Source organism: Sciurus vulgaris (genome assembly GCF_902686455.1).
Source record: "Sciurus vulgaris genome assembly, chromosome: 6".
In the NCBI taxonomy this organism is placed as follows: Eukaryota; Metazoa; Chordata; class Mammalia; order Rodentia; family Sciuridae; genus Sciurus; species Sciurus vulgaris.
Genome location: NC_136466.1, coordinates 137098872 through 137243050, shown reverse-complemented (window position 1 = coordinate 137243050; position 144179 = coordinate 137098872). Strand labels below are relative to the sequence as shown.

General features: G+C 36.6%; 3 protein-coding genes across 8 annotated transcripts; 1 reads left to right on the top strand and 2 right to left on the bottom strand.

Moving 5' to 3' along the window:
* Positions 1 to 32626: 32626 nt before the first annotated feature.
* On the top strand, positions 32627 to 45975 carry PTGER4 (prostaglandin E receptor 4). Its single transcript, XM_079145080.1, has 3 exons — positions 32627 to 33247; positions 33702 to 34620; positions 44043 to 45975. Exons 2-3 carry the CDS (start codon positions 33745 to 33747, stop codon positions 44631 to 44633), a joined length of 1467 nt encoding a protein of 488 aa, XP_079001206.1. The 5' UTR covers positions 32627 to 33247; positions 33702 to 33744; the 3' UTR covers positions 44634 to 45975.
* Positions 45976 to 53554: 7579 nt separating this feature from the next.
* TTC33 (tetratricopeptide repeat domain 33) lies at positions 53555 to 96649 on the bottom strand. Of its 3 annotated transcripts, none has more exons than XM_079145088.1 (5): positions 96522 to 96649; positions 90252 to 90473; positions 59582 to 59663; positions 58413 to 58544; positions 53555 to 54884 (listed from the first exon to the last, which is right to left on the bottom strand). In XM_079145088.1, exons 2-5 carry the CDS (start codon positions 90470 to 90472, stop codon positions 54531 to 54533), a joined length of 789 nt encoding a protein of 262 aa, XP_079001214.1. In that variant the 5' UTR covers position 90473; positions 96522 to 96649; the 3' UTR covers positions 53555 to 54530. The 3 variants fall into 3 exon arrangements, with proteins under 3 accessions (XP_079001214.1, XP_079001213.1, XP_079001212.1); XM_079145087.1 differs by lacking the exon at positions 96522 to 96649 and adding an exon at positions 94659 to 94797; XM_079145086.1 differs by lacking the exon at positions 96522 to 96649 and adding an exon at positions 94570 to 94765.
* On the bottom strand, positions 96618 to 135953 carry PRKAA1 (protein kinase AMP-activated catalytic subunit alpha 1). 4 transcript variants are annotated; one of them, XM_079145077.1, is made up of 10 exons: positions 135799 to 135953; positions 125731 to 125872; positions 124051 to 124144; positions 123587 to 123631; positions 120445 to 120589; positions 118858 to 118945; positions 110361 to 110585; positions 105096 to 105582; positions 104843 to 104969; positions 96618 to 96756 (listed from the first exon to the last, which is right to left on the bottom strand). In XM_079145077.1, exons 1-10 carry the CDS (start codon positions 135923 to 135925, stop codon positions 96659 to 96661), a joined length of 1578 nt encoding a protein of 525 aa, XP_079001203.1. In that variant the 5' UTR covers positions 135926 to 135953; the 3' UTR covers positions 96618 to 96658. The 4 variants fall into 4 exon arrangements, with proteins under 4 accessions (XP_079001203.1, XP_079001201.1, XP_079001202.1 ...); XM_079145075.1 differs by lacking the exon at positions 96618 to 96756 and adding an exon at positions 98199 to 101551; XM_079145076.1 differs by lacking the exons at positions 96618 to 96756; positions 123587 to 123631 and adding an exon at positions 98199 to 101551.
* Between the last annotated feature and the right edge of the window lie 8226 nt (positions 135954 to 144179).

Genomic DNA, 144179 nt, shown 5'->3' with positions numbered 1-144179 from the left:
TTTTACAACTATGCTACCAGCAACAAGAAGCAAGACAGAACAGGAAGAATGACAAATAAATCAGGATAGCTGCTCAAAGCAGTTATTGTAAAATACCATTAATTATAAGATATAACTCACGAGGTGATATGTTTTGCCATATTGTGATTCTTCTAAATCTAAGTAAATTGGTATTTTAATTATGATTAATGTGACTATGCTTTCACAGTACTCACTCCATTTTGAGCCTTTTCTTGCAACACAAGCTGTAACAGAGGCAAGTGGCTGACCAGTAGATACATTGACAATTGGCTGACTGTCAGCCACATTGACAACTGGGTGCCAATATGTAAAAGATAGAGGGATTCTTCCCTCCAAAACTGACATCTGGAGGCTGAGATAATACACCTTCTGGGACTACAAATACCAGTCCCTTCAGCCTGCCCTGCAGACACACTTCACTGTGACTCCACTCTTTGTGAGTAACTCGCTCTGAAAAGGTTGGCCACCAGAAGGCCCACCCAAGTGAAAAGTCCTTTGACTTATCATTAGCAGCTGGATGGCAATCCAGATGCACACAAGCATCACCTGGAAGGGACACTTTAGACAGTTTTATCCATGGACAAATGGTGTTTATTCATTGTTAGTACTCAGTGCTCAAGTAATTTTCTTTTTTTCCCTAATTTCACCTATATTTTTACACAGTCCTTTTTTTCTCTGTTTTTGTGCACATTATGATAAATTGATTCATTCAGATACTGTCCTTGCCTCACTGGTCTTTTCATGTGATTAAAGGATAAAAGGACCTGCCTCTCCTAAAGGAAACATAATCCCTGAGATTAAAATGTCACCACATATTGGGAAACCAGACCCTTGGTGGTCCATGGTTACATCTCAGTTTCAGAAGAATATTTAAAAGGTGAATTTGAGAAATATAAAATAGAGTATAAAAACAAGGTTTTTTAAAAAGTTTTTTTAAAAACAGCCAAGAAATGGAAACAACCAAGTGTCCATTAACCGATGAATGCATAAAGATATGGTGTATATCCACAGTGGAGTGTTATTCCATCATAAAAAAAGAGTGAAATACTGTCAGTTGCAACAACATGATAGATAACTGGAACTGATTATGGTGAGTGAAATAAGCCAGACATAGAAAAATTACCACATTATCTCACCCATATGTGAAATCTAAAATAGTGTTTAAGTTCTCATAGAAGTTGAGAGTAAAACTGTGGTTACCAGAGGTTACAGCAGAATAGCAGGATGGAGGGATGGGAAAAGGTTGATGAATGGGTACTAAGTTATAGTTAAATAGGAACAATAAGTTCTGGTATGCTATTGCACAGTAGGGCGACCACAATTAATGATAATGTACTATATATTTTTAAAAAACGAAAGGAAAGATTTTTAATATTTTTACCACAAAGAAATGGCAAGTGTTTAAGGAGAGAGATATATTTAGCCGAATATAAACATTACAAAATGTATGTATATGTCAAAACAGCACATGTATTGGGGATAAATAAGTATGCACAATTTTTAAGTTTTTATCAGTTAAAATAATAAATTTAATTTGAAAAATAAATGTCTCATTAAGGCTGTTTTTTTTTTTTTTTTTTTTTTTTTTTTTTTTATTAAGGCTGTTTTGTAAAGGTTTTTTTAGCTGGGTGTGACAGTGCACACCTATAATCCCAGCTATTCAAGAGGCTAAGACAGGAAGATTGCAAATTCAAGGCCAGCTTCAGTAATTCAGTGAGACCCTGTCTCAAAATGAAATACAAAAGGGGCTAAGAATGTAGCACAGTGGTAGGGTGCAACTGATTTCAATTCCAAGCATCCCCACCCCCAAAATTCTTTTTTTCTTCAATCTTTCCACTGAATATAAGTGGAATTTCCACTGTTCTTAAACACAGTTTACACAATTTGGCAACAATTAATCTCAGTCATAATATGCTCCAGTGTTTTTTTAAGTTAGTCTTCTCTCTCTCCCACAATTCACAAGTTCCTTCCATTCAGGAATGTCTCCTTTGTCTCCTCATGCTGTTTATAGCATTGATTTTTAAAATTTTTGTATATTGACCCATTAGAGAGTGATAAAATCATTTTAGTGGGTCATGACCAGCATTTTTAAAAACAAAATAGAATAGAATAAAAAATACATAGTAAGGGTGAGAACCACTCCATACTTTTGTTTGTGTTGGTTATGTGTGTACTGGTTTTGATATCAAATGTATTGGGGGGTGTATTTAACCCAGGGGCAATTTACCACTGAGCTACATCCCCAGTTCCATCTCCGGGACTTTTGTTTTTGTTTGTTTATTTGTTTGTTTGTTTTGAGACAGGGTCTCACTAAGTTGCTGAGGCTAGTCTTGAACTTGAGATCCTCCTGTCTCAGCACCCTGAGTTTCTGGGAATAGAGATGTGAGCCACCACACCTAACCTCAAATGTAATTTTTATAGCAAGTCATAATCAAAAGTGTTGGTGACTATAATAGCATTGAAAACATTCAAGAACACTAATTTACTGACTTTTGTAGACTAAGTTAATTTTAAATTTTTAGAGTAGCCCAAAATTTTGATTCAATTCTTTAAAAATCATCATGATGATAATCTTTTACCTTCTTTCAGTAAGTACAATATTGAAAACCCTTTGCAATCTCTGTTTTTCAATATAATTCCAATACCGTGATCTAACAAGGTTCTGTTTCTACGAGGAAGAATCTCAATTCAAAATTAACAAAATTGGAATTTGAGAATTGGGACTGGATCTACATTTCTGATTTCTGAGGAGGCTGATAATGTAGCACCCTTACAAACTGAGATTTTTAAAAATAATTATTCATCCTTTATTTGGAAAAACAATAAGTTCCCTCAGTTCTGCAATTACTAGGTCTGGTCCCCAATCTGCAAACCCAAACCAATTACAGAAATATTGTGTCACTAGACACAACCTCACTTGAAAACAGGTCTAGGAGTATTTCTGGTTTCTCAAACACACCACTCGGGGGGACCTCACCTCTGATACACGTGACTTACCAAAATACTTCTACCAACCAAATTTGGTAGTGTTTCAGGGAAGAATTCTAATACTCATAACCTCTTCCACTTCTGTCATATTTCCAGTAATTCAGCTTCCTGGAAAACACTTCCTCCAGGCTAACCTATCTCTGAATCACCTGACGGCTCTGGCTACATTAGGAACAACTCTGACCTGGAACCAGCAGATTTGAATGCCTGTCCTGACCATGCCACAAAACAAGTAACCTCAGGCATTTTACTTAGACTTACTGGGCTCCCTGTCTTTGTGTGCTAAAATGCTCTTTCTGGCTCCATGACTCCATATCCTTGAATACTTTAAACAATGGCTCCAAGAGTTACCTCGGGATAGGGCCCTCAAGACCATTTCCTCCCCTAAGCCATAAAAGTTCTATTATAATCAGTTCCCTTTTAAGATTTCATTGAATAAATGAGCAAAATAAATAAAAATATTATAGGCAATTCATTCATTTTGGACATTGATTGAGTAACAGCTATATGCCAGACATAGTTCTAGGTGCTTAGATCTTGCTGTGAAAAGGACAGAGATGGCCCCTGCTCTGTTGAATATTCAACTGAATATTTTGTGAAAGTGATTTGTAGACTTAAAAGTGCTACACAAGATAACATGTTTGTTTACATTAAATGGATATAAACTTGTAAAAAAAGGTTTCTTATTTTATCACTAAAATATTTCTATCAGATCTAATACCTAGTATAAGTGTGGTCCATAAGAAGAAGACTCTAACCCAAAATATCTATGTAATCAATTAGGAGCGAAAAATGTTTTGTAAAGAGAACTGAATTTCTGTACAACATATCTCACTAAATGAAGTTAATTGAGCTATTGCAACATTTCCTTTCAAATAAGGAAGTGCTGATAATCTGATAACATTCAGGTTATGGAGAGCAGAAATGGACTGTAACTAAGAACATGCAAGGGTTGGTCTCACTCTTTATCATCATCTCTTTCAAGACACTGTAAACTCCTTGAGGGCAAGAAACATGTATCTGCCATCTATTTAGTTCTTTCACAGTATCTACAATAAGACTTTATTATACATTTGTTTAACAAATAAAATGTGCCAAGCACTCAACTCTGGGAGATAACACTCCACTACCAAATGACACTGCTATACCCGGGAGGCGGGGGGGGGGGGGGGGGGGGGGGGGGGGGTGCAGTTTAAGCCCCAGTTGCAGAGAAATGATCAAATGTAGTGCCTCTTTTACTTTCAGGAGTGTCATGTTTTCCCAAATCTTAAGTCTCAGTCACAATCATACTGTTTTTCAATTGTTTTTAAGGTAAAGATTTCTAGAACATTCTGGCTTAGGTTCTTGCTTATATTTTACTCTCTAAGTAAGTGGAATAAGGGCAGACCCAGAGACATGTGTCCCTGTTCCACCCTCACCGCAGGATCTGTGAAGAGCTATAATCTCTTTGGGAAAGAGTGTCTTCAAGAGACTGGGCTAAACTCAGGAGAACATCTTGCCCTAAGAAGATAAGGTCGCCAAGAAACTTGACTGAAGGGCAAAAAAATCTCAAGTTTCCCATACAAATAAAGATGTAACCTGCAGGGAACCTTTCACCTCCATCCTGGTGATCCTAAACATCTAATATTGGAAAAAACCCTGCTGCCTGCTACATCCAGGGATTTAGGAGGATAATAGGATCACATCTGTTAATTGCTTTGAGTTCCATAGAAACGGATGCCAGAGAAATTCCTGACATTGTTAGGGGAATGTTGCAAAGGCCAGAAGGTAGAACAATTTCTCAGTAGTTATAAGTTCAGGGAAATTCTCCTAACCTAGGCTTCTGCTTCCATCAAACACACACAGTAATAAGCCCATAGCATCCCTGGGAACTTTGCCCATCCATGCTCTCCCAACAACTCTGGAAAATGGAAGAGGAGGCAGGACCTCACATAAATGGTGGCACACAGCATTAACGTGGGGGAAACAGCAGTGTGGGATGATCAAGTTTTTAACATAGAGAATAACCTTGAAGAGAAATAAAGTAAAAGCAGACTACCTCATTTTTATTTGTATAAATAAGTTCAGATCAGGGCACTGAGCCGTGACTTCTGATTTCTAATCCTCCTCTGTTCTGGGCCCCTCCCCGGGCAGTGGCCTTAACGGTTATGTGGCAACTGCTACGTGTACTGGAGTTTTCTCTGGTGCCAAAGGCTTCATTTCTCCACCTGTAGGCTTTTCTGCCTCTGCCAGATGACTTCATATACAAGCAGCTTAGGAGCGCAAGCACAGCTGTGAGAAGACAGAAGGGAAGGATGTAAAGAAAGGAGGAAGAGTCCAGGACCTCATGCCTGAGTTATCGCCCAAAAGATGAGGTCCAAGAGAAGAAAGCCCAATGTAGAGATGATTCCTGCCCTGTCCTAGAAGTCCTGAGTTATGTAGAAAGAGATCTGGAAGCATCAGCCTGGCCCTACAGAAAGTCTGAAGCGAAGTGCCCTCTCAAGGACCTCTTTAAGAGCAGACTTAGGACACCCTGGACTTGCATAACGCAGGACACATATCCCCAACTTAATTCTGGTAACAGATCAACCTGCTACCCTCCTGCACTTCCTCCTTCATATTTCTGTTACCTGTCTGCTTTACCCAAAAGTGACCAGTCATTTAACCTCTCCATATTTTAGTTTCCTCACCAGAAAATCTTGGGGTAGTAGGAAGAAGAGTAAGGACACATTTAGGCAACAACTACCCCCACAGTATTAGAGAAACCCCATATTTTTCCGTGAAGCAGAAGCATATAGCTACCATCTCCCTATAACCAGTCATCCTGGCAGAGTGTGAAGACCAAAGTGAAGGGAGCTAAGACAGATTTCAAGGCCAATGACTTCTGTTGCTACAACAAAGGATGGCTGTGGTGTAATCAGAGTCATGCAAGATTCCATAAGACACTTCATTTGCCCATAATACTCATTTCAGCTCCTTCCTAGTTTCTTCTCTGTCTTCAACTTAGGGCTATGGAGGTCAAAGAGGCTTGCCCATTTATTGGCCCAAAACCACTTGCTCCCATCAGTCCTGCCTATCACAGAAGCTGAAGAAAGGCTGGGATCTAGCACACAATGTGACAATTATGTGACCCTGGTACAGTGGTTTAACCTCTAAGACCCAAATAATAAAGCTTTTGTCCTTAGGAAATTTAAGATCCCTTCCTATTCAAACATCTCCAATTTCCTAAAATGACTTACTCTTTCTTTTACGTCCCTTCCCTTCTGTCTGCACAGCTGTGCTTCACTCCTAAGCTCCTATGTATACAACGTCCACTGACAGAGGCAAAATAGCCTACAGGTTAAAAAGTACAGCCTTTGACACCAGAGGAACAAAAATGTAAGGTCCAGTTCTGTTCAGTACCAGCTATGTAGCTTAGGGTATCTTTCTCTATCTATAAAATGAGATTAATAATAGCATCTACCTCAAAGGATTGTTGTAAATGCATAAAGAAGATGTGGTATATTTACACATTGGAGTTTTATTCAGTCATAAAGAAAAATGAAATTATCCCATTTGCAGAAAAATGGATGGAATTTGGGACTTTCATGTTAAGTGAAATAAGCCAAGCTCAAAAGGTCAAGGGTCAAATTTTTCTCTCATATGTGGAAGCTAGAGAGGAAAAAGAAAAAGAAAGATGCAGGGGGCAGGGGAGTCTCATGAAAATCAAAGAGACATCAGTACAGTAGAGAAAGGGGACCTGGGGGAGGAAGGAGGGGAAGGAAAGGGGAAAACTGGGGAACAGTATTATATAACAACAAATCCCACCATTATGAACAACTCTAATGCACCAAAAAAAATGTGGGAAAAAAATCCTTGACACATATTCCTTGACTTATTTAAGAACCTTTTATGTGGGAGTGTAGCAAGTGACCCAAACAGAGGAGGTCTCTGCCTGTATGGACTTTATCACCGAGTGATGAGCAAATTCTTGAGCCAGTCATAGCAAAACACAAGGTGATACATGCTATGAAAGAATGACCCAGTGGCAGAGGGTTGAACAACGTATTGAGGAAAATAACTTGGGTAGGAGCATAGTAAGAAAATCTTCAAGGAAATTCCCAGTAGGATGAGGACAAAGAAAGAAGATCAAGACCCCAACTATGGCCAGGAAGGGCTGGTGGGAATCCCTAGAGTTGGAAAGAGCAGCTGTGGCCAGAGCCTGTGAGCACACGAGGGGCTGGAGAAGTAGGCAGACTCCATCCATCACACAGGCAGGGGAGTCATGCAAATGTTAGCTGTCCCCACAAATTTAACATCTCCGAAGTGGAATCTATCTTTTCACCAAAAGAACTTCCCTCCCCTGCCTTCCCCTCTCTGTTGTCTTGGTGATGCCATTTTGCTGACCCTTGTGTTTGAACTCCTCTCTGACACTTTCCTCATCTTCCCACCCTTCCATTAATTCATTCCACAAATTTTAAGCACCTTTCGTGCTCAAGATACATAATCTGGCATTTCAATTTTTGAGTTTCTTCCACCCTATGTTCTTGGTTCTCGATGGCTCCCACCCAAACCTATGACCTCATGCTTGAGTTATTGCAGTAACCTCTGAAATAAGGACCTTATCTCCATTCTTGACCAATTCTGAGAAGGCATGCCCACAGACCAAACACCCCAAATTACCACTTGATTCATGTTTGTTACTACTTTAAAAAATAGTGTTTCCCATCAGCTTCATAGGACAACAGCTTTCAGAGTCCATTGAGGCCTTTCCTCCTATCTTCTCTGCATGCAGGCAAGAAACCTCCACTCTCTCCAAAATGGTCTTGTGACCTCCCAACATTGAAGACTTACTCCAGACTCTAAGCCAGTGATTCATTCTCAATCCATGGAGTCCACTGGAATCACTTAGAATGTTTAAAATACACATTTGTGCCACCCTCAGAGATTCCACAAAAGATCTGTCATCTGTAATTTTTAAGCACATCAGATGATGCAAATATTCAATCAAGTTCGAGAACCACTGCTCTGTGCATTCTACCTGCTGTTTCCTGACTAGGTCGCCTACTCTCCTTTCTTCCCCTGCCCTATCATCATTGTTCTTGTAGGTTCAGCAATTCTGACCGGATTTCACCTTTCTCAAGACACTTAGAGTATGAAGTGTTTGAATCAATTGTCTTATCAAGTAAAAAGCTTCACACTTAATGAAAGTTCTAGAACTGAAGACCTCAGGTATATTAAGGAATAAAAGACTACTGTGAGCCAGTTTTGGAAACTAACCACTATTTGTAAAATTATACAAAGGTAAATCTGCTCTTATTGAAGACCATAATGATGATTATGGAAAGGAATTTAGATTTCCATCTTAGCCCTCCAAGAACACATCCCTGCCCTTAAACTCTGTGGGAACAAAGTTCATTTTCCAACATCTTACATCACAGAAGACACAGGGCAAATTTTTCAAGACCCTGCTGTTGGCTTCCATGTCCTGTGGTACCTACTGGAGACTCCCCCAGCACCACCACCACTTGTAGAGTCTGCCAAATTGCTGGGTACATCATTCATGTGTTACATAAATACTAATTTTCCCTCCTCATCTTAGAATGAAGCAGTTAGTACAGATTGATTTTCTAAATAATTTTAAATCATCTCTTTGAATATATAATTTTTGATTTAGCCACTTTATTACATTCCTATTTACTTTTCTGAATAAACAGATTGAAATCATTTTTTGACCACAAAAGACCATGATCATGAGCTAGCAGAAGAGTAATGTAACATCACACAGATTCCTAAGAGGGTTTTTAAAGTATCTAAACTTTATAGCCATATATATTCAATTATCTCAAGCATAAACAATTGACATGCATAATTGAGGGAAGAAAAATCTTTGAAGACTGACAACACTGTGACTACCTACCATCTGCCTGAAAAGCTGTATAAGCTCCCATGTGGTCACAGGACCAAATCTTGCTGTGTATAGTCCATGCATTCAAAATGAAGGCCTGAGGGTGACACCTTTTCTAATCTCCAATACCATACTTTGTGGCAGATTTTTCTCATTGCTTCAGGGCTCTAATTGTAAATTATTAGCACTAAGATGCCTGAATATAGTTAATGTGTAGGAGGGATCTTTTTGTTAGATAGCAGGGTAGTTTTCATTTGTTTTCTTGTTTTGCATTAATTATGCAAGTGATTCTGGTCTTTGGTGGGAAAATTGCAATAGGCAGTGACTTATAAGTGAGTATTAGAACTAACATTGCCACCCCACCTAACCATAAAACATAAAAATTTCTAAGTAGCCTTTGTATTGCATTAAATATCTGTTTACAATTAACAAAGTCATGGACTAGGAATCTTGCTTTAAAATTTACTTGAGACCCTAAATGCAGAGCAAGATCTTTGAATGTCTGTCATGACCCCAGATGATAAAGGATCACAATTCCTTAGTTATAACCTTACAAACAAGCTCCTTGGAGTCTTTCCAAAGTACCCATCACATCTCAAAATAAGACATGCTTTAGATTTAAGCCAAAGTAAGCATCTATATCTAGCATATTATTAGTACAACCCCAAGATTTATTTCCCTTTTTAATTTTCTGACTGTTAAACTTGTGTTAAGTATTCTAATATATATTTTTTTTTCTTCCCACTTGTGCTACTGTTCATCCTCAAGAAAAGTAAAAAACTAAAGTTATATCTGCAAAGACATCATCCTGTGGCATCTATCTCCAAGTACATCCTTGTACATTTTGTTGGTGATTTCCTCTCATCTGTCTCCCTCTCTCTCTTCCTCTCTCCCTACAGCCCCATTGGAATGAGAATTGAAATGAAAATGAATCAGCAACAAAGCTGCTGCACTTAAGGAAATTTATGAACTGGTTTATAATTTATGCATTAGGTCCTGCAGGAGCGTAAGTACTTAACTCCCCATTTATGAAGAAAGCATGAGTAATAGCATCTCTCATTTGTATCTGATTCAACTTGTTCATTGTCTCCAAATCTAACGTCTACATTAAGTGCTCACTCAACATTCATGTCACCAACACTTTAATCCCTCAGTGTGGAGCTGCAATAAAATTCTTGTGGTTATCCGAAATGCTTTATTTCAAGTTCCAAGACAAATCACAGCATGGCATCTTTGAGACTCTCAGGAAACAGTTCTGCTCTACCTGGTGTTGAACATCCTTAACCAGAGGACTTACGTATTTCTCAGGAGTGGGGAGAAGAGAAGGAAAGGGGGAAAGCGCATCACACAGGATGCATTTCTTTATCAGATGGATTAGTAATCCACTATTTTCAAAAATTTCTAAGGATCATTTTATTCATGTCTTTGCTACCACATCAAATCCAAACTCCTCTGGCTTTGCAGATTTCTCATTACCTTAACCAATCTAACCATATCTTCTGCTTCTCCCCCAAACAAACTCTCTGTCCCATTGGGTTCCACACAAGCTCTGCTCACCCTCACCTCTGTAACTGTGTGACCTAAGAGTTGTGTGTGTATGGAGAGAACCCTAGACTAGAAGATGGGAAGTCTGGATTGTACTCTTTTCTTGCTAATAAATTGGGTGACCTTAATTATGTTACCCCCTCTGAGCTCAGCTCCTTCAATTATAAGAGGGTTGACTTGAAACAGATTATATTACTCTTAAAACATTCTGTATACCCACATTATTTACCTAAATATGTATTTATTTATTTATTTACAGTACTGGGGTTTTAACTCAGGACCTCACACATGCTAGGCAAGTACTCTACTGATCAATATATACTCAACTCTTTTTATTGTATTTTGAGAGAGGGTCTCACTAAGCTTCCCAGGGTGGCTTCAAACTTGTGCCCCTGCTTCAACCTCTCAAGTAGCTGGGGTGAAAGGTGTGTGCCACCACACCCAGCTCTAAATATTATTTTAATTCCAAGTACTTTATTATAATTTGATATAACATATATTCTATTTATCTATTTTTCTCACCTACCTGTTAGTATGTTAAGGTTTGTGTGAACAAATATCTTTCCCATTTCACTCACTATTCCTGAAAAAGAACATTTAAATATATTATAACTACTAAATAAACATTTGTTGCATGAACTGATGCATTGGAGATTCATATATATTATTCTCCCTTAAAAATGTTCTGCTGTTCAAATTTCCTCCATTAAATTGCTGATTCTTCCAGACCCAGCCAAGCTTGGTGGCACACACTTGTAATCCCAAAGACTCAGGAGTCTGAGGCAGGAAGATTGCAAGTCTAAGGCCAGCCTCAGCAACTCAGCAAGCTCCTAATCAATTTAGTGAAGTCCTGTGTCAAAATAAAAAAATAGAAACAGAAGGACCAGGGATGTTGCTCAGTAAACTCACCTGGGTTTAATCCCCAGTATCAAAAACAAACAAACAAACAAACAAAAATAGCCATCATCCACCCATCTACCCTTCCCCTCCATGCACTTCTAACAGAATTACTATTTCATACAGTTTGGCATTTAAGAATTCTTCAAATATTTCAGATATATCGGCACTAACTCCCTTTGTTAAGAGTATACATTTCTATGCCAGACTGCCATACATTTAGGTATTTGGGTCATGGAATTTACGGAAAATTTCAGCCACACGTTAGGCAACTAACTCAGGTTTCAGTGGTCTGCATGTCTTATCTGCTGATCTCTGAATCTGTTCTCTGACCAGAGCTTGTTGGAGAGATGTAACCATGGTTGTAAGTCTGCAAGCAGCTCAGGAGAAGAGCAGTGGACATGGACTTAGCCAGTCACTGTAAGTGACAGCTGCTAATGTATCCCTGGGTCATATCCAGACTAGTGGGACTGAGGGAGTTTTGGGGAGAATCAGAGTAAAAATATCTGGAATGGTCTTTCAAATAAAAGGAAGAGGAAGGGAGGACTTGCCTTCAATTAGAATGTTAGAGATAATAAAGCATCTTAGACCTTGCCTCTTTTTCTACTCTGACTTTTTTCTGAGGAAATTCATGATTAGAGAAGTGAAATGACTTTCCTAAATGCATACAAATTATTAGTGAAAATACAAGAAAATACTGCTCATCAAACCCTGGTCTGGTAAATTAAATTTTCTCATTAAATTTTTACAGGAAAGTCATTTAATTTGTAACTATGATCAAAAAAACTTTTAAAACATTTCAGCAAAGATATAAAAAATACTGGATATTTTACTTTTAAATATAGCTTATTTAAAGGAATCTGGTATACTTTAATATTTTAGAGATATCTTACCAAGCATCAATTGTAACCATAGCATATTACAAGATGTGAAAATTTTAGGATTTAGAGCTGAATTGCTAGGCCCTGACAATGGATTTTAGAATGTTTGGCTTTTGTAATTCATTTTCATTGCATTTGTTTCTTTCTCAAATGCAAAAAAAAAAAAAAAAAAAAAATCATTACATTACAAATTCAGATGAGTTAGTTTCCATTTCTCATTTTATTATCACAGAATATATTTTTAAAATATATATATAAATTAACTATATCATTGCAAAAACTATGACTTTGCTGAAAAGTTTGTCAAATACTTCTTAATTGACTTTGCTTCCATTACCACTGCAGACTCATAGAACATTGGATTTTGAAGAGTTTTAAAGATCTCCTTAACCTACAACCTTACTAATCCACAAGGGAACGGATATCCAAAAAGTCAAATGATAAGACTGAAGTCACCCAACCATTAAGTGGCAGGACCTTTAATGAAATCCCAGCGGTTAACTTCAGGACTGTAACCAAAGATATCCAACCTAGCTGATAGAATAAGCAACATCCTCCAGGCTACCATTATGATCAAGTAAGGCCCTTACACAGATCTGTTTGTGATTACACAGATCTGTTTGTGAGAGTGTAATCTTTATTGCTGGAGGGTGCCCTGGAAAGACTACCATGTGGGAGCCTGTGGTGGCCTACTGAGTCCAAGTTCGGTTCTTCCTGTTAAGCAATTCACAGCATTGAAGCCACACCTGTGGAATTCTGAGAAGAGTGCATTCTCTACTAATCATGTCTGAGTGATTTTGTTCTGGGGAACTCCAATCAATCTTGTCTGGACTTCACTGTAATCAGCTCATTCATTGAACGTTCATCACACATTGTAAAAGATCTGAGGAAGCCACCATTTCTGTGCAGCTGGCAATGCTCTCTTCAAATTATGACTGCAAGAGCATGTCTTGATTTCCCAGGTTACAAATTGATTTAGTTTGTCAAGCGCCATTTATCAATGAAGTAGTTTTGTTTTGCTTATTTGTTTAATTGAGTAACATCACAAATGCAGAAGATTAAGTGTGGGGAAGAGCTTAAGTCCATTTCAATAAACCAAAAGATGCATATGGAAAAGCAAATACCTCCAGCACTAATGACATACCAGGCCCTCTTCTTTACACTGAGGAGCTTTACACTGAGTAACTCATTTAATCTTCAAATAACCTCTAAGAGGTGAGCATTAATATCATCCCACTGAAACTGAGGCACAGAAACATTAAGTAACTTAACCCAAGCCATTACAGGTAGTAAGTGGTAGGGCCAGGATTATGAACTCAGAAATTTGGTTTTACCATTGTACTACATATTAACATGAGTAATTTGAAAAAAAGAAATGAAAACAATCTTCTAGCCTCTGTTTTCTGAACATTTCAGATTAAAATATTTGGGGTTCTAAAGAAATTTTTTAGACAACTGGCCCAATAACTAAAGCCAGAACCATGCAGTCATCTTCTACTTTTCATAATTCAAATCACAGCTTCAAAAGTTTTAGAGGCAAATGTATGAGAAAAATTGTATGCCACACCTAACCTTGATAAAATAGTTCACGGGCTACCTACTACATGCCAGGCTCTGGAACAATACAATGAGTTGGATACAGTTGTCCTCCTCAAGGTGTGCTGCTTTGTTGGTAGAGATCTGGACATAGAGCATGGCACCATGGTGCACGCCTATAATCCCAGCGACTTGGAAGCTGAGGCAGGAGGATCCCAAGTTCAAGGTTGGCCTGGGCAACATAGGGAGAGCCTGCCTCAAATGTTTAAAAAGAATTAAAAAACAACTGGGTATGTAGCTCAGTGGTAAAGTACTCCTAGGTTCAATTTCCCAGTACCCTGCCCCCAAAAAAGGATTAGACATAGAAAACAAAATATAACAACCCAGGAAAGACAAGGTACATGTCAAATCAGAAAGGTAACAGTAAATATATTTTAAATTCTTCAATAAATAATTTGAACATCCAACATTCCAAATACTAAGGAATTTTTAAACCATTTTAAATGAAAGTTAAAATATTGTGAAGGGTTTTGTGCATTTATTATAATTGTGGAAATACTGATTTTCAGATCCTGATATAATAAATACTTTATAAGATGTCCACTCTGATTTAAAAATCTTTGATTAAAGGATGTGAACTGGATACCTGGTAAATATTTCCTTTGCTACTCAGTAACAACTTCTGTAAAAGCTTCAGTTTGCTTAATGTTTATACTTTCTTTCCATGTTTGTTTTTCTTTCAAAAAAAAATAATGAAGGAAGTACCATAAATCCTTTGACTATAAATTGAGGAAAGATTTCAAAACAAACCACCCCAACACCACCAACAATGCATTCTTAACAAGTTAATTTCTCTCCACTGTAACTGTCCAATTTCCTTATTCTTCACATGGTAAATGTATAGCATAAATTTGCTTACATTTCAAGTAGTTGTTTCAATTTTATTTATTCTGCATGTGTTAGTAATTATCTTTTGTTTTTCAATAATTTTTCATGATTTAATTTTACTCTAAATGCTTATAGTCATTTTCATTCCCAATTCATTCTCACCAAACTCTGTAACAATAATAAAATTCTCTGTAAAAAAGTTCTCATGGTTATGGATCAAAATGACCTCCCCACCCCCTAAAATTCATATGCTGGAGCTCTAACCTCAGAATATGATTGCCTGTGGAGATAAGACTCTTCTAGGAGTGAGTAAGTTAACACATGGAACGAGGGTGTCCTTATAAAATGATGTCCTCATCAAATGAAGACATTTGGGTGCACATAGTCCAGGTACACAGGAGGAAAGAAGAAAAGACCATTTGAAGAGGCAGAAAGGAGAGGACTTGGCAGAAGCCAGACCTGCCAACACCTTGACCTTGAACTTCTAGCTCCCAGAACTGTGAAAAAATAGATTTCTCTATTGAGCCACTGTGTGTGTGGAATTTTTTTATGGTAACTCAAGCAGATCACAGGGAGATTTGTTTTCCTCCTCCATGCCACAAATTCCTTTGAGGCATAGCTTCAAAACTTCTGACTTGTCCATGTCATGTCATTTTCTGCCTTCCTTCCACATCATCCTTCTCTTTTCTAGTCAATCACATCAGATTCAGAAATACAAACTAGAGCTCTAGCAAAGGTTGATTCTGAAATATGTGTCCAGATTCTTACAATTGTTTTATTTTTAGCAAGGGCACTATCTCAGCATCAAAGTGTCTCTCCAAAATTCAAAGCATTTGAAAGTCACTCTTTCTTGTCTTGATCATATTCATTACAAATGTGATTTTGTGATTTACATAACTTTTTTTTAATCAAACAGCACTTTATATAAAGTTGGAAGGTATACCTACTTACTAACCAACCACCAAATCCCCTCTAAGAGGTATTCACTACTGAAATATTGGAGAGTAAAACCCCTGCTTTAAATAGAAGAGGAGAGAGGAAAAGAGAATGAAAAGAGGTACAAATTTTCAGTTATACAAAATTAATAAATCCTAGAGACCTACTGTACAGCATAGCACCTGTAGTGATCAATGCTGTATACTTGAAAAATTTTGCCAAGGGGATAGCTCTTATGGTGTGTTCTTATTACAAATAATAATAATAATAATAATAATAATAATAATAATAATAATAAAATAAAGAAGGTAGAGGGAAACTTTTGCAGGTGATGTATGTTAATGGCATTGATTGTAGTGATGGTTGCACAGGTGTATACTCATCCCCAAATTCATCAAGTTGTATACCTTAAATTTATACAGCTTTTATACAACCACATCCCATAAAATAGTTTTTAAAATAAAGAAAGGAATCGCTTTAAAACAAATTGCAATTCTCTAGACTCACTCTGTGAGCACCACTCCAGCAAATGTCTCACACCCGGAAGAAAGTATCCCTTCGTTTCTGGAGTTTGTGGCCCAGTCATGGCTTCATAACCTCAGTAACTACCAGGCAGAGCAGAATGCCAGCCCTTGCAGACAGCCTCCATAATGTCCTAATAAAAGAAGCTCAGAATTGCTTAAACATTAGTAAGCAACAGTTCGGATTTATTTGTTCCTGACACAATATGCCAACCCTTGCAGTTGAAAATTAAACGATCATATACTTCCCCTTCTGCTCCACAAAGCAATAGCCTGTTTCCCTGGTGGATAATCAGAGGCCAAAGGGTGGGTGATTTATCACAAAAGAGAAATGGGAGTATTGCCAAGAGTAACAAAGGAGCAGTGATATCGTTGCCCCTGCTGAATGGCACTGGTTTAATTAAGGTAAAGCTAATAAACTTTACCCCTGGTTCACAATAGTGTGAGGTCAAGTTCGGTCTTCTCCTCTAAGCCAAGGTGGCCAGTCAGATCACAGAAAATATGTAGGAAGGAACAGATACCACTTTAATCACCTTTTCTATAGCCAAGAGCTACATTCCTAGGAGTCAAAAAGACTATTGTGTTATATAGTTGGTTTTTTTAAGGATCTGTAATGTTTTACATAGTCATGTAATTGATGTAAATCAGACTGAAAAACTAAAAGAAGTCAGAACAGGCCTCAGGAAAAAGATGCAAAAGTATGAAGGAAATTCATTTCTATCTCTTTCTGAAAGGAAATGATAATCTATAGATTATATTTCACAAGAATTGAATGTGTATGTCTTGTGGGAAGCAGGGAACTCTGTGCCCATTCTCATAATCATGTAACATCTGAGCCCCTATAATGACTTGCTGGAAATGGCATGAAGGAAATAGGGTAGCATTAATAAGTAGATGCGCAGTTAATGCAAATTTCGTAGCTGCTAAATTTTTTTTTGCAGGTTTAAATTTACATCTCTGGAAAGGGTGGTAGTGCCTATACACATACAATGAAAGAAAAGAATTCAAAGTCAGTGCTTAAATAATTAATGCAAAATTGTGCATGATGACCTACATAAAGAATAGATTACAGGCCTCATATGGATTAGGAAAGATGCATCCTTAAAGCATAATAGTAAGAACTGCACATATTTGTCGAGTACTTATTATGTAACAGGCATTGCTGAGTTCTTTACATATATTAGCTTATTTAATCCACACCACAATCTTGTGAGGTAGGTTCTACTATTGTCCTTATTTTCCTGATGAGGAAACCAAATGATCAAGCTAAGGGTAATCCTCTGGAAATCTAGACCCATCATACCAATTTAGTTTTAAAGATATTGAAATCCAGGGGTGTGCTTTGAGCTAGATGTTTCCTGTTCTGATTACACAAAGCTATTCCACCCCTTTGTTAAATACCACGTGTCTAGGTTTACAGAAGGAAAGTCTACAAAGGAAGAAAAGACCAAACATGTACTTCATTATTGCATTATTTTAAAAATTGATGTCACATAGAGCAAAAAGGTTTTGTAACATAACTGCTTAAATTATCAGTGTTTTCAGAATGTCTCTCTTTAAGAAAGGACCTTGTGGGCTGGGGATATAGCTCAGTTGGTAGAGTGTTTGCCTTGCAAGCATAAGGTCCTGGGTTCAAATCCCCAGCACCGCAAAAAAAAAAAAAAAAAAAAGAAAGGACCTTGATCCTCTTGAGCAATAGTCCTCTGTATGGATCAGTGACCATTTGTATGAGTCAGCATCATTCAAGCTTCTCAGGAAAATGCAAATGCTGATTCAGTCAGTCTTGAATCTGTGTTTTAACTAAACATCAAGGTAAGCCCTTCTTACATACTACATGAGAATTTAAGGGCCTGCACTAATCAGGTGCATTTTCAGACTCACATGAAAACTCTGTGTCAATGCAAAGTTGTCTGGTTTGATGAGCAAATGATATCAAACTATTTTTCAAAAGAAGATTTTTGGCCAGAATTAGAAATTCACTATTTTACCTTGTGAGGAAACTAACAATCTTAAAACAAACATAAACCTTTCCAAATCTGCCAGTCTTCGTTATCAGAAAACTTCCTGCTGACTGTTAAAACTGAATTGGTCAGCCGGGCATGGTGGCACATGTCTATAATCCTGGTGGCTAAGGAGGCTGAGGCAGGAGGATCTCAAGTTCAAAGCAATGGCGAGGTGCTAAGCAACTCAGTGAGACACTGTCTCTAAATAAATACAAAATAGGGCTGGGGATGTGGCTCAGTGGTTGAGTGCCCCTGAGTTTAATACCCATTATCCCCCCGCCCCCAAAAAAAAACTGAATTGGTCAAAGCAATGTCCATTTTCTTTAGAGGTGTTTGCATATAATAAATATGACATTGAAACTGGAGAGGAAAACAAGGCCTGCAGGTGATGTTCTGTTTCTCCATAGAGGTGTTAGTTGTGAAGTTGCATTCTCTTTATGAGAATTTATCAAGTGAAACACTTGAAATGAATGAATATTTCTGTGTGCAGTCTCCTCAAAAAAATACAGGCTTGTTAGCAGTTATCCCCAAATGTTTTAACATGACGTTTCTTGCCTTTTAAAAACCCTTCTTGTGATGACGATTGAATTGACCATGGCATCCTTGTGGCAGGGGTGCAGTGTCAGGGATTGAACCCAGGGGCACTTATCCACTATGCCACATCCCCAGTCCAGTGCTTTTGTTCGTTTGTTTGTTTCTGAGAGAGCGTCTTGCTAAGTTGCCTAGGGCCTCCATAAATTGCTGAGGCTGGCTTTGAACTTTGATCTAGCTTTGATCCTCCTACCTCAGGCTCCCAAGCTGCTGGGATTACAAGTGTGTTCCACTGTGCCTGGCTGTGTATTGCTTTTTGAAAATATAAATTGATGTAAGTCTTTGGGAAGCAATTGAACAATTAATATTTGTCCAAGATTCTACCTGTCAACCTAGTAATTTCTCAAAATGTATCCCAAGGAAATGATCTTCAATATGGGAAAGCTAGTCCCATTTATCTAAAACCATAAACCCTCACAAATAGTCACAATGTAGAAATTATTAAATAAATTGTATATATCTATTATAATTTATATACACTGGTGATAAAATTAAAAAGAAAAGAAAGGAAAGGATTGATATAAAATTCTTGATGCATCTGGGCATCAAGTACAGAAGGGCTTCTAAGAGTCTAGTGATATTCTACTTACACTGGGTACTACATACATAGATATTCCTCTTACCGTGATCGTTTAAGCTATACATATATATTTCTTTGTGGGGGTACCAGGGATTGAACTCAGGGGCACTTGACCACTGAGTCACATCTCCAGTCCTAATTTGTATTTTTTTTAGAGACAGGATCTCACTGAGTTGCTTAGCACCTTGTAATTGCTGAGGCTGATTGAACTCACCATCCTCCTGCCTCAGCCTCCTGAGCTGCTGGGATTACAGGCATGCGCCACCATGTTCAGCAATATACATATTTCTTATACTTGCATGTATTTTCAAAATTTTAGGGCTGGGGAGATAACTCAGTTGGTAAAGTCTTGCCTTGCAAGCACAAGGCCCTGGGTTTAATCCCCAGCACTGAAAAAAAAAAAAAAAAAAAAATCTTAACATACCGTAGAACAGAAAAGATTTGTCAAAAGTTTATCAAAAGTGAAAAAGTCTCATGTCATAATGGTGAGTTGAAAAAATAGGGCACAAAAATTGGCTATGTAACTAACAATGGAATAGTTGATACAAAGTAAATGAGTTACCTCAATGACTAACTGAAATTATGCTGCTGCTTTCAGGCTAGAATGCCTCTCAAAAACCAGAAGCACACTTAATTTGATACTCCCTTCTTATGATATGAATATGTAGTGAGAACATTTGAAATGAGGGACTGACAAAGTGCCAACGCTAGGAAGAGTTCAGAGAGCCAGCTGAGAATCACCTTAGTTACCAGCAGTAACGACAGCTTAAAGTTTCCAAGGCCTATGCACCTAGAACTGTATAGTTGTATTTTATGTACCATCTCATTTAATCCTGAAGGATGTTGATATTATCACCCTGATTTAAAATGTTTTTAAACCCTAAGGAAAAGAGAGGTTAAGTGACTTGTTCAAGGTCACCCAGTTAGTAGTGACAGAAAACCTGATAGAGTTTGTGCACATAACCATCACACTATACTGCCACATCAGGAGCATTTAAAAAATATAATAGGTTACAGGATTCCACTCACAATCAAGAACCATTAAAACAAGAAAACAAAACAAAATAAAAAACACGAGAGATGAATCTAACTAAAAGAAGTCATAATATTTTAAAATGTCAAACAACATGAGATTGAAGACTTGAAATTATATTACATGAATGTCAACTCTCCAAAACAACAAAAACTTTGGCAGGGAAAAAGGTACGTCTTGCCCTCAAAATAATCTTCCTTTTGGTCAATGGTCTTAGGAATTTTCTGGAGACAGAACTTTATTTGCCTGGTGATCTAGGCATACAAAGGCAACACAAGTCAGGAATCTCCTTCAGCTACTTTGAGAAAACCACTTAACGGAGAGAGGGCTTATCCAGGAACCCCAAGTAATGAATGGCAGACCATGGGAAGAAGTATTCTGCTTCAGCCCCACTCAGGAACCAAAGCATCAGCTTGATGATCTGATCACACTAAGGAGTGCTCAGCGAAACACACGATCACTATTTTCTGGTAAAGACGGTGGTGCAGGTTGTCATTTTCCAGCTATGTAGAAATTAAAGAGCCTTTCCAAGTTCCAGAGGACCTGGTAAACAGGTCAGACCACCATGTCAGCTTCCACTCATTTTAAAGCTGCTGAGCTGCAATCAGTCATATGCTCCAATCCAAGTCTCTGTATTTACAGAGGAGGAAATAGTTTCACACAGTCTTCTCTCAGCTCACAAAATTATTTTAAGGCAGAACCAGAGAGCTAACAAACTTCTCCCTAAGTTTCCTGATGACCAGTCTGAATAGAATCTATATTCAAATTACTGCACCTACTTAAACACACCACATTGTGTTTCTATTTATAAAGTAAACCATCATTTCACAACCCTCAGACATTTACTCATTCACATTTATCATTTTGTCATATGTATATATTATCTCTGCTATTATTATTAAGCACTTTGTGCTTTCTTCAAATTTACGCACTTTTTATATATATTAACTTAGTTCCATCGTAAGCAAAAATTCCACAAAATCGTAAAAGAGATGTGCATTTCCCTCAACCCATTAAGACAAATATGCATCTACTGAAATTACAATGTTTGTCTTTGAACAATTCCTCAGAAATGTAAACCATGCTTTGTCATATTTGGAAAGATCTCTTACATGTGTTCCAAGGAATTCTGGTCTATATCACGTTAATAGGTGTTATTGATGAAAAAGTAAATGATCAAATAAACCTAGCAGAGGCTAACTAAAACAAAGTATAAGGTGTTGGGGTTTTTTTAAATTAATTATTGGACATCTCAGGGCCTTTCATAATGATGTGCAGTGAGATTTTCTAACTAGAGAATGTAATATGGCACTTCCAAAATTTATCTGACCATGAAATCTTTTTCTCTAGACAATATCAGTACTGAAAACATGTTCTAAGCTATATTAACTTTCTGAGGTTTACAGTTTTTCTTTTTGATCCCCCAAATAATAAAAATAGGTACTGTATAGAATACTGTAATAGCATATCCCTATTAGCATAGTCAAGGTATTTTTATGGTGGGGGAAAAGGAATGACAGGAAAGCATAGTGTTTTAACATTTCCAAAGGGTCAATCCTTAGAGAAAGGTGACTCACTTTATTCAGAATGTATCCCCCAGCACCTCATGGGGGGAAAAAATGTAACTCAGACTCTATCACCTGCAATGAACTCAGTCTAAGAGTATAAATTCTAATGCATCTTAGGAATCTCCTATATTGTTGAGAGTAGTTAATTGCACATGCTTTTCATCCATGTTTGGTTCTGCAGCCTTGGTTACTTCTACACTTCCAGGTGGAACTTCAAGAGTGACATACCCATAACATCGCACGTGATCTGTGGGTGTGACAGTGAGAAAATGTGCCACTGGTTTAGCATCCAACTTCCTCTTCCTCTCCCTCTGACCCCTCCCCTCCCTTTTGGTTTCTGTTGCTCCCTGCCTCCTTTCCTCTTACCCCCTCTCTCTCATTCCTCAAACGCTTATCTGAAAAACTGAAAAGGATAGAGCATCTTGATGTTTAAGTATTATAAAATCCCACAGTCACTAAAGGAATGTTTCACAGCCAAAGTATAGTAATATTTCTTTCTATTGCATTTTCAATTAAAATTCAAACAAAAGACTAAAGGCAAAGACAATAGCATAATGCCCTTTATTCAGTATGAAGTTACTGAAACTATAAGGAAGGAAGAAAACCGATGTGCTAAGGACAAGGTGTTTCTTCATCCTCATACACTGATTCACAGACCATCCTGTGGACCTTGCTCTTAAATATTTTTCCCAGCAACCAGAATTTTGATATGTTTTTCCTCTATACTTTACAAAGGTTGTCAGATTACAGAATGCATTCTTATTGTAAAGAACATTTTTTAATTCTCTAGTTCACAAATATTTATTAATTAGAAAGTTGTGTTCACCAATTCCTCACCAATCTAGAAATGATTCAGTTCTAGTATGTGTCCACATTTGACATGAACAGAATAGACATGACAGAATAGTCTGAGGAAACTCACTTATCTGAAATAGTCAAGGTAGATAAAAATAGAGACTGAAATTTTTTTCCTCTTCTCTCTTTTTCTAGAGTCAAATTTTCACTGTACTGCATTCATAATGAAGAAATAAATAGCATTTGCCCTTTTGGCAACAAAAGTTCAACCCGTATGTAATTTAAAATACATATTCAAATGTATACAAATGATAATTTTTAAAATATGCCTGCATCAAAATGAAAGATAAAATAGATATCATTAACAAGTGCTTGATCCATCAGGAAAATATTCCCTAATGGGCTCCATTATGTAGCAAACTTCTATGCCATAGGTTGTAAATGATCCAATTTTTCAAATATTCATTTTTGTGTATGTGTAGGCATCATAAAGTATTTACTGAATAAAGTTAGGTTCACTGATTGCAAGTCCTCTTTTTATCAATCATTTATTCTCTACTTGATTCTCAAAAATCTATTTGTGGAATTAGATTTAGCTAGTTCATGACAACTGAAAATATTCAGCATCACAGTCAACCTAAGTGTAATTGGTTCCTGATCTCCTCACATCCTGAATGGTGAATGTGGCTATTTTGCCTGAAGGTATTTATTATCTTATTGGATATATTCCAGACACTCTTAAAGTATCTTTTTACAGATATTTTAAAATATGATTTGCAGGACCCCCTATCTTAGGGGAGTTTCTTTCATAGTTACATATTTAATGATCATGTTCTGTCTGCTCTATGCCCCTTACATATTCTCTTGGTACAAAATTTGCCTTCTAAGGCAAAAACTCCTGATTAGACATCTTCATTATTCTGTATAATCACCTAAACAAAGAGAATCTCACGTGCATTATCTTCGCAGGTCTGCAGAACCACCATCTCTTTGGTCTCTTAGAATCAATCTGTCAACATTACATGCTGGATCAAACATGGCTAATAAGTTTCCTTCCTTGAGCCATTGCTAGGAGACCTGTGGAGAACCCTTGAAGGAAGCAGTGAGGTTGTTGGTCAGGGAAATCTGTAATGTGCCTAGAAATAAGAGGAAGGATAGATGATGCAGCCCCCTCCCTCACATCATCCCTGAGTTAATGCTAATCCTTTCCTGTCCTTCCCCACCCTGTGTCTCATAGAAAGAGATACGCCAAATGAATGGAGATTTTCTTGCTGACTTTACAGCCTGATGGAGCTACAGGTGATAAAGCTTGTCTTATGGAGTCTAAAGAAGGCTCATGGTGTGTACAGTGATACGGTTAGTGTTAAAGACACAGATAAGCAAAGTTGATCTGTTTAGTGATGATCGAGAAGAGATTTGCATTGTCCGAGGTGATCTTGTCAATGATACCTGCTGGCAGAGCTGGGAAACTGGAGAGGCCCACTAACAAGGCACAAGAACAGAAGATGTTCAGGAAGTTAATTTGCACAAAAGCACACAGATGATGGCTGAGGCCGGATTGTGCTGCATCATTCGGCGGTTAAGGAGTCACTTTCTGGTTCTTCTCCTCCCCCAGACATGCTGAAGAATCTTTCTAAGGTCCAGCTTACCCCTCAGTAAAATGGGGCAATAATGTTAGTCCCCTTATAGGTTTACTTAGGCTTAACTAAGATAAATATTAAGGGCTTAGTACATTACCTGACTCAAAGTTTACACTCATTTGATATTTTTTCACAGTATTGACACAACATTCCTCTTTATCGTTATGCATAGGCTCAACCTAAGCAGGAAAGTTGATTTTGGCCATGTGTTTGTGAACAGAATAAACCAGAGCTTCACAAGGAAGTATTTAATCATTTAATTGTCATAGAAATTAACGATCCCCTTGGCAATTGCAGAAGTGGTGAACTACCCCACATAAAGTAGGAAATGAAAGTAAGTAGTGATAAGGCCAAATCAAAATATTGTAAAGTTTTCTGTTTCTGACACTAAATACACCATTATTATTCATAAAAGTTTTACATTTCTTATTTTACTGAAATGTGGTTGCTTTTGTTCTTTTTCTTTTGTGGATAGATGAGGTATTTAGGACTGGGAAGTAATACCCTCTTCTCTCATAGCACTTTTGAGCTCTGTGAAAAATTACTTAGCTTCTGTCTCAGTATCCTTATTCGTAAAATAAGAAAAACAGTTCACTAATGGTACTTTGTACATTGCCTGGCACATGTCAATTGCCTAATAAAGATTATTTCTTGAGATTGTTGATAGTGAGATCTGGGGGAAATAATGGGAAGAGACAGGAAAGAGAAGTAGAAAAAAAGGGAAGTTGTGAAGTTCTGCTTGGCTTACCTCTTCAAATCATTTCAGATAGAGGTCTACAGCCCTCGTGGCCAGAATTCTGGTTGCTAACTCAGGGCTCTTTCCATGGCTGCTATTCTAAGGAGGAGTTGGTGGTGGGAGGAGGTGCTGCAGAGAAGTTTCTTCAGAGAAGATGTTGTATTAAAGGAAACTCCTGTAGTGATCTATAATTTGAATTCTAGAAAAGCTTCTACCATTATTATGAGTAGAAAGGAGAAATGAGATGTTAACATCTACCCCAAGACTAAAATGTTATGTAATTAGCACAGTAGCTTGGAGAATCACAGGTAGATACTGGCTCTGTAAAGGAAATGATTGTTCTAAACTCCTAAAAATAAAGTCTGTCTTTAAAAGACTTTACTGAACTTTTAAGTATGTATCATTAAATATTCCCTCTCTTTAGAGCAGCCTCTGGCTAGGTGAGGAGATTTGATTTTGTATTCAAAGCTGAAAGATCTGTCATCTAGGTCAAAAGGGTAGACACAAGGGCTTTCTTTGACAATCAAGGATCTATGGATAGTTCACACATCCAGATGTGACTCTAGAAATGCCCAGTTTATGAATGATATTTCATTTCTCTCCTTCCTCCTTCCCCACCAAGAGATCTGAACTTGTGTTGAAGGGGTTCACTTTATGCTGGTAGAGTGACAGAATCCTTTGTCATGGGTGCCTCTTTTCAAACTTTGATGATTTCCCATACTTCAGTGCTTCTCACTCAGGTTTATTCAGGTCCTCGTTTCCTCAAAATGCACTCTCTGAACTCTCAAAAACCTTCTCTGCCCTAGTTCTTGGCCTATAGGATCTCAATTGCTTTCTCTGAAGCATGAGACAGAGTGGACAAAAACTTTTAACCGATACTTCCTGTACTCAGTTTGGAAGGTAATCTGTTCTGGTTGCTAATTAGAGAGACATTTTCAAGAAAAACAAACAATACTCTCTTTAGAACATCACATTTCTTCAGAATGGTCACTTCTAGTCTCAAATCTGAACAAAGTCTGTCCTGTTTTTTCTTTTGCAGCATTGATAGCAGTGTGTAAATGTGTATCTGTGGGAGTTTATTTATACATTTAATGTCTTTTTTCTCTTTCTGGACCATAATCTTCTTCCTTTACACAGTAAGCTACATAGAGGCAGGAGGTATTCATTTTGTTCAAAGTGCATTCTCAAAGGCTAGTGCACACTTATATGCAGTGGACTTTTGGCGAGTATTTGTCAGATGGATAAATGAATGGAAAGATGAACAGCAAAAATGTCTGTGCTGGTCAATTAAAACCCAGTGAGTACATTGGACAATGGTCCCCTCTCACTGGAGAATGGACCCATCATGTTTCTCATGTGCTTTAGGTGGACTGGAAGGATCTATGTCTGGGAATGCATGAGAGATGTGCTTATTGGCTGGATGGAGATCGTGACTTGTGCACACACCTCTTTAGTTTGGACGCGTATCTCTAGGTATACAGTATTGCAAGCAAAAAGACTGTTGTGAGACCAGATGCGAAATGGAAATTGTATGGAGCACAAAGGTCAAAGAGTTAATATCCTGAACTCTGGTAATTCTTTGGATGTGCCAATTATTGTACTGGGCACTAGTAGTTTTTTGCAGAACAAGGGTCTCAGCTATGCCCAGGATGAACTGATGCCAGGTAAATGGACCCTGTAGCTGGAGTATCTGATAAACAAACTGAGTCCTTATGTCTGTCAAAGAACAGCTCATTTCCTCAACACATCTTTACTCACATTTGTTCTTTTCTTTCTGTTTTTGACAGGAAAAGTCTCAATATTAAATGTAAATCTGAGCATTTATCTTGGTGAATTTAACCAATATAAGTAGGCAGTAGAAATCATCTCACTGAAAGTAATTATTTTCTTCTCAGAAAAAGAAAGGAAAAGAAAGGGGATTGCACAAATTATCTGAATAATTACCTTAATTCTCTTTGTAATTATACATATAACCAGTCTTTGTATATTTGGGTTTAGGTTCAGGCAAAAATAAGTTCTATGAAAGTTATATATACTCAAATTACCATGATACACCCTGAATAATTTATGCCCAGCAACTAATTATGTGCTCATTAGAAGTGAATCTTGGAACCTTAACTATATATATAGTAACTGTAATAATGAGTCTACTATTTATTATTTTAACATTTTACTGGTAGGATTGTTTTACCTTTTAAAAGGACATTGTTACTGAAAGCTCCTTTTTGCTAAGGCTTAGTTAGGTAAATGTGTTAACCAAACTCCCATCACTGTGACAAAATACCTGAGGAAATCCATTGAGAAGAGGAAAGACTTATTTCTGGCTCATGGTTTCAGAGGTGTCAGTTCATGGTCAACTGGCAGAAACATCTTGACAGAAAGGCATGGCAGAGGAAAGTGCTCACATCCTGTCAGCTATGAAGGAGACGGTGTTGGGGGGTAGACTGGACCTAAATACAACCATTCGGGGTGTGCCCCCAGTGACCTGTTGCATCAGAGACAAGTCTTTAATGCATGAGTCTTTAGGGGACATTCCAGGTCTAAACCATCACAAGAAGTGACTACTATTACTTTAAGCCCAGATTTTCTTTATTACAAAGATAATGATGTTGATAGAGAAAAGGAAGTGTCAGCTAGGAAACAGAGGTTGGGGGCACAGGTTTTGGGATCAGAGACACCAAGAACAAAATCCTTGCTCTGTTATTTTTCAGCTATGATTTTGCACAGTTTCCTCAACCTCTTTGTACTAGGCAGGAGTCTAGTCAATTTAAACAGGAGAGTAATTCATTGGAAAGACAACCAGGGTCAACAGGAAGGCTGGTGGCAGGAAATTCAAACAAGGTCATAACATCCTAAGCAAGTAGTCATGACACCTCGATCAACAGCCACTGCCACCTGGGGAAACTTGGCGAGCACACACACAGACTCCGTGCTGCTATAATGACTCCTCCAGATTTGGGGTCAGTGGCATCTTATAGACCCAGCAAAGGCCACGTGCTCAAACTCTGGCAATGGATAGAGAGAGGATCCAGCCCATTTAGTTTCTTCCATGGAAGGCTGGGTCTTAAATCCAAACAATACCACACAGCAGAAGATTCCCACAAATAGGCAAGGGATTCAGAGGCGGGGGAGCCTTTTTTGAAATAAATAATTTTTTAATTTGTTCTTTTTAGATATACATGTGGGCAGCCTTTTTAAAATGTTATCTTCTACTTTCCTTAACCAAACTTTGCTTTGCTGATCTGTAAAATGGGCATATTACTACCTACTACTTTCCTCATAGGTTTGTTGGGAGAATTAGATATCACTTAGCACAGTGCTTCACACAGACTAAGCACTGGATAAATTTCAGCCTTCAGTGATTCTGAGCTGCTCTGGGCCCACATTCTCATTCACTGAAGAGAGATGAGACAAATAAACCTTACTAAACAAACGAGCATAAACTAACCACTGAAATATGGAGCTTCTCAAGTGTCAGTATATTATTCTGCATTCCCTTCACTGTTCGTTGAGGACTGCTGGGATTGGAATGAGATCCCACTCCAGGGAAGCATCCAGGGACCCCTAACTTGTGGCTCTGCCATTCCCCAGTGTCTTGCATTTTGTTGGGAGAAGAGGAACAAGAACACAAAGGAGAAGGGTCTTAGATTCACTGGGGCTGGAATTGGCACACATCACTTCTACCTCCATATTCCATTGACCAGAATTCCATCAGGTGGGCTGCCCTTAGCACAAGAAGTCAATCTGGGGCATAACACTCAGGTCTGTGTTCAAGAGGAAGTGGAAACAGGATCTGTTAAAATGTGGCAGTCTTTATCATACAAACCTAAAAATCCTGGGCTGGGGATGCTAATAAGATCATGTGTGAATCCAAATGTGAAAGTACCGTGGAAGTAATAGACAAACACGGGCTACAGTTGACGTTGGTGTTGATGACTAAACCAGTGAGTTTCGTGTACCTATTTTGTTTTTTGGTTTATTATTTATTTATTTATTTATTTAATTTATTTATTTATTTATTTTGGTACTGGGGATTGAACCTAGGGGTGCTTTATTACTGAACTATATCCCCAGCCCTTTTCATTTTGAGACAGGGTCCTGCTAAATGACTTAGGATCCCGCTAAGTTGCTGAGACTGGTCTTGACCTTGCAATCCTCCTGCCTCAGCCTCCCAAGTCGCTGGACTTACAGGTGTGCAGTACTATGCCTGTCTTGTGTATCTTCTGAAGTGTTTTTTAAAAAACAAACAAACAGCAATCTGGGCGCGAGATGGAACTGAAATGAAATCACAAGATCCTCCCTCCTGCAGTACACAGACTCCTGATCTTGGGCTTTATCTCTCCACATGTATCTTCAAAATTAAGCAATCAGAGGTAAAGAGTCACCTTTCTTTGTCAATTGGCCCAATTCACAATGGGAGTATGACAGAGTATCTGGAGAAAAGGAAGGGACAAAATTAAAAAGCAGAAAGCCATCACTTTGAGAAGTGTAATTGTTGGAGCAGGAGGCAGCCTAGTGGAATCATCCTAGTTACCAGCCTCCACTGCAGTAATTTAACACCACCTGAAAATGCTGGGGAGTTAATCACAGTACTGACAAGTGTAGCAGCTCCAGGCCCTAGACTCAGCATAAAACTCAGGTTTAGAAAATGAAAATAATTAGGAAACCACACATTTAAAATGTACTACTAAAAAGGGAGGGACGCCATTAGGACAACAACCACAATCATGGGCCTCTTTCTGTGCCCAGGGGTGAATGCCATGTTTATACTCTGCTGAACCAATTGGCTGAGCATGTGGAAGATAAATGTATCCAACGGCGCTGTGTTATTTGCACCAGATAGATGCCTTTTACACTCTGAGTCTCCACATGGCCTGTCATGAAATACAAGAGCAAACACAATTTGCACAGGTTTTACAACATGAATGTTAGTGCTTCAGGAATGCACTAAGATGCTTCCAGCTGTAGATCAGTAAGGGTCCCCGCCAGATCTGAGTCATCTTGCTGCCTTCCTCCCAGGAATCATTCCCTTTCATACCCCATTCCTGCTGCCTGAAACACAGGATTTGTCTATCCTATATTTCCTTTGATCCAAGAAGATTCAACCTCCTCAAAGAGAATGTGGTTAGTAGCCCCTCAGCAGCCTTTGCTTTTAAGTGGGTTCCCACCTTAAAGTGTTTACTTCAAAGCAGTCAAACAGCTAGAACAGAGAAATCAAACAGACACATCAGGCAGTTTTGGAACTAGTTTATATCTTCAGACAGGATTTAATGACAATTCCAAAGAATTGAGCCTGGGTTCTCTAGTTAAGAGGAGTAAGGACTGAAGCAAAAACTGCAAAGGAAGACAACAATGATTAGAATAAAAAAGAAAAAAAAAAAAAACTCTTCATTGACATATACAAACAGTAACAAGAATTGCCCATTTAATTATGGCAATTCTTCCTTTCCTTTTGCAATGTGGATTCCTTGCAGAGTATAAGGTAAATTGAACTTTACCATCCCAGTTTTTTAAATTAAAGAAATAAAATTGTTTTGCAAGGTTTCAACTTCTACTTCTGAAGGCTAAATTTGTTTTAAGAATCATACACTAAAAGAGGGTACAGATAAACCTCCCCACACTTTATTTTAGTTTCATATACTGGATTTTTAAAAATTTCCCATCTTGTTAAAGCTACCGGAAGGAAATTTTAAAACACATTAAAAAAAAAAGTTCAATTGATAAGAAGCCCAGTTTATCAATGACATGCTATAAACCTGTAATAATGACTAATTTTATCAACAGTATGCCTCAGCTTTTATTTTAAATATATTTATCATGAAAATATTAATGAGCAGACCAATGCTAATTGTTCCATTTTAGGAACTTCAAAAGGAAAGAAAACTTCAAACAAAAAAAAATTACGAGCAGAAAGTGAGTAGAACCAACCTCTCACCTCCCCTTCACATATTTACAGACAAGCAACTGACACAAGTGACTGAATGCAGTGCAGTCAAGTGAGGAACAGGGGCAGAATGTGCAGTTCCCTCTTTCTGGTGTTGATTTGTGTTCTGTGCTGACACTATCCTAGAGATCACAACTCAAAAGAAGCATAGACATCAGAAGTGGTTATAATGGTGATTAAGAGAAGACTGAGAAAATGCCCAGTCGCGGCTGCTTCTTTTTATGCTAGTAACAAATGTGTCTACTTTCTTCTGATATTCATGATAAAATAGTATACACAACAGAATGACGCTACATGTCCTACACAAGTCAATGTGATCCTGGATAGTTTACGACCAGAAATTAGTTGATGGAACGCTCTCTTTGGTTCTCTTTTTACTCACATGTTACTGAGACTCACTGGAGAACCAGATTCTTCGCGGGTTTGTTCATTCATGAAATCACATTTAAGAAAGAGTGCCTGATTATCATATAAAAGAATCAAGTTACTTACCCTGTGAGCTGTGTTAAAAGCAAGTGTACTATAGATGGAAAGACGTTTTTCTAGGAATTTAAATTGTGTAAGGCCCACACAATATCACTGTATAGTTTTTTTTTTCTTTTTCTTTTTAATGATGAAGTGATTTTAATTACACCATAACGCTTTATTTTTTTTTAAGTAGAAATAAATGAATAATGAGTACATGGAAAAAATTTTCCCCACCAGACAAGGCCAAACAAATTCAAAGAAAAGCGTAGGGTAACGGTAATGCTTAGAGAATCTTTTTGCCTGAGTGACTTTCAACCTCCTTCTCACGCTCCAGTTGGCCTTTCCAAGGATTCACGGTGAGGCATCTAATATAACAGGCTCTTGGCAGGAGCTGTTTACCTGTTCTTTCAGGTCGGAGAAACTCCCCAGGGTGAGAGAACGATCTCCGCAGTTAGACTGTACTCCCACTTTCAACAATTTTCTTCTGTACTCTCCAACGCCGAAAGGCTTTCGGCCACCTGCGCGCGGAGACGCTGTAGTCCCGTCTTCTTTCTCTCTTCCCTCCCTCCCTCCCTTTCGGTCATACCCCGCGGTGCCCTACAGAGTGCAGCCGGCAGCCCCAGCACTGCCAGCCAACTCCTTTTATGGCGAGAGGATGGATTCTGCGTAGTTTCCACGCCCTAGCCTGGTACCTACCCACCCACCACGTCCGCGCGCGCACCCAAGTACGATCCAGCGCCCACTCGGTCCAGTGCACACACACATCCCACCACTCCTCCCCAGTGCTCTACTCCAGTGTGAAGTCCTAAAGCAATTGTCCTCCCTTCCCAAGGCACAGATGTTGCTCCCTGAGGGTAAAAGTGGCGAGAAACAGCCCCCTCGGAGAGGCAAGGAGTGAGGGAGATGAGATACCAGTTTTAGCGTTGTCTCCCTCGCCACCCCACCCCTCCAACACTGGATGGAGACCTCAGGAGAAGCTGTGAGGGTGTCCCGGAAAGCACCGGGGCTAGGATCACCGCCGGCGGTGCTCACTCAGAAAGTTCGAATGTGAGAAGGTTTAAAGAGTCGCCCCCAGCAGCGCGGTAGGAGTGGCGCAGGTCTGAGCCCGGCTCCGCCCTGCCAAGCTTCCTAGCCGCGCAAACTGAGGACACGCTCCGCCCCCTTCCAGTTCAGCCAATGGGTGCCTGGGCCGTGCGCCGTCTGTCTCCGCCCCCGCCAGGGAAACTTGAAAGGAGGAGAAAAGTTAGTACAGAGGTTGGAAGGGTGAGAGCGGAGCTCGAAACCCGGCAGCCAGAGAGGAAGATGAACAGTTCTAGGTCAGAGCACCAGATTGGACCCCGAGCCGCCCCCAAGACACCAGGAGCGGCCTCAGCAGCAGCCGCCAACGACCGTAGCCGTCCGTTCTGACCGTGGCTGGGGAGGAGGGCGGCCGGAACCGAGGACCCACGCACGGTTCCACCTACGCGCGCTGCCACACACCTGGAAGGTGTGTGCCTGTGGACAAGACCTGCGGGCTCTGCAAATCGGGGACTCATCTTTGAAGGAAAAGAGAAAAATAAACAAAAAACTCAACACCAGTCTTCACTAACCCATCCGCTGCCCCTCCTGTTCTCCAACTTTTTGAAAACTGACCACTCTGATCCCAGTTCCGGAAAATTGGCAGCCACCGAGACCCAGCTCCGAAAAGTCAAACGCTTAGCAAGTTCCACATTAAGCGGGAGGAGGCTGAAGGCAGGTTGGGGGCAGATCCAGGACATCCGAGGTCTGAGCCTGGGCGCCTACGGTGCTGCTACAACTGCGTCCACTACAGGTAAGGTGGTGTAAGATTGGGTAGTGGTCATCGGGTAGACAGCGCAGTGTTCGGGTACTACCTCAGGAAACCAAAGAGAAGAGCGAGCTTTCCATAACTTGTTTTCTGTGAGAATTTTGTCGACTCATAATCTATCGGGAATAGCACTAGGAGTCACTTTCCCTTGAGATGGGTCTTGTTCATCTTGGCAATGGAGTGAGTTGGTTTGGAAGCGGGAGGAAGAGAGAATGGCAGTTATCAGCATCTAAATATTAATGTCAGTAGAGTGGTGCTGTTGGCAGGACCTATCAGGAGCCAAGGGATTTCGGTAGCCGCAAGTCAGTAAGTGACTACCCAGAAAGTAAGATCAAGTTCCCTTGTTTCATCAGCATATTGCTTCTTGGGTACGGGTTTAACACCTTACAAGTAATAACTTCCGCGCACCGATCATTTTCCTCTCCCTTGCCATTTCTAGACCCCGCATCGCTCTGCAAGGCTACGCACTGCCGGCCACCAACATGTCCACGCCCGCGGTCAATGCGTCCGCCTCTTCGAGTCCGGACCGACTGAACAGCCCAGTTACCATCCCGGCGGTGATGTTCATATTCGGGGTGGTGGGCAACCTGGTGGCCATCGTGGTGCTGTGTAAGTCGCGCAAGGAGCAGAAGGAGACCACCTTCTACACCTTGGTATGTGGGCTAGCTGTCACCGACCTACTGGGCACTTTGTTGGTGAGCCCGGTGACCATCGCCACGTACATGAAGGGCCAGTGGCCGGGGGAACAGGCGCTGTGCGATTACAGCACCTTCATCCTGCTCTTCTTCGGTCTGTCGGGCCTAAGCATCATCTGTGCCATGAGTATAGAGCGCTACCTGGCCATCAACCACGCCTACTTCTACAGCCACTATGTGGACAAGCGACTGGCCGGTCTCACTCTCTTCGCTGTCTATGCATCCAACGTGTTGTTCTGTGCGCTGCCTAACATGGGCCTCGGCCGCTCTCAGCTGCAGTACCCGCAGACCTGGTGCTTCATCGACTGGACCACCAACGTGACGGCGTACGCCGCTTTCTCCTACATGTACGCGGGCTTCAGCTCCTTCCTCATTCTCGCCACGGTGCTCTGCAACTTGCTCGTGTGCGGCGCGCTGCTCCGTATGCACCGCCAATTCATGCGCCGCACCTCGTTGGGCACCGAGCAGCATCACGCAGCTGGCGCCGCCGCTGTGTCCTCTGCTGCTTGTCGGGGCAACCCCTCTGCCTCCCCAGCTCTGCCGCGCCTCAGCGACTTTCGCCGCAGGCGAAGCTTCCGGCGCATGGCGGGCGCAGAGATCCAGATGGTCATCTTACTCATTGCCACCTCCCTGGTGGTGCTCATCTGCTCCATCCCGCTCGTGGTAAGTAGCCCAGCTCAGGCCCCACTCTGCCCTTTTCCCGCATCCACCTCTCCCCTCCGATTCCTCCTCTTCCCTCAGATTCCTTAATTGTGTCTTCTCCAGATAGGGGCTGGGACTCCCGCAGGGCCTCTCTGAGTCCTCCTCAGAGGCCTTCTGGGTGCCCACCCGAAGAGATTTGGGAGGTGCCTTTCCCCTACATGCCCTGAGTGCCTTTCCCTGAAAGCCTGGGTTCCTCTCTCCAGGGACAACCCCTGCTACCCCTCAGTGCTGATATTAGTCTTCTGGGAACACCCACCGCTCTCAGTCACATGTGGAGGGGAACTCTGTAGGATGACCTAGCCCAGCCCTCCACACTGACAACTTGCAGAGCCTGAAAGCCTCGGGTGGTGACCTCTCTTGGAAACCATTCCTTAGGAGAATGGGGCTTTGGGTGTTTTGATTTATGCAGAGCTTTTGGTTTGGTTTTGTTTCCTTAGATAAAGTAGCATTTTAGTGCTAGAAGAGATAGCAGATGCTTTTGATTCTAGCCTAACTCCTTCACCTCACAGGGGAAGAAGGGAGTGACTTGAGAATAATCTAGCAGAAACTACATGTGGACCTAGGTTTCCTGCTCTTTACCATGCTCTACCTGGAAGAAGATCTTAATGCACACAAATTACAACTCTTGCACAGGGCATGGCTCAGACTCAGGTTTTCTGCAGGCCAGGAAAATAATTTCTGGGTGTGTGTGTGGGGGGGTATGATTATAGACAGGCTGGTATACATAAGTTAATGAATTTGAATTTTCGAATTCTCAATAACCATGAGAGGTACAGTGCCTTTATAGAGGTTTTAGATGGTTTGCAAGGTTTAGAGATGATTTTTATTTATTGCCAGACAAAATTCTAGTTTGCGTGGCCCATAGGCCATCAGACTCCAAACCCTGCTCCTGTAGTATTGTATTCTCCCTCTCAGAACTTCTAACTTTGGCCTTTGTGCTGTGTGTGTTAGAATTTTGGTACACTTTATTTTCAGGACAACATTCTCTTTAAAGTTGCCTTTGCATTGATTTTTTAAAAAATAAGCAGGAAAGTTCAAAGAGTACTTCTCTACTTTTGCCTGTTATTAAGATGGAATGCACCAATAACAGATGGGCAGGTGAACATAATTCCTTATCTAGTTTATCTTGAACGCAACTAATTCTGAGTTCTTCCATCTCTCTAACTTACTGCATTCCTGGAAATTCCAAAATACCAACTCAAAAAGAGATGACTGCTCTTTCTTAGGCTTAATGGAAGCAAGAGGAAATAAATGCAATGGGCTATTATTCTGTTCTTTCTTTTATTAATACTGTCCAGGAATATTTGATGTAAAAATATTATATCTCTGACAAGTGACTGTAAATGGAAGGAACTTAGAAGTAGCTGAGAGCCAGCATACAGTAGCTTCTTGCCAATTCGTATAAACAGAAGTAAATATAATTGGCAGAAGAGCCTTTAAGCCATTCCAGAACCCAGTATAATTTACAGAGTGAAGTCACACTTGAGTCACATAAATATATTTTACTGTCAGTGATGGCAACTCAGGATCAAGTGAGCTTTTGTAAGAAAGCACTCTGCCCCTGCTAAGGTCTGGGTTCCTTGGCCTCTGCCTTATGTTTTGAAGAACAATAAATGACAAAGTGAGTGGTTGTTATTTACAGAACATCCACTTTAAGGAACTAAGGAATTAGAGCGAGGAGGTTAGCAACAAGCTCATACTTTCTAAATGTTTTGGTTGGAGATGAGCATGTGAAGCTATTGATTCCTGCAAATCCACAGATATAGTGTTTTCTTCCATCATCTGGAGAGGCATACAAAGTTTAATGTATTCTATAGACTAACATAGTAGACCTGGCCTTAAGGTATAGAACCATTTATGACAAACCCTTTGAAATTATTTGAGGACCAGAGGCAATAAGTTGTTGGACCTGTATTTATGGCCTGCAAATTAACCATAGTTTAGCTAACAAAAAAATATTGTCAACTCTGGAGAAAGTCAGTAATATATAGTAGATAGTAAGTAACCTCAACCTGAACATTGAAACTGACTGACTCAGTTAAGAAGTAATCATGCTTGTCAAGAACTTGCATACTTTTGTGTGAAGTAAGAAAGCACACAAGTAGTTGTGGTTTAGTTTTTAGCCTTAAGTTTTGACTACTGAAATCTAATTTCAGAATCAGTTTAAGTGTGAATTATTGATAAAGTAATCAGGCATTATATTACTACCCATCCATTCATATACAATTCAGCAATTAAAGAATCAAAGGGGAAACATCCACAATTACAGTCCTCCTTGGCTTATTTTTTTCAACATTCTTTTCACATTTCTCATAATCATAACATAATTTAAGATGAAAGCATCTGAACTTTCTGACAGTTAAAGCAATAGGATCTTTCTTCAATTGCAGGGAAATTAATGAAGCATCAATTTTAACTTTTATCCAGTAAAGTTGGTTGCTAAATCTATGTGAGGAAAAATCAAACACTCTGAATCATTTTGGAGAGGCTACCTACCAGAGCAAACGTAGTTACTCAGAATTTCAGAAAGCTTGACACAACATAGAAGAGAAATAAGCGGCCACTGGAAAGCAGCCAAATTTCTGTCTTTTGGACACTAGGGAAGAAAAAGCTACAGTGACTTTAAGGGTGGGTGATACTGAGTTTAGTATAAAAAGTAAATTTCAGTCTGTTATCAAAAATGAATGTTTTATAAATAGAACCGAGTTTGGAATGGAAATTTAAGAAAGATTGGGGAATTCGTTGTGCTGTGCTGAACCTACAAGATTCTCTGAAGTGGATCAGAATCAATGAACAAAGAAGGTGGAAAGTGGAAGTGAAATCCATAAGGAATATCACATGTCAAGATTTAGTAGGAAGGTGGTTCTTGTCATTTGCCTTTTTGTCTATTTGTAACCAGTCTCTCTCTTTCTCTCTCTCTCTCTCTCTCTCTCTCTCTCTCTCTCTTTAATACAGGAGAAGCTGAATAAATGAAAGAGTACACTTAAGATAAATAAAGAGGTATTGAATTCAGAAATATGCAAGCAAGATAATCTCCTAACATCCCTGTGTTGTTGTAGCCAGATCAATTTCTGGTACCTAATCTTGCAGTTAACAGTACTAAAGTTAAGATAATGATTATAATCAAATATTTTGCCTCAGGGCTAAACAGTTATACTGTAGGAGTTGGAAAGGCATTTTCCTTCATGCATAGGCAAGCCAAGGCCATATTTATTGCTTATTTATTTTCTTTCCTCTTACTCTGAATTAACAAGTATTCAAGTATTGGGAGTGGAATGGCCAATTTGATTAATCGATGCTTTGGTCAGGTAAAATTTAAGTCCTTAGGAAAATAACTTCCTGTAAGTGTTTATTTAGTTGCTTACTATAAACTAGTTGTCTCTATAAAGACAACCTAGAGAGGACGTCTTGCTGCATATTTCTGAAGAATGTAATCTCTTTCTTTAATCTTAAACATACTTTATCATTTATTCATCTTTCCTGTATTTAAAAAATCCTAAGACTGATTACAAATAGAAGAATGAACAAAATTACTATAAACTATTTGATCACCAGCATTTGACCAGCAAAAACTTATCAAAGTAGATGAAAACTGTATAAATAGGTACACTTTTTTATTTAAGGCAAACTGGAATCCCATCATAAAATAACTGATGGGATTTTAGGTGAGTAAGAATTACACCCATGGGTAACAGTAATGTAGTAAATTTGGGTACAACTGCAGTAGAATCAAAAGGATTTGATTTTTTTAAATAACTTTGGCTAAGTTAAGAAATAGCAATTTCTAGAAGCAGGTTTTTTAGTCATAACATGAAATTGAAGACCCAGTAGTAAGTAGTACCTTGAACACTGCAGAATAACACAAAAAGTGAGGTATTTCCATATCTAGCATCTCATTTGAATCTTGAAAAACTATGGGAACAAAGTAGAGCAGACCATACTTTCCTCTCTCTCTCTGCACTTGAGCTTTCCCAGCTGCACATGAAGAATTTTTCAGTGAAACTTCCTGGGTTGCTATGGGTGAGTCCTGTCCCAAGTCCTTTCACCATGCTTTGCTGACCTGTCAAACCTTGGTTTTATTGAACATCTGCTAACAAGATACTTTTTCCCAGAGCTGAAGTTATTCTTGCAGTCTTCTACTAGAATGTTGAACATGAGAGTTAAAAAAAATTAGAAATAAATTTGCAATGTAGAGATTGACTAACAGAGATTAACTTGCCTGCAGTAAGTGTTCAGCTGGTGGCCCAGAAGGAATGAGAAATGAGGTCTTTCATTTCTACCATCATAGAGTCCAGAACTCTTTCCATGATCCTTCACTTATTAAAAAAAAAAAAAAAAAAGTGGTAAGAACTTCTAGTAACAGCTGTGTCAATTCTAAACTGTTCACAGGCAGTGAGATAACCGAGCACACACAAATAATTCCTTTTATGTGCTTGGAACAGAACAAGTAGTATGCATGCACAAATCCAGTTACAGATCTTGTTATTTATTGGAAAGTATTACTATTTTGAAAATCAATTATTAAGTTGGTCTGATCAAGATTTCAACATTCTTTTTTCAATTCAACATTCCCTGCAAATAGGTTGTTCTGAAGTAGGACATACATGTTTTTCATGCCATGTCATTAACCATATCCTAAAGTTACCACATACCCACAGTTTTCAAATTATTGGTCTATTCCACAATGGCCAAATGTCCCTATATGGGTTACAAGAAAAATAAAGAGAGCCAGCATATGTGTTATATCCTGGGCACTGTACTACACACTTCAGTAATTTATGCACAATTTGTAAGGAGAACTGCAAGGATTTGAACAGAGGTTTGTTTGATTAAAAAGCTCGAACATATACCTCTCTACATGTAGCCTCCCTTGAACTTTCCTGTCATTACACCTTGTGACTTTATCAAATCCTCTGCAGTTTACATTCTGATGCACTTGAACCCTAAGTTCTAATCAGTGTCAGACAAATTTTAAATATTTTAATGTATGCCGGTATTGGTGAAAAGTCACCTGCACAAATCTGCAGCTACTACAGCTTTTAAGACTAGCTTTTAAAATTGGCTGAAAGTTGAGGTGTTGCTTGAGTTCAGTGAATTGTTTAGGATGTTTTTTCCCTTCTGACTCAGAGGTTCTGTTTTATCAGCAGCACACTCTTCCAACACTGAAAACTGCCTGAACTTGTTTATTTGTGTAACATAAAGGGCCCATTGGACAAGAGTTCCAGAAAAGTTTTAACCTCCCTGCATGACATGGAACTACCGCTGTGGATATTCCCATCCTAATCTGGGTTTCCCTCCCTTCAGGGAGAAGAAATCAAGTAGCCTTTAAAGTGATGCAGAAGTTGCTATATTTATTCAAACATTACAGAATGCATGAACTTTTTGTTTGTTTTGGGCTTTTTCCCCCTGTGTGCACTTAAACTGCCTTTGAATGTATTATCTAAGTAAAACTCATTCATATTCATTCTTTTCAAATAATTTGACCCGCTTTTAAGGATGGTTTTCTCTGAATTTAAAATTTTGTGTTTTATACTCATCCTTCTGTTATCCTGTGAATTCCCTTTTACTGAAGAGACAGTAAACGCCAGATTTGGTGGCTTGTACTAAATAGTAAACTTTTCCCCCCAGCACTCCCTTCTGTATAAATATATACAGAATAAATTATAGCTGTGGATGAAATGAGGTACAGAAGTGATACTTTCCTTGCCTCTCATCACTTTGATTATGAAAACCAATAGATATTCTTTTGCAATACTCTGACTTTTCTAAAAGGTCACAGAAATTAAAAAAAAAAATGGTAAGTCCTAATATTCCTTAAATAGCTACAAATTTCATCTCATTTTAACAATTCAAAATTTTTCCTCCTTTCTGTAGTAACCATGTTTCCTTTGAGGTTGTGGTGAAAAAGCAACCAGCAACATAACATGTCAATGTTTAAAATCTCAGAAATGCAATGTTCAGGCTCATCCAAGATTCTGGTCTGAAAGAGTCTTGGAAATGGCTGTGCTTTTAAGGCGTCCTGGTAAAGCACTGGGTTACCAGACACTGGAGTAGAGCAACACTGCCACCTAGAGGCATAAAGTCTCAAGTCTGCACAAACTCTGCCACAGATATGACCTGAAAGCGACAGATGTAGATCCATCATTTCTTCTAACATTAGAAACATGTTTCATTATAACTAAATAGAAGAAACAATAAAAAAGAAACATAATATGGGATATGAGTAAAATATAGACCTCATACATTTTGCCAATGATTCTAATAACAGGAAATAAACCTTGTAGAGCAAAATAAACAACAACAACAACAACAAAAAAAACAACAACAACAAAAAAACATGGAGTTCATCTGGAACCTGGGGCCCAGACCAGACTCAACCAACATGAGAAGTTCTTCAAAACCTCCAGTTCTCAGTAGCAAATACCTCATCTGAGGAAAGTCTTGAGAGAACATTTAGTTCCCAGGCATCACTGAGGACCTTAATCAAGCTGCTGGAAAGAAGAAACCACAATACTTTGTTTTACTAATTTTTGTGAAGATTTTTTAAAGAAGTCAATCACATTTTTTCTTGATATTATCATTTATCCCAACATAGTTTCTGCAAGTATTTTAAGAGAAGACTTCATATACTGCTGTGCCTTCTTTTTTGATCTGTCTTCCAGAGATCAAAATGGTAATTTCATCTTAGAGTCATTGGACCTTTATTCTATGAGATTTATAGGTCAATAATTCTTTATCTCAAATCCTTTGGGCCAGATGTGTTTCAGAATTCAGAATTTCTTGAATTTTAGAAAAGGAATTATTGATATACCATAAAATATTGCTATTCCCATCAGAACTGGGAAAGTGCCCCTGGAACAAAACAGGAATATTCACTGTAAGTAGAATAAATAAAACTAAAAATAGTCTGTTTGGTTCAGATTTTGATGCCAAGTTTGGGTCAGGTTTTGCAACCAAATAAGTTCCCAAAGCAAAACAAATGAAGACTAACAAAATTTTCTTACTGAAGGATTAATGGACCTATAGCTGATTAAGATTTAAATTCCTGTTAAGGGAGAAATAGAAATGTTATATGTCATTGATCTAGCATCATCCAGGAATAGTGTTCCTATAAATTGAAATCTGAAGATTAATGAAACTTAGTTGAAGCATTTTGAACTTCCACTTTTGTTTTGTCCACATTGTTGTAAATTTTTCTAAAATATCCCACCCTTTTCTGATGATTCATAAAAGCATGTCATTAATTATTATACTCTATGGTAAGGCAGCAATGTCCCCAAGTCTTGTTAAATTTAGAAATGTTTGCTTCTAATTAATAGATGGAGGTTCTAGGTATGGTCTTGTGAGCTCCTCTTTCTCTTTTTAATGGTTTTTGTTTATTTTTCCTAGCTGTAAGACTTGCTTTTAACCTCTCCCTAACCTAAAATAATTACCAAAGGCAAGTAATACTAACTAAATAATTACTAAATAGATGGCAATGATCTCAAAATGACATTTTATGTGAATTGCAGACGAGATTTTTACATCAGTGATCCCAGTGTGATTAGAAGTAAGATCTAGATTTTTTTTAAATTTGAGAGTATACACTTAATAAGTGCTTTTTCTAAGGAGCAAAATAATAGTTTTCCTTAAGTTTATACCATTTCATGCTTTTTTCAGTGAATCACTCAACATTCCTAGAAGTTGACATGATTTCATTCTTCATGACTCTGCATATGGAACTATCCCTCTTTGAAAGTTATTTCCTTCCTTCTAAATTTAGCAAACTCCTACTCATCCATCAAAACAGTCCTTTCCTTTCCCCCAGAAAGTGTCTCCTCCAGGTCTGGATTAGCTGAGCCCCCCCCACACACCTCTCCCATGTCATCACATCACTCTGCAGTAATAGTTGATCTATTTTTCTGTCCTCTGGACTGTACCATTACTCTCTGCCTTCGAGAAGTTTATGACATCTAGTATGACTTTTTGTCCCTAGAACCTATCATGATACCTAAAACACAGTAAGCACTTCTTGGTAAAATGATGATATATGTGAAAGAATGTAAGAAAATAAATGATTATAATAGAGGACTATTTAACTGCCAGAAATAAGACTCCAAAATAGCCAAGGGGTTGCTGGGGTGTTCTTGCATTTCCTCCATTTATGCCATAGCTGCCTGTGGTGGGCTGGCAAGACATGGCTCAAACTGCACTGGAACGAGTTGTCATCCCACTGAACTATTTGCAGTGCTCAGTGGCTGTTGACTGGCTCAAAGGCCATACGAGCACAAAGGAGGAATTGATTCTGATTGGAGTTTAAGAATGGATTCCCTGAATGGCAGTTAGAGTGCTGCCTTGAAAGATGAACAAAACTGTTTTGCAAGGAGCTATTTTAGGTTTTAGGGTCTAACGAGCATAACCAGATATATAGTTTAGAAATAATCTGATGGTAGTTTGAATATAGAATGGAGACGAGAGGAATTGCGGGTGAAAAGGCTAGTTTGGTGGCTGCAGCAGTATTATCTCTAAGTGACAAATGGAGTTAGAGGGAAAAGACTGGAGGCGGTCTTTGGTTAAGCCAGGCATGGTGGTGCATACCTGTAATCCCAGCTACTCAGGAGACTAAGGCAGGAGAATCACAAGTTTGAGGTCAGCCTCAGTAAGTCATCAAAACCCTGTCTCAAAATAAGAAATTTGAAAAGGAGGCTGGAGGTATAGCTCAGTGGTAAAGGACCCCTGTGTTCAAATCCCTGTACTGCAAATAAAACAAAACAATAAAATGTTGGTTAGAGAAACAGTGAACACCACTAGGTGATTATTATTCCTTAAGAATAAAGTCATAGAAACTATTCTCTGGTGATTCCAGATGATAAGATACCCTGGTGTTGATTCAAACGTTTGTAGCATATTCTCTCTAGACAAAAATAAAAAGATTTCAGCTCTCTTTAATGATTAGATGTGTAGCTGACTTTAAAAATGAGTATCTTATAAAATATATACAATGACTGCTCAGATAAGGCAAATCAGTGGGTCTTGGACAAAGCAGATTTCATTAGAATTATGAAAACTTAAAAGCAGTCACAGAAACTAAGTTAGCAAAATGCTTCTCGAGACTTTATTCATATAATTTTGGGCACATACTTGCATTTTTTGTATGTCATCTTTGATCTAGGGAAGATATTCATAAGATACTTACAAAAATATTTATTAGTAACTCCAAACAAATGTAATTGCATTTTTGCAATTATAAGTTATTCTGAGGTTTACTGTGTAAACTGCCCTTTTCTTGGAAGTTACTGCCAGAAGAGAGCAGCTACCCAATGCTGCTAATGTAGACATAGCATTTAAGTGTTTTCCCTGTTGCTTAATTATAAAATCTAAATGTGGGCGTCTCATTCATGCAGGTACGTGTATTCATCAACCAGTTATATCAGCCCAGTGTGGTGCGAGAAATCAGCAAGAACCCAGATTTGCAGGCCATCCGAATTGCTTCTGTGAACCCCATTCTGGACCCCTGGATATACATCCTTCTACGAAAGGCCGTGCTCAGTAAAGCAATAGAGAAAATCAAATGCCTCTTCTGCCGCATTGGTGGGTCGCGCAGAGACCGCTCCAGACAACACTGCTCTGAGAGTCGGAGGACCTCTTCCGCCATGTCCAGCCATTCTCGCTCCTTCATCTCCAGGGAGCTGAAGGAGATCAGCAGCACATCTCAGACCCTCCTTTACCTGCCAGACCTAAGTGAAAGTGGCCTTGCGGGCAGGAATTTACTTCCAGGTGTGCCTGGTATGGGCCTGGCCCAAACAGACACCACCTCACTGAGAACTTTGCGAATATCAGAGACCTCAGACTCCTCACAGGGCCAGGACTCCGAGAGTGTCCTACTGGTGGATGAGGTTGGAGGAAGGAGCAGGGATGGGCCCGCTCCTAAGAGTAATTCCCTGCAAGTCACATTTCCCAGTGAAACACTGAACTTATCTGAAAAATGTATATAGTAGCTAGGGAAAGATAACCGCACTGTTTCTGGAAACTTCTAAAACCCTGTGCAATAGACACATTAAGTGTTTAGTTGTGCTCAGAAGGGCTGCCTTTGTCCTGCGACTCACATTAAAAAATAGTCAGGCTCTTGAGCACTTTTCACAAACAATCAAGCTGATTCACGTGTCCAGAGGCCTGCAGCACATTGGTCGTGGTAGGACACAGGACTGCAGTCACGACTTGATGGTGAGGAGGAGCTGCCCTCAGTTTGCTACTGGATGGGAGGATGGCAGAAGTTATGCTACTTTCATAACATCGAGAGCTTTCTGTCTGGTACACAGCAGAGGCCCAGATACCAGAAGGGCTCTATTCTAATAAACTATGAGGACTACTACCTTATGGCTGATTGAAATGTCTCACTAAAGCATGAAATGTGAATTTTTATTGTTGTAAATATGATTTAAGGTATTTAAAGTATTTTCTTCTCTATGAGAAGGTTTATTGTTAATACATGGTATAATAAAGTTATGGTAACCCCTCTCCTAGTATAACCTGCAAAAGTAGGAGATGTTAGATTTTTTTTTTTTTTAATGAACAAGTTCAGGCCGAAGTGTCAAAAATTCAGTGAAACTAATTATAAAAATAGATACAAAATTTTTGAAGAAAGAGTTTAGTACTGACAAAGGAATAAAGAGAAAATCTCATTTAAGATGTGAAAATTACAGTCCAAAATATTACTTTTTCCAAACTATGTATAATATTGGAATTTATTTTAGCAACATTACATTTATTTATCCAGAAAGCTGTGATTTCAAGAGAACCTAACATGCTGGTAAATATTTTCAACTTTTGTTCCCACTAATTGATATTTTTTAAAATATAAAATTGTGTTTACCCATAACCGAAATGTATGATATAAAAACTCTAAGCAGTTTGTTTTCCCCCTAAAAGTGTGCATAGTTTTGCTTGCCTAAGAAATGACCTAGAATATTCTTTAAAATATAAGAAGACAGGTTGCACCCTAAAGACTGTGTTTTAAGATGTAGTTAAATTCACCTTTTACATGTGTCAAAAGTGTCACAAGGTGGTAGAACTTGGGCATGTAAGGGTTGCCTTCTAATAGTTTGGTGTGGTACCCAGTGATGCTGTACATGTATTTGAAGGACCTTCCTCAAAGAAATATTAAGCATGTTTTGTTGCTTAAAGTGTTTTTGTGAATTGCTTGGTTGTGTTTAAATTCTGAGCCTGATATTGATATGGTTTTAAGAAGTAGTTGTACCAAGTGAAATTATTTTGAGGATTGTAATAAATCAATGCATTCCAGCTGAGTTCCATATCCTCAGTTTTGGAAAACTTGTATGGTTTTTGTTTGTTTCAGGACTTTTTCTACATCCTTTTAAACAGAAGTTTTAAAAAAAATTATTTTAATCATCAAGGAGAAGTTGCAAGAATAGTACAAAGCCTTGGATTCACTCAGTAGAGAATATATTTAGAAAACATGATCGAAGGGATAAGTGTCTCACTAAAGCATGAAATGTGGATTTTTATTGTTTGTATGGGTGATGGGAGAGACAGTGTTATGCTTAGAAAGCTGCATATAAAGTACTCAAATAGTTATTGCAAAAAATGAGCACAAACTTTTTTCCTTTTTGCAATTTCTCTAGATCAGTGCTTCTCCAACTTTAGTCTGCATGAGTCATCTGACAGCATATGAAAACACACAGTTTCTGATTCAGTAGGTCTGGGGTATCAACATTTCTAAAAAGCTCCTGGGTGATGTGATGCTGCCAGTCTTAGGGTACACTTCAAGTGGGCATGATCTCTCAGAGTGAGGTCATGATTTTCTCTTGGCAAATTTTTAAAGATGTTTTTTAATGATGTCAGAAAAACAGGCATATCGTCTTCACAGACCTATCTGCCCAGTGACTCTCTGCTGAGGTAGGGATGATTCAAAAAAGGAGTAGGTAGCTTCAACTTCTAAAATGTTCTGTTTTCCTTGTGGAGAAGGATTTTGTTTTGCCTCTATGAAGGGCATCAGAGACAACACCTAGATTTATATGTAAATAGGTACACATGCATCACCCATGATAATGGGGGGAAAACCAAAGTCCCATTCATGAGTTAGAACTATTAATACTCAAGGCCCAATTTCATGCCCCTTCACTTCAGGTTCACCATCTGAGACAATGATTTGACTTCATCTTTTTTAACTGAAATATTCATAGGCCCAAAAGTTAGCCTTTAAAGTATATGCCCTTTAAAATATTTTAGTGTGTTCACAAAGTTAGGCAGCTATCACTGCTAATTTCAGAACATTTTCATAATCTCAAAAAGAAATCACACGTCCACTTACAGCCAGTTCTTTTCCTCTCCCCCAGGCCCTGACAACCAGTATATCTCTATGAATTTGTCTGCTCTGAATATTTTATATTTTTGTGTGAGCTTTTTTCACTTAGAATGATTTCAGGGTTCACTGAAATTGCAGCATGAATCAGTACTTCAATTCTTTCTTATGGCTGAATAGCATCCCATGGTATGGATATAGCACATTTTGTTTATCTATTCACTGATTTGTTTATGTATTCACTGATGGGCACTAGGTTCTTTTCACTTTTTGATACTGTGAATAATGCTGCTATGAAACATTTTTGTATATAAGTTTTTGTCTGAAAATATTTTCAATTCTTTTTAGCATATACCTGGGAGTAAAATTGCTGGGATATGGCAACTATAAATTCAATATTTTGAGGCAACATCAAACTCTTTTCTCATGTAACTGTACCATTTTATATCCCCACCAGCAGTCGCAGTGTTTCAATTTTTCCATATCCTTCTCAACACTTGTTATTGTATTTTTATTATAGTCATTCTGTGGGTATGAAGTGGTATCTCATTGTGGTTTAGATTTGCATTTTCCTGATGACTAATGATATTGAGAATCTATCCACATCCTTATTGGTTATTTGTATATTTTCTTTGGAGAAAAGTCTATTCAAGTCCTTTGTACATTTTTTAATTGACTGCATTAGTCAATTGTTGCATTAATGTTTGCATTAATCAGTTAAGTCTGCCACAATGAAATACTTCTGGCTGAATGGCTTAAACAATAGAATTTATGTTCTCACAGTCCTGAAGGCTGGAGTCTAAGATCAAAATGAGGGTAGAGTTGGTTTGTCTTGAGGTCTCTCCCCTTGTCTTGCAGATGGCCATCTTCTCACTGTGTCCTCATATGGGCTTTGCTCTGCGAGCACATTTCTGGTACCTTGGTCTCTCTCTCTCTCTCTCTCTCTCTCTGACACCAAATGTATTGGATACCCCTCATGCTTATGACCTCATTTAACCTTAGTTACTTCCTTAAAGGCCTTATTTCTAAATATAGTCATATGGAGGGTTAGAGCTTCAACAAATGAATTTTGGGGCACATAATTCAATCCATTTTATTGTTGAGTAAAAGCACAGCCAAGGGAAAAAGTCTTGTTCAGTGGTCTATTCCATAATTATTTGTTAAGACTTAATAGCTATATAATGCAAAGCTTATTTTGTTGTTGTTGATGATGATGATGATGATGATGATGATATTTTGTGCTGTGGGACACTTATTCAGATTGTTTAGAAAGTCTCAGATTTTCTATATGGGAAAGTTCTGATTGTCTAAGTGGCTGGTGTTAAATCTTACTTGGTCCCTATAGGATATAGTGGACAGGAAGGTAATTTTAACACCATCTCATAATCCAAGACCATCTAACCAACTGGGTCAAGTACATCAGAAAAGGTAATGAGACTGTTAGTGGTACTCTGACCAGGAGAATCAAGAGTCCTTTCTAAAATGACCACCAGCCCTTTCCACAAGTTTTCTATTGGGGCCACAAAAATATAAAGGTCATGGAAAAATCCAGACACAGTAATATTTACTATTATCTGTGCCTTCTGGCCTCAAATGTTAAAGCAGAAAAATCCATATTACACAAAATATTCATTTTTCCTAAACTACCTGTACTAGTTTCAGAACAAAATAAGCCATATTTACTCCTTCCCATCAGTCTTTCTACCTCATCCCCTTCTCCCACAACAGTCAAACCTCAGTATAAGGCCCTTGAATAATGTTCTTATAATTACTATCCAGGTACAAGAGAATGGAACCAGATAAAAAGAGACAGCAAAGGAGAGTGTTTGACCATATGACTTAGCATGGAGTTGCCCTGATAGCTAACGCTTTGGTGCCAGACTAGAAGCACCTTGGAAGAAAGAAACAGAGAGAGAAAGAGCTAGGCCTCTAGTCCATATATTGAATAATTCTACCATTCATTCATTACCTTTCCTTGCCATACATTCTAATCACCACCATGAAAGAGAACAGATCACCAAACATAATCTATGTCCTAAGTGGGAAAAAATAGTTTTTTGAGCCAGAGTTTTGCTATGTTGCCCAAGTTGATCTCAGATTCATGCACTCAAGTGATACTCCTATTTCAACCTCTCAGACAGCTGGTATTATAGATGTGTGTGCCACTGCATCTGGCTGTCCTAAGAACTTTCAGTCACAGGAACTCCACACACTAAGATCTGAACAATTATGTAAGTTTTTCTTTTTTTTTTTTTTTTTTTTTTTTGAGAAAGAGTGAAACAGGACTCGACATAAAGGAAAAGCAAAGAGAATTCCAAGAATGATTTGGGGGTAACCACAGATTTCTTAGTACACAAGAAGCACAATCCTTAAAAAACCTATAAATTGGACTTCATCAAAATTTTAAATGTCTGCTCCTTAAAAGGTATTATAAAGAAAACAAGGGGAGAAACTACTCACAACACATACATCTCAAAAAGAATATTTATCTAATAAAAATTTTAAAATTCTTACAATTCAATAACCAAAATTAAAAATGATCAAAATATTTGAATGTACACCTCCCAAAAGAAGGCTCGTTTAATAAACCTATGAAAAGATGCCTAACATAATCAGAGAAATGCACATTAAAATCTCAATGAGCTACCACTACACATCCATTCAACTTGCTAAAATTAAAAAGACTGACAATCCCAAGCATTGACAAAGATGTGAAACACCTGAAACTTCTTTAATAAACTGCTGGTAGAATGCAAAATGACATAGATACTTTTGAAAAACAGTTTGGCAGTTCCCTCTCAAGTGTCTCGTATACTTAGAAATACTAGACTCAGAAATTCCATTCCTAGGCATTTACCCAAGACACATGAAAACATATGTCCATACACAGAATTGTGATCTATGTACATAACAGCTTTATTCATAAGAGAGCAAAACCTGAAACAACCTAGATGACCATCAACAGGAAGAGCTAAACAAATTGCAGCGTATTCATACAGTAGAATACTAAGCAGTAAGTGGGAACATATTAGCACATACACAATAACAGATGAATCTCAACAGGGATGAAATCTCAAAAATATGTGGAACAAAAATAATTCAGATACAAAAAGTACATATTGTATGATCTACTTATTTGAAAGTCTAGAAAAATGAAATCTAATTTATAATCACACAAAGTAAGTAAGTAAACAGGGCTGGCTGTTAAAGTAGAGGGGAAGTGACTGCATAAAACTTTAGAGACCTTTTTGGTGATGGGACATAAATTTCCTCTTGATGCTCTCAGTGGTTATATGGTTGTTCACATTTGTCAACTCACCAAACTATAAATTAAAATGGTTGCATTTCATTATGTTCATTATATTCATTTAAGAAAGTTGACAGGGGTGAGGAGACCATAATTCATTACACATTCTTCCCTTCCAATTAAATGTACATTCAATATTGTGGCTTATTTCTGTATTAAATCAGTAACTCTTGTAAATATCCTGAAGAAATTTTTATATTGCCTAATAATTAATATTATTCATTTTCAATACAATTTCCATAATTGAAAAAAAATAAAATTAGCAAAGAATTCCCCAATTTGTCTCTCCTAAATCTCATTTTTACTTTGAAATATAATTTTTGTCAGAGTTGAGGGAGTCATAAAGTAGTCCATCGTCCCCTCATGGCCTCTGAGGCACCTGAGAGACAGTCAAGCAGATGGATATTGAATACATCACATTTATTGCTGAAAAAGGCTAAGTTAAATGATATAATTTAGGTCTGAGCCAACAACAGCCACCTCATATTAAACCCAGAATTAAAGACACTTGCTCTACAAGCCACACACAGTTCTGCAAGCATGAGTATCCCTTTGCAGAAAGGCAGAAACAAGCCAGGGAGGGCCATGATAAACCCAAAGAAGGGAGAAAGAGACGTGCAAATCAGTTCTGTATCCTAAATTCCCTCCTCTCCCAGGGAGGTGAGAAGGAGAGAACAGAATTCTTTGGTTAATGGATATCCCAAGTAGCATTGTGTAAGGAAGCCATTCCCTTCTGCTTTCCAACTAGTGTAGATCAGTGTTTCTCAACCTTTCTTCCACCTTGGCACATAGAACAGATGAAATTCATGTGTAATCAAATTAAGACAGGATTCATGTATGGTATTCTAACTATAGGATCACTGTTTCTTTCTATTCAAAGTGGCCATAATTAATTGCAAGTGACTAAGAGATGTAACTTTAGGGATAACCCCCTTTATTTCACTTTAGTTTACTTTAGTTAGGAGGTAAGCAATTTACAAATTTCCATTATTTCATTAACCTGGTTTAAAAAATCTGACTTTTTCAATACTCCTGATATGCCATCAATTATAAAATATCTCTTCAGTTTAATAACATCTCAGTAAAGAATACATTTAATATACCTATTGATTTGAAGATAATTACTATAGGACTATGGTTCTTGTGTCAACTCACAACTCATTTACATGCATATTGCATCATGAAATCGAAGCTCAGAATGACTGGACCAGTGTCAATTTAGAAGAGCTCTGACTCAAGGAAATTTTAAAATGATTAATAATTTTCTTACTGCTGGGAAAGGCAGTGAAGTAAGTTTTTGAATCATATAAAGTACAAGTCTTCAAAATGACAAGGCTATACTGTTCAGTTATAACCCTAGTTTTCTTTTTTTCTTTTTCTTTTTTTTAAATATTGTTTTCAGTTGTATATGGACATGATGCCTTCATTTTTATGTAGTGCTAAGAATTGAACCCAGTGCCTCACACATGCTAGGCAAGAGCTCTACCACTGAGCTACAATTTCAGCCCCATAACCCTAGTTTTCTGAGATGCTTTTTTATTTTATGTCTTCATTACAATTTTATATAATCAATTTTTTAAATTTGCATACTTAAACCACTATCATCCGATTTTGTACAAAGGCTCCAAGTGCAGTATATCCAGGTTCTGTGAGGTGTACTCTGCATGACTTTTCAATGTTTTGTGTAGTATTTCTTAGCATATTTAAGATAAATATAATCTAGGAGCTGGTTTTCCAGAGAATAACAGGAGTGCCAAGTTACCAGGCATGGTCTGGATCTGTAGTTTTCTAACTACTGAGTGTCTATGCCACACAATTTTCAACAAGAATTTTAAAAAATTATATTCACTATAATTTGAACCACAGACAGTGCTGTTTTAGGAAAGAAACACCAATGATTACATTACTATCGCAAATATTTTTCTCAAGGTTCAAAAAATTCGTTATAATTAACAAGCCTCATAAACTTTTATGTATCAGTAGTCATACCCTTAAAAATAATGAATCCATTTTTCTCTTCATGCCTGGAAAAGTTTTAGCTACAGTAAGCATCTTGGGGCTTAGAGAAATGAGTAGCCTTCCCCCTCCATAACTATTCTTTCCTTCTCCTCCATCTTACATCTAAACTATTTTGTCTTAACCTGGTAAAGAAGAGAATAATCTGGCCTACCACATCCAACACAAAGGAGAGTGCAGGTTCTTTAACAGTCTAGTGGCTAGATGCACTCCATGCTGGGTCATACCTCTTCTGAAGTTGAGGCACAGACCTTGTGCCAAGAATAATCTCCAATTGACAACCATCTGTCCTATAAAATTGGAAGTAGTGACTTCTCACTTTTAGATACGGAAAGGTTATGGAGTTCTTTCTTAAAATCAGAGGAAACCAAGGTTAAGTATCTCCAAACTAAAGCAAATTCTTCATAGAAATAGCTAGCATTTACTGAGCACTTCATATACGAAGAAACATGCAAGGTGCATAATATATATTACTTTCACTTAAAGAAATTAAGTAAAATCAATCTAATTTTTCAAAAGCTAACAACATAAAATGGGAAAATCTTCAAAATGCAGAAGAAACTCTTTATTCACATTTTTCACAATAAACAAATATCCATTCACAAAACAACATACCAAATGCTGACAAATCACTTGTCTAGATACCATTCTACCCTCTGAGAATATTCCTTATTAAACAAAATAAAATAATGAATATTTTTATCACTCTAAAACTGAACTCTCTAACCAGGGCTTTTTTATTATATAACTTAGGGGGAAACTATAATACTTTTTAAGGCAAGTGCTGATTTCTCTAACTCTGAAAAAGAAAATAGGCTTTCTACTACAACAAAAATTTTTTAAAATAGAACCCTCACAAAAATGTAGATCATTATTTATATACTCCAACAGTGTTAGGTAAGATTACACATAAAGTAGCTAACTTTCATCTCTAACAGATAAAATTAATTTTATGCCAATAATATCTTCCTGAAGTCAGAATAACAGTTCCCAACAGTTCTATATGGTTGTATAATATATTGTATAAAAATAATCACATTATAATGATAGTACTGATTTACACATGTGTCCTTTTGATAAACTACTTCAATATATCCTCATGTTCATGAGACTATACCATAAATCACATTCCAGTTTCTATGTATTTTTTGCTTAACTTGTTCATTCATTGGCATTTTAGTAATATCCCTATTGTTTTATTTTTAGAAAGATATGGAACATATTTAAATAATAGTTTTTCATTTCACTGAATAGTTCCAAAAGTTATTTGGGAGAAGTGATTTTAAATCATCGGCTGCAAAGTTACAATCAAGAAATATTATCTGGGCTTTTTAAGCACCTAAAAGTGAGGAAAAGAAATATTGCTTTTGATTGTGGTAATTTTGGAGCACAACTTATTATGACATATCTGTAACCATAAAAACAAAAATAATAAAACCATCATTTTGACATTTATCAGTATTTCATACATCTAAGAAAACAACTGCCACTGATAGAACTTTAAAGTCAGAACAGAAGTACAAATCTGAATTGAAAAAAGCATCAATAAAATACTCAGTAGTACGTACACATTTGCACACATTTTCAGACAAACTTTCAAAGATTTCACAAATAACCAAACAGTAATTTTGAATCAAAATGAATGTCAAAAATATTTAAGCTTTGTGAAGACTTACTTTAGTGAAGCAGGAAAAATGGAAGAGTGAAGGGTAACAAGCAACATATTTCTAGGAGGGAAAGAAATCACGGGCTGCCTTTATCATAAAGCAAAAGTCAATAAGTCAACATTTTAAAAACAATGGTTACCAAGTTATTCACTATTCAAGAATACACTTCTCAAGTTGGGTTCTTAAAGACATATTCATTCTGATATTCAAATCAAACTAAATTTATCAATCAAAACACATTTGATGGCTGGGGATATAGCTCAGTTGGTAGAGTCTTGCCTCACATGAAAAAGGCCCTGGGTTCAATCCCCAGCACCACCAAAAAACAAAACAAAACAAAACAAAAAAAATACACACAAATTTTACTCAGAATTCTAATCTTAAGAATAATAAATTGTAACTTATCAAAGCATAGTCTGAACACTTTCAATAATTCTACCATTTAGTTTTTATATTCCTCATCTGAAAAATTTATTATACAAACAGTAGTTCTGCTTTCTTTCTCCAGAGTAAATGTCCCTATGTCTAAACTTTTAGTAGCAATCAAAAAGATTCAAATAATTCCTTTCTGCATATTGCTTCATCGGGCTTTGATAAACACAGAGCCATCTGGTGGGGCAGCACCATCCTCCTTCTCAGTTACAGTCTCAACAGTCCCAGAAGCTGACACAATAACCATCGTTTTATTCGCTGAAACGGTCTTCTGTTTTTCAGCAATAGCTGCACAAACAGCAACAATCTCATCACTTTCAAAGTCATAATCAGGAATTGACTTTGGTGAAAAATGTGTTCCTTCAGATGGTGCTTCATTTTTCTTAATTCTCTGTGCTACCTTCTGCTGCTCCTGAAGCGTTCTTGCCCAAGAAAGGTCTTCTTTCCATAGTTCAGGGTTCATTGGATAGATATGAAGGGCTACTTGAAAACTTCGAATTGCCTGGAAAAGAACAGGTGAGCATTTTTCATTTATTTTGTTTTTAAAATTCAGTATGTTTACTACAATCACACCTGTGAGAGTGTAGGTACGTAGACAGACACCTACGCATACGCAATGCATTATTTAAATGTATCAGAAAGTGATTGACAAAATGCTGATGAATGAAAGCCAGTAAAATAGAGATACTAAGGTTCAAGACAAAGCAAATATATTGTTTGGCCTCTATAAACCACCAAATATACAAAGGTGAATTTCTTGGGCTAACCCACAATCAGAAAGGTACCAGAAATACATATTATTAGAGCCAAGAGCTTAGATTTTGGTACTGCTAACATTTACTAAGTGGTTGATATGTTCTAGGCACTATTTGAAAGATTTATATGCACTAACTCAGCTACTCTCACAATAATCCTAAGAAGTAGGGAGGATATTGTTTTCAGTTCTATTTTATAGAGGCACAGCAAGATCAGTTACCAAAGGTATCAGAAAGAAAGTGGTATAACTAGAATGCAAACTTGGGCAATCACTTCTGGAAGTCATGCAATCTTACTACGTTGAACTACTTCATTACAAGAAGTGCACTTTGATCCAGATTAAGGTCAACTTCAGGACTACTGACATTCTCGGCTGGATAGTTCTTTATTTGAGGGGACTGTCCTGTGTGCTGTAGAATGTTCAGCAACATCTCTGACTACAACCACTACTGTAACAATCAAAAATATCTCCAAACATTGATGAATGTCCTCTGTGTGTCAAAATTCCTCCAGTTGAGAACCACTGGTCTAAATCTACTGTGTGTTATTCCAAGAACACTTACTCTTTGGATCAAAGATCTTCACACAAACAGATCTGTTTTAGGATTTTATATACCAGATATATATCTACACAATTTTATTTCTGAAGCAAAATTCTTTCTTGATTTCTCAATTCTTACCTTTAAGTGCCACAATAAGACATTTATAAAGGTTGTAATTCAAATCTGACTCTGCTATTTAATATCAGAAAATACAATGCAGCTAAACTCAAAATCAACAGTGATTAATTTAACTAAAAATGCACAAGTGAAATTTTTTAACACTTCAATGTCTTCCTTTTGGAAGTTAACACATACACATTATCATTATTATAATAAATAATTACAAGAGGGGAACTAGAAACTTTTACTAGAAGTTACACAAAACATTAAAATCATTAACTAAAATAAAACTTGGGAAATAAAGAAAACATTAGTAAATAAAATGACTACACATCACATATTGGCATGAAGAAAATCAAAAGCTAAAAAGGAGTTATGCAGGGACTGGGGTTGTAGCTCAGTGGTAGAGCACACGTGAGGCCCTGGGTTCAATTCTCAGCACCACATAAAAATAAAATAAAGGTATTGTCTACCTACACCTAAAAATATACATATATATTTTTAAAAATGAGTTATGTGAAGACTGAAAAGGGAGACCCAAAGCTATTTCCAACACTGAAGGTCAAGGACCATGAGAAGCTAATCCAATCACCCTTCCCAACTGGTACCTCCTGGTATTCCTCAATTTTCCTAATCTACTTTCCCTTCCAACTTCTCCAGGATAAATATTCTTACATATTCCTTTCTCTACAACCCCATTCCTTCACACAGAACCATTCTCTTCAGCTTTCTTATTATTTCATCCTTCCTCTTCCTAAACTAGGACTATAGTGAAGTCCAATCCTACCCTCCCTCTTTCTCCCTGCACCATCCCCCTCACATTCTCTATATTACCTGTAAGTATTTTCCAAAGTAGACACCAAACTCTCATAAAACCTAAATAATTACTCATGGAGATATACCCAATTCATGACTTTGAATTTTAACTGACTTTTAATTTCTATTCCTGTATTTTCTTATGTTTTTGTCCTTACAGGTAATAAGGACCGTCAGATGTTAGAAATTTCAGATTGCTTTCAAAAATATTTTTAATAAGTTTCCTTCCTTATGACATTCTGAGTAAAGTTATTTATCATTTAACCATACTAGACTTTAAAAAGAATAGCTTAAATCTACATAAAATTACAAATTGAGATTTTTCGAAGTTAAAGCCTTAAATAATTACATTTAAATGGTGGGCTGAGGAGGTGGGCAGTGAGCACTTTCAACGTTTCCAAAACCTCATCACAGAACCATACTGATAGGGAAAAAAAAAAAAAAAACTGAACATATGGTACTTATTCAAAAAATTTCAAACATCAAATAACTTCATTTTTATTAGTTTTTTCAAAGTATCTCTCTGTTATCTCACCTGAACTACATTTTCCCTATGAAACACAATTATTACTAAACACTATGTTCTAGAGATTTTTTTCCATTACCAAAAACAATAAATGAAAGACACCATGATTTTTAAGTTTTTAATAAAAAGAATATGGAAAAATAACATTTTATGATAGGTCCCCTGACCTCCATTACTCTATTAGGGAAAAAACCTTGAATTTCTTTTGTGCCAACACTGGTATGATTTAAGTCTTCAGGTAAAAAAAGAGAAATAATAACACTAAATAGCAGGAAGAGAAAATGACACTTTGTTAAACTGGTTTTCATCAACGTGGATGTCCTTATTTTCAAGTTACTTTAGTCTAATTATTTTCTCATGAAAATTCCTTATTGCTTCTGAGAATCTGAAGAACACCTTTTTTGTGAATAAAAAAAAAAAAAATTCTTAAGAGTACCAGAAAAATCTGTCATTCACAGTTTACTAAAACCATTATCAATAACATTAAATTCAGGATTTACCAATAAGCCTATACTTTAAAGCTTTTAAAATTTGTTTTATTTTTAACTATAAAAGGCATTAATTCAGTTAATGATAAAAGAGTAATTTGGCATTACTCTATTATATTTGCAAACACTTCTATATTATATTTTGTTAAAAATAAAAAAAAGACAATTCTTACAGTCAATTCTTACCTAGTTATTAGCCTTTGCTACCAACAAGGTATAATCCAAACACGTTAAGAGATGCACTTAATACCACTTTTAGTAAATTTTATACAATGAATATTTTATTTTCATAAGTTTCTACCCTTTCCCACTTTCCCCTAAGCCCAGCAACTTTTCAGTTTAAATATTTATCATTTATCTCCCATATTCTACGGTCTTCTTCCTATAAAATCTATTAGTGGTTTCACCTTCATGATAACAGTTATCACTTTATAATGCAGTAAACTTAAAGATTCAAAGAACGAAGTTAAAAGTTGCATATTGTCTGTTTAAATATGGTTTACCAAATGCTAATATTTTATGATAAATTTTTATTTTTTAATTTTCATGATACCAAATAACTGAAAAATACTCTTATCCCGATAAAACTGGTGCTAATAATCATAAAAGATGTTCAATAATAACTTTGATGTGTATTTATGGAATTATACCTTTAAAGAGGTAATTTTCTATCTATTTTTTGTATAGATCTGAGAAATGACTACTTGCTTTTTGGTTTGGTTGATCAAAAATATGTCAAAATAAACTTACAATTTCAGCATTATACTGATCTGACTTCTTACCAGCACTATCTCTCCTAATCCAAGCTGAGCACGCCCCAAAGTTTGCCAAGACTCCCATGAATGTGGGTTTCGCTGGACAGCCATTTCTGCTGCATGTACTGCTGGGAACATTTCATGAAGAGACATTAGAACCTATATGCCAAAAATTAGAACAAGAAAAAACTTGTCAGTAATATACATATAAACTAGTAAACTACTGATGAATAAACAAAGGTTTTCATTTCTTAAATATATTTTAACCTGGTAAACACTGCATTTCAATGGTTTTTATCCCTCCTTTGCCAAGCAGGGTTAGAAATTTAGTCTTTTATCTCCTAAAAAAAACTATGAAAATATAAACTCTCCCTTTCCAGCTACTAAATTCCATGTCCATCTGGCCAAAACCAAGTGGTCCTATTCTGATCATGGTAACTCAGATCTATTTGGACTCCTATTTCCACTTTTATTCATTCCATTTACAATGTGGTTGTTAAGGAAACTCCAAGCTTTGCTGTTCAACTAGGTATATTAATTTGTTCAACCAGCCAACCTGTCCTTAGTAAATATCTCCCTGATTTGAAAATTATTATGACACTCCATAGACATCCTTACAACTGGGCTTTTCAAACCATATAAACCAGAAAATCAGGGAGTTTGAGACCCCTCCACTTTAGTCTAAGGGAAAGGGTTGGATTTTATCTATAATCTTTAGGGCCATTAACATTTTAGAACATTTTTGATGAGAGTATCATTTTCGATTCCAAATTAAACTTTTCATAAAGTTTGCTCTAAATTATGCCTTATTACAAAAGTATTTTAAGACTGAGAGTTAAAATGGCCTAGGCCATTTTTAGAGAAATCTCATACACAACTCAATTCGTCTTAATTTTGAAGAAAAGTAAGCCATTACTAGGTTCACTATAATGTAACTTTAAAAAAAAAATCCATCTGCTGATATCTAATCATAGTTATATTTTATTATAAATAGGTTAAAAATAACAGTTAAGTTCATTATGAAGGCAAATGAACTTCTAATTTTATGCATATGGCAGAGTCATAAATACTATGATAAAAAAATTTAAATAAATTACATTTGAAAAAGAAAATGGGAGAAAACACTATTTTGGTTCACTATTGCTCACCAAACGGCACAATTTTATAATCAATGTGAAATTTTGCATAATTATTACCTGTGATTTCATCTCATAGAGGGTGGCATCATTTGGGGTTAACTGCAGTGCTTCATCCCACTTCTGAATTGCCTCCCGATATCTGTAGTTATTAAAGTTACATTAACATATTTTCAATAAATCTTTGGGAATAAATGATCAAATTTTAAAAATTAGATACTAGGAAATAATTAATGGCTTATGAATCTCTGCTTTGGAACTGATAATAATAAATGTTACAAAATCCAGAAAAAATAAAAATATGAAAGAACAGTAAAGAGAAAAATGCAAAATACAAATAAAAGGGATCTTAGATATTTTTCTCCAAGATTTTTATTTTCTGGGTTGAGAAATTACCACCAGGTTCTCTCTCTCTCTTTTCTCTCTCTCTCTCTCTCTCTCTCTCTCTCTCTCTCTCTCTCTCTCTCTCTCTCTCTCAAACTCAGGCTAATGGTTGGCATGTGTTTACATTTACTTTAGATGCATGTAAATTTTCTGATAAATTTATAATTCAGTTGCAACTTGGACCTGCTATAGAAATCTATCAGAGACAGAGATGATGATTTAAGAATCTGCCAGGTAATTTTGTAAAGATTCTTCAGTTCTAAGTTTCTTTGTCTATAAAAGAAGAACAAAGGGAAGGAATTGTATCTGCAGAACTGCATATGAAGATCCAAACCAAACACAACAAAATGTCAGCTAATCTACATAGATCATTATCCAAGCAAGGTACATAGAACTTAAGAAATAAAAGCAGAACCCAAGGGAAAATAGAAAGTTAAAGTACATAAAAAATACACATTCTCTCACTGTTTTCACCCAAGTGAAAACACTTTCACTGAGTTCCTTTATTAGGCTATAATTCAAATAGGCAATACCATTTCCAAGGTCTTATACCATCTTGACAAAGCAAACATCAAATCTCTCAGAGCTTCACTAACTTAAAATTATTTCTCTATGAAGGATTTTGCCAAACTGAAGCATCTGTCTAGAGCCGGGGTTCCTAAGTGGAAAGTAACAGGAGACATGGAGTCTCACTGCCTGCTTTCTGTCAGTTCTTGTGATTTGCAGATTCCTTTGAAGTGCTACCTCCATTGCTCTGCTTGAGCACTTCTGAATTGTATCAGAATATGTTCACTATGCTGGCTTATACAGGTCTCAGTGGATGACATGTAATTCTCCATATTTATCCTGTAACTAGGTGGTGGTACACATGAGTTGGTACTATGTCCTATTGTAAGCTCCTTGTTACCCTAAGTGGGATTCTAAGGCTCACAGTTACCTTTAGATAACTCACATATTGTTGTTAGTCTAAGACCTGCCTCATGCATTTCAAAGTATGAAGTTGCCATTTAAATTTTCTGTTCAAGTGTCATTAAAATTTGAGATAAGACAAAATTCTTTATGCATTCCAATTACTCCATTAAAATGCTATAACTAAACAGAATTCATTGGCCAGCTGCTTTTGTATAATCACCACCTATCAGATCGTGTTGCCTGGATTCTAGAGTCCAATTCTAGTTTATTTTCCCTTTCCTGGTCCCCTCAGATAATGTGGCAAATGGTACTTGTAAAAGAGATGGATGGTAGAAAAAAAGATGCACAGCTCTCACCTGGTACACAAGTTAGCAAAAGAGAAGATAAAAAAGGAACTTCTAGAGAAGGTATGAGAAAGTTGTTGTGAAATTTCCTGGTGGACTCCCGAAGGACTAAAATCCATAGCATGCAGGTAAGAGAGAAAGGGAAAGAGGAGGCAGGCAGGATTTACAGAGATTCCAGCGGATTTTACTTCCTTCTCTGAACTACACATTTGTATCTATTAAGGCAGTCTCAAACTACAAATTTAAGTCAATATTGTGCATTCAATTCTTTAATACAAAATGTCTTTATATTTTTTCCATTTTTTTATTAAAAATCATAAATTTACATAGGGCAATGTTGTTTGATTCATTCTGTTATTTTTCCCTTCCCCCCACCCCTCCCATCCCTCTTTTCCCTCTATACAGTCCTTCCTTCCTCCATTCTTACCACCCTCCTTATCCCTAACTCTAAACCTAACCCTAACCCTAACGCTAACCCCTCCCACCCCCCATTATATGTCCTCATCCGCTTCTCAGTGAGATCATTCGTCCTTCAGTTTTTTGAGACTGGCTTATCTCACTTAGCATGATATCCTCCAATTTCATCCATTTGCCTGCAAATGCCATAATTTTATCATTCTTCATGGCTGAGTAATATTCCATTGTATATATATGCCACAGTTTCTTTATCCATTCATCAACTGAAGGGCATTTAGGTTGGTTCCACAATCTGGCTATGGTGAATTGAGCAGCTATGAACATTGATGTGGCTGTAACTCTGTAGTATGCTGATTTTAAGTCCCTTGGGTATAGGCCAAGGAGTGGGATAGCTGGGTCAAATGGTGGTTCCATTCCAAACTTTCTGAGGAATCTCCATACTACTGTCCAGAGTGGCTGCACTAATTTGCAACCCCACCAGCAATGTATGAGTGTTCCTTTTTCCCCACATCCTCGCCAACACCTATTGTTGCTTATATTCTTGATAATCACCATTCTAATTGGGGTGAGATGAAATCTTAGGGTAGTTTGGATTTGCATTTCTCTTATTACTAGAGATGTTGAACATTTTTTCTTATATCTGTTGATTGCTTGTACATCTTCTTCTGTGAAGTGTCTGTTCATTTCCTTAGCCCATTTGTTGATTGGGTTATTTGTATGCTTCGTGTAGAGTTTTTTGAGTTCTTTATAGATTCTGGAAATTAGATATCTGAAGTATGAGTAGCAAAGATATTTATTCTCCCACTCTGTAGGCTCTCTCTTCACATTGCTGATAGTTTCCTTTGCTGAGAGAAAGCTTTTTAGTTTGAATCTATCCCAGTTGTTGATTCTTGCTTTTATTTCTTGTGCTATGGGAGTCCTGTTAAGGAAGTCTGATCCTAAGCCAACAAGTTGAAAGTTTGGACCTACTTTTTCTTCTGTAAGATGCAGGGTCTCTGGTCTGATTCCGAGGTCCTTGATCCATTTTGAGTTGAGTTTTGTGCAGGGTGAGAGATAGGGGTTTAATTTCATTCTGTTGCATATGTATTTCCAGTTTTCCCAGCACCATTTGTTGAAGAGGCTATCTTTTCTCCATTGCATATGTTTGGCACCTTTGTCTAGTATGAGAAAATTGTATTTATTTGGGTTTGTGTCCATGTCCTCTATTATGTACCATTGATCTACCTGTCTATTTTGGTACCAATACCATGCCATTTTTGTTACTATTGCTTTGTGATAGAGTTGAAGATCTGGTATTGCGATACCCCCTGCTTCGCTCTTTCTACTGAGGATTGCTTTAGCCATTCTGGGTTTCTTACTCTTCCAGATGAATTTCATAATTGCTTGCTCTATTTCTGTAAGGTACATCATTGGGATTTTAATTGGAATTGAATTGAATCTGTATAGCACTTTTGGTAGTATGGCCATTTTGACAATATTAATTCTACCTATCCATGAACATGGGAGATCTTTCCATCTTCTAAGGTTTTCTTTAATTTCTTTCGTTAGTGTTGTGTAATTCTCATTGTAGAGGTCTTTCACCTCTTTTGTGAGATTGATTCCCAAGTATTTTATTTTTTTCAATGCTATTGTGAGTGGGGTAGTTTTCCTAATTTGTCTTTCTGAAGATTCATCACTTATGTATAAAAATACATTGGATTTATGAGCATTGATCTTGTAACCTGCTACTTTACTGAATTCACTTATGAGTTCTAAGAGTTTTCTGGTGGAATTTCCAGGTTCCTCTAAATATATAATCATGTCATTAGCGGACAGGGATAGTTTGAGTTCCTCTTTTCCAATTCGTATCCCTTTAATTTCTTTGGTTTGTCTAATTGCTCTGGCTAGAGTCTCAAGAACGATGTTGAATAGAAGTGGTGTCTTTAAATGAGCTCTTCCTTGTTTCTGTATCTGAGTAAATGATAATTGTTTTTATATAAAAATTGTTTTCTGGCCCAGTGCCTGCGGTCTCCAGCGACACCCCAGCCCAGCCCGTGCTGCGGCTGACCATCTATCAACACCTGGGGTCACCTCTACCCACTAGCATGGATTATTCCCAACCTAGAGGCCACCATCCCTAGTGCAGCAGCACCCTTCTTGGGATACCACATCATCAAGTACCTCTCAAGCATCAGGCTACTGAAGACTAGGAGGTTTGAACAGTATAGTTTTATTATAGAATTTTTTATTAGTAGTATTATTATCATTATTCCTATTATACCTAATATTAGGTCTATTTCTCTTTTCTTTTATTAATATTTTTCTCACTCTATTTTATCTATCTGTTTCCTTGGAGACTTTTTCTCCCTTTTCTCATGCTAACAACCAATTTCTTTTAATATTCTGCTTTCAATATTCCTATGACCTAGTACCTATATAGACTCACTTCTTATCTCATTAACATTATATCTTACACCCTCCCCATTCTCTTTGTCCATCATTAGAAACTGTGGTCCTTATTGCAAGCCTATTATTTATGCTACAGATAATAACTGAAATCATCATCTCTATTTATTAAGACAATATGGTTAATATCTTAATAGGGACTATTTGGGTTAAGGATGCATACTTTTTGTATTGTGTGCTGCTAATATTTATCTCCCACGTTAAGGTGCAGTTTTGGAAACCTGAAGGGCCACTATAAGTCTATAGGGGGGAAACTGCAATACCTCAGATTACCACTGCTAGAGGGGAAGATACACAAACAACATGAGAAAAAAAAAAGGAAGAAAGTGTCCCAAACAAACCTAGATGCTATATCAATAGAATCCAATGATAGCATGGCAGAAGAAATGATGGCATGGCAGAAAGGGAGTTCAGATTGTACATGATTAAAATGATCCAAGAAGCAAAAAATGAGAAGAGAGTAAATGCAGGCAATGAATGATCGCACCAATGAACAGTTAAAGGAGCAAGTGCAGGAGGCAAAAGATCATTTCAATAAAGAGATAGAGATTCTGAAGGAAAAAAACTACAAATCAAAATGAAGAAACAATAAATCAAATTAAAAACTCAACAGAACGCATAACCAACAGACTGGATCACTTGGAAGACAAAACCTCAGACAATGAAGACAAAATATTTAATCTTGAAAACAAAGTTGATCAAACAGAAGGCTGGGGTTGTGACTCAGTGGCAGAGCACCTGCCTAGCATGTGTGAGGCACTGGGGTCAATTCCCAGTACCACATACAAATAAATGAATAAAATAAAGGTCCACTGCCAACTTAAAAAAAATTTCAACAAAAAAGTTGACCAGAGAAGATGGAAAGAAATCATACACTGAACTTCCAAGAATTATGGGATATCGTGAAAAGACCAAATTTAAGAATTATTGGTATTGAGGAAGGCACAGAGAAATAAACCAAAGAAATAAATAATCTATTCAATGAAATAATATCAGAAAATTTCCCAAATATGAAGGATGAAATGGGAAAAATCAAATACGAGAGGCTTGCAGGACACCAAATGTACAAAATTACAACTGATCACACCAAGGCACATTATAATGAAAATACCTAATATACAAAATAAAGATAGAATTTTAAAGGTTGCGAGAGAAAAGCATCAGATTACATACAGGAGGGAACCAATATGAATATCAGCAGATTTCTCAGCCCAGACCATAAAAGCTAGAAGGGTCTGGAACAACATATTTCAAGCTCTGAAAGAAAATGGATGCCAACCAAGATAATCTTACACCCGGCAAAACTTACCTTCAGATTTGATGATGAAGTAAAATCCTTCCATGATAAACAAAAATTAAAAAAGAATTTACAAACAAAAAGCCTGCACTACAGAACATTCTCAGCAAAATATAGTAGAAAAGAAGGGAATCTTTTCAAACTCATTCTATGAAGCTAGTATCACCCTGATACAAAAACCACATAGACACATCGAGGAAAGATAACTTCAGACCAATATCCCTAATGAACACAGATGAAAAAATTCTTAACAAAATTTTAGCAAACTGCATACAAAAACATATTAAAAAGATAGTGCACCATGACCAGCTGGGTTTCCTCCCAGGGATGCAAGGTTGGTTCAACATCTGGAAATCAATAAATGTAATTCACCACATCAACAGACTTGAAGTTAAGAATCTAAGATTATTTCAACAGATACAGAAAAAGCATTTGATAAAATACAGCACCACTTCATGCTCAAAACATGAGATAAAATAGGGATAGCAGGAACATACGTCGACATTCTAAAGACTATCTATACTAAGTCCATGGCCAACATCATTTAAATGAGAGAAACTGAAAGCATTCCCCCTAAAAACTGTAACAAGGCAGGGATACCCTCTTTTAACACTTCTATTCAACATCGTCCTTGAAACTCTAGCCAGAGCAATTAGACAGACCAAAGAAATTAAAGGGCTATGAATAGGAAAAAAAAAGAACTCAAACTAAAACTATTTGCCAATGACATGATTCTATATTTAGAGAATCCAAAAAATTCCACCAGAAAACGTCTAGAACTCATAAATGAATTCAGCAAAGTAGCAGGATATAAAATCAACACTCATAAATCTAAAGCATTTTTATTCATAAGTGATGAATCCTCTGAAAGAGAAATTAGGAAAATTATCCCATTCACAATAGCCTCAAAAAAAATAAAATACTTGGGAATCTAACAAAAAATCTAACAAAAAAAATGAAAGACCTCTACAATGAAAACTACAAAACTCTAAAGAAAGAAATTAAAGAAAACCCTAGAAGATGGAAAGATCTCCCATGTTCTTGGATATGCAGAATTAATATTGTCAAAACAGTCATACTACCAAAAGCTACACAAATTCAATGCAATTCCAATTGAAATCCCAATGACGTTCCTCATAAAAATAGAGAAAGCAATCATGAAATTCATTTGGAAAAATAAGAGACCCAGATTAGCCAAAGTAATCCTCAGCTGGAAGAGCAAAGCAGGTGGTGTCACAATACCAGACCTTCAACTACACTACAGAGCAATAGTAACAAAAACGGCATGGTATTGGCACCAAAATAGGTAAACCAATGGTACAAAATAGAAGTCACAGAGACAAACCCACAAAAATACGGTCATCTCATACTAGACAAAGGTGCCAAAAACATACATTGGAGAAAAGATAACCTCTTCAACAAATGGTGCTGGGAAAACTGGAAATCCATATGTAACAAAATGAAATTAAACTTCTATCTCTAACCATGCACAAAAATCAACTCCAAGTGGATCAAAGATGTAGGCACTAAAACAGAGACCCTACGCCTAACAGAAGAAAAACGAGGCCCAAATTTTCATCATGGTGGCTTAGGAAACTGACTTCCTCAACAAGACTCCTAAAGCACAAGAAGTAAAATTAAGAGTCAATAAAAGGGATGGATTCCACCCAAAAAGCTTCTTCACAGCAAATGTAACAATCAATAACATGAAGAAAGAGCCTACAGAATGGGAAAAAAATCTTTACCACATGCGCCTCAAATAGCACACAAATCTCCAGGATATATAAAGAACTCAAAAAACTTAACACCAAAAATACACATAACCCAACCAATAAATGGGCTAAGGAATTTAGCAGTCCACAGAAGAAGAAATACAATCAGTCAACAAACATGAAAAAATGATCATTATCTCTTGCGATCAGAGAAACGAAAATCAAATCTACTTTAAGGGCTGGGGTTGTGCCTCTGCTAGTAGAGCGCTCCCCTAGCACATGCGAGGCACTGCGTTTGATCCTCAGCACCACATAAAAATAAAATATGTGTCTAACTACAACTAAAAAAAAAAAAAAAAATTAAAAAAAAACTAGGATTTCCCATACACAATAGAATGAAACTAAACCCCTATCTCTCACCTGCACAAAAAATCAACTCACAATGGATCAAGGACCTTGAAATCAGACCAGAGACCCTGCATCTTACAGAAGAAAAAGTAGGTCCAAATCTTCAACTTGTTGGCTTAGGATCAGACTTCCTTAACAGGACTCCCATAGCACAAGAAATAAAAGCAAGAATCAACAACTGGGATAGATTCAAACTAAAAAGCTTTCTCTCAGCAAAGGAAACTATCAGCAATGCAAAGAGATAGCCTACAGAATGGGAGAAAATCTTTGCCACTCATACTTCAGATAGAGCACTAATTTCCAGAATATATAAAGAACTCTAAAAACTCTACACCAAGAATACAAATAACCCAATCAACAAATGGGCTAAGGATATGAACAGACACTTCACAGAAGAAGATCTACAAGCAATCAACAAACATATGAAAAAATGTTCAATATCTTTAGTAATAAGAGAAATGCAAATCAAAACTACCCTAAGATTCCATCTCATCCAATTAGAATGGTGATTATCAAGAACGCTAGCAACAATAGGTGTTGGCGAGGATGTGGGGAAAAAGGTACACTCATACATCGCTGGTGGGGCTGAAAATTAGTGCAGCCACTCTGGAAAGCAGTGTGGAGATTCCTTAGAAAACATAGAATGGAACCACCATTTGACCCAGCTATCCCACTCCTTGGCCTATACCCAAGGGACTTAAAATCAGCATACTACAGAGATACAGCCACATCAATGTTCATAGGTGCCCAATCCACCATCCACAATTCCAGATTGTGGAACCAACCTAGATGCCCCTCAATTGATGAATGGATAAAGAAACTGTGATATAGATATAGATAGAGATAGAGATAGAGATAGAGATACACACACACACACACACACACACACACATACACAATGGAATATTACTTAGCCATAAAGAATAATAAAATGATGGCATTTGCAGGCAAATGGATGCAGTTGGAGAATATCAAGCTAAGTGAGATAAGCCAATCTCAAAAAACCAAAGGACGAAAGATCTCAATGATAAGCAGATGATGACACATACAGGGGATAGGAAGGGGGCAAGAATGGAGGAAGGAGGGACTCTATAGAGGGATAAGATGAGTAGGAGGGGTGGGGGGAAGAAAAAAAAATAACAGAATGAATCAAAAACTATTACCCTAGGTAAATGTATGATTACACAAATGGTATGCCTCTACTTCATGTACAAACAGAGAAACAAGATATATCCCATTTGTTTACAATAAAAATGAATTTTAAAAAAAACTAGGATTTCATCTCATTTGAGTCAGAATGGCAATTATCAAGAATACAAGCAATAATAAGTGTTGGTGAGGATGTGTGGGAAAAGGTACACTTATACATTGTTAGTGGGACTGCAGATTGGTGCAACCACTTTGGAAAGCAGTATGGAGATTCCTAAGAAAATCTGGAAAGAAACCACCATCTGACCCAGCTATTCCACTCCTCGGTTTATACCCAAAGGTCTTAAAATCAGTATACTACAGTGACACAGCCACATCAATGTTTATAGCAGCTAAATTCACAATAGCTAAACCAAACTAGATGGAACCACACTAGATGCCCTTCAACAGATGAATGGATAATGAAAATGTGGTACATATACACAATGGAATATTGCTCAGCCTTAAAGAAGAATGAAATTATGGCATTTGCTGGTAAATGGATGAACCAGAGAATATCATACTAAGTGAATTAAGCCAAAGCCAAAAAAACCAAAGGTTGAATATCTTCTCTGATAAGTAGATGCTGATTCACAGTTGGGGGTGGGTAAGGAGGAATGAAGGAACTTTGGATTATGAAGAGGGGAATGAGGGGAAGGGTGGGGCAGTGGGAATGGGAAGGAGAGTAGAATGAGACATTATCACCCTATATACATGTATGAAAAAAAATTTTAATAAAAATAACAAAAAATTTTAAAATGCAGTTTGATTCAGCAATTCCATCTACAAATCTTTCTGATAGACTGATGTTTATGTATGCAAACTCATATCTCTGAAAAGATATTCACTATATCATTTGTAAAAATTAAAGAAGAAAACATCCTTCCTCCAAGTTATAATACTTGACAAAATAAAGTACATGTTAACAATATGGATAAGGAAAGATCTGTACAGATATTAAAATTTTATAAAGTAATTCTCTAAGTAATAATACAAAATGACCTCTAAGACCTCAAAGTGCTTTCACAGCATGTGTGAGGCACTGGGTTCAATCCTTAGCACTGCATAAAAATAAATAAAACAAAAATAGTGTTTTTCAAAATGATCTCTAAGATATACATTAAGCTAAAAAGGCAAGGGAGAAAGTGATTTATATATTTGGAATGCTACCATTTATGTGGTTTTAAAATATATACAGATCCACATGTTTCTAAAGATCATCTTTAAAAGAATATCAAGAGTCTACAGCCATACCACCCTGAAAACAGTCTTGTCTGAAAGGGTATGTTTGTATAATATGTCAAAATACTCTCTACTGTCGTGTATATCTAAAACAACAAATCAAAAAAAATTACTCTTACCATTTTAGAAACCAAAGAAACATTTAGCACCAAAAAAACTCTGTGTTTAAAAATGTAATAAATGTTGCTTTAAGGAAAAGAAAAAGAAAAACAGACACCAAAACCAGGAATTGGAGTGGGGCCAAAAGTTATTTTCTACTGTATTTCCTTTGTTATTGTGTTTGCTTTTTAAAATCATGAGCATATATTACTGGCTTTATCATCGAAACTTTTAATAATAAATTAAACCAATCATGGGACTGGGTAAGATCAGAGAGAGGAGAGAGATGAGAACAAGCAAAGGCACTTGGTCTGGAGTATTCTAAAGTCAGACATCAAAGTAAGAGGGAAAAACCAACAAAAACAACTGAGAAGCAGAACTGCAGAGGAAGGAGGAAAATCAGGAGTCTCGTTTCATAGAAACCAAGAGAAAAGTTTGTCATGAAGAGAATGGCAAGATGAATGGAGTTTCTCAGAAAGATCTAATAATATACAGGTCACTGTAGACCAAAACAGTATGAAAAGTGAAATAAAGGTGTGAAAATGGGGGACAATGAACATTGAAAATTCATTTGAGAAGTTTTTCTGTAAACAACAAAGAAATAAGAATAAAACTAAACAGGGATATAAGATTGAAAGAGGGCTGACATATCTCAAATATATGTCCATCACCCCTACTCCAAAATTTATTCTACCCTGATACTCCTGAATTAGAGCAGCACCACCAAATCATTAAGACAGAATACTGATGAGGTTCCTGATCCACATTTTCCTTTCCCAGGTCATGTTAACCATCAGTCCTTTCTTTTCTATTTCTCAAATTTATCCCTTTAACCCACTGGCTTAGTGGAGGTCTTTCTTATGTGGATTACTGAAGATTCAATTAATTAATTAACCAGTCTTTCTGAAACCAGTCTTGCCTGACTCTAATCCATGTTCTATTCTATCTCTGCAAGACTTTTCTAAGATAGAATTGTGCTAAGTTCACCTTACTGACTTTAGTATTTCAAAAGTATTTTGAAACTTAAGTTCAAGCACCTTAAATTTAGCAAGGCATTCAAAAGATTCTCAACATGGCCTCTGCTCCAAAATCTCCACTCACTTTTAGACATTACTTCCAGTTGACACTGTATACAATACTACTTTCAGTTCTACTGAACTATTTTCGATTCTCCAAGGAGATAAGATTTTCTCTTGGCTCTGCACATCAGCATCCTTTTGGGTGGACAGTGTTCTTCTAATTCCCATTTGTCTTTCAAGATTCAGCTCTCTATTTGCAAAAATCTTTCCAGTCTTAAATTCTTCCACTTTCCACTTAGTTAAATGCGCTACTTTTATATCAGCCAATAAACCCTCTAAAACAATAATCTTGATTCCATATCAAAATAGCTTCCCTGTGACTCACTCCATGAAAGTCATTTACTAATTTTCTTTGTAGCATCAATGCCTAACACACCAAATAACATTAGTGAGTGAAAAAAAATGTAAGAAATTAGTACATGAACTAACCTGGGTAAACAGAGCAAAAAATAAAACAATAAATATCAAATGATGTTGAACCTAATTTTAGCTTTGCTGAATCAGTCTTTTAGAATTTACACAGTTTTTTTTTTTTGTAAACAAATGGGATACATGTTGTTTATTTGTACATTTGTGTAATCATAAATTTACAGAGGGTAATGTTGTTTTTGATTCATTCTGTTATTTTTTTTTCCTCCCCCCCCACTCCTCCCACCCCTCTTTTCCCTCTTCAGTCCTTCCTTCCTCCATTCTTACCACCCTCCTTATCCCTAACCCTAAACCTAACCCTAACCCTAACGCTAACCCCTCCCACCCCCCATTATATGTCCTTATCCGCTTATCAGCGAGATCCTTCATCCTTTAGTTTTTTGAGATTGGCTTATCTCACTTAGCATGATATTCTCCAATTTCATCCATTTGCCTGCAAATGCCATAATTTTATCATTCTTCATGGGAATTTACACAGTTTTAAAGTAAATTTTAATTACGTGTCCTGATTAGATTCTTGATTTTAAAAACTGAATACATTAAAATATTTATATTAAACACAAAAGCTTTATTCTAAATATAGTGAATTCTCATTATTCATAGTAGTTATGTTCTATAAAATCACCACAACCACTGAATTAATAGTTAAGCACTGCTCCTAGAAGAAATACAGGGTTAATTTTTATTCAAAATAAAAACTCTAACTTATTTCCTTGATTTTGTGGGTGATTTTATTAGGCCATAATGATACTGAGAGGAGATTTTAGTTGGGTATGATGACACATCCTTGTAATCCCAGCAACTCGGGAGGCTAAAGCAGAAGGGATGGCAAATTTATGGCCACCTCAGCAATTTAGCAAGGCCCTATTTCAAAATTAAAAATAAAAAGGGTGCTGGACATGGTGGCACACGCTTGTAATCCCAGCAGCTCAGGAGGCCGAGACAGGAGGATCGCAAGTTCAAAGCCAGCCTTAGCAACTTAGCAAGGCCCTAAGTAACTCATTGAGACCCTGTCTCTAATAAAATATAAAAAAGGACCCAGGATGTGGCTCAGTGATTAAACACCCCTGGGTTAAATCCCTGGTACCAAAATAAATAAGTAAATAAATAAATAGGGTCAGGGATGTAGCTCAGTGGTAAAGCTTTGGATTCAATTCCCAGTACCAAAAAAGAAAAAAGAAAAGGAAAAAGTGGTTTTAGATAGAGCTCATCAGATCGGAAAACATCTGACTCCTAATGTAGTTACTGGATCAAGTTTAACTAAAAATTCCAATTTTAGAACAATGATCAAGTTCTTGAATTAAATTCCCCCCAAAATCTCCAAATTATTTTGAATTTCTGTTTATAATTTGGAGTAGTGTTCTGAAAAAAGGGCAGAAAAGTGTGCAGTTAAAATTACTATTCATCACAAGGAACCTAATTTCTTATAGCTTAAAAAGCTCAGAAGGAAAGAAAAAAGAAGCAAAAACGATGAAAGAGAAAAATATGCACATAAGACAGTCATATTAATGGCAGAGGAAACTGGATCAGAAAGAAGTATTGAAATGCTGCTCATACCAGAGAGTTCCAGTATGCTTTTACCAGGTGAGAGAAAAAGTTATAAATATATCTCAAAATAATTCCTAAACTGCTCAGAGTTTTATATCACTCAAATTATATAGACATAGGATAAAATTAAGTCATAAAGTTCAATTTCAGTAACTGTTTACTTACACAAAAGAGTAACTATGTCTTTAAGAGTTTTTAATTTATTATATGCAAGACCAAATCATTTATGGCAGATTAATTCACTCTGGAAACAGGAAGATGGATCTGACATTATAAGACGGTGTACACTGAATAAAGGTCATTTTCCAAAGCATATCAAAATAATATTGTAACTTCTATTTACAACCTAATATTTTAACTTCTACCTAGGACCTAATTATTGTAACTTCTACCTAGACATTCTGAGGGTCTTTCTGCATTGAAAGCAATTATTCAGTTCTGTTTCTTTATACCCATTAAACAATGAATTTTCTGAAACAAGTAGAAAGTGATAATTTTAATCTCCCAAGTCTGACTTCAGATACCAGAATAATTAAGTGTTTTAACACCTATATTATTCATTCATTTAACATACAATAAATCTCACAAAATCTAATCTGCCAGAAATTAGTATTAATTTCATGGAATAATTTGGATAAAATGTCATAAAAAATAAACAGTATGATTATACCAAGTTGCCTTATCTTATTTTCATAAAAACCTGATAAAATCACAAAGCATACAAAAGGCAAAAGAATAAATAGGACTCTTTCCTATCACATGATGAACTCCAACCACTTGTTTCCTTAGAGAAGTACCTTATCAAAATTATTCAGGTTAATATTGGCTAACAATACCTTGTTGTTTTTTACAGAACAATTAGAGACTTTGTGTTTATTTTTGTGTTTACTAAAACTAAAATGTCTATGTATGAGCGTGACGGGCATTTTTCATATATAGGTATACATATGCAGCTGTAGTACCTAACAGATATCAATATCTCTGAAGGAATAAAGCAAACACAAGTAGTCCATGGCCTTTGTGTAATGAGCTGGGACAATACAGGACAGGCCCTAACCACAAAAGGGCTGCCACTGCCTAATCCAAAGTTTTAAAATCACAATTAGAAATGCAATGTTAGGAGTTTTAAGATATTTAAACATATTTGGAGAAGTCAGCAATAAAAATAAGGCGAAGATTTTTTTCCTGAAAGAGAATCAATGTTAGTGTTCACTGAAGACTTTAGTCCATAAAATGAATGTGAAAAATTCTAAATAAAGGATTGGTAATTTAGGTCCAGCAACTTATTAAGGCACAAATCTATATGACCACGTAGTGTGTACCTCAGGAAAACTTTAGAAATGGGTTCATATTTAACAGCTAAAGGAGAAAAACACACATGCCAGTCAACAATACTATAACTTATTATCTATTTCTGATTGTGTATAGCTATGCTCTATATTGTTCTTAACAAAAAGTACATAAACATTAAAGAAATTTAGTCCCTTGATACTATTATCTACCAGGTTTCAGTAACATTACCTCTAAAACAGCAATCATATAAACTAAATTAAAAAGTATTTGAGCTTCTTTAGGCAGATTTTGGGTGATCTCTTGCCTCCCTAAATAATACTTCCAAATGTTATTACAGACACAACATGAAGAACTTTGGGAATTTGCGATGTTCTATTCTATCTCTATTGGAAAACTTATTCCTTAATAATAATCCCACTTACAATTTTCTAACAAATGTAATAATAATAAATTCTGTACAACTTAACAACAGCACATATATTTCCTCCAACACTAGCCTATTTGGTCTTTTTTCTACCAGTCCCCTATTCTCCTCTGTTCTACTTGACTGGCTTTTTACCTTGGCCCTACCCACATATATATCTGCTTGTTTGGATCCCCTATGCACATACACATGACATCAAAGATAGCCTCCTTACCCCTTTTCACTTATTCAAAGATTCTTTTGCCTCTAAAACCAAGTTACAAGGCTCTGATGTTCCTGAAGACCTACTCTAGTGGCTCTACTCATTAGCCGAAGTATCAGCTGCCTGAACAAAGAATATCACTTACATTCCTAAAGTACTTTATGTTTTCCAAAGTACTTTAAACACAATCATTTAACAGGAAGTTATTTTTACAAAAAGTTAACTCACTTAGCATTCAAAGTCTTACAAGATTGGCAATACTTTTTCTCACTTTACTGATAAGAAAACAAAGGTTGAGAATAGCTACAGGACTAATCTGAGGCACATAGTATTAATTCTGCAAAAGCTTGGATGTGAAGCTAATTCTTATAAGACCAGTGCCTTCTCTATCTGTTACTCCTCCAATGATGTTTCTCATTTAATTTTTCTCTAATTCCTCCATGTATTTTTGTCTTCTTTCTACTAATGAATTCAGGGACCAAAGAATAGATTTGATTATGTTCTCACATAACTCAGAAAACTTCAGGGCACTTGGAAGGTGCTAACATCACAGATTATTTCTACCTCATTTGTCCTGCCTTTCCCATGAAAAGTCCTAGAAAGCAGTGGAGTGAAGAAAAAAGAGGGGACAGGAGGTAACAATGGGAAAAATGGAAGTGAAAAAAATTATAGGAAAGAAGTAGCAACACCTTAATTCTCACTGTACTTGACGTCACATTTCAGGAACAGAAATTCTAAGAAATCCCATGACTAGGGGAATATAAATATGAGCAGAATGAACAAAGAGATGAAAATTTTAAGTATAGCTGAGGGACCTTAAAACCTTGGCTTTTTGAGCTTTCAAAAGTCTTTGCAGCTTTTGGAGAAGGGCATGAAGTCTTTGGTTTCTAGAGTAAGAGTTGACATATGATAAATATTTTAGGCTTTGTAAATCATACAGTTTCCATCACAACTACTTAGTTCTATCACTAGACAGCAAAATCAGTCATAGGCCAATGAACACAATTCTAATTCAATAAAACATTTTATTTACAAAAATTGGCTATGGGGGGCTCAGGATGTGGCTCAGTGGTAGAGTGCTTGCCTAACACATGTAAGGCACTGGGTTTGATCCTCAGCACCACATAAAACAATAAATGAATAAAATAAAGTTAAAAATCAAAAAAAAAATAGGCTATGGTATGATAACCCATGCTCTAGTTGGACCAACTACTGTTAAAAGTTTGTCATATTTGCCAAATGTCCCTTTTAATTCCAGTCTTATTTTCTGCCTAAGCTAGAGGCTGTTATCACCCAATGAAGGCATTTATGGAAATTCATGGATGCATTTTTGGTTGTCAATCTGACTTGAAGGCAGTAGAGCTGGTCAAGCATGTTAACAACTCACAAGAAAAGTGACAGTTCTGAACAATAAAGTGCTGTCCTGCCCAAAATGCAACTGGCACTATTGCTGAGAAACAGGAGGCTTTCCCTTCATCACACGACAAACTTGTCGATGTACTTAAGCTTAAGTTGTCCCAAAGTACAATGAACTAAAGGTTCGAGATGACGATGACCATTAACTAGTTCTATTTTCTCTTTTCACTAGGTGCACCCACACACAAACATGCACATATGCAAACACAGGCACACAGATTTGAAAAACGAAAAAAGAAAGAGAGAAAGAAAAATGTCCTCTTCTCTCCACTGCTTTTATTTTGAAAACATAACCAATACTGTCAGCAGAGGCACTGCTAAACAAAATGTTCTTTGTTGTCCACGAAGCATAAAACGATTTAAAGGGAACAAATGAGCTGTTTTCCACTAGCTAAAGTGAAGCAAAAAAATAGTGGGCAAGAAATTCATTACTGGGCTGGGGTTGTGGCTCAGTGGTAGAGCGCTCGCCTAACAAGCATGAGGCCCTGGGTTTGATCCTCAGCACCACATAAAAATAAAATAAAATTTTATTTATAAAAATTTATTTATAAAAATTGTGTCCACCTACAACTAAACCAAAATATTTTTTTAAAAATTAATCAATTTAAAAAAATTCATTATTATCGGCTTGCTGAATTCCCTCCCCATTCTCATTTCTCAGTTGTCTCTCTGGTTTACCTCTTCTCTTGGCCAACAATAAAGGGTGGAACCACTTAGTTCCTCCATTTTTGGATCGTAGGAAACTTGGCACCCACTAAATCAATGGTCTCTCATAACTCCTGTAGCATATCTCTTAATTCAACTTCAGTTTGGAACAGACTGAAAAGACACAGCCCTATTGCAGCTGTTGAATAGGAAGCATTAAAAGATAAAAAGTTGGTTTAAAGTCACTGTGGTTAATAAATGACCAAAGTCTGATTCAGCCAGTTTAAAGACAACCTTAACAGTATGCAACTAAACCAGCACAAGGAAGGAAGCAAAGTGAATAGTTCCAGGGATTATATAAGGGCAGGGTGAGATAATACCCTACAATGAGGTAAAGAACAGCTGGTGAACAAGCCAAATAAGTTAGATAGCATACTCATTTACCAGATAGAAACGTCAGAGTGCTTCGCTACTTTGCTCCCAATTAGATTTCTAATTTGCCATAGCTTCAAATTTAATGGTCTATAGTTAGTAGCTTATTCATTTAATAAATATTTATAGGGCACTTTCTTTGAACCATGTAGTATTCTAGGTACTGATAATACTACTTTAAAGAAGATATAAAGTACTCCTACTATTCTTCTAAATCTTACATTCTGGAGAAGATAGGGAAAGAAAGACAACAAATTAAGTCAAAATTTAAGTGCCAAGATAAAAATAAAAAATGGAAGGATACAATAGGCAGTAACCAAGCAGCTATTCAAAATGGGTGATCAGGAAAGGCAACTCTATAAAGGTATGGAACCTGAAACATGAATGATAAACGAGGTCAGCCACATGAAAATATGGGGAAATTCCTTTCCAGACAAAAGGAAGAGACTAAGGCAGGATCAAACACACTGTTTTAAGGAAAAGAAATAAAACCAGGGTGGCTGTGGTAGGAGGAGAAGGGGAAGTGAGAGGTCCAAGAGGTGGGTCAAAGCCATGATCACAGAAAACCAAATAGGCCATGGTTATAGATATGGATTTAATGTAGGTGTGATAGAAAATCCAGTTTTTATGCAACAGAGAAACATGAATTGATTAATACTTTTAAAAGATGAGTGTGGCCCAAGGAAGGGAAATGGACTATAGGGGTATAAAAATGAGCACAAGGATACCAGTTACGGGACTACCAAGGTAATTTATGTAAAAGCTAACCAGAGATTACATTAGGATAACTACAGTGAAAACTGAAGGGGAAAAAAGAGATTGAGAATATGTGGAAAAGGTAAAGTCAGCTCAGCTTGGATTAGATATGAGGAGCAAAAACCAGTAAAGTATCCAGGATAATGATTCCACTGGGTTACCTGGGAAACAGAACCTCAGTTATGTTAGGAACTTATTGGCTAATTCTGTTAGGAAGTAGGATCTCAGCAAAGCATGACTGAGGGGAAAAGAGGAATAAGGCAGGCAGGAAGAAGAATAAATGCAAGGTCTATCTTAAACTGGCTCCACAAACAGATGATTACTGAACTTAGATCTTTTGAAACCACTGTGTCTTGGAAGCAGTCCATTGGCAGTAAAGAAGGAAAAGAAATTATCTACAGGCTCCCTCGGATACCCTGTTCTCCCACTGAACAGTCTGAAGTCTGCTCTATGAGACTTTAAGCCACACACGTTCTAGGTATGTGATCCAGGCCTAGTGGAACTTCAACAGGTCAAATCTGGCCAATGTCAAGGTGTGATGGGTCTTTCACTGTCAGTCAGCATCATATATGCAAGTTCTCTGGCCTGTGGCAGTAGCAGCAGCCAGGGCTTTATGGCTGTATAAGAACAGCATGAGCTATCAGAAGGGTGGGGAATTGGAAGCAAGTGAGGCTCATTAGCTCTGGAATGGCACATAAACCAGCAGAGCTGACTCCCAGCTTTTAGGCTTAAGTAACTGATGTGGGGAAGACAGGAAAGCACCAGATGTCTGGAAGAAAAATCAAATGTTCTGCTCTGTATATGTTAAATCTGAGTACTATATAGACATCCAAAAGGACATAAAGCAAGTTTTGGAATTTTAAGAGGCTGGAGTTCAAGCAGAAGGACATCACTGCAGGTATATATTTGGTATCAGGAGTATAGAGAGGATACTAAATGCAGGAAATGACATAAGTTTAAGAAGGGAAAGAATGTATATGGAAAAGAGAACAGGTACTTTCCAAACATTGTATCTAATATTTATAAAATAAATAAAAGGAGTAGGCAAAGATTTAAAAGGAGTAGACATTCAAACTAAAGAAGCAGCATCAAAGTGCAGTGCTAATGTAAGACTAGATAGCAGTACTTAGTAAGAAGAGAGTATTCAACTACACTGAATGATGAGAGGCACAATGAGTGAGAGCAGAGAAATGACAACTGGATTTTATAGCATGCAGGTCATTGCTAACCTTCACAAAAGTTAATGAGTAGAAAAAGAAACCTGAGTTGAATAGACAGGATGATTCATCAAGAAATGGGAAGTTTGTACTAATGGGGGAACAAAGAACTGGTAAAGTATATGGAGTCAAAGATACCTTTCTTCAGTTATTTCAGAATATCAGTGAGAAAGAGTCAAAATAGGGAACAACACATGATATAAAAACAAGAGAGGATAACTTTAGGATAAATGCTCCTGAGAAAGCAAGAAGGGAGAGGGTCCAGTGCACAGAGGGACGGGCCTTTGATAAGAGGAAGGCACTTCATTACAACAGAATGAGGACCAATAGTATGGGTCCAGATAAAGTAAGGTTGATAGATACAGTGGTGAGAAAACAAAGGCATTCTACATTGTTTGCATCTATTTTTTTTCCACAAATGTCACAAAGTTATTGACACTAAATACACTGATTCTGCTGATCAGAAGAATATATGTCACATGGCTAGAACGCCCTCAAATTTACTTTGGTACAGATACTTTTCTAGACAAGAGACAAAATTCGTGGTAAATTCTAATTACACTCCTGCTTCACATACATACACACTAACAGGGAAACATTAGACCACTTAGCTATACAATCAAATAGCACCATCTAGTGGATGAAACTTTATATGCCAACAAGGAACAACTTGTGACTGTTACCCTTGAGGTTATCTCCTAACAAGTAATAATTCTAGAAATAGGTATTTGAACAAAATAAAAAATACTACGTGCAATATACCAATAACATAACATCCTAAAATATAACTTCTAAAGTACATTTACTAGGTACAAGGTAATGCTATGCTTTTACATGAACTGGATCTTTAATCCTCCAATATTCTACAGGATATGCATCTCCATTTTATATAATAGCAAGCTAGAAACTGACATAGAAGTTAATAACTGCCTAAAGTTTATCGATATAGAAATGATAAACCTAAGAATTGAATGGAAGCAAACTAAATTCAAAATCCACACTCTTAACCAATGTACTCCATTTCTAAAAAAGCATCAAAATTACTTGGGGGTTGGGTAGGAAAGTAAATTTTTCTTTTGTTATAAAGAATCATAAGTAAAATTAAGGTAAAATTTCAGAATTTAAAAATAGCTCAACTACAAACCATGTTTTTCTAAGAGTAGTTATAATGTGTTACTGGAAACTGAATTGAAGGAGACTTTGTATTTGCCTAGCATTCCAAGAACTGAACCTCCTTCAGATAAAGGAAAACAACATGTTAAGGTAATTCTCTGTCCTCAATAAAACTAAATGAGAAATTACTAAGTGATTATAAAGAGAGGGAAAAATTACAAGGAGGCAAAAGAATTTATTCCAGTAAGTAGAAGTTGTTCCTCCTCTTTATTAACCTCTCTCCCTCTCTCTTCCTCTAGTATTTCATCCAGAGGCATCCTTTTCTTCCACTCTTAAGGATTGCAAATTCAAAACCAATAAATACTTTTATGCACTCAATAATTGCAATTATTTTATTTTTAAAAGTCAGCCTTTTCTTAATAAGGTTACGTGATTGTTATTTTATCTTCAGCATTATTAAGTTAAAAAGGTAAGATTAAAACTCAAGATCTGTGAAAATATGCAACTACAAAAATCCCAACTCTGCTTCCAGATTAAGACTGACGGTTGGCGTTGTAGCTCAGTGGTTGAGTGCTTGCCTAGCACATGCGAGGCACTGGGTTCGATCCCCAGCACCACATAAAAATAAAGGTATTGTGTCCATCTATAACTAAAAAAAAAAAAAAAAAAAAAATTAGAAGACTGAGAAGAGTGAAGGAGACAAAATAGGAATGCAGATGGGTTAAAGCAGCACGGCCTGGCCTGGCCCAGTGGAAGTGAGCAGGTCACAGAGAAGACCTCAGAGGTACCACTTGGCCCTGAAAGTCACTACTACTCCCAGTCCTGCCAGGAGCTCTGGCTCAGTTTCCCTAGCTCTCGTTGGCCTCACTCATCACTGTCAGTAGCCTCGTGTGCCCAGCAGCCTACAGACTCTTTACTGTGCAAGAACAGCATGATCTTTACTGTCATCTTCGTCACCCCCTTAAGCTTGCTTACCCCCATTTTGTGATGGCTGATCAGGAGACTGTTAATCATTGAATTCCCTTGGAATCAAGATAACTTCATCTTACACTTCAGTCAAAGAAAGTACCATCTTCAGAGAGATGGGCAAGTGAACAATGTTGTTATTAGTAAGGCTATTTATGCACACAAGGTGACTTATCACTTTTGAATTGTATTAAAGGATCCCATGGAACCACACAGGATAGCCCAAGGAGTACCTGTTCCTCAGATGTTGTATCCCAGCAGTACTGCCTAACTGAAGAGTAGAAGCTACCAGGAGATTTTAACACACCAGAAAGCCACTTCAAAGAGCCCATGACTTGGGCTGGGGCTGGGGCTGAGGTTTTTAATTCTCACGTGCAAACACCTAGAAGTAAAACCGTGGGATTGTATGGTAAGGCGTATATTTAACTTTATAATAAACATTCAAACTATTTTCCAAAGTTGTAATGCTATTTTACATTTTCACAAGCAACATATAAAAGTTTCAGTTGTTCTCATTTTTGCCAATGCTTGCAAATTCAGAATATAGAAATATATTTTGAACATGTACAGAGGTATGAAAAAAATTCTGAATTGATATTTGACTAGTGCTCAACTTTTTTGGTCAAATTCTACTACTATATAACCTATGTAATATCAAAAATGTGAATTTGTCAAGATTTTCAATTTTAGCATTCTAGGGGCTATGTGGTAGTATCTCATTGTGGTTTTAATTGAAATTTCCTGATGGCTAATGAGGTTGAACAGTTTTTTGTGTGTTTACTGGCCATTCATGTTTCTTCTTTCATGAAGCATCTGTTCAACTTTTTACTCATTCTTTAAATGGATAACTTGCCTTTTTACTGAGTTGTAGTTCTTTATATGTTCTGGAAAGAAATCCTATGTCAGATACATGTACTAAAAATATTTTCTGTCAGTCTGTGGTCTGACTTTTCATTTTCTTAATTAAGCTTTTTGAAAACCAGAAGTTTTAATTTTTCATCAACTGACCACATATATTTGAGTCATTTCTATACCTTAAATTTTCTTCACTGATCCACATCTTTCTTTATACTAATACTACAAAGACACACATTCAAAAATGTAGCATGTGTTGAAATAAAGTTCTCTAAGTATGTACTTGTTTCCTAAATTGTTGACTAATTTAATACTTTGCATTTTCATGTAAATTTTAAAATAAGCTTGTTAATTACTACAAAAGTCAGCTTTCTGGGATTTTGTTTGAAACTAAGTTTTACAGCTTGGTTTGACAAGAACTGATGTCTTGACAAAATTTAATCTTCTGATCCATGAGCACGGAATATATTTGTTGATGTATCTTCTTAAATTTCTCTTGGCAATGTTTAATAGTTGTCAGTATACAATTCTTATAAATACTTTGCTGAATTTGCTCAATTTTTTTCTACCAATTTTTGTTTGGGAATGTTACTGTAAAAGGTACTTTAAATTTTATTTTTAAATTTCTGATTGTTTTTTCTATTTCTACTATTGGCTCTTAACTATTATTTTGAGTGGATGTTCTAGGATTTAGGACCAAATAATATATATTTCACATATAACATAAAAGCCTAACAGCAATATAACTTCATTTATCCCTTCTTGTTTATTACATTTTACTTTTATATTTTATAATTTTTAATACACTGCCATTGTTAATGTCGTTATCTTTTTAAGTCAGCAAACTATACTAATACATACATACCCATGTTTATAGTGGCACAATTCACAGTAGTCAAATTATGGAGCCAGCCTAGGTGTCCATCAACAGATGAATGGATAAAGAAAATGTGGTATAAATACACAATGGAGATTTATTCAGACCTAATGAAGAATGAAATTATGTCATTTGCAGGAAAATGGATAGAACTTGAGAGCATTGTTAGCCAAACTCAGAAAGTCAAAAGTCGTATGTTTTCTCTTATATATGGAAACTAGAGAGAAAAAAAGGGTGGGGGGAAGGGTGTGTGTATGTGTGGTAGGAGAATCTCATGAAAACTGCAGGGAGACCAGTAGAATAGAGGAAATGGACCTGGGTGAGGAAGGAAAGGAGGAAAAGAGAAGGTGCTGAGGAACACAATTGACCAAATTATATTGTTTTATTGTGTGCATGTACAAATATGTAATAACAAAGTTCACTATCATGTAGATTATAATGTACCAATAAAAAAATTTTAAATTCTCTTTTTAAAGAATCTTAAATTTTAAAAAAATTTAAAAACTCTCTTCACACCTATATGCTTACCTTCTCCAGCACCTTACAATCTCTGGTTCACAAATTTTTATCTGGAATCATTTTCCTTTCACTTGAAGAAATTCTAACATTTCTTGAAACACAGGCCTACTGGTAATGAGCTATCTAAACTTTTGTTTGATAAACTTATTTTTGCCTTCATTTTAAGACATTTTGTGGTACATGGAAATCAAAGTTGATAGTTTTCTTTCTGAACTTCAATGATGTCACTCCATTATCTCATATCGACCTCCAGTGGCCTTAAATACTACATTCTGAAATCCATGCCCAAATCTGCAGCAAGAATAAGCGTTCCATAACTATTCTGTGCACTAATTGAAAGTAGTAGGAATACTACTTTAGTAGGAATAAGATAGGCCAGTTCCTAAGAGGCATGGGACTCCTCTGATGGAAAACTCTAACTCAAAAACGACCCAGGGTCTTGCCCAACTTTCTTTAGATTTGACAACAATGTAAGATACTTCCACCTTCACTCCAGGAGCTTAGACCAATATCATGGTCTGAAAGCTCTCCCAGATACACTCAGTTCCCTCCCCATTTTCTGTCATATGATTCCCCTAATAAAATCGTTGCAAGTTTTACCTACTTTTGGCATTCACTTTTAGAAAACACAAACTAGCACAGTTGTTAATGAAATCCTACATTTTTAAATTTCAGATACTGTATTTTTCAACTCTAGATGTGCCACTGATTTATGTCTTCCATTTCATTCCTCATTTGCTTCATGTTTCCCTTTTAAGTATCTGAACATAGCTATATTGCCATTTTAAATTCTTTGTATACTACTTCCATCATCTATGCTATTTCTGAGTTTGTTTCTACTTGATTGTTCTCCTGTGTATGGGCTACAGTATAGAACTCTGGCACATCTTGCAATTTTTAATTTGATGTTGAATATTTTAAATTTTATGTCATTGACTGGAAAATCTGGGCTCTCCTGTGGCAGGCAGTTTGAACCCTTTAAAACCTGTTCTTAAGTCTGAAAACAAAACTTAGTGGAAAGGTATCTGCTTAGCATGCAAGAAGATCTGGGTACACTGGGTATAGTAGAGCATGTCTGTAATCCCAGCTACTATGGAGGGTGAGGCAGTAAAGAAGGATCTGCAGTTCAAAGCCAGCTACCATAACTTAGCAAGACTCTGTCTCAAAATTTAAAAATAAAATAAAATAAAAAGGGCTGGGGATGTAGCTTGGTGGTAGAGTACCACTTGGTTTAATCTTCTGTATCAGTAAAAAAATTTAAACAAAGAATCTCTGGGTTCAATCAAGTACTGCAAAAAAACAAAACAAAACAGAATATCTATTAGGCAGAGGGTTGGTCATGGGGGTAGGAGTTGTTTTGTACTGAGGACTGAACCCAGGGGTACTTTTACCAGTAAGCTACATCCTTAGTCCTTATCATTTTTATTTTGAGATTGGGTCTTGCTAATTTGCTAAGACTGGGCTTGAATTTGCAATCCTCCTTCCCCAGCCTCAAAAACACCAGTTTTTAAGCTTTGCTAGGGCAGGTCTAGAAGTATCTTACCCTAAGGTATAATAACCCTTCTAGTGACTCCAGTGGATGAACTGGGTGACCACTAAAGACATTACAATCCGGATGGTTGAAGTCCGAATATATTCCTGATCTGTTTAAACTCTGGCAATTTTTCAGCTTAAAACTCCCCAGTCATGTTGCCTGGATTTAAGAAATTATCCCCACAGCTGCACAGCCTACTGTTCAAAAAGGTTCAGGAGAACTACTGAGTCATAAAGACTTCTGGAGCTTTTTCCAAGTACTGCTATTCTCAGATAACTCTACAACTTCCAGCTTCCTTATCCCATCCAACATCCATCCTCCATCTCCTCAACTAAGCCAGATAGGCTATTTATAGTCTAGAAATTGCCTTCAAGTAGAAATCAAGGGAGTTCATGGGGATCATCTCCTTTGTGTTCCTTCTCTCAAAAATCAAAGTCCTAAGTCCACTCTTGCCTAATGTTTGAAAGAATTTGTTTCATATCTTTTGTGCAAAAGAACATCATCCAAGTCTAGTTCTAGATACTCTTTCATGATTTCAAGTGGAAAGCCATACCTAGTTTTTAAAGAATTTTTTTTATTCATCATTGAATTTCAACCTCACAAGAACCTCATGAAGCAAATAACTTTTCAAGGCAAAAAAAAATTAGTCAAGGACACAGACCAATTGCGATTACAACAATGGTAGTGGTGTTATATTAATAGTAACAGTAATACTAGTAGCTAATATTTATGGAGTATTAGCTTTGTAGCAGGCATCGTACTAAGTACATTATATATTCATCAGCACAATATTGTGAAGTATGTATATTTTTGCAGAAAAGGAAACCTAAACATTGAATAGATTGCCTAATATTATAAAGTTAGTGAACGGCAGAACTAGGATAAAAAAACAAGGCAGTGTGTCTCTAAGGCCCAAATCCTTAATCACTATACTGTAAAACTTAGTGTTATTTTCCTATTATATAAATAAAGCCTTCTTCCACAAAATAACTCAAAAGATGATGGAATAGGGGGTGTACTGGTTATGGGAAAAGGAATGAGACTAAGAATAGCACAATTATTCTCAAACACCATACTCTCATGCAGGAAGGAGGTAGGAAAAGTATATTCCCAAAGGACTTTTTTGGTTAGGGTATGAATTAAAACATATTCCCAGAATACAATATTCTAATGTGGAGTTTTAAAATGTATATTCTATAGAAAAAAGTCAACCATAGACCAGAAAGACCTATTCATCATAAATAGCCAAATGCCAAATAATGACAGTTTTATAAATATTTACTGAGGGCCAAATAAGTGCCACCACTTATTCTAAGAGCTGAAGATTCTGAACAACATGTCAGATAAAGTGCTCACCATCCCAGAGCTTACACTTCCATAGATGTGAAACAACATATAAACAAGTAACTAAATAAACATGTAACGAATTTTAAACAGGGAGAAATACTAAAAGAAAATAAAACAGGATGATATCATGAAGTAAGAGGAGCACTTTAAACTGGCTAATCAGAAAGAGCTTACCAAGATTATGACGTGTGAGCAGAGATCTGAAGAACAGGAAAACAGACATCAGAATATACAAGAAGAGAGTTTTGCAGAGTCACAACACAAAGTTTTGTTAAGAGTTGCACTGGCAAAATGAGGAAGAAGGCCAACATGGCTAAAATGTAGTGAAACGGACAGTGGTTAATCAAAGCTGATTTGATGAGGTTTTTTTTCTTTTAATTTAACTTCACTATTCCTTCTCATATTACTTTTAGTCAACTTTAATATTCTCATTGGCATTTTTAAACAATTATTTCTATTTTTGTTTGGCTTACAATAGTTGAACTACTAAATTTCACTAGACTCCATTAATTTTGTTTAGCTATTTCTCCAAAGCTGTATGTATATTACTCTAAAACAAATGCTAAAGAGCAAAAAACTTAATCATCCCACAGTGTTCTCCTTTCAAAACAAAGCATCCAATCCAGCTGATTTTAGTGAAATGACTCAATATTACAACACCCAGGCAGACAGTTACTTTGTTTATCTACAAAGTTGATATCTCTCCTCTAGCACAGGAAATTCAGAGGGAATCCCATGGTAATAACTTAATAGCTTTTCCCTTCTACATACTAGTGTGGTTTAGAGAAAAGGCAAAAACAACAGTTAATGAACTTTTAACAGGCATTTACAGGAATTTTTAAAGATGTTTTATGGCTATTATAAAATTGATTTCATAACTGTGGAAAATTTACGTTTGGTTTTCTTCTATGACAGAACAGCCAATTTTACAAAGTTCTTGCTTGCTTGCTTGCTTGCTTGGCTTTTTTTTTTCTTTCTTTTTTTTTTTTTTTTTTTTTTTTCTTTTGATATGAGGGATTGAACCCGGGGATGCTCTGCCACTGAGCTACATCCCCAGCTCTTTTTGTTTTTTTATTTTGAGACCAAGTCTTACTAATTTGTCTAGAGCCTAAGTTGCAGAGGTTGGCCTCGAACTTGTGATCCTTGTGCCTCAGCCTCCCCAGGTGGGATCAAAGGTGTGTTCCACAATTTTGCAATGTTCTGTAAGAGAAAACTTTTATGCCTAAAGTACCACAAAGGAGAATTTACAATCTAACATTAGACTGTTAAGATGTTCATGGATCTTGACTACTATCCTTCATTCCCAATTTGAAGTGTTAATATGTTATAGTTTAAGCACTGGTTTGTTTTCTATTAAACTAAAATTTTAAATTACACTAGAATCAAAATGAAAAACAGAACTAGATACAAAGAGTGTCAGTTCCTCAACTCTGACTCATTAACGACAAAAATTATTGACAACGAATCTTATAACCACTCTTAAGATTCTGGAAAAAGAGAAAGAAAAAAAGTGTTTCTTCCTAAATACTACTTCATTTTCTCCCCCTAATTTCTCAAACTCTTCACTACCACATGGAAGATATCAGTCAATAGCACACAGGCCTGATTTTTATATGAACAGTATTCTGTCCCAACCAGAGGCCTATTTCAGGTACTGCTCCCAGGGCTAAGGATAGTACTCAGAAGTAGAGTACTTACTTAGAATGCATGAAGCTCTGGGTTCAATTCTTAGTATTTGGGAAAAAAAAAAAAAAATACTACTCCTACTGGTTATACACACACACACACACACACACACACACACACACACACATCTTCTGAAAAGCATATATTTAGTATAAATGTATCAACAGTTCTTATACTGGTTTTCTTTTTCTTTTCTTTGTGTTTTCCTGAGGATCAAACACAAGGCCTAGTATATGCTAGGCAAGCACTTTACCAATGAGCTACCTCCCCAAGTCTCTCATACTGTTAAGAACAATTTTCCTAATACACTTGCCTCACCAAGGACCAATGATGTAAGATTTGTTCCCTTGCACCAAAAAGAAAAAAAAGGAGAAAAGATTTTTTTATTGAAAATATGTCTTTCAACAGATGTCAAACATAAAAGACAGAAAGGGTCACAATGTCTTTCCAATAGCTGCTCTAAGAAGGCAACTTAATGCTTTATCTCCCAGTATGAAGCAATACAAAGCACAAACATTACCTATAACATATTCTTGACAAAATGGAAACTCAGAATCAAATATCTACACCTAACTTTCAATTTATAAGAAATATACTCGACAAAGGACAGAGTTAAATGAGAGGCACAAAAATACAATCGGGTAAAAAATTGGTCTGGACTCATCCATAAATCATGGTCTTAACATTCTACTGAACAATTTGTCTTTTCACCACTGATTTGTGCATCAGAATGACTTTCATTCCTACTGAAGAATTTAGGAAGAGGAAGGTAAAAAGAACTTAGTAAGAAACAGATGAAAGGAAAAAGAAACAGATGCATGTATGGGAAGTATAAGAGCTTAACTAAAGGAGGACTATGAATAAATGCAGTTATTATCAAAGTCCTGCACACGATGTCATATTTACTGAAAGACACAGTAAGTAAATAGTAAATAATAACTAAATATTATTTATAAATGTATAGTCCCTCAAAACTGTTTGGGAAATGCCTGACTTTACATAACTAGAGTTATGTAAAGAGAAAGTTTTCAGAGATTAAACCATATTCTACTAACCAATAAATTGGATTACATTTCACTTAGCCTTTACTCCTCTTTAGACAGAATAAAATTGATAAAAAAGCAAACATAAGCATCCTGAAGACAATTTTTACAAACTTTCAATTTCCCAGGAAATAGGAAATTTTAGATACTTTGAAACATCCTTTTTTTTTTTTCAGTGTAACACCTAAAAGATCTTTCTTTCTTTTCTTCTTTCTTTCTTTCTTTCTTTCTTTCTTTCTTTCTTTCTTTTTAATGCAATCACATAAATGTTTATAGCAGCTCAATTCACAATAGTCAAGCTATGGAACTAACCTAGGTGCCCTTCAATAAATAAATGGATAAAGAAAATGTGGCACATATATACAATGGAATATTACTCAGCCATAAAGAAAAATGAAATTGTGTCATTTGTCAGTAAATGGGCACAACTGGAGACTATCATACTAACTGAAATAAGCCAGTCCCAAAAAACCAAAGGCTGAATCTGCTCTTTGATATGTGGATGCTAATCCATAACAAGGGAGGGTGGGGATTTGAAGAACAGAAGTTCATTAAATTAGACAAGGAGGAATGAAGGGAAAGGAGGGGAGAGGGGAACAGGAAGGACAGTAGAATTAATCAGATATAACTCTCCTAGCCTTGCATTTGAATACACAACCAGCGTAACTTCACATCATGTACAACCACAAGAATAAAATCCTAATTAGAGTAAGTTACACTCCATGTATGTATAATACGCAAAAATACATTCAAGTGTCATGTATATCTAAAAAGAACAAATAAAATAAAGGAGATTTTTAAAGCATGAATTTATAGAACTTGTAACTCTTCATCCCATCACTGATGGTGAAACAGACTGGGAGTCAAACAAACTGCAACGTAAGAAAATTCAAAAACGTACCTTTTGTTTTCAGCCAGATTGGCTCCTTCATCCTTCAGCTGTTTACTTTTCTCAGCACAGCCTTCAAGGAGAATTTCTTTCCTACGTTTAATGGCATGAAGCCAGTTTCCTTCATCATTCTCAACTACATCTTTCTCATCGGCAGCTTCAGCTTCAAACTGCTGTGAGGTGGCCTTAGAGACCTTCTCACCAATTTTCCTCTTCCACCCAAAGGAAGCCATGCTGGAAAATTACAAAGAAAAATTATGAAATTCGAACTTGGCCTTTTATAAAAGTATTCCAACTAACAGGTAAATAAAGAATAACAGAGTTAAACTATCACCATTTTTCAATTCTGAATTAGTAGATCTGGACTAAGATCTAGGGCTGCTAACACCACCAAGAAGGACAACTGGACATTACACATTACTGCACCTTCTAACGGAAGCAGCACACCACCCAGAAAGCAGGTCTGCAAAAACTAATCCTCAATCATGTCAGCCCTCTACCAAAAGTTTATAAAAACATATGGATACAATTAAGCGTGCTGAGTAACACATCAGAGATGCAGGCAGCATAGTACAGAAACTCAAGAAAAACAAAACTGGTTTCTTCAAGAAACTAACTGCCAGGAAGAGAACAGTAGGCAGTAACCCCTAGATTGAGAAATTTAAGAGACATACTAAGCAAACATAATGTGTAGATTTTGTTGTACTCCTGGTTCAAAAAAGCCAAGGGTTAAAAAACCCTTAGGACAAAACAGAAAAAATGGAACACTAATTTGATATTTAACAAGAAATTACTGCTATACTTTAGGTGTGATAATAGTATTATGATCATATTTATAAAAAGAATGCTTATCTTTTAGAAATTACATACCAAAATATTTAAAATATTTCACATGAAATTATACAATATCTAAAAATTGTTTAATCATTGTAATCATTGGGGTGGGGAGTTCAGTAGACAGACAGGAAGATATCAATGAAATAAGATTACTGTGAATTGATAACTAATGAAGCTGAGTAATGAGTACATAGGAGTACTTTTCTCTCTCCTTTCATATACGTTGAAATCTTTGAAAACAAAAATAGTTTAAAAGATACAAGCTTACAAATGACTTAACTCACAAAATTACTGGGTAAATCAAAAAATAATGTGTTAAACTGTTTTTGTAAATCTGCAATGGTATACAAATGTAAGGAATACGAAAGCACGATAGAACAAAGCTAAAGAAAATACTAGATGCATTCAACAAGATTTGTTAAGAGAAGGGATAAATAAGGGAACCATAATTTACTAGTTACACAAATGGACTTCAAGATACTGAAGAATCCTTAGGATTGTGTATAAATTTTTTATACACTGTGCACATTCTAGAAAAGAGACTAAGCTTTCATTCCATTTTTACAGAAGTTTTTAACTCCAAGGAGATTATGGTGAACTGACTGACCAACTAGAGGGATGGGAAAAAACAAACAAAAAACAATGTACCAAAATTCTCCTTAAAATGATTAAAGAAGTCAGGAGCAGTGGCACATGCCAGTAATCCCAGCTACTCAGGGGGACTGAGGCAGAAGGATTGTAAGTTTGAGGCTAGTCTGGGCAATATGGTGACACTCTGCCTCAAAATAAGAATTTTTTTAAAGGACGTGGATGTAGCTCAGTGGTAGAGTCCTTGCCTAGCATACACAAGGTACTAGGTTTGATTCACAGAATCACAAAATAATATATAACACAAAAATATTTATCACAAAAATAAATATATATGATAGGATTATTATGCATTTTAAGAGTAAAGGAAGGTAAGAAATGAAATAGTAAATAAATAAGTTCTAGCAGATATCACACTTGGCTAAAGTGAAAGTAATCACTGAAAGAAGGAAAACAAAAAGATGAGGGTAGCTATGAGATCATTCACACAAAAAGCCCTAAATAAAAGCAGCATTGGAGGGGTAAGAAAATTGTGGGTCCTGGGCCTAGTTCTAATGACTAAGAGGAAATGCACAATGCACAATGAAATGCACAAGTTATTACAGTGAACCAGATGCTTTACATAGGAACACAGGTTTTTAGAAAAACCTGGAAAAGTAATGGATTCTCAATTATGTAGGACAATGTGAACCACCTCCCCAGACCCATCACAACATGGGAGAATGAGTTTCCCATGTCCAAACATAATTATACATATCCTAGGGGAAGAACCAAGAAATGGCTGAAAACAGAAGGGTGATTACTATGGATCACAAGTTCAGAGGCACAGAGAAGACAACCTGAGAGCGGATTCTTAAGGAAGGCCTCACAAGAAATGAAAAAGGAAAGACAATAAAGAAGTCTCAGATTTATGACTGTCCTAAAGGTAACAAGGATGATGATTAAGTTTTCCAGTTTCAAGTTTCCACACAGAGCTTTGTTTCTATATTAGTAATGTGGGGCACCAGGCAGTGTAATGACTCTACTAATAGTAACAGAAACCTGGCGTGCTTAGTGCAGGCAAATTACCTTAAAAATCACTGGTTAAGTCTGTTGATTATTAGGAGCAGGGGATATGATAGGGAGGAAAGAAAAAAGGAGATCTGCATGTAATTTTTAAAAATTAATAGATCATTCAGACTCCCATTTCCATTCCTATCTCCCAACCCAAAATGCCGTTACAGTGCTGAGGACACAGTTCTCAACTATGTATGAAAATTCCACAAAACTTGTTGCCTCCAATATTTGTCACTCTCCCCCACAGATTCCTCATAAGTCAAAGGCTGGAGAGGTCAGGACAGAATAAAGTTCTAAGGCTGTAGGAGGCCTGATGATACAAGAAATTGACAAGATTCACCTTGAAGAGAGTGACAAGATAACATACCTTGTAGACAAAAAAGAAGTTAATACTGAGTGAAAAGTATAGGAGAGTTCAGAGGTGGAGGGAAGAGAGAGAATATCATGTCCCCAAGATTCATATTTCTTAAGGAAATAGGAGATAGTCATCTGCTCAAAGTAAAGGAAAAATAAATTTGAGAAAAATGAAAAAGATCTGAAATAGTCACTGTGGGGATGAGGAAAAATGCAACAACAAGGAATGAACAGAGACACCGAACAGTATCAAGGGCCTACTAAGGCTAAAAACATGAATCTGTTACCAAGCCCATTACCACAGTTTTATATTTTCTTCGAAAATGAAGACAATAAAAGTATAACCAGAAGTAAACAGAGGATGCTATGATGTAAGAGAACGGACACTTGAGGCTTTATGGAGGACTTTAAGGATAAAAGTCAAACATGCTTAAAAGGAGGAGTGGGTCCTGGGATATGTGAAACACCTTCCCCAAAGAAAATTTAACACTCCGATTTGATCCAGACATCCTAAACGCTGCTGTGGGGAAAGGATGGGAAATGACTATTAATGATTTTAGAGCTTCCTTTTTATGTGATTAAAATGTTCTGTAACTGCGGTGACACAACTCAGAACCATACAAAGAACCACATATTCTTGAAATGGGTGAATTGCATGATACATCAATTTTACCTAAAAACTGTTTTTTAAAGATCAATAGTATGATTATCGTTTCTCTAAGGTTATTATCTGAACACGAAATCATAACTTACACAGGAGGTTTTCCTAAATCTACAGTTAGATCTACAAGGTACCAACACCCTAGCCCTAACACTTTCTCACCAGGGTAAGAAGCCATATGAATGAGTCACAATCATACAGGTTTCAAGTTAAACTAGAGAAACCCGACAGGTTCCACATTTAGTCGGAATGTATGTAAGGAGCGCTACAGGAATTCTAAGCAGCGACGGCAGGCGCTCAGGAAGGGGACAGCCTGACATTTTGCTCAGCCGTAAGAGCAGGAAGCTCGGGGCTGGGTAAGGTCATTCCTGACTGGACCCCAGGATGCGGCAGCCCAGGCAAAACCCGGTGTGGACGGAGGAAATCGCCAGGCATCCTTCCGGCGGAGACGACTCGGGTGAAGAAATGACCTATCCAAAAATGCTACCTCCAGAGACTGTGTCGGCGGCCTTCCCTGCACCGGCCGACGATAACTAAAACATTCACCAAGGCGCAGCTCGTACGCCCGCGCGGGCGTTGCCGCGAGTTAGCCGGAGCGGCCCGGGCCCCCGACCTCGGCCCGCCGAGCGCGAGCCGTCCGGCTCCCCGCCGCCGAGGGAAGTCCAGGGCGCCGGCGCAACAGCCCCCGCAGGGCCGGCCTCCTCCCGGCTCGCCACCCCTCCATCGGGGCCCCACTCTGACTTCTGAAGCTCCCTTCGCCCCAACCACAACACCCACTCGCCTCGTCTGCCTCCTCTTCCCGCAGCTTCCCCGCTACCCACTAGCCCCAGTTACCTGATAACCACTGTCGCGGTCCCGTGTTTACATTCCGCTTGCCCTTTGCCCACAGGAAGCGGAAGTTATCACCACGCCGGACTACTTACCTGCCTGCTTTTGCTCCCTAATCTCCTAAGAAACGAGTTGAGATGTCTTAGGGAAGTCCAAGTAGTCTAGAGAAGCCGGCAGAGAAATGACGACTGCCGGGGTCTTTCTCATCCGCCAACGCCTTCTCCTGGACTACGAATCCCAGAAGTCACTGCGGCGGGCCCCACGTTGCCTTCTGGGATTTGTAGTAGAGCCACCCTAACCAGAGCGCCCTCTAGCGGCGGTCGAGAGTGTCAGGCCAGAGGGTGACCTCAGGGCCAGAGGGCGGGAAAATGTCACTGTGTGACAGAAGCAGCCACTTGGTTGTACCCCAGGTGCAACCAGTTGGCAGTTGGCAAGGCCCTGTTGACGATATGGAGGTGGGGGGAATTAAAGGGTTAAGATATGATCCTGTCCTAAGGAGCTTTTACAACCTAACTGATCAGGCCAGCCACCGCAAAGGCAGAAGAAAAACAGGGACCTGTAGGCTTCACGTGGAAATTAACAAACTGGACACAGAAGAGAGTATGCATGAAAGTAGCTGTGAACAGGACGTTCAGGAAATTGAAAAATGATGACTGTTAATTTACCATATAACTGTATTATATAAAGGAAGACCCATTTCTGGAAACCAGACCTTCTCAAATTCAGCACTACATATTAACATTTAGAACTGGATAATTCTTTGTTGAGGAAAGCTGCTCCTGTGCATTGTAGGGTGTTTTCGCAGCATCCCTGGTCTCTACCCATCAGATACCATTAGCATTTAACACCATCAATCATCACCAATTATGACAATTTTTTTCCCCAGAGAATGTCAAATATCACTGAAAGAAAAATTCTTCCAGAAACTCGCCCTTTTCAGGATTGGATTCCTGAAAAGTGATCCTCAAGCCCCTGACAGTCACAAGACCTTCTCAAAGCTAAAACCATTTTCATACTCATGAAGATTTTGCCCTTTCACAATATTGACATTTGAACTGATGCTTTAAAAGGAACAGTGGGCAAAATTGCTGGCACCTCAGCATGAATTAAGGTAAAGGTAGGTACGGAACTTACTGGTAGTCACTGTATTCTTCCACCACACACTCATGGTAAGAAAAATAAGTGCCATCACTCAAAAATATCCGTGAAAAAGCAGTAAAAAATACTTTATAAAATGATCCTTGATTATGTTTTCTCTCATGTGGAAGTCAGAGAGGGAAAAGGAAAAGAAAGGAGTGTGTGTTGGGGGGGGTGGGGGTTTCTCATGAAAATCAGAGATCAGTAAAGGGACCAGAAGGTGGGAGAGAGGGGAGGGAAGGAAGTGTTGGGGAGTGATATTGGTCAAATCATGTTGTTGTATTGTGCATATATGAATATGGAGCAAATCCCATCAATGTGTACAATTATAATGCACCAACAAAAAATGTGGAAAGAGAAAAATAAAAATAAATAAAATGACCCCTGAGTACATTTTGTTTTGTTTTGTTCTTGTTTCTGAGAAAGGGCTCAGTTTGTTGCCCAGGTTCTGGTGGGCTCAGTGTTCCTCCTGCCTCAGCCTCTGAAGTAGCCGAGACCCAGAAAATATACTTTTTAATATTCTGCAACAAAATGGGAAGTCCTTATAAAGCACTTCTGCTGCATATTAAGGTATGATGTCTCAAAGAAAAGCACTTGTGAGACTGCACTATAAATCGAAGTAGATAATTTTTTTTTGTGGAACACAAGTTTTATTTAGAAGCATTCACAAACTAATTAGACTTGTGTTTGACTAACAATTTCTTGAAAACAAGCAAAAGGAGACTGTGAGTTCAAGAAAAAACAACTGACAGTGTTTGCTACCAATGACAAAATTCAAGATTGTAAGCAAAAATTGGGATTTTTGGAAAATCTATACTCACCATAGTGATCTTGACAGCTTCTGAATATTTCCAGACTTTATGGGATCGGTGGTAGTGATGTTATCAGACGTGACTATTTAGTTTGATGAAATCCCTCAATATTTGTAAAAGCTGCTTAAGTACTATTTCCAAAATGGTCAATGCATGGTTTTGGTAGCTAGCCTCCAGCGATCCCCACTTCCCGCATTCACACCTTTGTGAAGTTCCTTCCCACCTGCACCAGGGGATGTGCCACCTACAGAACAGAACGTAGTGGTAACATATCACTTCTCTATTATAAAAGACACGAAAGTGGCAGCAGTGTTTCTTAACCTGGGTAGAGGTTTACACAGCCATGTTCACTGCAAACTCTGAAACTTCATTCAGTCCAATATTTATGATTTGTACACTTTTCTGTACACAAGTCATTTAAAGGCATTTAAATATATGTATCTCCCTAAAAGATGCTCACAGCAGAATTTGTCTCGTGGTCACATTTGTAGTGCTTGGTTCACAGTGGCCACATGAGAAAGTAACAGTTCAGAGTGAATAATGAAATGGTGCTTGAGGCTGTGCCCCTTTTTTGGGGGGCGGGGGAGATGGGGATTGAACTCAGAGGCACTCAACCACTGAGCCACATTCCCAGCCTTTTTTTGTATTTAGAGACAGGATTTCACTGAATTGCTTAGCACCTTGCTGCCACTGAGGCTGGCTTTGAACTCATGATCCTCCTGTCTCAGCCTCCTGAGCTGCTGAGATTAAAGGCATGCACCACCACCCCCAGCTTAGAGCCTGTACCCCTTTTTCTAGGATCCTTTCTTCCATCTCTCAAGTAATTTAATCTTGACTCCCTCTAGTCTGACAAAGCCTTCCTCCCACAAAGCTTTTACAATTGTCCTCCATTTCTGTTCTTTCCTTGGTCTATGATCTTTATTAACCTATTGATCTACTTAATACATTTCTTATACTCTTTTTAGAGAAAAACATGAACATCTTCCAAATTGCTAAAAATTCTCTAAATTTATCACTTAGCATTTATTGGCATTTACAATAAACAGTTCATTAGATATTGCTTTTTCACAAACAGGATCGTGTATTAAAGTATACAGAGTAAATCTATAGAGCAGTAATTTCCCTAAAGGAACCTATAAGCTACTCATAATATTCTTTAACATTGTTTTCTCGTTTTATGGATTTAGAATGCCAACAATCTAGAAAAAGTCCTGACTAACAACACTGTGCAGATACAAGATTTAGTACTATTGAATTCTAACAGTAATGGGACTCTAGCCAATCCAGTGTTAGCTACTGATAAATGAAACTGCGTTGGCTTTTTTTTTTTAAGTTGTAAATGGACACAATAATTCATTATGTGGTGCTGAGGATCAAACCCAGGGCCTCCCTCATAAGTGCTAGGCCAGCGCTCCACCACCGAGCCACAACCCAGCCCCTGCTTTCGCTTTTACTGTGTAGATATTCTAACGCTTTGTTCAGGTGGTTGATTTCTAGATAAAATCAGAGCTAATTTAGTGGAGACAAAGATCACAATATTTTAAGTACTCAAATTTGGTCAAGCACTATGTTTTACATTTAAGTACTCTGTTAAGAAAGGTACACAGACACTTTGGCCATGAACAAAGTCACACCGCCCCCCATTTAGTTTTCCCAGAGTTTAAAAAAGAAAGACATTATAACCAATGAAAAATGAAGTTTTTCTTTATTATGCCATCTTTCTAAATCAAGGTACTTGAAATTGTATACTCAAAGCATACGTAAGCCACAGATTGATTTCTACCCTACCTCCAATTTACAGTTATGTTTCATGTGGAATTTCATTCATCTTGTCAAGAGAACTCACAATGAAACTCAGATTTATATTTTGGGTGGGAAGGTGGGGGAGGAGTTAACAAAAAAGATGTTTAGACCACACACGTTTTTCTTTCATTCCAATGGTGTCACTACATCCAGCCACAGGCTACCACACATTAACGCAGTGTGAATGGTATCACTACAAGATCAAAAAGGGCAGTGGCAAGGGAGGGAGGAAAGAATTTTATATAAAATTATCTAAAACTCTGAAAAACTACAAAAGTATCTTAAGAAAAATATAATCAAAGTAAAAGCAATGGTATTTATTTCAGTGAAATTATTTTAAATTATATATGATATATTAAGCTCCTATATGTCCCAACTTGGTAGAAAAGTTCCTCTCAGTGAGAAATCAATTTTAATGGCAAAATTTTTACATATCAGTAAAATCTGTTATATTTAAAACTATGTATACAGTACATTTCTGGCAAAAACCTTATACATCTTTCATTTGTCAAGACAAAGTAAAAATATGGTTGCATAAAATCACAAAAAATATAAATTGTTGAAAAGATAATAAAAAAAGATTTTTAAAAATCATTTGCATTGACTTCCCTTACAACTTTAATATTAGTAAGAATCTGCAAACTACAATAAATCTGAAAATTCTGTTGTAACCTTGACACACTTAACCAAAAATTGTCATGTCCAAGCTTAAAAAAGAATTTACTGCAATAATCTGCATTATCATACTATTGTACAAGTGCAATATTTAAATATCTTCAAAATAAATTCAATAACTAAAATGAATCACAATAACTTAGAAGCAAAGTTTACAAAATTAACAATTTTTAGAAGGTCCTATTTAATTAGTTCTTCCTTTTATCCCTCCTCCCCAGAAGAGTTTATAGAGTATTACTTAGTTCTATGTACAAATCTGTAACTTTAAAAATACAGTCTTCTGTTCTCAACAACAGGAATATAATGCTGCATTTAGAGAGCCCGAGTAAATCAATATCCCCCAGAGGACTACATACAAGTTATAAATACAGTTTTGAACTCATATTTACGTGGAACTTCAATTACTTTATACATCTTTCAAACCCGAAGTTGAATAAAACAAGCCCTGGACAAAAAGAAGCAAGGTTTTTGTTTTGAATTCAGTGCATCAGTCTAGAGGTACTAGAGTCACCGTTAACTAGAGTAACCATTTATGCAAGCTATCACAACATCTAATTACATTATTATCTGATAAGTGCTCACTGTATGTGCCAAAAAACATCCTAATACAACAGGAGGGAAAAAAAGCTCCCTTGCAATGGTAAAATGCAGTGCTGAAAACAACCCAGGGTCTTCACGTGACAGGCACTCTACCACTGAGCTCTATTCCCAACCCCAATGTAAGTTAAAATAATATAATGCAAATATGGGTAATACAGCATTTTTTATTTTTTATCAGGATACACATGATACCAACTGTATCTGAGGTGACTTTTTAAATCTGCATTTACACCTAGTATGTGATGCTATCACTAAGAGAAAAAATACATAAGTCAGGGATCTTAGGAAGATTAGACATTTTTAAAGAGTTCCCATAATGCTGATTTTTTAAAAAAGTAATAAAACCTGAAGCAAACTTGACCATTTAGAAGCACTGATTTATTCCACATTTTAGAAATAATAATGTTATATCTGACTAAAGAAATATAATGAAATGCAATGTGTAAGCTTTAACTGGATCTTGGTTTGAAATGATCAGCCAAAAAAGAAATTTGGAGGGCAAATGGGATAACTTAAATATGGAATAGCATTAGAAGACATTAAGAATATTAATTTTATAATGGATTTATAGGGATTTTTAGGAGACTATCGTGTTTTCGATAGGCTTTAAGTATTCAGGGGTAATAAACATATCTATAGCATCCGAATGGTTCAGAAAGAAAAGCACATATATAAACACACAAATATATATGTATAACTACCTATATGTTTATACATATATGGATATAGAGAAAGCAAATATGGTAAAACATTAATTAATGAATCTGAGTAGTAGCTAAATGTGATTACTAATATAGTCTTTCAACTTTTTCTTAAAACATGTTCATAATAAAGTTTTAGGGTAAAATCAGATCCAAGCATTTAAAGTCTGTAAGATGTATTCCTATGTCCTGAACCAATTTAAAAAATACACAATCAAATGGCTAGACATTTTTGCATACATTCAATACTGGCTGACATGATGAGCCAGAGTAAGTTGTGAAATTGGCAAAAACAACATGATTATTTACAGTATATGCAACTCAGCTCTTGAAGCAAATAGAGCACTTTATATACAAAGTATTTTGGGGGACATTAATAATTAAACTTAGTGCCTAGAGTATTTGAATATATAAATTCATGTGTATTCGAACTTACCAAGCTAAAGAAGAACTTTAATTTGAGTCTAATATCTGATACGACTTATAGTACAGAATTTGAAGAGAGGTATACAGAAGTTATCCAGACAATTTATACTGTTGGAAAATGCTACCTATTGAAGAATTTGAGGATTCCAGAAAACTATATCACCTATAAAGTTCTATGGAGATGCTAGGCAATATTTGTTGAATAAATTTATGAAGCAACACATCAACATGTAAGAATATATGAAGGCCTTTACGGTAAATTAATATTCTACAAAGCCCTGTATACACTAAATATAAAATAGCCAAAAATCAAGTGAGCCTGAGAGATATAATCCATTGTGTGTGTATTATATAATGCTGTATACCTATTGAACAACAAACAACAAAATGATCTTAATTCATTCTGCACATTACGCTTTTAACTATTAATCATATTTCAATCCCTGTGCAAACTGCATTCCAAAAGGCCAATCCTTAGTTATAATTATATATATATATTATATATATAACTTGATTACAAATGGAAGCATTTAGCTATAATTTACTATGCATGCTTATTGCTATTAAAGAAATAAGCAAGGTTTTAGGCTTACTGTGCAAGAATTTTAATTAGATTTGCACACATTTCAAAAAATTCTATTGTGTGACTTCCAGGTCTTGGAGTTAACTCAACAGGAGAAGAGTCAAGTGAGGTCACAGATGAGGTAAGAGAAACTTCTGAGGATTTTCCTTGAGCCTCAGCATCTGAGTCATTCCTTTGGCAAGATCGATAGTTGCTAATTGATCCCGATCTCTGTGGAGTAGCAGTCCCTGATTTGGCTTCTGTAATTTCATCTGGATAAACAGAATTTCAATTTATTATATTATATGACCTCCCCACAAAATTTTTTAAAATATTGCATTTGCTTCTTTAAGTGAGAATATTGACCAGATGTCCAGAACATGTTTATTTTAACCTCCTTCAAAAATTGAGGCAATATGCCTGTGTAAAACTAGTCACTTTTTTTTAAATATAGTATCTACTCCCCTAATATAGTTACTCATTAGTCTTGCAACCAAAGGTTAAGAACCCAGTAAACTAATAACCTGGGATTTAATAAATATCATTTTCTAGCAATAAAACTTAATCCTTCTATATTAAAATCATAGCATTGGTTCTCTTGAATATGGAACATATAATGAGAATATTCTCATTCATGCCTTATTTATTGATTTTTTAAAAAAATGCGCCCAAGAGAAGTTGTCATCGTCCAAGCGAACAAATGAGCAAATGAGTAAAGGTAAGTTTAAAACACAAGTCTCCTCTAACTTCAGCTCAGGCTCTTCACTCTCCACTTTCTCATCAAGCCTCATTTAAGATCTTATAAAAGAACAATAATTCCAATTTTAAAAAATCAAATAAAAACTATTTGAAACCAAAATACAAAAACAGTAAATGGTCATTCAATTGTAAACACAGGTGCTAGTAAATCTAGGCTTGAAATCTGATTAAAATGGAACAAAAATAAAACCTATTCTATATCTCAAATTGTACTAGTATGTGCTAGCAGATATATGCCATCTGGACATAAATAGAAAATCAGGTTTAGCCAGCATAACATGACTCAAACTTGTGATGTTCTGATACTATAATAGCTACTATATTTGAGTTTATAAAGAAGAAAAAATTCATAGGTGAACCTTATCTAATAATTCTATATAATCCTCTGTAAACAATGCTGGCCCCATAACTTAACTCAATTGATTTGGTCAACAAAGAGTAATAGTCATACCAGGATACAAATCAACATTAAAAAAATCAAAAGCTTTTCTATATAACAACAATGAATATGCTGAAAAGTGAATCAGAAAAACAATCCCATTTACAATAGACTTTAAAAATAAAATAAAATACCTAGGAATAAATCTAACCAAGGAGGTAAAAGACCTCTACATTGAAAATTATAGAACACTAAGGAAAGAATTGAAGAAGACACCAGAAGATGAAAAGACCTCCTACGTTCAAGGATAGGCAGAATTAATATTGTTAAAATGGCATACTACCAAAAACACTAGACAGATTCAAGGTAATCCCCATCAAAATACCAATGACATAGTTCACATTACTAGAAAGAAAAAAAAAAAACTGCTTTAAAATTTATTTGAAAGAATAAATGACCCAGAATAACCAACCAATTCTAAGCCAAAAATGCCAGGCTAGAGGCATAACAATTGCAATTATACTCCAGAACTATAGTAACAAAAACTGTAAGGTACTGAAATAAAAAGAGTTAAAGATCAATGGAACAGAACAGAATAAACAGAGATAAACCCACACATATACAGTCATCTCATTCTTGAGTGAGGTGCCAAAAACATGGGGAAAAAAGACAGTCTTTTTAAACAAATGGTACTGGGAGAACTAGTTATCCACAAGTAGAAGAAAGAAACTAGAACCTCATCTCTCACCCTGCAAAAAAGTCAATTCAAAATGACTTCAAAATGAATCATGGGCTGGGGTTGTGGCTCAGTGGTACAGCACTTGTCTAGCACGTGTGAGGTACTGGGTTCAATCTTCAATACCACATGGAAATAAAAATAATAAAATAAAGATATTGCATTCATCTACAACTAAAAATATTTAAAAAAAAAAATTAATCAAAGACCTAGAAATTAGACTAGAAACTTTGCAACTTCTTGAAGAAAATGTAGTATCAACACTCCAACGTACAGGTATAAGGAAGGACTTCCTCTATTGGCCAAAAGCTCAGGAAATAATAAATGGAGCAGAATCAAATTAAAAAACTTCTGCACAAAACAGGAAACAAAAATGTGAGGAGAGAACCTATATAATGGGGGGAAATCTCTGCCAGCTACTCTTCTGACAGAGAATTAACATCTAGAAGTTGTGGAGAACTCAAAAAACACCAAATTAAATAAATAATAAATGGGCAAATAAGCTAAACAGACACTTCTCAAAAGAAGAAATACAAATGGCCAACAAATATATGAAACAATGTTCAACATCTTTAGGAGTTAGGGAAATGAAAACCAAAACTACACTGAGATTTCATCTCGCTCCAGTCAGAACGGCAGACATCAAGAATACAAACAGGATGTGGAGAGAAAGGAACACTGTGACATTGTTGGTGGGATTATAAATCAGTACAACTATGAAATCAGTATGGAGGTTCCTCAAAAGACTAGAAATGGAACCACCATATGTCCCAGTTATACCATGCCTCAGTATTTATCCTAAAGAATTAAAGTCATCTTACTATAGCAATACAAGAATACCCATGTTTATAGCAGCACAATTCACAATAACCAAATCAGGGAGTCAGCTTAGGTGTCTACCAACAGATGAATGGATAAAGAAAATGTATCCATGAACACAATGGAGTTTTATTCATCCATAAAGAAGAATGAAATTAAGTCATTTGCAGGAAAATGCATGGAACTTGAGAGCATTATGTTAAGTAAAACAAGCCAAACTCAGAAAGGTAATTGTCATATGTTCTCTCGTGTGTGAAAAGTAGAGAAGAAAACAGAAAAGTTTAGGGGAAGGGATCTCATGAAAATTAAAGGGAGACCAGTAGAGGCGGGAAAAGATCAGGGAAAGGGAGAAGAGGGAAAGGGGAACTACTGGAGACATGACCACATTATGCTGTTATATCATGTGCATGTAAGAATACATAACAACGAATCCACTATTACGTATAACTATAATGCACCAATAAAAATATGGAAAAAAGTATATTTACAACCTTGTATTTAACTTCAAAACTAATAGTAAATAAAAACTTACAGAAATGTGAACATTTATTTCTAAATAAAATATTTTATCTTACCAAAATGAATCACACACAAAAAAACAGAAATGTGGCAGGAAACTGTCATTTTAGGATCAAAATGTAGCTTGGCTTTAAGGATTTTATAAGACAAATTTAAAATGACAATAGACTATGAGATTACAAGAGTAACAAGATTCACAAATGTTACGTGTCAAAAAGGCACAATGCATATTCCTTTGATACTGAACTTCTAGGAAGAAGTCAACAAGCTTCAAAAGAATCAAAGACTAAAAGCCAAATTAGGTAACAAGTTCTAATAAACGATCTGTTTTATTTTATATGATGTACATACCATCAATACTACGGAAATCCAGTAAGTAAGTTCTACTATCCACTTGGTATAACTGTAGACTCATTTTGGAGTAGGTGCTTGTCACAGGATTCTTCCTTCGTACACGCAAATAATAAGGGTTTACAACCTAGCACACAATATTGACAAAAAAAAAAAAAAAAAAAAAAAAAAAGCCAAATCAATTCTTCCATAAAATATCTTTTAGACTACAGGTTTGCCAAATCTGTTAAATACTTAGAAAGCTCCTTCTTACCTTCCATTCGTAATCCAATTGTTTAATTGCTCTGCATACTTCTGCCATAATATCATTTGGTCGACTTTGACTTCTAATTCCCAAATGCCATTTTGCTTTCCTTACACCTTGGTGTTTCGATTTCTGTGGATTTAATTCGTCCAGAGTATGACGTGCCCTTGGTGTTTCAGCAACCAAGAATGGTACTCTTTCAGGATGGGGTCGAGTTAAATGGTGATCATCAAGGAAAGAATCAGGTGGGCTTGTTGCCAAGTAGAAATCTTTGGCTTCATTCATTATTCTCCTGTTATCTATTATGAGGTGGTAGGCAACCGCCAACGGGTCCTGGTGATTTCTGTTATAAAGGCAGCTAAGAACTTCCTCTTCTGAGCATTCAAATTTTTCACACACTTCTTTTAAGGCTTCATCATCAATCATGGTTGAACTATACGATGGATCCTCAGGGAAGAGATATTTTGGAAGGTCCTGTTTAAACCATTCATGCTCCCTGAGAAAAATGCAGGGTCAGAAGGATTTTGAGCCAGGACTGAAATTAACAGCTCTGAGGAATTTAAGATATGAAGTAATTTATATTTATATCCATGTTATATTATAACTATCATATTTTTAAAAAGGGATTTTCTTCTTCTAGCTCACACTTTCTTGTATATATTAAGGGAAATGTTCCAGACTCCCTTTAACTTTAAGGACTGATGTAGCAATGGGAAAAGAAATGTCTGTGCTTGCATTTCGAGTTTTGGAACAAGTGACAGTGACAAAACAGCTTATTTCCAGCTCAAAATAAAAAATGTTTTGTGGCTTCATTGTAATATTTTCTTTTTAAGTTTTTTTATAGATGGATGTAATACCTTTATTTTACTTATTCATTTTTATGTGGTGGCGAGGATTGAACCCAGTACCTCACATGTGCTAGGCAAGCATTCTACCACTGGGCTACAACCCCAGCCCATTATAATATTCTTTTGATACAATGTTGAATAAAAAGAATCTAACAATGAAAATAGTAGATGACTTACATTCATTTCGTTCTTACTATGTGCCAGGCTTTATGCTAAACAATTCATATATATAATCTCCTGCCATCACTAAAACAACTAGAGGAAGATAATATTCTTGTTTTTTTTTTTTTTTTTTTAGATGTTGATAGGCCTTTATTTTATTCATTTATTTGTATGTGGTGCTGAGAATCAAACCCAGTGCCTCATGCATGCTAGGCAAGTGCTCTACCACTGAGCCACAAACCCAGCCCCCGCATCCCCTGTCATAAATGAAGTTCAAGAAGATCAAGGATGGGGGCTGGGTTGTGCTCAGTGTCACAGTGCTTGCCTAGCACGTATGAGGAGGCACTGGGTTCAATTCTCAACACCGCATACAAATAAATAAATAAATAAAGGTTCTTCCAAAAAAAAAGATCAAGGATCTTGCCAAGTCGGGATAGTAACAGGCAGAGTCAGGACCGCACCCAAATTCCAGGTGACACAAAAGAACATGCACTGAACAATTTCCTATCTGAATTCCCTAACTTCACACATAAGAGGATATATTTAATTGAACCACGTCAAAAACTACACTAAAAAGGGATGGGAGGGCGGGGAAACAGAGGAAAACACCCAAAAGAACAATGGTTATTTTCTAGGTGATGGAAATAAAAATAATTATTCTCCTCCCCTCTCTGTGTGATTTTTCAATTATCATATTTTACATTTTAATTGGAAAACAATATGTAAAACAAATACATTTCTCACTTAAGTATTTTAAAATATACACTTTAGAGAATTTCTGGCTTATTCTTCCGCTCTGGTAGTAAAATCATACGCTAAATTCATGCTCTCTTTTGTACCTCGTCTTTTAGCATATGGAGTAAATGAAAGGAAATCAAGCTTCAACTTCCACATATACTCCTCACTTGTGACCCTAATGCTTTTTTTATTTCTATTCCTAGATTTATGATTTCTTTCTTCCTTCTCCCTCCATGTGAGAAAAGTGTGAACTATCCATCAGAAAAACCAAAAGAAAACTTCTAAGGAAAACAAAAACAAAAATTTAAAAATAAAAAAAGAACTGTGGAAAGCAGTATGGAGATTCCTCAGAAAACTGAGAATGGACCCACCATTTAACCCAGCTATCTCACTCCTCAGTTTATACCCAAAGGACTTAAAATCAGCATTCTACAGTGATGCAGCCACATCAATGTTCATAGCAGCTCAATTCACAATAGCTAGACTGTGGAACCAACCTAGATGCCCTTCAATTGACAAATGGATAAAGAAACTGTGGTATATATACACAATGGAATATTACTCAGCCATAAAGAAGAATAAAATTATGGCATTTGCTGGTAAATGGATGAAGTTGGAAAATTACATGCTAAGTGAAATAGGCCAAGCCCAAAAAACCAAAGGCCGAATGTTTCTCTGATAAGTGCATAACAATATATGATGAGGGGGCGGTGGAGAGGGGAAGAGAAGAATGAAGGAACTTTGGATAGTGTAGAGGAAAATGGGTTGGGAGGGGATGGGGGACAGAAATGTAGCAGAATAAAATAGACAGTATTACCCTACATATATGTATGACTACATGAATGGTGTGAATCTACACTGTGTACAACCATAGAAATGAAAATTTGTACCTCATTTGTGTATAGTGAATCAAAGTGCAGTCTGTAAAAATAAAAAAATTTCAATAAAAACAAACAAATAAATAAATAAATAAAATATAAAAAGGAAAGAAGGAGATAATAATGGCAGAAACATGCAGTTTACGGTGAAGATTTTTAAGTCATTATCAGAATTGGTTTGCCTAAATTTGAGAAGATCTGTCATCATCACCTCTACCTTATTTAAACTACAAAGTTGAGACGTAAAAAAATGCAACACTGGGGCTCAGTGGTAGGGTGCTTGCCTCACATGTGCGAGGCGCTGGGTTCGCGATCCTTAGTTCCACATAAAAATAAATAAGTATATTTTTTTAAAAATGCAACATTGCCTTTTATCTATACAAGAGCAATTTTACATCAGTCAAGGTAACCTCCATGAAAAATATTATTAATTAAAGTTTCCCTTGAGATTAACAAGATACAAAACTACTCAAACAGGACCACAAATTTACTACTAAAAAGTATTCATCCTGATGGGAATACATTAAGATGAAATCTGAAGCATATACTCCAGAAAATCCTAAAGAACCAATATAAAATTTAAGAAATATCCTACAGAGCTATAGTAACAAAAACAGCATGGTATTGGCACCAAAACAGAAGAGAAGACACAGAGACAAACCCACATAAATACAGATATCTCATACTAGAAAAAGGCACCAAAAACATATATTGGAGAAAAGATAGTCTCTTTAAAAAATGGTGCTGGGATAACCAGAAATCCATACATAGCAGACTAAAATTTAACCCCTATCTCACAACACACACAAAAATCAACTCAGAGGATCAAAAACCTAGGCGTTCAACCAGAGACCCTATAACTACAAGAAGAAAAAGTACATCCAACTCTCCATCATGTTAGCTTAGAAATTGACTTCCTCAACAAGACTCCTAAAAGTGCAAGAAGTAAAATCAAGCATCAATAAATGGAATGGAATCAAACTAAAAAGATTTCTTCACAGCAAAGGAAACAATCAAGAACGTGAAGAGAGAGCCTAAAGAATGGGAGAAAATCTTTTCCACCTGCACCTTAGAGAATTAATCTCAGGATATATAAAAAACTCAAAAAACACCAAAACAAATAATAACACAATCAATAAATGAGCAAAGGAACTGAAGAACAGGCACTTCACAGAAGAAGAAATACAAATAGTCAAAAAATATATGAAAAAATGTTCAACATCTCTAGCAATCAGAGAAATGAAAATTAAAACTACACTAGATTTCATCTCACTCCAGTCACAATGGAAATTATCAAGAATACAAGTAACAATGAATACTGGCAAGAATGTTAGGAGAAAGGCACACTCATGCATTGCTAGTGGGACTGCAACCACTCTTGAAAGCAGTATGGAGATCCCTCTGAAAACTGGAACTGGAACCACCATTTGAAACAGTTATCCCACTCCTCAGCATATACTCAAAGGGCTTAAAATCAGCATACTACAGTGACTCATCCACATCAATGTTTATAGCAGTTCAATTCACAATAGCTGAGCTTTAGAACCAGCAGGGCATTAAGTGGATAAAGAAAATGTGCCATATATGTACAATGGAATATTACTCAGCCATAAAAAAGAATGATTTTATGACTTTTGTCAGTAAATGGATGGATCTGGAGACTATTATGCTAAGCAAAATAAGCCAATTCCCAAAAATCAAAGGTCAATGTTCTCTTTGATTATGTGGATGCCACCATACAAGGTAGAGGGAGTCAAAGAATAAAAGTTCAGTAGATTAGACAAAAGGGAATGAAGGGAAGGGAAGGGAGGACAGGAACAGGAAATGAATATGAATAGTGGAATGATTCTGTCATAACTTTCCCATGTACATATCCTAATTAGAATAAGATATACTCCATGTTTGCAAAAATATGTCAAAATTTATTTCTACTGTCATGTATAATTAAAAAGAACAATTTTTTTAAAAAATTAAAAATAAGAAGAAAATTTAAGTAATAACCCACCCAAGGGCCTTTTTATTCTCTGTTAAGTTTTTTAATGTTTGGGGACATATGTTCAGTGCTGGGCTCAAACAGGGTCTCATGAATGCTTGGTAAGAGCTCTACCATTGAGGTATATCCCCAATCCATCATTAGCTTTTTTAAATTTAAAAAATAATACAATGAGGAGGGCTGAGGTTGTGGCTCAGGGGTAGACTGCTTGCCTAGCAGGTGTTGAGGCACTAGGTTCGATCCTCAGCACCACATAAAATAAATAAATAAAATAATGTTATGGGATTGGGGTTGTGGCTCAGTGATAGAGCGCTTGCCTGGCACACGTGAGGCCCTGGGTTCGATCCTCAGCACCACATAGAAATAAAATAAAGGTTAAAAAAAATAAAGTTATGAAAAAAAGTAATACAATGAAATTGTAACAATTTCAAAACAGACACATAAGTAAAAAATAAAAGTTCTCCCTCTAACCAATTTCACTTCCCTAAGTATCAATTCAGCATGTTTTTAATACCACAATGAAATAAGTGTTTATACAATGTAATTTTTTTCACATAAAACTGGGCTATCCTGTATATTCTATTCTACAACTTTTCCTTTCAGTTAGCAGAGATCATGGATATATTAGATCTGATCTTTCCAATTGCTTTATTACCTGATATCTTTTATCGTGGCCCTCTTCATGGGATCCACCTGCAGCATATGTTTCAAAAGGCTAATCACAGAAGGATTTAAATACTGAGGAGTATAAAAAATTCCATCACATATCTTCTTAAAAAGAGTCGGCACATGATCATCATCAAATGGAAGGGTTCCACACAGTAACGCATAGAGAATGACCCCACTGCTCCATATGTCTACCTCTGGACCTGCATATAATCTGTAATGGGAAACACCAATTGCATTAAATAATCATTAGTGATGTCAGACTCAATCAAAATTTCAAATATGGATATTTCATAAAGAATTATTAATCAAAACATAGGTTTTATAGCTACTGCTGTACATTTCCCATAAATATCTTAATTTCATCAGTATTATCTTAAAAACAAAAGTGAAGTTTTGTAAATTACAGACCATAAGTAAAATTCTATTCTTACACCTTATTACCACCCTCAAAGGAATTCCACCAATAGGGCCAAACCTCCAACAAACAGATCACTATTGAATTTAAAACATTTGGTTACAAAGGAGAGATTAAATTATTTGGTGATATATGGAGCCCATTTTTTCCCAACATACTGGGACCCCCCAGGAACCCTACCAAGGTAGAAGTGGCCAAAAAGTAAGCCAAGGTAAGTTGTTCATAGAATATTTTAAACTCTTATTTAAGATATACTATAGACAATTGCCTCAACTAGCTGCATACTAGTTAAATTATCTGTTCAGTCTAGCTTCAAGGAAAAAAAAATTTAATTAATAAAATTACATTGTTGAACTGTTCAATAAAGTAAAAGTTCCCAGTCGCCCAGATCTCAAACACTTCATCCATACTGGGAAAATCAGATTCAGTAATAGCAGTTGCATATATGCATAATCACAACACATTTCTTTTTACTTAGTTACACTCTACCCAGTTTCCAGGTTCTGGATTGTTTTCTTCCCAAAAGAATTAAGATCAACAAACACAAATAAAATAGTAATTTAAAAACTAATTTGGGACATTAAGTTAATATAAAAGATAATGATGAAAGATGACAAATCTAAAATTAGGTACTCCTGCCTTATTCATAGTTACGCTTTTACACAAATAACATTTCTTCGGGCAGTCTGGGAAAACAAGCTTATGAAAAAAATATATTTTTTTCATTCTGAGTTAATGAAGATATGAAACATTCAAAGAAATGTGCTTGCAATGAAAAGTTACTAAAAGTTCTAATGGTTAATTTGAATGTCAACTTGATTGTATTAAGAGATGCCAAGGATTAAGAGGCTTCAAAGAGGATGTGTCAATGAGGATGTGTCTAGGAATGATTAGCATGTGGATTGCAAATTGAAGTGGAGACCCTCCCTAACCATGGGCAGCAACAACCAACAGGATGGTGACTTAGATGAAATAAAAGTTGGAAGAACAAGGAAGTAGCAGCAGATGCAAGCTTGATTTTTCTTGGATGGGTTCTTGCTGCTGTGATCGCCTGAGGCTATCAGATTCTTGCTCCTTCACTCTTCCAAAGCAGATTCTGCCAGGGATTCTCCAGGGAGTTTTCAGACAAGGGTGGCAATGTTGACCCTCTTGTTCTAAAGCTTCAGCCTCTTGGACTGCGCAGCTACTGGTTCCTCCAGCTCTCCAGCCTGCAGACAGCCACTGTGGACTAACCAGCTTCTGGTCATGTAAGCCAATTCAATAAATCTTCTTTTTATAATCATACTTCCTATTGATTCTGTTCCCCTAGAGAACACCAACTAATACAAAAGTTAACTATAAAATCTAACAAACAAACTTAAACATGTCTGTTTTTTATTTCAGTGGTCTTTTAGAGGTAAAGAACAAACAGTTACTCTTAAAAAAATTATATTTTCCAAAGTATTTAAAAAGCTGTCCTATGCAGACACCTTCATGTTCTCTATGCTGATGGTTAGTAGATTGATAGGGCAGAATTCTTACAATACTCCAATCTCTAAAACATTTAAAGAATAAATGATACAGCATAAATGAACTCAAAGGATTTATTTTTTTAATGGGGCACTATAATTAAATCTAACAGAAAAATTCATTTTGACATATCTGTACATGAACAAACATAATTCAGTCAATTTCATTCCCCAGAACCTCCCTATTTTCTCCCTTTCTCTCTTCCTGATCTCCTTCCTCTATTCTACTGGCCTCCCTTCTACTTTTATGAGATCTCCCTTTTTTGTCCTTTTTCCTCTCATATAAGAGAGGAATGATACCACCCTTAACTTTCTGAGTCTGGTTTATTTCATTTAACATGATGCTCTCCAGTTCTATCAATTTTCCTGAAAATTACATCTTTTTATTCTTTGTGACTGAATAAAATTCCATTGTGTATACATACCACATTGTTATGGCTATTGTGAACTGCCCTGCTACAAACATGGGCATGCATCTATTATGGTAGGCTGACTTTATTCCTTTGGATAAATACCAATGAGTTATACAGCTAGGTCACATACAGGATGGTTGCATTTCTAAGTTCCATGAGGAACCTCCATAGTGGTTCTAATTTACAATCCATGTAAGTGAATAAGTGTTCCTCTCCCCACCACATCTTCACCAGCATTTATTATTTGTATTATTGATGACTACCATTCTAATTGGAGCAAGTTAAAAATCTTTATAGTTTCAATTTGCATTTCCTAGTGTAGTTCTACATATCTATGTGTAGTTTGATTGCTGGAGATGTTGAACATTTTTAAATACATTTGTTGGATATTTATACCTCTTTTGAGAAATGTCTGTTTAGTTCATTTGTCCATTTATTGTTTTATTTTAATGTTAAGTTTTTGAGTTCTTTACATATTCTGCATATTCTCTCAGAAGAGTAGATGGCAGAGATTTTCTCCCATTCGGTAGGCTCTCTCTTTAGGTTGTTTCATTTGCTGTGCAGCTTTTAATCGGATGCCATGCCATTTATTATTTCCGAGCATTAGAAGTCTTTGCTTGCACCTGTATGTTGAAGTGTTATCCCTAATTTTTCTTTAAGAGTTGTACTGTTTCTGGTCTAATTCTTAGGTTCATTTTGAGTTGATTTCTGTGCAGGGTGAGACAGAGGAATCTAGTCTCATTCTTCTACATTTGGACATCCAGTTTTCCCACTACCATTATTAAAATAGCTGTCTTTTTTCCAAAGTATGCTTTTCGTGTCTTTGTCAAGGATCAAGCAACTGTGTCTGTGTGGATCTGTCTGTTCTCTACTCTATTCTATTGGTTTACGTGTCTGTCTCTATGAACGTGCCCGCAGTGTTTGTCACTATAACTCTGTAGTATAATTTGAAACCGGTGCTGCGATGCCTCCAGCATTGCTTTCCTGCCCATGACTGCTTTCAAGTTTCTGGATTTTTTATTCTTCCAAATGAATTTTAGGCCTGTTTTTCCTAGTTCTGGGAAGAATGGCATTGGTATCTTGTGGAGATTACACTAAATATATCATCTGTAAAAGGGCCATTTTTAACAATATCAATTCTACCTATTCTTTTTTTTTTTTTTTTTTTAATTTTTTACAGACCACATTTTGATTCATTATGCACAAACGGGGTACATCATTTCATTTCTATGGTTGTACACAATGTAGATTCATTCCATTCGTGTAAACATACATGAACCTAGGGTAATAATGTCAGTCTCATTCCACCATTTTTCTAACCCCCCAATTCTACCTATTCTTGAACATGGGAAGCCTTTTTATCACTTAGTGTCTTCTTTTTTTTTTTTAAATGGACACATACCTTTACTTATTTATTTCATGTAGCGCTGAGGATCAAACCCAGTGCCTGACACATGCTAGGCAAGCACTCCACCACCGAGCTACAACCCCAGCCCCCACTTGGTGTCTTCTTCAATTTCTTTCTTTAGTCATCTATAATTTTTATGGTAGAGGATTTTTACCTCCTTGGTTAGACTTATTTCCATTTTTTTGTTTGTTTGTTTGTGAGACTGTTGTGAGTGGAATTGATGGAATTATTTTCCTGATTTCTTTTTCAATGGATTCATTATTGGCATCTTCTAAGTATAGAAACATAACAAGTACAAACAGTGATAGTTTGATTTCTTCTTCACCTACTTATACCCTTTTGTTTCTTTCCCTTGCCAATTGCTCTGGCTAAAATTTCAAGTACTATATTGAATTAGGTCAATTGTTCCTCATTTTAGAAGAAATGCTTTCAATTTTTCTCCATTCAGTATAATGTTGGCTTTGGGTTTATCAATATACAGCCTTTGTGGCTTTGAGGTAAGTTCCTTCTACCCCTACTTTCTTCAGTGTTTTTATCATGAATGGGTGCTATTGTGCATAAGATATGGTGCAAGCACATGTGTAGGTAGTGCAAGAATATTCAGAGGTAAAATATGATGAGGTGTCGTCTATCTAGTGAATTATTCCAATGATGTGAATTAACTGGGTGGTAACTGTAAGTAGGTAATGTACGACTGGAGGAGAAAGGTCACTGGGGTCATGCCTTTGGGGTTTATATTTTGTCCCTGTTTAACAGATCTCTCTCTGCTTCTTTGTTGCCACGTCCTGAGCTGTGTTCCTCTGCCATGTCCTTCTGCCATGAGGTTCCACCTCACCTTGGGCCCAGAACTATGGAGTTAGTCATCTGTGAACTGAGACCTCAGAAACCATGAGCAAAACAAATTTTTCTTTGGAGGGCGGGGGGTCAAGTCTTCAGGCACAGCAATGAAAAGCCAACTAAAAAACAGGTAATAAATTTTATTAAAGGCCTTTCTGCATCTATTGAGATAATCTTGTGACTGTTAACTTTAATTCTATTTATGTGGAGAATTACGTATGTTGATTCCTATACATTAAACCATCCTAGCATCTCTGGGATGAATCTAACATGATCATGTTGTTAAAATCCTCTTAATGTGTTATTGAATATTATTTGCTAATACTCAATCAAAGGCACTTTACTGCCCTACAGTTTTCTCTCCCTCACATGTCCTTATCTAGTTTTGGTATCAGGATAATACTGGCTTCATAAAATGAATCTGGAGGTTCCCCGGCCCCAGCACTGCCTCCTTGGTTTCTACTTCAAAAATAATCTGAGGAGCATTGGCATTAGTTCTTAGAAGTTCTGGCAGAATTCAGCTGAGAATCCATCTATTTCTGGGCTTTTCTTTGTTGGAAGGCTTTTTATTATTTCTTTAATGTCAATACTTGTAAATTGTTTAGGTTTTTGATGTCCTGATTCAATATTGATGTCTAAAAATGTATCTATTTCTTCTATATTTTCCAACTTATTGGATATAAGTTTTCAAAATAGTCCTAAGAGACCCTCTGAATTTTTGTCATGTCTGTGGTGATATCCCCCTTTCCACCTCCTATTTTACTACTTTGGGACTTTTCTATTACTTTTGGTTAATTTGATTAAGGGTTTATCAATATTGTTTGTCTTTTTAAACAATGAACTATTACACTGATTCTTTATATTGGTCTTTTTTATTCCCTATTTCATTAATTTCAGCTCTGAAAATATTTCCTTTTTTCTGATTTTGAAACTAAACTCACTTTCATAATGTCCTAGAAGTTCTGGTATGCTGCATCTATTCAAGTTTGATTCTCAAAAATCTTTTAATTTCTCCCCAATTTCTTCTATGAACTACTCATCCTTCAAAGTATATTGCTCAATCTCCATGAGTTTCTATAGTTTCTTCACTTTTTCTTGCTGTTGATTTCTAGTTCAATCCATTACGATTTAATAAGATGCAAAGGATTATATCTACTTTTTTGTTATTTGCTAACACTTGCTTTGAAACCTAAAATGTGGTCTATTATGCAGAAAGTTCCAGGAGCAGCTGAGAAGTATATTCAGTTGTTGTTGGGTGAAATAATCCACAGATTCTGTTAAGGTCACCTGCTATATAGTATTTTATATGTCTGAAGTGTCTTTACTGATTTTAAATCTGATGATCTATCAGTAAGAGGCGTGTCTTGAAATCTCCCAGTATTATTATTGTACTAGGATCTATCTGAGCATTTATGTCAAGTAGTGTTTCTTTTATGTAATTAGATAAGCTGACATTCAGGGCTTATACATTTACTCTCATTACATCTTTCTTTTTGCTGGATTGTTCCCATACAAGTATGTAGCAATCTTCTTTTTCCCTTCGAATACATTTTGGCTTGAAGTCTGCTTTTTCAGATACGAGAGTAGCTGCTACTACCTGCTTTCAGGCTCCATTTGCAAGGAATATCATTTTCCCTCCTTTCTTTTCTTGCCTGTGGATACCTTCACCTGAGGGGTCTATCTCTAGAAGGCAACACAAAATTGGTCTTGTTTCAAATCCAATCTTCCAGTTTCTGTCTTAGAGAGATAAGACCAAAATTGACATGCAATTTTATTACAGAGGTGTTAATTATTTCCTGAACTTTCATTTATTTCTAATATTTAATCCAATCCTAATTCTCATGTGCTTAACTACTCTTCTAAGTTTTATTCTTCCCTGAGTTCTGCTGTTTTTTATTGTTTTGCTTTTTAAATTCTTCTTTGTGTAGGGTTTTTTAAAGTATATTCTGTCATGCTGGCTTGGCAGTCCTGAATTCTTTTAGTTTACGATTACCTTGAAAGTTTTTTATTTCCTCTTTGATTCTAAAGGACAGCTTTGCTGAATACAGCAATCTTGGTGGAACTTATTTTCTTTAGGGGCTTAATGCTTATCATCTCAAGCCCACCTGGACTCCAGAGTTTCTGTTTAGAAATTAAATGTTATTCTGATTGGTTTATCTCTAAATGTAAAATGATGTTTGTTCTTCTCTTGAGGTTTTTAAAATTCTGTCCTTATCCTGCAGGTCAGACATTTTATTTATGAAGTGCAGTAGAGAGTTTTGTTTTTGGTCTATCTATCTGGAGTTCTAAATGTCTCCTCTATCTTGGGAATTCATTTCATTCCCAAGACTTTAAAATGTTTCTGTTCTTGTTCTCACTGACTAGGTTAATCCATGCTCTTAACCTGTATTTCTGGCTCCTGCCTCAATGCCAATTATTCTTAAGATTGTTCTCTTAAGGTTGTCCCACAGTTCTTTTTTATTCCGATCACATATTCTTTCTTTTCTTTTTCTTTTTAATATCATCTGAATATTCAAGACAGGAACCTTGCCTTCAAGATCTGAGATTCTGTCTTCTATTTGATTAATCTATTGGAGGGTCTTTCAACTCAATTTCTTATTTGATATTGAGTCTTTCATTTCAAAGATTTTTGTTTGACTCTTTTTCAGAATCTATTAAAATGCTCTTGAGTATCCTGTATTTTCTCCTTTATTTCATTCCTTAGATCTTCTTTAAATTCATGAATCATTTTAACAATCAACTCTTTGAATTCTTTGTCTGATATTTTACTCATTTCAGTATCTGTGAATTCATTTGTTGGAAGATTATAAACATTTGGAGGCATCTTGTTATGGATTCATTTGTTAGAGAATTATAAGTATTTGGAGGCACTTGTTGGTCTGCTTCATCATGTCCTATACTTACACATCTGTTGTGATAAATTCCATTTTCTCTTTTATGTATTGTTTCCTTTTATAATGAGTAGTTATCTGTTTATAATAAGCCCTGGGCTGGGAATTTATCTTAGCTTCAACACATCAAATTAGCATAACCAAAGTGCTAAGTTTTGGCCAGGTGCGCCTATAATCCCAGCAGCTCAGAAGGCTGGGGCAGGAAGATCTTGAGTTCAAAGCTAGCCTCAGTAACTAAATGAGGCCCAAAGCAACTCAGCAAGACCCTGTCTCTAAATAAATATAAAAAAGGGCGGGGGATGTGACTCAGTGGTTAAGCCCCCCTGGGTTCAATCTCTGCTACCCCCCCCCAAAAAAAAAAGGTGCTAAGTTTAACAGTACCCCTTTAAGAGGAAAGTAACCACCAGTAGTAATGGTAATTTAAAAGCAAATCATATGCTTAAAAAGTTATTACTAAAGATCTCTACTACTCTATTAACCAAAGAAAGTAAGAAGTCTGAGAATTTTATAAATACTTCAGTCCAATTTCCCAAGACACAATCTCATCATGAAACCCAAAGCTACAAAATGCTATCTATTTGAAAAATTAAAGCTACACATTATACTTTTAGTTCTTCATAGGTAAAGAATAAAACAGTCCTAACTAGTGGGTATTTCAATATTACCCAGGTTTTTAGGATCTTAACCACCTACCCCTAAAACACATCAGCTTTAAAACTTCAATATTTTCCACCAGGGAAAAAAAATTAAAGTACTGTCTTCTAACTGATTTAACACAGTGTTAATTTGCAAATCAACTTTGTACTCTATAGAGTCCTTAATCTCTTTCACTTATATATTATTCTTAAAACAGAATACTTACAGATAAGAAAATGAGCCTTATATTTATTTCACTTTACTAGAATTAAATGATACTATATTTCTTTCCTTTCACTAGAATTACATATGACAAAATCTAGGAGAAAAAGTTAATTATAAATGTAATAGGGGTGGGATGTTGTCAAATACTACCTTCCTGAAATTACTTCTGGTGCAGCATAGTTGGGTGAGCCACAACTTGTTCTTAAAAATTCACCATCTGACATCATGTTTGAAAGACCTACAAGTGCACAAAAACAGCTAGTCAGACTTTCCCAAGGACAAAAATAAAAACAAAACCCCATTAAACAAAATAGTTTTATATGATGAATCATTTCATTCTTTGCTTCAACAAAATCATATGGTCTTTATTCCCAAATATTTTGTCATTATGCCCTTAAATGTACAATCTACTTCAACATTTAAACTTAGTGTATTGTTAGAGTTTAATGAGTATATGTTAAACTACTGGTTATGTTGCTTACTAGATTGAACTTGTCATATGTAAGCTTTATTAATATAGAAATTGCTAGGGAAAATAATGTCAAATAGGTGAACAGAATGATTAAAATCCAAAGTTTTAGTAACCAAGTTCTGATTCATTAAAAAAAAACATGAAACAAACAAAAAATCCAATAATTTTTAATCTGAATGTTTCCTCATACTTTTACTCCTAAAGGACATCTTTACCTTTTCAGAAATGTACTTGATATAAAGATACTTATGACAACTCAGAAATAAGGAATTTCAAAAGAAAAATAGACAAAACTAAAAAAAAAAAAATGTAGCTCTGGTTTGTTGGCAGTGTTTAATAAATCATCATATAGTTATATGTAAGAAAACTGAGAAAAATATCTGTAAGAATTTCTTGTGATTTGAACTAAAGCCAACCACAAGAAGAAAGTTTCAAAGACTCATTTTTTTCTTGGATTTAATAATGTTGAGGGCAATATATACAGGAAATAAAATTAAATTCACTTTAAAAAAAATGTTTCTTAAGCAGAAATTAGATTTTCTCGCCTGGGATTGTGGCACATGCCTATAATCCTGGCTGCTCAGGGACGCTAAGGCAGATGGATCTCAAGTTCAAAGCAAGACTCAGTAACTAAGTGAAGATCTAAGCAATTTAGTGAGACCCTGTCTCAAAATAACTGATTGAGTGAGTGCCCCTGGGTTCAATCCCTAGAACCAAAAAAAAAAAAAAAAAAGAAAGAAAAAGGAAAGAAAGAAAGAAATCAGATTTTCTTATGTAGCTCACAGCCTTGTTTTCAATTTTTAATGAATTTTGTCCCACTCACTTTCCTTTCTATACTTGATCAAAAGAATATGCTGGGAATAAGTGTGGTACCTTCTTTCAAATGATCTGTGTAATGCTGCCAACTTCAACTATTTACTATCATAAAATTTAATTTTAAAGAAATAAGCTTAAGAAATAGCAATAAAGCAGAGAAATATTCAACACCAGTCCTAAGAAATGCTTTATACTTTTGAAAACCCTTCATAATGAGTTGTTACTTTTATGCTATCATATTTTTGCTTTTTATCACTGAAATCATTTAAATGTGATTCAACACATATAAAAATGCATAAAAATGAAGAAAGAATACCTTGTTTTTCTTTTTTTATGCTCATGCTTAGAGACAAAATGGGATACTCAGTCTATTACATAAAAGCTATCTGAAGAATGCTACTTATGTTGTTAAACATAATGAACACATGAAACTGTAAAAATATCCTTACCAAAATCAGCTATCTTTGCATTCATGTGTGCATCAAGCAGGACATTTTCCGGTTTCAAATCTCTATGTACCACCATATGCCTGTGACAGTAATCCACACCAGAAAGGATTTGTTGGAACAGACGTCGACTTTCTTTTTCATCCAGCTAAAAAAAAGTAGAGAAGGTCTGTCATTAAAAAAACTAACAAAAACTCCTCCTATGTATAATTCTTCAACCTATAAACTGTCAAAATTCATGGAACCTTGCAAATGAACTTTGTTCATGAAATATTTTTGAAACAGGGAGGAGATACATGCCCAGCAAAACAAGAAATGCTAAGAGGATTTTTGGAACCCAAATCAGCAATTCAACTTTCTAATCCTATCATTTGCATATGACTACATTTAATAGCTTGTAGTCTTCTATATCTCATGACCTATTTCAAATAGTTTTAATTTATAATTGAAACTAGGCATGTTTTCTCTTATAAATTAGAAATATTTAATCCTCCTTCCTTTTGAAAAGTATTTTTTTTTTATTTTATTGTAAACAAATGGGATACATGTTGCCTCTCTGTTTGCACATGGCGCAAAGGCATACCATTTGTGTAATCATAAATCCACATACAGTAATGTTGTTTGATTCATTCTGTTTGAAAAGTATTTATTAAACACCTTCTATGTGCTATACAGTTTATTCACTGATGATACAGCAATGAATAAAATAAAATCCCTAATCTAGTTGTAAAAACTAAGGCAACGAAAACTAAGTATAACATCAAGGAGTGAAAGCACTCTGAAGAAAAATAAAGAATAAAAGAAGGTGATGCTGGGAATGGGGGAGATGACTTTATAAAGAAGTAAAATTTAAGCATTGCTAATGAACTAGCAAACAGCCATGTTATTATATGTCCTGAAATAAAAAATGTTTTAATTTTAACAAAAGAAAAATCTTAATTTGTCTCATAAACATAAAAGCATCTTTCTTAAAAATTTATGCTACAACTACCTTTGTAAAATAATTCTTAAAAAATTCTCTATTCAGGGCTGGAGCTGTGGCTTAGTGGTAGAATGCCTAGCATGTGTCAGGCACTGGGTTCCATCCTCAGCACCACATAATAAATAAAATAAAGTTATTATGCCCATCTACAACTAAGAATATTTTTTAAGACTTTCTATTCATATCTTCTTAAATTATGATGCTTTCTCAATGTAAGTGATAATCATTACTTGCACATGCCTATTTCCAAGAAGTCATATTTAAGAAACAAGCTATTAATCCTCTAGACAAGGAACTCTTACATGCAATGTTAACTCATGAATTAGCATTCTAAAACCAAAATTCACAGCTTAACTGGCATGGATACTCTGAGAGAAAATAAAAACTAGCAATTTCTTTTGAAAACAAAATTAGAACTACTACTGAAGTGGCTATACAATCCTTTGGAAAAATAATACTAATATCTTAACAATTTAACACCTTTATTTCTTCAAATGAAAGTTTATGAGAAAAGGTATCTGTTCAAAATATGAAAATACTAAATATGAGAGGTAAAACAACTAGGTAGTTTACAAAAATGAAAAATACTATATTTGCAAAAACAGTGCAAAAGGATCAAAGAGATTCTATATAAAAGATTAGAAAAGTGAAAGTATATTTCCAGTTAAACATCACACTCTACATTATTTGCCTCCACTCCCTGAAATATCATTAAAATTGCATCAGCAATAAAAAAAGGTATATAAAGATAGAAAGAACAAGAGAAGAAATGGCAGTCATCAAGAGGAGTTACCACATTGGACAATGGGTGAACAGTGATAAAGACTTAGCCAACAAGAAAAAGGTGAAACCTAAGCCCATGGGGATAGAAACCAGTAAGAAATAAAATCATCAGCACACAGAACCCTGAAGAGGTTTAGAAATTGGAAGCATCATGAACTTCTGAAGGCAGAGTGAGAGGTGGGCTGAAAACAGGACAAATGATTGAGGCAAGGAGTCTTTAAACTCCCCCCTACCAGGAAATAAGACCTAAGGTTTACTCTAGTTAAGACTGAATCAGCTTCATCCTCAAGAACACCACACAGCAATGAGGCACTTCAAGGAAAATGTGTTTTCAGTGCAAGTCAACATATTAACCAGTGAGACTTCTTTCTTTCCCACCTAGCTCTGATAGCTAAACTAATATTTTCAAGAAAATCAGAAGTTACCTTGTGCAGCAAATATTAGACCCAAGTTGTTATTACTGACATTGGTGTACCCTAATGAAATGGACAGGTTCCCACCAATTCAACCTATAGGAAGACCCGCCAATCAGTAAGACCTACCCCCATATGCTTGGTACTTAGTAGTTCATTCTTAAGTACTTAGGTAGACTCTCAGAGGCCACGAATAAATTGGTGGACAACCAAAAATCACCAGATATCTGAGGAAGGGCCATGAACAACAGACAAGAAAATGAACAGAAAAAAATTGATGAGCAAAAAGAACAGAAGGTACAGAAACAGTGCAAGGAACAAAAGACAACCTAAAAAAAAAAAAAAAACTCTCATTCTCAACCAGGTAAGGTTACTACATCTGTGGAGCAAAAAAATAGCAGACTTTTTAAAGCAAATTTCAGAAAGTAAGAAACGCCTCTGATATATAAAACATGAAAGCTGAAATTTTAATATTCAAAAGATAAAATTGAAAAAAAAAAAAATCCCACAATGAAAAACACAAAGGCCAAGAAATGAAAATGGAAGTAAAAAGATAAGAAAATAAGTTATCAATTCAACTTGTGCCTGTTTCCATTTTTCCAGGCAAAGCTTTACTGGGAGATAGAAAAGGAGATAGATAAGGGAAATACCTGAAATATAAATGAACCATGTTAAGAAAAGTAAACTCAAAATTAACTTGGTTACTGAGTTGATTGATTAAAGTAAATATATGCTATGCAAAATGAATGAATGAATGAATGAATAATATAAATAAGTTTAAACTGGGAACATGAAAAATTGTTTTCTCAGTGCTAGGCACAGCTCTTTCAGAAATGGAATTTTGGGTACCGGATAACCTGAGTATGAGAAAAAACATGGGCGGTGAGCAACGTTCAGTTTTTGTATCTGTACTTATGGTACTGTTCACGTTCCTTCCAGCTCTAAATTCTTTAAGTCTAATTCCTACCTCCTTCATGGAGCCTGTTCTTACTACTCCAGGTACATCAGATTTCTGAAACCAAAAAATGAATGCAATTTAATGTGGCTAGGGTTGACTAGCAAGCCTAGATTTTTAAGTATTTAATAATATATTTTTAGGATTAATTATATCCTTTAAGATACATATTTGAAGTATTTATATATCCCAAAAGCATAAGTTCAAGGATTATGAGTTCTGGGGTCTCAATCCAACTCTGTCATTAATAAAGCATGTGACCTTGAGCAAATGTATAAACTATGAAGCTCAATATCCACATCTGTATAAGTAGGCTAAAGAGGTTGTCTTTCTATCATCTATGATTCTGAACAAATACATAACTAATGGAACTGGTTATTAACTAGACCTCTTAAAACTGTTTTCTGACATTTTGGTGCCAGTAAGGGATAAGGGGAGTTACAAAACATATACAGGATTAAATCAGAACTGCTTACCCTTCCATTTTTACAGATATAATCAAATAGCTCTCCTCCTGAGACATATTCCATCACCATGAAAATATCAGATGGTGTACTGATGACCTGGTACCTGGTGAGAGAAAACATTATCTACTAATATTAAAACATGTATATTCATTCATTCAATAAATATTTACTATACCTACAATACACCAGGTACTGTGCTAGGAGCTGGGAACAAAACAAATTCTCTGCTCTTGTGGTGTTCATACTCCAGAAGAAAGGAAGCAAATACTAAATAAATAAGCAGTATCTCAGGTGGCACAACATGCTATGAAGAGAAATAAAGCAAAATCTACCCAGAATGCTCAAGAAGGCTTCTAATAAAGTAGTATTTGAGTAGAGCCTAAAGGAAGTAAAGGAGCAAACTATGCCATTATCTAGGAGGAAGGGAACCAGGCAGAGGGAACAGCAAGTACAAAGGTCCTGTTAGCCTGCTTGGCATGCTCAAGGAATGGTAAGAAGGCAAGGGTAGAGTAAGCTTGGAGAGAAATAGGATATGAATCAAAAGAGTAACTAGAGGCCAAAGGACACAGGACTTTACAAGCCATGAAGAGGCTTTGACTTTCACTTGAAGGAGGATGAAAAGGTACTGCAGATTTTTAAGTAATCTTGTGATCTGGAATATGAGGATAAGTGGCAGAAGGGTAAAGAATTGAGTGTGGAAGCAGAAGGCTACTACAGTAGTCCACGAAACAGATGAAAGTGGTTCAGATCAGTTTGACAGTGATAAAGACCTGAGAGATAGTCGGAACAGAGAAAGATTTTGAGGGAAGCGATGAAATGGATGGTAGGAACAGAGAGAAATAGGGAAGTTAAAGATGGTTCCTGAGTTTCTGTGTTGCAATTATTAACTGCGATGGCAAAAACTGTGGGAAGAGCAGGTTTAGGAGGGTAAGAAAGATTTGGCCATGCAGAGTTGGAAAGGCCTTGTGGACATCTAAACAGAGATGTAAACAGTGTACATAGGAGTCCGGAGTTTGCAGAAGAGGTTTCAAAGAAGGAAATGTACATTTAGGGTCACCAGCAGTGGGGGTTAGTTAAAATCACTTAAACAAATGAAAAGAGGAGTGACTGAAACAAATTTCAGTTTTAGTAATTTCAATAAAAAAAATCTAAACAGATTTAAATTATAGCCTGCATAATAAAGCAGGAGCTGAGTAATAAATAGGTTATATGCAAGTCCTACAACTATAGAACGGTAAGATTACTGCCCTTTGAAATATTAGATTCCTGAAATTTTGTTATTTGTGTGATCAAATATAAGCACTATGGGGAGAAAACCCTTCCTAGTGCATTGTCTCTAGTAAGGCTAATTGACAGTATATGGAAATCTGGAGGTTGAGATTTTTACCATCAAATTAATTGTTGGTTCTACAGCAATAGAAGTACTAAACATTATCTATCAGAAGGACATCTGTTCAGAACATAGGAAAGAATGAGAAGGATAACAGTAACTTGTACAAGGTTAAAACATGAAGACAGGCATAAATGACAATGAATGAGGTTTGATAAATACATGAACAAGAAGAAATTTTTCAAAACCTTCAGGAGACAGAACGAAATATTAGTCACCTTTCTCGCTTGATAGATTAAGTAGGTTAAAAAAAGTGATGAAAAGATGAATGGACTACATTTAATATACATAGAGCTTACAGCTTAATTATATGAGGATGCCTGAAAAGTTTGAGGTTTTGAATTTCTCTGCGGATTTTCCCCACCACATCCAGGCTTCGAATCTTCTGTCGATTGAGTATCTTCACAGCAACTTTATGCCCGGTCAATTCATGTTTACCAACTGTAAGAGAAATAATTTAAATAAATTAGTGCCAGTCTTGATTAAGAATATATTTAAGTAGAGTCTAAGAATAGTAATCTTAGCATTCTCAGAAAATACTTAAGCAGATTTAATTTTTTTCTCTTCTTATTTTTCTCTTAAAGGTTTAGCTGTTTAAGAGTAATTCAGTGGAAAAACATATAAGTAGTAGTTTCTCTGAGAAAATAAAGCTGGAAAACCAAAAAGAGGAAAAGATTTCCTTTTGGCTGTATGCCTTGTGTCCTTCTAAATTTTTTTCATTTTTTTAAACTATCATACATATTAATTTGAACCTTTTATCTTTTGGCATATAGTTCTATGGATTTTAACACATGTAAAAACTGGTATAACGAACATACTAATCATATGATACAGAACAGTTCCAATATCACCCTCTAAAAACTCCCTTGTGGCATAGACACATTTCCGGTATCATCAGTAGATTCTTGTAATTTCCATTTTTTTCATGGACATGTGGTTTTCATTTTCAAATATGAAATTTTTTTGAAAAGTGATTTTATCTTTAAATTTTGATGCTATGCCTACCCTGACAATCAATGGTGATAGGATTGTTAAAGACAGGATTTTTTATAGAAGCAAAGTCTCCCAAAATTTAATCTCTATCTTTTCTCAAGAACCTATTAAAGAGTATTCAGTCCATCAAAATCAGTAAGGAAATCACAATAGATGACATGGAGTCCAGTAAAGAAGTGATATAATATGGGAGAAAAATTAAGAGAATTTCTGAAATGATGATGAAGGTAAGTTACAGATAACAGATGTGTAAAAGTGTAAAAGGCAACAGATTCAGACAGGAAAACAAGAGACCCAGGAAAATTGTTAGGGACAGAAGGGTTCAAAGTACAGAAACACTGTAATGAAATTTTATTAAAGTACTCAAAGATATGAGAAATTCAGCACTAGGTCAAAGAAATTTTTAAAAATGGGAGGTGGGTGAGGCAATTTATTAATGCAAGGAAAAAATTAAGAGTTAATAAGAAACAAAATATAATCTGTTGGCTTACTAAATACTATTGGCTTAGCAAATAGTATTCATCATAATTATGAAAACAATAAATAAGAATTTTTAAGTATAATATAATTATATTAGGAAAATGGGGCATAGAGGTAAAGGTAGAAGGAAAAAAATCTATGATAGTGGTTGAAAAGAATTGTAGAAATCAGGCACATTTGGGGCTGGGGTTGTAGCTCAGTAGTATAGCACTTACCTAGCACGTGTGAGGCACTGGGTTTGATCTTTAGTACCACATCGATAAATAAATAAGATAAAAATATTTTTTTAAAAATCAAGCACATTCTAATTTCTAATAAAGTTTTCTCCAATCTCTAGTACATTAGATGTGATAAGTGCAAACTTAACTTTTAAACCCCAACTGAGGAAGTACTTTCTTTCTAAGAATTAGTTTATTGATACCTAAGGAGGTAATAATCTCATCTGTCCCAAATACTCTCCAAAGTTTCAAACTCTCACTTAATGGAACTCATTAGCTATACAGCTAAAACAGCAACAAAACTGGATAATACTAGCCAAGTCAGACCTGGAAAGAATACTAAAAACCGAATCCATTTGATCCTGAACTCAATTTCATCACAAACCAACCAGTTTCCAATTAGATCCTATTCAACTGAACATCAGTCTCAATTAACATTAAGAATAACTGGGAATTATCCAAAACTGTGGACATACATTCTGTCATTAACTAAGGAACTGGAATAGAAGATTCAAAGCATTCTTGCAAATTCATTCATTTGCATTATGTATTAATAAGGTCTATACCATAACTAGTTAATATTTATGGCATACCAATTTTGTACTCAAACATACTCTAACCCTCACCAATCCTGAAGATTGGTATTTATCAACATTTTACATGAAACTGAGGCACGAAAAAGATTAAAATAACTTGCTCCAAGTTACATAGCAAGTGAGTGGTGAAGCCAAAATTTCAACCTAGATCTGACACAAACTTTTTCCACAAATGGTAAGTGAAATGTGATACAAATTTTTTAAAAAGATAACCCTCAAGAAGACATTATATGATGTAATAATACAAATATATACAGCCTTTTAATAAAGCAAAAGCTGAACATATCAAATGAATCTTTCATTTTATACTCTTGTATCTTTGGAAACAATAGATTGAATTTTCCCTTATTAAAATAAGAACAATTGTAAAATTTCATTCTTTTATTTGACCTTTTTCTTGTATCAAAATATGAATATAGCCTACTGAAAACAAGCCTCATATCAATTTAAGATAGCACAAAGACATTTTAATACATTCTCTCAAAGCAATTTAAAAGTTACCTAAAAACTGAAGTATTATAAAAGAGAAACAAAGTATCATAAAAGAGAAACAAAGAGCATAAAACTGAAAGCATATAAAAATATAATAGTAAGTACAGTGATTTGAAGAGTGTCCCTCATAAATTCACATCAACCTGGAAACTCAGGATGTTATCTTACTTGGAAATAGGTCTTTACAGATATAATTACTTAAGGGTCTCAAAATGAAATCATTCTGGATTTAGGATGAGCCCTATTATCTAATGACTGGTGTCCCTATAAGAGAACACAAATGTTCATGAACACAGAAGGCGACCATGTGACCACAGAAGTAAAGACTGGAGTTATGCTACCCAGAGTCAAGGAACAGCAGGAGCCACCAGAAGCTGGAAGAGGCAAGGAGCAGAAGCTGCATTAGTGTCTTGCCTTCAGAGGAAACATGTTCCCTAACCCCTTGATTTCAGACTTCTGACCTCTAGACTGCAAGAGAATAATCTTCTGTTGTTTTAAGCCATCCAGTGCACTTTGTTACTGCAGCCCTAACAAACTGATTTAACCAAGTTTATCAGTTTAAAAGTGTATTTTCTAATATTCATCATTAAAATTAACAAATTAACAAAAGTAATCTTTTCTGAAAACTGGCTTTCCAAACTGTACTAGACAAACCCAAGATTTCCTAAATGGAACATACTACATGATGACAAGGACAAATAAGTGTTCAGCTTGTATGGTCATCATCACCAACCTTGGACCTTTACACAATGCCATCCTGGGAGTCACTGAGCCAGAGGACTTCTTGCTCTAGTCTATTACATTCCAGCTCCAATGGTTTACTACATTTTTTTAAATTTTATTTTTTCTTTTTAGTACTGGGGATTGAACCCAAGGGTGCTTTACCACTGAGCTCTCTCCCCAGCCCTTTTTATCTTTTACTTTGAGATAGGACCCCACTAAGGTGCTTAAGTTCTTTCTAAATTGCGAAGGCTGGTCTCAAACTTGCAATCCTCTTGCTTCAGTCTCACAAGTTGCTGGAATTACAGACATGTGCCACCGGTGACTGGTGGTCACTGCATTTTGAAGTTGAGACCCATCCTTTGCAACCTATCAGGAGTCAACTCCAACAGCCCCTTTTCCAATTATCTGTGCTCAATGGGCTACAATAGTCATAAAACCAAAATTATTAGAACAGAATTGAAAGTATATTGTACAAACAGCAGGATTGGAGACTCTCCACGGAAAGAGATTTCCTAAGTCTGGGAAAGGATGTATGTTGTCCCTTTTGGAGGCTATGTTTATTAACAAAGTTTATTAACTGAAAAGTCCCCTAAGTAAAGAAAGTCCCATAATAAAGAAATCTGTTAAACTTTAACTTGGCTTTTCTTTTTTGGAGGGAAAAGGGGACCCATTTAGGCATTTTATTGTTATTTGAATATTAGGTCCTGAGAAAAAGAATCCCAGGATTTTCTCTTCTGTGGGTTTTCATCTTGCTTCCTCAGGGCCTATAATACCAGCTAAGGTGGTCTTCAAAGTGAATCCAAACTGATATGCTATTTTTGAAGCAGGATAATCGGTTCCCATCTTTGAGTAGCACATCAAATCTGGGGTTGATCCATCACTTGCTTAAACTGCCTGTGAAGTCACAAGAATTTTCTGTAGTCATCAATGATTTTGAATTCACCAATGTAACTAAGCTTCACTATCACAGTTAGAAACCAGATGACAACTCTCTCTTTTCAGCACAGTGGATGATCTTGAGAGCATCGGTGAGGACATTCTTGAACACTATTCTGGCAGTATGAAAAGATGGATGAAAGAGTCCAATCTTAATTTGATACAAGTTTTTCTCTCTCAAATTCTGAAATAATGTCCCAGCACTGACGACTCTAAAATATGTTCTCTTTCATAGTAGGCATATTTCCTCCAATTATGCATTCTTCCCTTCCCTTATTCATCCTAGCAAAATCTTGGTAATTTTTATAATCGATTACATTATCCTCACTTATAGGAAAAGAAATATTTGCTTTAAGCCCAATCATCAACATACTTTCAACATTAAAATTTCACTGGTATAATACTTTTAAAATATAGTATCCTAGTGATGAGGGTATAGCTCAGGGTACACTGCTTGCCCAGCATACACAAGGTCCAAGGTTTTGATCCCCAGCACCTCGAAAATTGTGTGTGTGTGTGTGTGTGTGTGTGTGTGTGTGTACACAGTCTTAGAGTTTAGGAAACAACCATGTTATTATATGTAGAGTTCACAATAAACCTAAGCAGACATTATCTTATTCTACTGATAAACTGAGGTTTAGCCAGGGGCACACGCCTATAATTCCAAGTACTCAGAGGTTGAAGTGGGAGAATTGTAAACTGGAGGCCAACCTGGGAAACTTAACAAGACACTGTCTCAAAATAAAAAGGACAAATGCAGCTCAGTGGTATTGACTAGCAATAGTAAAGACTCTGGATTCAAGCCACAGTACCATTTAGAGAGAGAGAGAGAGAGGATTCTGTAATTTGTCAAAGCAATGTGATTGTGATCAAGTTGGGACAGGTCTTTTGATTCCAACTATTCTGGCCTATCCACCCTATCCCACCAGCACTGTGCAGTGACAAGGGAAAAAGTCTTGGTCCAATATCAGAAATCAACTGTTCTCAAAACTGGGCTAGAGTCTCCATTGAGTAAACTCAACTGCAGGCAAATTAACTATATATAGCTCCACAGTCGGTCAATGCAATCAATGAATATAGTAAATTTATTTTATCAGGAATATGTATTTCTAAGGGATTTCCCCATTTTTTCAAAGCACAAAACTTGACTCTTCTGTCACTATTTTACTACAGTATTAGACAAGTACTTTATCCATGGAAGACTTGCTCATCACCCAAAGGAAAGGTTAACAGCATTCACCATGTCTGTCTCACAAGAACAGCATATTAATCAACTAAATCTTGGCTAATAATCGTGTTATTACTCTCTAAAGGGAACTTTATCTAACAATATAGAAGGCTGTAACAAATGTTCTTCTAATCAGATAAGTAATTGTGAAGTGAAACAAGATCACTACTTGGAGAGGATTTTAACAGGCCAGAGATGTCACAATGATAGGAATATATACTGAAGATATTCTAGCCACCTAACCATTTTGTTCCCATTCTAAAATTAAAAGGATAAAAGTTTTACTCTTAAAAGAGTTAGGGAAATAACAATACTGGAGAGGGGTGAGTTTTAAGAGCTATAGATGGAAATTTGAGAAAGCTACCTTTATAAAATAGAACATTTCAGGCATAATAAAAGGCATGCCAAGTATTAGGTACCACCACTAGTTTAAGCAACAAAAAACTGCAGATACAAGTGAAGCACTATACGGTTCCTCCCAGATTCCATTCTCCTTCATGTCTCTCCAAAGGTAACCACTACTCTGGATTTGGTGTTTGTTTCCCATAGATGTATATATTTTTGTTACATATGTACGAAGCTGTAAAAAAATTCAGTAACATTGTTTTTCATATTTATTTTAGAATTTTAATTTTATATATTTTGAAAACATGACCTACATATAAAATATAGTATCATCCGCTATCTAGTTTCCATTCCCTGAGCAACTACTGTATCACAGAAATATATTTTTAAAGACACATACTATATATATAAAAGTAGTCACACATACATATTTGCCCTGCCTGCCTTTTATACATAAATGATTGGCAAACTACATACAAAAAAGTTTTACTTTTCCTCATGAAAATACACTTGAGAAATTATTTTCTAAATTATGTAAAATTCCTATTTTTCCCCTTAACGTTTATTTGTAAACATTTCACTGCATGGATAAACTATAATTTAAGTATTGTCCTATTAGAAAGGTTATTTCCAAACTTTTATATTAGAAATATGGCAATGAATAATCCATTATTCCAAACACATGAGTACATCTATAAACTAAATTCCTAGCAGTTGAAGTGCGAGGTTAATTTTAGTAAATGCTGTCACACTTTATAGAGGTGGTACCAATTTAAACTTTCAGTAGCACTGGATAAGTGTTTTGCATATTTTTAAAATATATATAAACCACATTAGACTACATGTTCTTCTACAACCTGCTTTTGAGATTCACTCACGTCTGATAAACACATTGTGTGTGTGTGTCCGTATACTATATATATGTAATTCATATGTATATTTTTTTACCTAAGGGATTTTTAAATTTTCCTGAGATTCATTCATAGAGGAAAGTCACCTATTTACCTGAAATTGCAGTTTTATGTAGAAATACTCACCAATTTAATAAATAAGTTATATGTATAAACAACTCATTTGTCAATGACACACCCAACCTACTAAAGAGACCATCTTCTCTAGAAAAACTTACCAAAACGTCCATATTAATTTAATATAATAGTATCGTGACTCTTTATTCCATTTTTTTCTAATTATTCCACTGAGGGAGGTAGAAACCATAATCCACAAAGAAGTAGACACTAAAATTTTGACAACCAGGTGGCAGGGGAAGAGCTGGGCTTAGTGGTACACACCTATAATCCCAGCAACTCGTGAGGCTGAGATAAAAGGATGGCCAAGTTCGAGGTCAGCTTCATCAACTTAGTAAGGCTCTCAGGAACCTAGCAAGGCTCTAAGCAACTTAGTGAGATCCTAGCTCAAAATAAAAAATAAAAAGTGGGTGTGGCTCAATAGTTAACCACTGCTAGGTTCAATGCCTGGTACCAAAAATAAATAAATAAAAGACACCTTGAAAATGATGATAATTCAAGGATAATCCTAAACTAACCTTAGTTTTCTATTCAACCTTTACTCTCAAAATGTTACCATTAAGTAGCTGAACTTTTTTTTAGCCTATAACAGGAAATAAAATAATCACAATGAATTTATAGCTCTGTTCCTCTAAAAATTAAATTTGTTGTAACCATAGAATATCATACTGGTAATTTTTCTGCCAATCATCATATATTCTATCAATTCTTTGAAGTTTACCAATGTGTACAACTAATTTTAAAAGCTTACCTTACTTAAATTATCTCAATTGGAATATATGGCTAATCCCATTATTATAAGAATTCTTGCCACATTAAGACAGCTATTAGTTACCAATGTTTCTACTATAATGGCTGTTTTTCCTGCTCCCTAAGCATCCATGTCCTCCTTTCTCTAACCTTAATAACACCCATTTCTTGCTGGGCATGGTAACTCAGGCCCGTAATCCCAGCAGCCAGCCTCAGCAAAAGATAGGTGCTAAGCAACTCAGTAAGACCCTATCTCTAAGTAAAATACAAAATAGGGCTGGGGATGTGGCTCGGTGGTCAAGGGCCCATAAATTCAATCCCTGGTACCCCCCCAAAAGAATAATAATAATCATACCTATTTCTTTGTAGGTGTCTACCCTGCCCCCAAAACTATTCAAGTACTTTGAGAAAAAGACAACCCTACACACACACACACAAGGGTGAGCCATATTCCTCCAATGTAATGCTAGTCCCTTTCTAGAGCTTAAGCCAACAGGCACATGGCATCCCTGGCCAGGATGAGCTCATCCCTGGCCAGGATGAGCTCATCCCTGGATAAGCCAATCACAAGAGGTAGGTTAGGCTTCCTTGCTATGAAGAAAGAACCAGAGAACTGGATTTTCTGTTAGTGGCAGCAGAAAGCATCCCAACTATTTAACAACATAAAAAATGAACTGGTTGAAGATTCTGACTAATATCAACTAACGTTTATGAACAAATTTAATCATGACCATAAAGTATATGATTTATTGAGGAATATTGACTCTTCAATATTTGAGGAGGTTGTTGACTTTGACAGAGTATAGTATTTCAGGAGGGGAATGTATGGTTGGAGAAATGAAGGTTAAGGAAGAGCAGAGTCACTGGAGACATTAATGTCACAGCCACAACATAGATCACATTCAGAAATGAAAAATGTCTTCCTTTCCTATATGCTCTGCCAAATATGAAAACAGACCTGACTGCACTCAGGTCTATTATTAGAGGAATGGTGAACACCACAATCCAAGCAGAACTCTGGAAAAGAATGAGGACATCAAGTTTGTCTGCTCACTATTTCAGGAACATTAATGAGCGTGTCTTAGTTGCAACCTTCTGCAGTTTACAACTGCCAACCAAATTTAAAAAAAATATATATATATATACACATATATATACACACACACACACACACACCATAATCAAAACTAAATTTAAAACTTCAAGGGCACAGAAACATCTTACTGGCCTAATACAGACCAACCCTAATAACTGTATTTACCCTATTCTGGCATTTTCTTCTTACTTCCTTACATTGTTGGCCTTGCTGATTTTCAGAAGATTTAGGCAATTGCTTCCCTGTGAACTATACAGCAATTTTCCAGTTCTATGACTCAGAAAGGGCAAGAGAAGGAAAAGTTTTCCTCTTCCATTCCTAGATAAAATCAGAAAATGCTTATTTAGCTCTGGGACAGCAAAGTTCAGTTCACTGTACATTTTTTCTCAAAGACAGTTTTTCCTTTAGAGTCAAATATTTACTAAGAGCTCAGTATATGCAAACCACAGCCTATTATTTCGCCAAAATCAATGTGTGAATTATTTTCATCAGTTCCAAACCTCCTTATTCTCAAACCCTAATAACAAAGTCTAATATTCTAAAGAAAAAATTTTAAAATGAATTAAAAAGTTTGCAATTAAACTCTGTGCCACAAATGGTGGACTAGAGAATAACCTTGTTATTTCCAGGACATTTGTGCTATTACACAAGGATCTGAGCAACAACAAAATTCGAATGATGTGTACGAAAACTGCTCATTAAAATATGAATATCCTTCGAGAATAAATGGAAACAAACTGTACTAACAGACTAATAAATACTATCTGGAGGCAACAACTGCCCTACCTTGCAGGTTTTTCATACTAACTGCAAAACTCCTGATGGCTGAAAAACCGTGGCACTGGAGTCTGCATTCGGAATGTAAACCATGTGTCGCGAACACAGGACCAGTTTATATTCATTAACTCGCTCTGAAGACAATCAAGGGTCCTTTCCGACAAAATGTTTTCTAATTCTTTTAACATATGTAATTCTGTAGGCGACCCACAAAGCAACCTTACTTTGGGGAGAACATTTCATACTCAGTTAACGGCAGGGGCAGGTAAGTCGTCAGGCTCCTAAAGCAACGGAAATACAGACGACCCGGAGGGCGGCCGAGGAAGCGATGGGCTGGCCCTGAGCCAGGGGAGCACCAGCCGGACGAAGAGAAGGCGCCTCGCAGGGGCTGCGGGCCGAGACCCCCGCGCCCGCACCGCCGTCCGGGGCGCGCCTGGGAAAGTTCGCACCTGGAGGCATCCCCGCCGCCGGCACCCACCAGCCCCTGCCGCCGCCGCTCCGTCGCCATGGCGACCGACCCCCACCCGCCCGCACCGGGCCCCGGAGCCGCGCCGCAGTCCCGCGGGCTGCGCCCCGGTAGGAGCCGGGACGGGGGCTGCCAGCTCCGAGGCGAGCCACGCAGAGCGCGGGGGAGGATGAAGAGGTGCGAGAAGAGGACGCGGCCTGGCTCCCGGCGGGACCGCGCCGTGCCCCAGCGATCCTCACCCTTCACTTTGCCGAAGGTGCCGACGCCCAGCGTGTCCCCCAGGATGTAGTGGCCGATCTTCACCCGCCCGTCGTGTTTCTGCTTCTCGGCTGTCGCCATCTTTCTCCAGGAACTGAGTCTGCGCATGGCGCCGCGGGAGGGGGCGGAGGGGGCGGGCAGGGCCGCGCCGGGGGCGGGCGGGAGGGGGTGGGGACCGGGAGGCCGCCGGGGAGCGGGGCCGCCGCCCTGCGCCGCCCGCCCAGTGCCCGCCGCCGCCGCCGTCGGCGCAGACGCTCCCCCTGGCGGGGCGGGCGGCGGGCGAGGCGGCGGCGCTCCGCACCTCGCCCGCGTCCCCTGGGCGGGAGCACGCTCCCACCGCGCGCGGGGGCGCCTGGACCGTGAGCGGGTGGCACCCCTCGGCCCGCCCTCCCTGGCGGGGCCTGCTCGCGGGGGCTCCCTGGCTCCTGCGCCGGGGTCGGGGTACCTCTCCCTGCGATTTCGAGGGGAAGATGAGCACCGGGTGGACGGCTTGGGGATGCGCACACGCTGCTGGCACCAGTGAGCCCGATTGAGACACGGCGGGGACACCGCCCTGCCACTGCTTCCTAACCTTGGTTCATCATCTTTTCTTCATGGAATCCAGACGCGACAGGAATTTTCTCTTGTGTCTTTGATAATCTCCCCCCCGCCCCGGTTTTTACTGTTGAGCCAGTAAGTTTCTGTTGGGCACCGCCTGAGTTCAAGAAGCCCTGTTGGTCTCTTCTCCTGGATGCTGTCCTGAAACCTCGGAATTCTCTGTCGCAAGGCGCAGGCTGGGATGTGTGTGAATGTGTTTGCTGGAAGGGGGATGTTATCCAGGACTTATAATGTACAGGAATTAGTAATGTTAGAGATTAATAAAATGTACTTTCACTACACTGAAAGGGCTTATAGTTACATCACCGGATTGACAAATATTTATTGTACTTGTCGTGAGTCAGACTTAGTCTACTGCCTGTATAAATGGAACCATAACATTACAGGGAAAGTAAAGTGTGCTTATTTGTAGTAGTTTTCAAGTGAGTTTGTTATTCAGTTCTACTCATATAACAATAGGCAAAATCAAGTGTGTCATCAAAAAAAAGTTTATGTGCTCTCAATTTTTCAGGGGTTGTGGGCAAACCACGAGTTACTATGAAAAAGTAAAAGACCAAAAATATTATTTTTATTCCCAGTGAAAACTATCCAGGGCTAGGGAGATAGCTCAGTTGGTAAAGTGCTTGCCTTACAAGCACAGGGCTCTGGGTTCGATCCCCAGTACCGGAAAAAAAAAAGAAAGAAAACTATCCAGTTCCTGTGTTTTTGCCCTCTTTGTTTATGAAACTAAAATAACACATTAAGCACTGTTTGGTTCCAAGGAAAGTGTTGCAGGGGAAACAAAAGTCCTTGTCTTTTAGCTTAGAATTGCACCACATAAGCAGAGAACAGCATCAACTAGCCTTGAATAATCAAGTTCCTACGGTATTATGGACTGCATTTACTTTGGAGGGTAAAAAGTTAAGAAATCTTTGATTATGATACATTGAATGGCCATCAGGGAAGTTACTGACTTCTTCATCTTTACCTGTTTGCCTTATGACTTTCTGTAGCTGAGGCTTCTTCTCCATACTGGGGATTGAATCCAGAGAATCTTTACTGAGCTACATCTCCAGCCCTTTTTACTGTGTTTTGAAGCAGGGTCTCAATAAGTTTCTGAGGCTGGCGTCAAACTTGCTAATCCTCCTGCCTCAGCCTCCTGAGTTGCTAGGAGTACAAGCATGCATGTCACCACGCTCATCTCTTTTTGGATCACTATGAACAAATAGTTCTCTGGATTCTATTTTGGAAGCTAAGAAACTTTAATTTCATCTTCTCCCCTCAGAAATAGCTTCTTAAATTATGGAAAACTTGCATCATATTTAGAATTTAGCCCAGGAAGTTTCTGCTCTTTTAACCTGAAAAATAATTTTTAAATGACCACAAAATGCCTCAGTTCTGTGCTAATTAAAGGGGCAAAGAATCTTGCAAAGGGGCAAACTGAAACTGAACTTGGCATATCCATTTGCCAATCTCTTCATGAAACTATGAAGACTTGAGAAAGTAACATACACTTTTTTTTCTTGCAGAAGCATCTTTTTTTTGCTGTTTTGTGTTATTATCAGATATAATTCTGTCTCACAAATAGAATTAAAGATATTGTTGGGGAAATAAAAAGCATAGAATCACAGATCAAAATGTTGCATAGGAACTTAGAGGTCATCTTGTCTGGTTTTCCACAGTCTCAATTCAAGCAACTTTAACTGCATGGTGTTTTGAGGAATTTTTTTTTTTTTTTTTATGTTGAGTAAAACCAATTAACAGTTTGCCAGAAGTAAATACAAAATACAAGTTTCTTCTATTCCCTTGCTTTTTCTTTCCTTCATTCCTCTTTAAAAATTTTTATCACATTTTTTCACTCTCTCTTCCTTTCATTCTCCCATAGATCCATCTCCAAAACTTCACTTTCTTCAGGTGTTTAACTATCAGACACTATGAAATTTTAAATTTTTCATTTTTTAAAAAACAAAAAAAGGAAAGAAAGGCTTGGTTACTACCTTGAAGAAAGGTCGACAGTGATCATTCTGTATATTCCCTTGACATGGATCAGGATAAATATTATTCACATGGCTCAACATTTCTCCAGGGTGGAGCCAAAGATACATTAGATGGTGGCTTACACCCAGTTTTCTGACCTATCAGTTATAACTCTACCTCTATCTCAGCAAAGTATATTGGAATACAAGCACATAGGAGTGACATTATAGAAGTAACCTGAATCCACTCTATTTTAAAAGAGGAGAAAAGTGAAACTGTTGCAAAACTAAGTTACTTCAGCTTTTTATTAGTACAAGTTCAGCACTGATGAAGACATACCAAGATGACCCAACACTGTGGTGGAGATATCCAGTTTCATGGAGGAGTTGGGTTGTTGACAGCTGCTTCCTTTCTAGCTCTTCAGTGCTTCTAAGTGAGCTGTGCCTCTTCTTAGACTTCTTCTTAAGTGGTACTAGACTCTACAGCATCAATAGATTTTATACTTTCTCAATGCCCATCTGTAAATACAGTGGCCAGAACTAAAAATTCTATGTACTACACTGCTATTAATGAAGCCTAATGTTTCCTTAGCTTAACTGAAGTCACGCTGTAGCTAAGATTCTACATTTACCAAACAAAAAACTATATATTGGACAGTTTGCTGGACAAAGGACTTTAAAAAATAAAGGAACACAGTTTCTGCCATCTAGTGGCAAATAAAGCAATGTGATAGGTACTATAATGAAAATATGTTTATGATTCTAAAGGGCCTCGTGAGGGGAGGGTGTAACCTTTATCTACAGAGGTCTGTCAGGCTTTAACATGAATATCACTGGGGTGGAATATGAAGAGACAATGCTTTCAGTAATCTGCTATCAGATCCCCTCTCACCTTGTGATAGTTCTCTCTCATTTCTTCTCATTTAAATAAATCCTACTGCTTTCTCTCTTGCCTTCAAAAAAGAAGAAGAAGAAGAGAAGGAAGAGGAGGAAAGATGAGGTTTTCATCGCAAAGGAAGACCGAGGCAGGAGAATTGCAAATTCAAAGCCAAACATAGCAACTTAGCAAGATCCAGTCTCAAATAAAAAATAAAAAGGGCTGGGGATGTGTCTCAGTGGTTGAGTGCCCCTGAGTTCAATCCCTGGTACCAAAAAAATAATAAATAAAATGAGAGAGAGAAAGAGAGAGATGACGTTTTCTACTCAAAAGGGTGGCATGGGGAAGGCCTCTTGAGGAGGGAAAAAAGCACATGCAAAGATACTGAGAGAAGTAAACCTCAGACTGTATAAGAAGAGTGAGTGGTTAAGAAGATGAAATCTGAATATAGAGAGACTGGATCCTAAAAGGCCTCATATGAGCCTTTCAGTTGGACGTTATCTTGTACATTAAGATGATGAGCAATGGCAAGTTGAGAACTGGATGCATTTTAGAAATGTATTCTTTTCCTAAGAAATTGATAGTGATGGGTACTTTGGGGTTCTTAGGTGACTAAGAGTCAGGCACATCATGGGGATATAGTTGATGTAGTTCAGTGGTAAAGTGCCTGCCTAACATGAGCAAGCCCCAAGTTCCATTCCAGTACCACACACACACACACACACACACACACACACACACACACACACACAAATATATAAAGAAAGAAAAAAATGTTAGAAAGTTATGTGCAAGGGGAAGACTATTCCCTGTATCACTTTATAAATTTATGCATATATTACAGTCAAAAAATTAACTTTCAGGAAAAAATTTAAGACTCTTAATTTTTTATTCTGGAAGATAGATGGGAACAAAGCAGTGATAAAAAGGAGATTTGCAGCCACCTAGGGAAAAAATTATGAGGTAGGCACCATGTATGAAAAAAGAAAAATTCAAGGCCTATTTAGAAGATGGAATTAGCAAAGCACAAAGATTGTTGTGAAAACCTTCCAGGTTTCTAATGGGATTTTTAGGGAATGAGAGTTTGTTATGGTTTAAATGTGAAGTGTCTTTTGAAAGCTCATGTGTGAGACAATGCAGAAATGTTCAGAGATGAAATGATTATATTATGACAGCCATAACCTGATTGGCAGATTGATGGATTAATAATTTGAATGGATTAATGGGTGTTAATTATAGGCAGGTGGAATGTGGCTGGAGGAGATAGGTCACTGGGGGCTTGCATTTGGGGTTGTTTTAGTTAGCTATTTCACCACTGTGATCAATATACCTGATGAGAACAATTTCAGAAGAGGAAAAGTTTATTTGGATCTCAGGGTTTCAGAGGCCTCAGTCCATAGGCAGCTGACTCTCTTGCTCTGGGCCCAAGGTGATGCGGAACATCATGGTGGAAGAGCATGACAAAGGAAGGTGGCTCAGGGCATGATAATCAGGAAGAAGAGAGAAAGCTCCCCTGACACAGACAAAATATAAATTCCAAAGGAACACCCCCAGTGGCGTAGCTCCTCCAGCCACACCCTACTCACCTGAGGTTACCACCCAGTTAGTTCCTAACAGAGGATTTCTGCACTGAGTAGGTAAAGGCTGTCATAACCCAATCATTTCACCTCTAAACCTTGCATTGTCTCACACGTGAACTTTTGGGGGACATCTCATATCTAAACAATAATGTAGTTATACTTTGTCCCTGGCAAGCAGAGAGCTAGTGCACACCCTTGCATCATGGTGTTCTGCCTCTCTTTGGGCCCAGAGCTATGGGGTCAACTTCCCATGGCTGAACCCCTGTAACCATGAAACAAAATAAACTTTTCCTCCCCTAAGTCATTCTTGTCAGATCTTTTGGTCATGGTGATGCAAAGCTGACTAAAACAGGGTTCAACTGAAATGATGAATTCTATTTTTAACATTAAAGCATTTAAGAGATTTTCAGGTAAAGATATCCATAATGATACTGGTAATACAGGACTACAGCCCCAAAGAAGTCAGTCTAGAGCTACAGATTCTGTGTCATCGCTGGGAAGAAGGCAGATGAAGTAGGGCAATGAATGTAGATGAGGTCTCCCCAGTTTAATTTAGTTTCTTTGGGGGAGGGGGTTACTGGGGATTGAACTCAGGGGCACTCGACTCCTGAGCCACATCCCCAACCCTATTTTGTATTTTATTTAGAGACAAGATCTCACTGAGTTGCTTAGCACCTCACTGTTGCTGAAGCTAGCTTTGAACTCGAGATCCTCCTGCCTCAGCCTCCCCAGCCCCTGGGCTTACAGGCATGCTCTCACCTTGCTTGGCTTTCCCAGTTTATGTAGTAAAAGGATTCAAGGTCAGAGCACTTACTTTGAAAACGTGGATAATTAAGAGGATTCTGAAGCAATTCAAACTTATGAAAGAGAATAGCAATCAATTTAAATTAGAAGTTCCCCAAGAAGTTTAAATGATTAAAATTAGTTTGTGGATAATTTTACTGCTCTTAGGTAAGGTAGATGATTTCTAACTCCTGCTTTGAAACATTTTAGGTTAAGATGTTTGAAACTGCCTCCTAATGATGAATTTCAAATTTCAATTATCTTTGTAGAAATAGGCCCAGAACTCTTTTTCTAGGGAAAAACTTGGCACACTGTTCACAAGAACTCCCTTGGCCTGTCTCCATGTGAGTATTATTGGTTGGTCCCGGTTGGGTTTTTAGTGTTAATAAGAAAGTATTAACCCTGCACGCCCCTCAACTGATCACTGATTATCAGGCATATGGTTCTATTTGTAAACAGCAATACAAAGCATATTAACTTGCTTGAAGATACAATTGCAACCTCTTTACTCCCCTATTCTTATCAATTAATAGAAATTGTATTGTTGAATTATTGCTTGAAGGATATGCAGATAGTCTAAATTGTACCATTGGACTATTTTTTTAATTAATTAAAATATTTTTTATTTTTACAGACACATTGTGATTCATTGTACAAATATGGATTTCAACTTTTCATTCCTATGGTTGTACATAATGTAGATTCACACCATTCATGTAATCATACATATATATATATATATAGGGTAATATAGGGTAATACTGTCTGTTTCATTCTACTGTTTTTCCATCCCCACCCTCTTCCACCCCTTTTTCCTCTACATAATCCAAAGTTCCTTCATTCTTCTCTTCCCCCATGAACCCCCCTCATTATATATTGTCATGCACTTATCAGAGTAAACATTTGGCCTTTGGTTTTTTGGGCTTGGCCTATTTCACTTAGCATGTTATTTTCCAACTTCATCCATTTACCAGCAAATGCCATAATTTTATTCTTCTTTATGACTGAGTAATATTCCATTGTGTATATATACCACAGTTTCTTTATCCATTTGTCAATTGAAGGGCATGTAGCTTGGTTCCACAATCTAGATATTGTGAATTGAGCTGCTATGAACATTGATGTGGCTGCATCACTGTAGTATGCTGATTTTAAGTCCTTTGGGTATAAACTGAGGAGTGGGATAGCTGGGTCAAATGGTGGGTTCATTCTCAGTTTTCTGAAGAATCTCCATACTGCTTTCCAGAGTGGCTGCACCAATTTGCAACTCCACCAGCAATGTATGAGTGTGCCTTTTTCCCCATATCCACTCCAACATTTATTATTGCTTGTGTTCTTGATAATAGCCATTCTAATTGGAGTTAGATGAAATCTTAGGGTGGTTTTAATTTGCATGTCTCTAATTACTAGGAATGATGAACACTTTTTCATATATTTGTTGATCACCTGTATATCTTCTTCTGTGAAGTGTCTGCCCATTTCCTTAGCTCATTTTTTGATTGGGTTCTTTGAATTTTGTGTGTAAAGTTTTTTAAGTTCTTTATAAATTTTGGAGATGAGTGCTCTGTCCAAATTGTGTGTGTAAAAGATTTTCTCCCACTCTGTAGGCTCTCTTTTCACATTGTTGATTGTTTCCTGTGCTGAGAAAAAACTTTTTAGTTTGAATCCATCCCATTTATTGATTCTTGTTTTTATTTCTTGCGCTATGGGAGTCTTGTCAAGGAAGTCTGGTCCTAAGCCAACATGATGGAGATTCGGGTCTACTTTTTCTTCTATTTAGTGAAGGGTCTCAGGTCTAATTCCTAGATCCTTAATCCATTTCGAGTTGAGTTTTGTACAGGGTGAGAGATAGGGGTTTAATTTCATTTTACTGCATATGAATTTCCAGTTTTCCCAGCACCATTTGTTGAACAGGCTGTCTTTTCTCCATTATAAATTTTTGGCACCTTTGTCCAGTATGAGGTTACTGTACCTATGTGGGTATGTCTCTGTGTCTTCTATCCTGTACCATTGATCTACCTGTCTATTTTGGTGCCAGTACCATGCCGTTTTTGTTACTATTGCTCGATAGTAGAGTTTAAGGTCTGGTATAGTGATACCTCCTGCATCACTCTTCCTGCCCAGGATTGCTTTGGTTATTCTGGGTCTTTTGTTCTTCCAGATGAATTTCATGATTGCTTTTTAGTTTTCTATGAGAAATGTCATAGGGATTTTAATTGGAATTGCGTTAAATCTGTATAGCGCCCTTGGAAGTATGGCCATTTTGATAATATTAATTCTGCCTATCCAAGAACATGGGAAATCTTTCCAGCTTCTAAGGTCTTCCTCAATTTCTTTCTTCAGTGTTTTGTAGTTTCCATTGTAGAGCTCTTTTACCTCTTTGGTTAGATTGATTTCAAGTTTTTTTTTTTTTTTAAGGCTATTGCGAATGGAGTTGTTTTCCTCATTTCCCTTTCAGATGTTTCATCACTTATGTATAAAAATGCTTTAGATTTATGTGTGTTGATTTTATATCCAGCTATTTTGCTGAATTCATTTATGAAGTCTAGAAGTTTTCTGGAGGAGTTTTT

Excerpts from the sequence above, each read along its gene's own strand:
- PRKAA1 (XM_079145075.1), bottom strand. The coding sequence starts at position 135,925 with ATGCGCAGACTCAGTTCCTGGAGAAAGATGGCGACAGCCGAGAAGCAG. Across the intron at positions 124,145-125,730 it reads CATCCTCATATAATTAAGCT|GTACCAGGTCATCAGTACAC; the intron begins GTAAGCTCTATG and ends TTCTCTCACCAG. Across the intron at positions 123,632-124,050 it reads ATATCTGTAAAAATGGAAGG|AAATCTGATGTACCTGGAGT; the intron begins GTAAGCAGTTCT and ends TTTTGGTTTCAG.
- TTC33 (XM_079145088.1), bottom strand. The coding sequence starts at position 90,472 with ATGGCTTCCTTTGGGTGGAAGAGGAAAATTGGTGAGAAGGTCTCTAAG. Across the intron at positions 59,664-90,251 it reads AATCTGGCTGAAAACAAAAG|ATATCGGGAGGCAATTCAGA; the intron begins GTACGTTTTTGA and ends TAATAACTACAG. Across the intron at positions 58,545-59,581 it reads TCTATGAGATGAAATCACAG|GTTCTAATGTCTCTTCATGA; the intron begins GTAATAATTATG and ends TTTGGCATATAG.
- PTGER4 (XM_079145080.1), top strand. The coding sequence starts at position 33,745 with ATGTCCACGCCCGCGGTCAATGCGTCCGCCTCTTCGAGTCCGGACCGA. Across the intron at positions 34,621-44,042 it reads TCTGCTCCATCCCGCTCGTG|GTACGTGTATTCATCAACCA; the intron begins GTAAGTAGCCCA and ends TCATTCATGCAG.